The sequence below is a fragment of the Schistocerca nitens genome, chromosome 4 (assembly GCF_023898315.1).
Source record: "Schistocerca nitens isolate TAMUIC-IGC-003100 chromosome 4, iqSchNite1.1, whole genome shotgun sequence".
Lineage (NCBI taxonomy): Eukaryota > Metazoa > Arthropoda > Insecta > Orthoptera > Acrididae > Schistocerca > Schistocerca nitens.
In genome coordinates, this window is record NC_064617.1 from 552801925 (window position 1) to 552946103 (window position 144179).

General features: G+C 41.6%; 1 protein-coding gene across 1 annotated transcript; it reads right to left on the reverse strand.

Annotated features, from left to right (window-relative positions):
• Positions 1–17885: 17885 nt before the first annotated feature.
• LOC126251828 (venom carboxylesterase-6-like) lies at positions 17886–110640 on the reverse strand. The gene is made up of 10 exons (XM_049952490.1): positions 110517–110640; positions 103017–103151; positions 95445–95721; positions 87540–87725; positions 66788–66987; positions 46506–46656; positions 44089–44270; positions 35613–35742; positions 20642–20780; positions 17886–18167 (listed from the first exon to the last, which is right to left on the reverse strand). Exons 1-10 carry the CDS (start codon positions 110565–110567, stop codon positions 17999–18001), a joined length of 1620 nt encoding a protein of 539 aa, XP_049808447.1. The 5' UTR covers positions 110568–110640; the 3' UTR covers positions 17886–17998.
• Between the last annotated feature and the right edge of the window lie 33539 nt (positions 110641–144179).

The window sequence follows — 144179 nt, forward strand, 5'->3', positions numbered from 1 at the left end:
TTCTTGCCAGTTATTTTTCTCAAATATCAATTCAGCTGTTGAATATTGGGCATTCTACAGTGAATAGGTGCAAGTTTTACCTATTATTCCAGAGACATTTTCAACGAAAACAATTTTGAACCACGTTCCGTCAGGATCAAAGTACTTGGTAGACAAATCACGAAATGTGAGATCTGTAAAAGGAGTCTTTGGAAGACCAAATCCCTATTATGGTCATCCTGTAGATGCAGCTCAAGTTCAAATAGTGCAGACATTTTATCTGGAAGATAAATGGGCTCTTCTCGCCAGAGTGCCAGCAAAAAAGACTCTATAACTGTAACAGTTGAAGGTCAAAAAGTTGTGACAGGGAAGAGGTGTATGACTCATAATATTAAGGAAACTTTGCAGTGTATAAGAACAACTATAAAATTTCACATTTTGGAATATCAAAATTTTATGCACTAAGACCTAAGTGGGTAGTTCCACAACTTCCTATGTGTGTACTGCGCGAATTTTGTGTGGTAACTTTGAAGAACTTACTGGAGCATTTGACATATGACACCTTGGTTGAGCGTGTGAAGTCATTAGTAGTCTGTGACGTAAAGTGGGAGGCTTGTTTGTTTCAAGAATGTGGCGACTGCCCTGGAAAGGGAGGACTGTCTTTACAGACACTTTGCCCTGAAGATTTATCAGATAACTCTGCAGACATTACACATGCGACATTGGAGGAAATACACTAATTAATAAAACTGTTGCCTTTGACAGTTTCATTGATGAACTTGGTAATGGTCAGCGTAATCAGTCACACACTAGTATCTGAAGAAATTGCAACAACACATTGCAGAAGTGATAGTGTGTATACAAGCTGAGGAACTGTCTTTAGTTCTTTACTGTGATTTTGCTGAGAACTGGACTGTAATTCTCTCACAAGAAGTACAAGGGTACAACTGGAGTAATGATCAGGTTTCAATTTTTACAGGAGTGACATATTTTCAAAACAAGACTACAAGTGTTGCAGTTATAAGTAATGACACTGGACATGACTCAGTACATGTTTTGTTAGCAATGCGCAAAATTCTTCAACAGCAAACAGGTGCAGAGAAGATCATCATTATTTCTGATGGTGCTCCTAGTCATTTTAAAAATCGTCACCAGCTGTTTGCATTGAATGAGTCGCTTGTGCCAACTGACTGGGTAAACGGTGCTACTGGTCACGGGAAGGGGCCTTGTGATGGTGTGGGAGGCCTGCTGGAGCACGATGCTACAAAACGTAATCCTTCCAGACCAAAATACAGCTGTTATACAGAATGCTGAGGATTTTACGAGAGTCGTGAAATATTACACATCTACAGCCCTCATTCTTTTGTCCAAAGAGGAAATCGAAGAATCCCGTGAGCATAAAAAGAAGAATGGTCCAAAAAAACTACCCCTGTTAAAGGAATTCAGAAGACACATCTTTGGACTCAAAGTGATGGGCGAACTCATATTGCACACATTTTAAAGAGCGAGAAAGAAGAAATTTAGTTCGTTCGGCCAACACCTCAGAAACAGCAGAATAATATTCAGATTCAAAACCTGAGAAGTGGGATGTTTGTGGCGTGTGTGTATGACTGTGAATGGTGGATTGCAGAAATTATAGACATCAGTTAAACGAAATTGTAGTGAACTTTATATTACCATATGGACCAGCTGTTGGATATAGGTTTCTAACAAGGACACCAACAACGCCATCGGTGCTCACTTCCTGTTCACAATAGTTTGAAGATTGTAAGTGCTCCAGTTCCTATTGGTTCAGCAGGAAGGCATAACTCTATATCAATGTAAGATACTGAAGCAGTGGAACACATTTTTAGTTCATTGACTGGCCAACTTCAGTACAAAACAGAGAGCATAGAAGTTGTAGAAATTGAAACCTTTAAGTCTTTGGACCTTTCACATCCATTTTGGAACTATTTAAAATGCTTGAAAAATGAGTCTCTTATTTATCTTTCAAATCTAAGATTATGTTCAATAAGGCTAGTTTTTGATTTTTATGAGCTTGTTATGTGATAATGTGGTAATAAAATAGGTTTTATGTATGACAAAAATTTCAATTGTTTATAAAACCTGTTCAGCCTAAAATAGGAAGCTCTCCTTTTCAGCGAATGTAAAACTATATGAGAAAAAAATTAAAATTTTATGGATGGACATTTTTGAAAAAATTTCCATAATTATAAAAAGGTTCAGAACGCTATAGTAAAAGAACTTTGACAAATAAGTCCAAATGGAGGATTTATTTGTAATCATAAAGCAGTTATCTCCCAAATAAAAAAAGCCCCAACAACAAATCTAGAACTGTTCCAGAGATACAGCATTTCAAAATTTTTCCAAAATTCCCATCTTCAGAATGGTATATGCAGTGTCATCTTTGGAGGACTGTATCTTGGAGTAGAAATTTTTTTGGTGAAAACAAAAAATACGTGTTCCTTACTTAGTCCTTCATTTTAACATATGCTAAATTCAATAAATAAGAAGGTAACATTTTTTCTAGCTTGCCGTGTACTGTCAGAGCTCGTGCTACATTGTATAATCTTGCATTAAATAATAGTGACATGAAAATAGCTACTCTGGATTTCGACATTAGGTGAAGTCTCGGAGTATATCTTGGAGCTGCACCTGTAAATATTTGTGTTTCCATCGATGCTGGCTAGTGTTTTATTCAGGACATGTGTTTGCAACTTATCTTATATATGTATATATGACGGTGTCGTATTTACATAAAATCTCTATTTCCTGAAGGTACCTCTATAGTATGTTTATCACCTTCGTATCCGTGTAAAAACATCTGTATCGCTACCAAAACACATGAATACTATAAGAACGTAAGTGTAGTTTGATGCACATTACTAAGACTAGGTCGTTCGATAAATATAATTAGAAGCTTTTTTCCTTTTCAGCAACAAAAAACTCGATTGCTCACCAATCAAAAAACTTGCCATACTTAATGCAACTTGTCTTGCAACATGATATTTACTAGTTCCATGTAGTGGAAACGCCGATAATAACCTTCCTTAAAGCTATAGTAAGTACTCGTGTCCATCGTATAATATCTTGCCTTAGGGAGTGCGTCTTTTGCGTAACTTACCCTTACTTACATAGTTAATACACTAGATGTGTAAAAAAATTACTTACAAACTAATTGGCTTCCATAGTAGGTCTGTGCTTCTTTTTTCTTTTTGTCCCAGCTTGTACGTGCAAACTTAAAACTAAAGAAATGCCACTGTTATTAAAAAGTCTTTCCAGCAAATCTAGCTCATACACACTGTGCTCAAACACTAGCCACGAATTTTTTAACTGTATCCTAGATCAATAGTGTATGACATCCACAAACACTTCCTCTGTAAACAAAATTGGCATTACATAAACAGTTCATGTTGCTTTATAATATTTACATCATTACATTAGCCACAAAATATCTCTTTCAAAATCCTAGCTTATAAATACTGTTCATGTGCATAAACTTAGATGTAAAAGGTTCTTAAACTATGGTGTACGGTCCTGTATACATACAGGCTATACTTTGAAATTAAAATCTATTGGATCTGCTGTTCCCTTAAAAATTGTCTGCAGGCGTGGCAGGTAAAATTAGTTGCATTGTCGGATGATGTCGCTTGGAGTTTTCTAACACACCTAAAGTAATTATTCAAAGTGCATTTAATTATAGGCTTGGCTGCGGTAGGTTTGGTTGCATATAGTTTCACAAACTTGGAGAAAGCATCGCATATAGCAATAATGTATTTCACCATTCTTCGAGCAGAAGGCAGGCATCCAGTAGCATCAATACAGACTAACTCTAGTGGGTTCATATGGGATGCAATTCCGTTTCACCGTTCTGGTTTGAAGGCTTAGCCTTCTGGCAAATAATACAAGCTTCTAGAATCTGCTGAGTGTGTCGAAACACATTTGGGAAGTAACAATACATATTTTGTTTCTGACGAAACTTAAGGGCACCATAGCGTTCCCAAGTGAAATGTGTGTGCCAAATTAAATTCTCTTGACATGTCTTAGGGATGCAAACACACCACACATCACTGTCAATGTTCCTCCTGGAAAACAAAACATCATGGTAAAGTTCCTAAGGCTGAAATCTTACTTTTTTACATCTTTTATCTTCTTCTTGTATGTTAGCCAAGTTATTGCACATATCCAAAAAATACTTCCGAAATTTAGAGTCCTTTACAAGTATATTCTCTGTATGATCGCTGTATACTCTTACGTGTTTACCTTACAGATAATAGTGAAAATTTTTAAATGCCCACACGACTGAGAGAGCCTCTAACTCTGTTGTTGAATGTTTTCGTTCGCTTTCGGAAAGTGTCCAGCTACCAAAAATGATTACTTCGATGTCATCGGCGCCCCCATCTTTGTTCAGCTGAAAGAGGCAAGCAACTAAACCTGAAAATGATGAGTCATTGGCGATGCAAAAGTCACGGCTCACATCAGAGTGGCCTAGGATGAAAGACTTTATCAGAGCGTGTTTTATTTCATTGAAGTCATTTTGGCACTGTGGTGTCCAAATCTTCTATTTGTCTTTCCTCAACAATCCTAACAAAGCAGTACCGCTAAGCTGCTGGATAGGTACCAAACGTCGAAAGAAAGAACACAACCCCGCACATGGAAAAGGAAAATTCTTTATTGCCATCAGCTTTTCAGGGTCTGGCTTTATCCCCGCAAGTGAGATTATGTGGCCTAAAAATTTAATGTTTTTTTTTTTTTTCTCACAAACTTTGACATCTTGAGGTTGGCCACGCGGAGTAGCCGGTTCGTACGGCTTACCCCGTCGGAGGTTCGAGTCCTCCCTCGGGCATGGGTGTGCGTGTTGCCCTTAACGTAAGTCAGTTTCAGTTAGGTTAAGTAGTGTGCAAGTCTATGGATCGATGACCTCAGCAGTCTGGTCCCATAGTCCTTACCACAAATTTCCAAATTTCTTGAGGTTGGCCGTCACTCATAGTCTTTGTAGCATCCTTTCAAGTAGGGCTAAATGTTCCTCCCAGGTAGCGGTGGCGATTAAAATATCGTCAATGTAGACGGTGAGCTTGTCTAGTAGATCGGGAGCTAGAACTGTGTCAAGTGCAGTTATGAGACCTCCAGCACTGACGTTTAACCCGAAATGGAAAACCTAGTACTGGTAAGATCTGCCGACGAAAATAAAAGCTGTTTACTTTCAACTATCAGAAGACAACGCTCCGGAGATCATGGAAGTGATTGGATCTGTTCTTCCAAATTTTCTGGCCGGGTAGTAACAGGAACAATACTCTTATTATCCTCCCGGACGTCGAGAACAAGCCTTACGCTGTTGTCAGCTTTCTTCACCGCGAGTAGCGGGCTGCAGCATGGTGAGAGTGAGGCTTCTATGATGTTCCAGGATAACATTGGTTTTATTTCTTGGGTTACTGCTTCACTTTGGCACGATGGTATGAAGTTCGTATTTTTGTAGAAAGTGTTTGGGGGGTAGGACATCCATGCGATACTGATAGGTTTTAATAACACCAGGTCTTTTGTCGAATACACGTGCCTGATTAAACAAAACATTTCTGAGTTCTTCCTTTTCCTGAGGACATACTTCCGTAGATTCCTCAATTTCGCCCTCAATTTTTTCAGGTTCGACGCTTTGCCACAACTGCTCTGCTGAGTTAAGGCAATGAAACCGATTAATTTTTCGGATCTGTATATATATCGTCTGAGAAGGTTTGCCACTCCTACCTTCCACCTTAATCAGATCGATAACACAGTTTCGACCATTAATAGACAGTTGACATTCCATTTGTCTCTCAAAAAATACATACAAAAAATACATCTTTCTATTAACCCCTCTACCAACAGGAAAATAGACTGGAAAACGATCTCGCCTATCTGCACTTCAACCATAGTTTGTATCTTTATAAGCTGGGACTTGTCACCGATGGCGCTTAGAATACCGCAGTTCTGAACAGGGTATGCTGGTAAGGACTTGTTACCATACTCCATACACAGTAAGAATAAACCTGATGTAAACAAACACAAACGCGATGATTTGTCAGAAGCCGTAGCACACGTACACTGGTGTTGTTACGCTCTTAGAAGTAGGTCCTACTTATGTACGAGATATATTGATACTTAGTTACGTTAAATGAAACTTGAAGATATTCAAATGTATTAACAGCTATCACCGTGTTTCTTAATCACGCTTTAGCTATGTAGCCTTTATTTGAAAAATCGAGTACGATCACAGTCTCTGCATTGCTGTGCTTTAAATGTCGCGCTGTTGATACGCGGTATGAAAATGGCCGAGGCTACTCACTGTTTCGCAGTGGAACACGGTTAAAAAGCGCCGATAAATAGATTGTCCTTAATGTTTTTTATAAATTCACAGAGATAACCTGCTTTGAAGCTTTTCTACAGAATGTATCAGATACACCCAAGACACCAATTTTTTGTATGTATGGCGGTATCGGTAGCGTAACATATTGATAATTGCTTTCATTTCAGTGTTCACTGGTTCAAGTCTTGCTAGAGCCATTTCTTTTATCCTCGTTCAATTTGAAATACCAAGATCTCGTAATTATAAAATTCGTCATAATTTTTTATGAATAATGTGCGTCTTCTTGTTTCTAATTGCATACTGCAAGTGAAATTCCCGTTTTCATTTCAAATATAAATTCTTAATTATCGATATTTTATGAAAGACTTTATAATGGTTAATAAGAAAATATAACAGTTTAAGTTTTGAAGGCAAAAATGAAAAACCAAATACTCTTTATTTGGACTATGTCCATTGTTTTATACCAAAGATGTAGATAAGTGTCGTAGAAAATGGAAAACTGTCATTTTCACAGCATCGAGCACATCATACAAATGATGCATTTTTACATTTGCACAGTACCATTAAAATATGAACCCAACAGAACTCATCTGGAGCCAAGTTAAGGCATTTGGCGCGAGAAATAACAAGGCTGTTTAGCGGCCAGACATACTTGAACAAATGCATGCAGCTTTTGCACATGTCTCTGCCGAATACTGGCGGGCTGTAGTACGGCACCTCAGAAGAGGGGAAAATGCGGCGCCAGGGTGGCTTCGTGGCATCCGTTGTCGATCGACTCGTTATCAGCGTAACAGACGACAGTTCCACAGCTGAAACGTATTCGTCGGTTCCGGATAACGAAGGAGCTAAAGGGTACCTGACGACTGACTGTAATTAATACCTTCATTGGCTTCAGTATTTAACAGTACGGTGAAATCCGTGCAGTACGTTTTCGCATCACATATAGCCCGTTCAGAAAAGTTACCCTGTGTTTAAATTAGAAATTTTTGTGACTCTTGTTTGTAATTGGAACACTATGTAAGGTGAGAACGAGATCATCTTATGCTTTCCGTCTCGTCATCAGAGAAGCATGCGGTAGTGCTGAAGCTTTGCCGAATGTTGTTTCATTCTTTTTAGAAATTAAATAACATTCGAAGCTATATTGTTTCTTTGCTCGTCTCTTTTTACGTCTGAACAGGAGCTGCTCAAACCATTGCTGGTTAGTTCGACCGCTGTCTGGCCAGTACTGTCCATCGTACTAGACTGTACCGGTCATATCTTGGCTCCTGTTCCATGTGAAACTAAATCCAATGAGATTCAAGCAAGCGGATGAATACATGACGTAATGTTTACATCAGAATCATTGTCATGATTAAAAATCAATTTCCTTAAATAATGCTTTCGATAAAACGTCGGTTTTCACGCCAGTGTCGAGAAGGATACTGGTAGGCACTCTTCGTACTATTGCCCGAACGCTTGCCTGTACGATACCGTCTTCCTCGTACAAAGAGGGAGAACCTGATTATTGCAAAACGTCACGTATGTCGTTCCCATCTTGATATGGCAGGAAATTACTGCCGTGAGTGCGTGGATCGCCCCCACGACTTTCCATAGCCAACATTGGGGAGCTTAATGTGGGGACTTCTAGTTTAACGACGCGTTGCTGTCTGTTTCTGTCTTGTCTGTTACCTCAATAATATCTACAGCTGGTGCGTTACTCCAGCGTTGTGCACCGGTCGTTGCTTGATACAGAAATTACAGGCGTAGTATTGTTCTGTGCCTGGAACTGGAACGGTTGACTTGCTGTTCGATATTGCCATTGAACGTTCCCAGTATACATCACGTTATTAGTGTTGCCAAACTGAGGTTGGAACTGGCTCTATTTTCTTGTCTGTTCCAATTCCGGTCGCCATGTCCAGAGAATCCCACATAATTCCTATCGCCGTTTTTTTTCTTTTTCTCTTAAAGCCTTGGTTGTAATTCTGATTATAGCCGGAATTTAGACTGTTCCCCAGATTCAGGTTTTGCATCTGCTGATGGGCGGCAGGATGGACAAAAGAAGGCTGCGACTCAGCCGCGCACTCGACATTGTTCGGCGCTGTACTGCGGCTGCCGCGGAGGGTGCTGATTTCCTCCACCGTTCCCATAATCGTTCTGATTATTCTCGTTCGCTTTGCGTCTTCGGTAATTAGATCTATCGAGTCTAGGATAGATAAGAATTATTCTAGATTACTTGCTGGTATCTGGACTCGCTTCTCTCTTATGTGGATAGGTAATTTTGCTTTCAAAATTCGCAACACTTCAGTATGAGATATTGGTACGTCCCAAAAACTTGTTTTATTGAGATACTTACCGAAATACTTTTTCTATGGTCCAAACTTGGGGTTATTTTGTTCTGGACCAAACGCCGATTTTCTTAGACGTTCTTCTACGAATCGTGACCAATATTTGAACAGGAACGCGTGTTTGAACTATGTATCACAAGTTTCTGCCATTTCCGTCACCCAGAAAGGCCGTCTTCATGTATACAGCCAGTAATATATTGGATGTTCTGTTATTTTGACCAGGCTTTAGGCAAAACATTTCTAAATGATTTAATGAAAATGACAGTGTGAACAGATTTACGTTCACGTATAAACAATTGTCTATGTTTTACTAAGCTCTCTTCAAGTAAAACTGTCGTCAGAGTCGGTTCTACTGCATGTCGGTTCAAAAATTGTCTATGTTTTACTAAGCTCTCTTCAAGTAAAACTGTCGTCAGAGTCGGTTCTACTGCATGTCGGTTCAAAAAATGGCTCCTAGCACTATGGGACTTAACATCTGAGGTCATCAGTACCCTAGAATTAGAACTACTTAAACCTAACTAACCTAAGGACATCACACACATCCATGCCCGAGGCAGGGTTCGAACCTGCGACGGTTGCAGCAGCGCGGTTCTGGATTGAAGCGCCTATAACCGCTCGGCCACAAAGGCCGGCTGCCTGTTGGTGTCTTTTTGCTTTTATTCATCGTTGATCGCCATATACTTCGCATCTAGGTGATTAGAGATTACCACTGGCAGCTGGATAATCGCTTCGCACACCATTGTCTTTACTGGAGTTACTTTTTCAAATTCCTCTTCCTGTTCCGCGAGCTCTCGATGTTTTTCTTTGAAAATATTAAATTGTCTGGTAAATTGTTCCTGAACCTGATTTTTCCAACAGGGTAAATCCTGTGATCATGTTTTTTGAATTTGTCCTACGTCGTTCTGTATTTGTGTGACAGTTGTTTTTTGTTTAGTATAAACTTGTTCCATGGAATCACTTATTGGTTTTCTCAGTTCTGTTTCCAAAGTCCGGTTTATGTCTACATCTTTTTCTTGCAATAAATCATCGAATTGTTGCCTCTGTTTTCTCGCCATCTTGTCTATCTGCGTTGCTGCCTATTGCACGTCTGTAGTAAGTGTGGTCTGTTGTAATGGGATGTTATTGATATCTTCAGTGAGTTTCCTAATCTGATCAGGTACCTCATTCACAGTAGACTTTAAGTTTTCTTTATCTATAGTGTTAAGATCTTGTCGTACTACTTCGATTATCAGCTACTTCGGTTTTCAGTCGTGTAATATATGCAGTAAAACTATTTTGCGTCTCTGTGAGACATTTTAAATTAGTTTCTAGTCTACCCATCTATGTAGAAACATTGTCTATTCGTGAATTTAAACTGCCTATTTGAGTATTTAGTGCGTGAAATATTGTTTATTTGAGCGATTATTTGTGTATTCATGATACATTCTAAACTGTTCTTCTTTGTATTCATGTTGTTTTCCAAATCGTTCATTTGTGCATTCATGTTGCTTTCCAAACTGCCCATTTGTGTTGTGACATTGCTTATTTAAGTGTTTACGCTATTATTTTGTGTTGAAACATTCCCTATCTACGTAATCAGCTCGGTTTGCATTGTCTTCAATAGTTGCATAAAATTAAGCTCTGCTGGTATTAGTGTAAATGCCGAATCAGGTATAGTTTCAAGCGTATGTGAAGTATCACCTACCGCTTGTGATTCTGTACCACTAGTCACTGCGACCGTGGTATCACTGTCATGAATATTTTCTACGTCGGGGTTTACTCCTTTTTTTTTTTTTTTAATCTTATGTGACTTAACCGTTAAGGTCATGAGTCCCTAAGCTTACACACTACTTAACCTAAATTATCCTAAAGACAAGCACACACCCATGGCCGAGGGAAGACTCGAAACTCCGCCGGCACCAGCCGCACCGGGGTTTACTACTGGTTGAAACATAGTTTCGTCATCGGATGTATCCTCCATAGTATTAGTTTGTGACCTGAGCTTCACCAGGTCTGTAAATATTCGTTTTTTCACTACTGAAAACATCCCGCACCACCCTTAAACAAACCACAGATGACGCCGCGCTGCTCATAAAAATCACGGCTGTAAAATGTATATCCGATTGAACAATATACAAGTGCTTAGCGAACTCGCGCACAATTACTAAAATCCGTCCGCCATCTTGTGATATCTTTACGTGCAATACTAATATAAAATCTAAAAAAACTACTGAAATGAAAAATTTTGAAGAAATGCGTGCTACGCAGTGGGTATCGCAGAAATGACACACGAATCCCACATGTACGACCAACCGAAGCGTAATAGTTCTGTCACTCTACCTTTATTGGCTTGTGTAGCTCGGCTGACTGGATGATGGTTTAAAATTTTCCCAAAATTTCGTTTTTCCAATAAATATTCAGTGTAAATAATTTTCAGCTTTATATACTGGTACAGGTAAAGGTATTGGTATTCTCGTATAGTATGCAGTTGGCGCTGTGGCGGATACAGAATACCTGAAGGAGGGGGCGCTAAAGATATCATGAGCCACGTTTACTTTTACCGTAATAATATTTGTGCGTCTGAATGTAAACTACCTTCCTATTCGGCGAATAGAATATTCTCGACTTTGCTCGAAGAAATGCCAAACAGAATAACGTATCGAGATTTACTAGAATGGCCGCAACTTTTCTCGTAAGTATGTGTTAGCTATCTACCGGGTGATCAAAAAGTCAGTATAAATTTGAAAACTTAATAAACCATGGAATAATGTAGATAGAGAGGTAAAAATTGACACATATGCTTGGAATGACATGGAGTTTTATTAGAACAAAAAAAAAGTATTGCTAGACGCGGGAAAGATCTCTTGCGCGCGTCGTTTCGTGATGATCGTGTGCTCAGCCGCCACTTTCGTCATGCTTGGCCTCCCAGGTCCCCAGATCTCAGTCCGTGCGATTATTGGCTTTGGGGTTACCTGAAGTCGCAAGTGTATCGTGATCGACCGACATCTCTAGGGACGCTGAAAGCCAACATCCGACGCCAATGCCTCACTATAACTCCGGACTTGCTTTACAGTGCTGTTCACAACATTATTCCTCGACTACAGCTATTGTTGAGGAATGATGGTGGACATATTGAGCATTTACTGTAAAGAACATCATCTTTGCTTTTTTCTTACTTTGTTATGCTAATTATTGCTATTCTGATCATATGAAGCGCCATCTGTCGGACATTTTTTGAACGTTTGTATTTTTGTTGCTGTTGTTGTTCTAATAAAACCCCATGTCATTCCAAGCATGTGTGTGAATTTGTACCTCTCTATCTACACTATTCCGTGATTTATTCAGGTTTCAAATTTATACTGACTTTGTGATCATCCGGTATATGTCTGACAGAAACGTATAAAATACGATGACACCGACGCGCGTGCTACATAGAAAAGACAACTAGATTCAGTCGAGTCGACTGACGAAAGAAAGGAACGAATGAAGTGCGGGCTGACTGGCGGCGGCGGCGCGGGTGGGGGTTCGGGCGGCCTCGCAGGGGCGCCGGAGAGGATCGCCCCCCCCCCCCCCCCCGCCCCCCACCAATATGTATCCAGCACTGAGTTTGCATAGCATGAAACAAAGAACAATAGTTGTAAATACGATAATGGAAGTGGGAAAAATTACTTAAAAATCTCAAACTTAATTATTTGACTGGTTCAGTAATGGACATGGCAATCGCTCGCCATTGTAATTCGTATTCTCCGTTGTTTTTTAATCTTTCCGATTATTTCACCAGCCGGTGGAGTGATTTGAAAAATGGGCTTAATTATAAAGTCGCCTAATAATTCTAGCGGTGAAGCAGTGTTGCAGCAATAGCAATATACACAAGTGGTAACTATGCCACAGAATATTAATAAAACGTAACTAATGTTTAACACCAGACTGGCTGCAACAACGAGAAAAGGCTCGTACATTCGCGAGTGAGTGTGCTGTCTAATAACATCTGCATTTTGAGGATGATGGTGACAAATTATAATTACTGTAAAAGTCAATCGCATATGACGAATATACGGGAGAGGTAGGCGCACGCATTTTCTTAGACTTACCTTTCCTTGTGGCCTCGTTGCAAAGAATATCGCTTAAGATGGAAATAAAACTCGGATAAAAATTACAACAAAAGGAATCGGACTCCCTAAGAAAGAGATAAATGATGAAGGTATTAGTGTCGCGGCAAATAACCAAATTTAAAAAAAATGAAAATGGCGGCCACAAAGGAAGAAAAGGGCATGTTCACCTATCTCCATTTTTGTACTGCGTCGTCACGAAGATCGCCGCTGCTATCAGTATTCATCTCGTATAAATAATAACCGTACTGGGCCAGAAAAGTGTGTTAATAGGCTTCCATAAATAATGACAAACGCGGAGATATCGTTTCGATTTAAACTGGTGATTATTCAAATAAACTTTCATAAATATAGTACCAGGTTTCACAAATACGTCTGCACTTTATGACGAACAAAAACAGAAACGAAGACTACTAGTAAAGCTAATAATTGAAGAGCGTAATTATGTCATTATCTCTCAGAGTCTATCAGTGTTCTTACTTATCTTTGACTGGCTGATCGATTTCTGGCAAATATTTTACATTTTGGTTTATCAAGAAATATTGAAAAAGGATCTCCACAATGTATTCTATCTCGGAGGACTTAATATAAGTTTGCAAAAATTTGTAATTATTGAACCGGTAGCAGTTTCTTGTACACGGTTTTATAGCCTTTCTAGGATCCGTAGGTTATACTTCCGAGCGGTTCAATATAAATATAGTAGGAGTCAGTGAAGTGAAATGGATAAGGATTTCTGATTAGAAGATTGGAGGTTCATATCCACAGCAACAGACGATGTAATGACTAGTAGGTTTTGTTATGAATAGGGATGTCGGGAAAAGAGACAGTTATTACGAACCGTCAGTAGTAGGAGTATTTTCATCAGATACGACAGCTAACTAACACTTAGAAGAACTCATCTACATACTTTGCCATGATTTAAAACCGGAATTAGGTATCATTTGATGGGTTGTAGGTCGTATATTTGAATATTTAAAGAAGACTGACATTGTCGCGTACACCTTGTAGATAGTTGTTAACGCTTATTGCATGAAAGGTGATGGATTGTCTTTATTATCAGAACGGCGTGATGAATGATTGCCTGTGCTAGCAGACGTTGAAACTCCAATGGAAATGAAACGGCAGGCGTAACTCAGGCCCTGGGTGGAAAAGCCCGCACAGATGTATTCGTCTGCTTAAGACAGAAAGTAGCCCAAGACGGACGGTCGGGGCACATGAGCGCTGAAGCACAATACGGCAACAGTTGTAGCGGGGCCGGAGGGGTAACCGGATAATACTTCAGAAACTCTGAAAATCTTGGACGCCACAGATAGGAACGAGGAAGCGTTACCTCGGAAATCACGCAGGCTGGGTTATTTCTGAGGATTTTTACTCTGAGAAGCGTACCATTGTATGAATTTCTAATTAACGGGTATAGCTATTTCCTCGCAAACTTTCCGCGCTGGACGACAAAAGATTAAAATATGATTGGCCAGCGTTCGGAAGAATATGTAGAGAGGGAGAATATTCCGTGGTTTCGAGAATATGATTCGCCTCTCGCCAACCTCAGGCAAGTACCAGACACACACAGAACTTTCATCACATTACGCAGAGACCCAAAAATCACAGAAATAATCGCCGGCCGCAGTGGTCGAGCGGTTCTAGGTGCTCCAGTCCGGTGCCGCCCGGCTGCTACGGTCGCAGGTTTGAATTCTGCCTCGGGCATGGATGTGTGTGATGTCTTTAGGTTAGTTAGGTTTAAGTAGTTCTAAGTCTAGGGGGTTGATGACCTCAGATGTTGAGTCCCATAGTGCTTAGAGCCATTTGAACCGTTTGAACAGAAATAATGACACACACAAGTAAACAAGTGGAGTAAAAGCCGAAAGGCGACAAACTCCTCTACACATTTCCCCAAAGAGGGGAAAGTATCAGATGAGAGTGGGTGAGTATATGATTCGCCTTCTGCAAGTACGAGGGAAGGGAGCCGAGCTTTGCTGGTAAGCCAGCGGTGGAGAGAATGTGGTCTTCAGTTTTGACGGTCGCTCAGTATCAGCTTTTGTTGGTAAAGACGGTCTTGATGTCTTTGCTCTCAGGAGATTTTATAGTTAGAACGGTTAGCCACTGTACTGTTGCGAACTTACAAGATTCTGGACTTCATCTCCGGATAGGGAGTCGTTGTTGAGTACGCAGCGTTCAGTGATTGAGAGCACTACTTCTGCCTATACTCACGCAGAGACGTTATCTGAATTCCGTCCTTGTGGCTGGGAGTTCGCGTTTCTTGTCTGTAGAAAACATAGAAGAGAAGGCAGTATTAGATTATACTAGTCAGAGGGCCGCCTTCTGCTGTCCTAGTTTCTGAAAGAGCTTTTTTTTATTTTTTGGCTAGAGTTCTTCCATCGTCGCAGACATGTACGCAAACCATTACTCCGACGCATCGGACGCGGTGATATTGCTAATTGCTTCGGCTTATTAGGGCTATAATGCTAAACAGCTGTGATCATGTAAATTTTATTTCCACTGAGGTTGCACACCCCTGTAGATCATCATTGAAACTATTGTCTTCTAGTGTTTGGTACGTTGGTGATGTCAGTCATCTCGCGTTATTTATATTAGATCGCGTAGCTACAAGAAGGGACAGATCTGAGCAATTGATCGGTAATATTAGTTAGGAAATTCATTTGTGTCTCTTTATGTCCATTGGACATTGATATATAAACATTTGTAATATATAAAAGGGGTTTTAATCTACAATAAATGTAAAATCAGAATCAACATTTATCATTTTGTAGTTACTAGTTCCCTTAATCATTCATTCATATAATTTATGTGTCAAAGAGCAAAATCTGCTTCGGGGGTAGTCAGACAGAACCAAATCTTCATTTTCGTTTTCTTTTCCGTTGCGCACATTCATTTTTACACTCTCCTGGAGTAGCATCTTAGAACACCAACAACTGTACTTCAGGAATATATCCTGAGGTCTCGAGCAGAAAATGAGGAGTAGAGAGATTATGAGAACATTGAACAGGTAACTTCGTATATAACAATCATTTGGTATTGGATCGTTGTAGCAGATGAAGGAAAATAGGACAGAGACAAGGGAGAAGGTGGGCCCGTTTCAAAAAAACAGATAGCAGAGGTCTCTTTAAAGTCTGAAGTCAGTTTCAGCAGGTAGTAGCAAACATGCTGTTCAAGAATCAAAAGATAAGAGTTATACTTGGAGAAGGCCTGCAGGCATGGGAAGGTACAAATGACTCTGAGCACTATGGGACTTAACATCTGTGGTCATCAGCCCCCTAGAGCTTAGAACTACTTAAACCTTACTAACCTAAGGATATCACACACATCCATGCCCGAGGCAGGATTCGAACCAGCAACCGTAGCGGTCACGCGGTTCTAGAGTAAATCGCCTAGAACCGCACGGCCACACCGGCCGGCTGGGAAGGTACGAGGTGGATTACATAATAATGAGAAAGTCGTTGTAAGACGTCCCAAGCAACAGATACAGATTCACGTCACTAGTTCTGATGAAGAGAAGGTTGAAGTGTAAGAGCATCGTAAAGAATAATCATTGTCTATGTCAGTGCTATCGCAAAGAACAATCATTGTGTATGTAAGTAGGATACTAAGCTGCTGAGAAATGATGTGCTATAGGTCTCTCAGGACGAGAATACTGCGATAAAGAATACCACAGTTGCCAATCGTTGAAGACGAATGGACGTCCCGAAGAAGTGAAATCACTGAAGATGGGCAAATCAAAGTACGTGGAAGGTAACTGCTATAAATCCTTGAGTTACAGAGCAAATATTTCAACGACGTGACGAAAGAATGAAGCAATACAACGTTCGGGAGAAGAAGGGAACACAGCAATACAAGTCATTTAGAAATGGAATATATATGAGATGTAGGGAAGCTAAAGTGAAATGGTTGCAAAAAGAATGTAAAGAGATCGAAAACTAAACGGTAGTCGAATGGACATGTTCCGCATCTAAAAATCTAAAAATTATGTTCGAGAATATTAAAAGCGTCGGCGTCTACACTGAGAGTAAACAGTAATATCGTCATAAACGCCAAGGAGAGAAATGTCGATTTGGAAGACACGAGAGATCAGATATGAGAGTTGGAATTTGACAGAGGTTTAGATAACTTACAAACAGACGACCAATATCTACCATTCTTTCAGAATTTCTCATCTGTGACATCCGAACCATTGAACGATTATTGGGTTAGTGTGTAGAATTCGTGAGACTGGTGACCACTGGGCTTTCAGAAGAATGTAATCCACTATATCTCATAGATACCAAAGGCAAATAAATACGAGAGATTTCCTGCAATCAACGTAACAGCTGCTGCATCGAAGTTACTGATAATAATAATATACATATGACTGAAAGAGAAAACTGAGATTCTCCTTTCGGCTAGGGGAAAGATAAAGGTGCCAAAAAAGCTGCAGATTCGAATCCTGCATCGGGCATGGATGTGTGTGATGTCCTTAGGTTAGTTAGGTTTAAGTAGTTCTAAGTTCTAGGGGACTGACGACCTCAGAACGTAAGTCTCATAGTGCTCAGAGCCATTTAAACCAAACCAAAAAGCGGTTCTGGTGTAGCGCTTGATAATGGAAGCAAGACTTAAGAAAACTGAATATACGTTAGTAAAAGAACTAGAGTCTACCACAAGAAAGGACGTGCTCACCAAAAAGTCATATTTCTCCGGCAAAATATGACCGCCATAGAATGGTGGTTTTGCACTATAATTTACTTAGATCAGCTTGGAATGTGGCTACACAAGTAATTTTATCGAATCATTCACATACTCAGGTAATATTTAAATTGGTACAGAAACAAATATTTTTGTCAGCCAACAATGTAACCCATTCATGTATATATCTTAGAATTTTCCCCTCTTGGTGAACGTAAAACAGCTATAGAAATAGAGCATCATCACAGAACAGCGGAGTTCTTTTTTGTGAAATCAGCGTCTATGGATTTCTAGAGTAAGTGTATTTTGTGAACCCGAAGTTTCGATATTTTTCCCTGTGAAGAAATATGTTCAAGTGGTCCATCCAAGCGGTCAGGAACTGACTTTAGTTTCGGAGTAAACAAATTGCCTGAAGTATAGTTACGTTTGGTTAAAATGAATGAAAGACAGCAAAATATAAAAACAATGTCTAGGCAAATATTTTATTTCGCAGCTGTTATTTAGAAAAATTACATTTAAAATATTTCATGCTACTTCCACGAGTTACTGAACGACAGTTTCGAAACTTCCAAGTGAGTTCCAATGTGACTCCATCAGTAGGTCCCAGGAGACGGTTCTAGCGGTACGTTCTCGTTCCAGAAGTCCATTCGCTCGCCAAGCCTGTCGTGTGCGAGCGAGAAGTTGGCCTGCATCAGCAGGTAGCTGCGGCTGCTCAGGTCGTACGGCTCCCACACCACAGGATCCGCCTCAGGGGTTGGATTCCTGTAGAAAACGTTCCTGTGAATCTGTGATTACGTGTAAATTTGGTTTGTTATCATCTGCAATTTATAGTATATTGCTGAAGCGAGTTTTCTATTTTTCTGTATTTTTTCTATATGTATATCAGAGATGTTCCATACGAGAGGAAGTAGAAAGTTTTTGGTGTGGACCAGAGACTACGATTATGCGAATATTACTTTGTTTTCCTCACATTGTCTTAGTACAATGGAAACGCCGTTTGGCCAGGGCCTCCCTTCGGATAGATCGTTCGCCTGGTGCAAGTCTTTCGAGCTGACGCCACTTCGGCGACTTGCGTGTCGATGGGGATGAAATGTTGATAGTAAGGGCAACACAACACGCAGTCCCTGAGCGGAAAAAAATCTACGACCCAGCCGGAAATCGAACCAGGGCCGTTAGGTATGACATTCCGTCGCGCTGACCACTCAGCTACCAGGGGCGGACCTTTTCTTGGTATGTGTTGCGCAGTAGCGTAAGACAGATGTTGACTTCACGTGAAGTTCCGTTTGTACAGCTTCCAGAAGCAGCTGTGTAGCGTAGCATTCATTCAAATAAATGATGTTGATCATTGTACCGTCACACAATTCTCCCTTTTTTATATAAAATGTATAAAATGGGCAACAATTCATTCATGGCCGCACTTTCCTTGACCGACATATCAGAACAGCAACTACAGATATAATTGGCGATAAAATGCGCAGTACAATACTAGACATTGCGAAACTAAAGCATCGTGAAACTGGTAACACCACGTCCGCAGCGAAAGAAACGGATGAATATGTTTTACTCAGAGCTTATGGTCTTAGTGCGAAAGAAGTCTTTCTTTCTTGTTGGCGATCTCGCAACGGGTGAAACAAATTATGATAACTGTTAGCAAGTCTTCTGGTGCAACTGAATGAACATCACATCCGAAGGTGCCTGTCGTGAAATAAAATCTAGCCTGAATGCTATCCAACTGATACTCCTGTATTTCTATGCACGAGGTGGTGGTTAAAAGTTAATCGTTGTTTCAACATAGAAAAAAGCCGCTTCTACAAATGAAGAGTTATATGAGAATACGATGTCTACTGGGTGTGTTACCGCATCGCCTCATCAGAACCAGCCCTCAACACAGTAGGCACACGGGACGTGCATGTGCAATTTATCTCCAACTTTTCGACTTGGAAAAAAGTCGAATTTTTGGCATGAGCGACATAAATTATCATACCGACAGATAACGCTGATGTTTTGCTGTAGAGGAATGTCTCCAGAATAACTGGTTAGAGTGTGGCAAGCAAAGTGGGCAGCAAGTCAACAACAGGAGATGATCGTAGAATTGTTCGACTGTCTCTGACAGCTCGACGTTGAGACCAGCTGAAATCCGGGCAGTGAATCACCACGGACAGTCGGGAACTGTTTAAGGAAAACAAGAAACCTCTAGCGTCGTTAATGTCTGGCACTACACAGAAACAACAGGCATGGTTTAGATTCAGAGTCCACTCGACCATTGAGTGGAAAACATATTGGCTCGAGTGTTAACGTTGTCAACTCTTCGTCTTAGCATGAGGACTGCAATGGGATCAAAAGAAGAACTATTTTTGAAATATCTCCTCCGGTTACTGCATGCCGCGTTTACGCCCAGGAGAGCTAGTGACGTCGTCAGCAGAGGATGGCACAGCCGACAGTTGACAGCCCATCGTCAGCGTCGTAATATCACAGGTATATTTTCTCTTTGTAGTTTTTAACGTAACATCCAAGCACATCAGTTTCCTTCAAAGCTTCTTTGTGATCTACGACTGGATGTAATGACATTACAGACCGCTAATTTACACGTGTAACTGTGCAGCGCAAATGAAAATATCACAGTAGAATGAGTCTTCGTTTTAAAAAGTATTTGAGTCCACATAAGAGATTTCGAGATTGCACTCAACTGCAGATGAAAACATACGTTTCAGTATGTAGAACCGGGTGAGCTCTATATGTTAAATGACGGTATTCCTGGTCACAGGTAATACGAAAAGCAAAACGCATTTCGGCTGCTTAACGAAAAAAAGCAGTTTACAGAACTGCCACTGCTTGTCACCTTCTGAAAATTTTAAATAAACTCAGGTATCCTTTCAATTTAATATTATTGGTTTCCAGCATAGAAGAGATAAATTTTTTGCTGGAAATTTACGATAATTATGTGCTGATAATGTTACTCCCTGAGAAGATTTGCTGAAGTAAAACGTATTTGTCTTTCATACAACTCAGTAATAAAAGAGACAGAAAAGGTGATTTCTATCATACATGTTGGGGTATTTGTTTCATAAATATAATATTAACGTTATACATAGACGTGAATACGACAAATTATAGTAATGACGTCCAACTCCTAAACAGTTACTAAAAACACACTAATTTGTATTTTGATTCTCCTGAGCTGCTCTGTTTGCATAAATTTTCTACAGAAGCTAAATAGTAATTACAAGTACTCATACCCATATTTTACGAAGTTGGTCCACAGGCGCAACATATTCCTCCGTACTTGATCCTCTTCGGATTGTGGGTCCAAGTTATAATTAAGGTCGCCGTTATTGTGGAGGAACAGGAATCCTTGCTCTCCTTCGTGTTCAACACCTGAAACGGAGACGTTTACCGGCCAACATCGTTCACAGTACTGAATGACGGGTTGCATCAGCAAAGTAAATAACTACACAGAATACCACGACTATGCAAGAATGACTTTCACCATTTATTTGGGAAATGTGAAAATTCAAGACGAGGAAGAAATCATCTCACAGATGAAGTATTGCTTCATCTACCGTCTTCTACTCATTCTTTACACACTCACTAACAACAATCAGTAATGCAGATTTCTTAGTTGAACTGCATAGTAAATATTTCACCACTTACAGCATTTGACAATACTGATGACAGGGTTTACAGTACGAGCACAATATCCCAGTATCCACACGCCTTCTTGGATATAGAACCAGTTTGATCGGAAGCACAGTTCAAGCACACTTCCTTTCAGAAATACTACCCATTCATGCCATCTACGCTAGCTAGCATTTGGTTGTGGACTCCAGACACAATTCCTAAGTGACTTTTCACTGGATGAAACACAGAAGAATCTAAACTTACAGTGCATTTGTTGTATAGTGCTGAGTACCTGTTGTGGTTACTTAACGTACTACTTCCATCTGTTTTCTGTTTTAAAAGATATCTTGAATGTTATATTCCGTGCATAGCTTACTCGTATTGTTGTTACGTCTTTGGAGTATTCCTTGTGTATAAGCCTCCGAGTATAATTTATTTTCATTTTATTGTTATTTCTTAATACCAGGCAGCTTCCACATATAGAAACCAGTTCTTGTTATTATTCCATCTTTTCTTAATACCAGGCAGCTACCTCATATAGTAACCAGTTCTTGTTATTATTCCATCTTGTAGTGTAAGAAATGCCAACGGACTTGCCGCAGTGGTAACATGGGTTCGCATTAGATCACCGAAGTTCAGCGCTGTCTGCCGAACACTGTTGGCAAGCGGAGAGCACTCAACCCTTATGAGACAAACTGAGGAGTTACATGATTGAGAAGCAGCGGCTCCGGTCTCGTAAACTGACATACGGCTGGGAAAGGGGTGTGCTGACCACATGTCCCTCCATATCCACATCCAGTGACGCCAGTGGACTCAGGATGACTCGGCAGTCGGTCGGTACCGTTGGACCTTCCAAGGCCTGTTCGGACGTAGTTTTTAGTGGAATAAGTTATGAGGTGACAGAGTTCATGGGACAGCGGTATGCACATGTACGAATGGCGGCAGTATCGCGAACTCAAGGTATAAAAGAGCAGTGCATTGGCGGAGCTGTCATTAGTACACAGCTGATTCATGTGAAAATGTTTCCGAAATGATTATGGTCGTTCAGTGGGATTAACGGACCTTGAATGCGGAATGGTAGTTGCAGCTAGACGCTTGGGACATTCCATTTCGGAAATCTTTAGCGAATTCAGTATTCCTAAATCCTCTGTGTCAAACCTGCGACGAAAATAACAAATTTCAGACATTGCCACTCACCACGCAAAACGCAGTGGGTGACGGCCTTCACCTAACGACCGAGAGCAGCAGAGGTTGCGTAGAGTTCTCAGTGCTAACAGACAAGCAACAATGGGTGAAATAACCGAAGAAATCAATGTGAAACGTACGATGAACGTATCCGTCAGGATAGGGTAGCGAAATTTGGCGTTAACGGGCTATGGCAGCAGACGACCAACGCAAGAACCTTTGATAAGCACTTCATCGCGCCTCTCCTGGACTCCTGATGTATCGGTTGGTCCTTAGACAACTGGAAAACTGTGGCCTGGTCAGATGAGCACCGATTTCAGTTGGTAAGAGCTGATGGTAAGGTTCGACTGTGGCGCTAACCCCACGAAGCCATGGTTCCACGTTGACAACAAGGCACTATGCAAGCTGGTGGCTTCTGGTGCACATTGTGTTTACGTGGAATGGACTGGATCCTCTGGTCGAACTTAAGCGATCATGGACTGGAAGTAGTTATGTTAAGCCATTTGGAGACCATCTGCAGACATTCATGGACTTCATGTTCCCCAACGATGGGATTTTCATGGATGACAATGCGTCATGTCCCAAGGCCACAGTTGTCCGTGACTGGTTTGAAGAACATTCTGGGCGTTGGGGCAAATAATTTATCCACCCTGGTCGCCCGACATGAAACCCATCGAACATTTACGGTTCATTTATACAGAGGTCAGTTCGTGCACTAAATCCTGTACCGGTAACAGTTTTACAATTATGGGCGGCTATAGAAACAGCACTGCTCATTGCGACCCAGCAGCTACACTGCCCGAATGCTGGGAGTTCCAGTTCAGTTAACGTCAAGAGGGCAATGTGAGTACTGGCTGTGTATCATTTCTATCAGCTTTGACCGACATTGATTCATTAAGTAAAATTCTAGAGGGGGAAGTGTTACTGAGGTCGCAAGGTTTGCGCATTATGGGAATCGTTTGCTACATTGAAATCACCATGTAAAGACGAGGCAAATAACGATGTCGTGGAGTGCCCCCGGGCAAATTCTGCACAGATATAGTTAACGCTAAATAAAGTTTTAGAGCAGAGGAACAGACCTATAGTTAACATGGATTTGGATTGTGAAGGTCGCTGGGAGCAGGATCCTTCGTTTAGATGCTGGCCCTTCGGAAAACAGTTTTAACAGTTTCCTCATCCTCTTTAGGGAATCATGAAAACCAGAAACATTTTCGCTTGATACCCTTCTGGACTGTGAGCAGTATTACTTGGTGCTGCTTAGTGAGACGAAAGAAGTGTTGAATGAAATTACAGTGAAATCCAGACCTTTAGCCGCTTACAGGCGTTGATAAATATCAACGGCGACAGTTGAAAATCTGTCCCCCAACCAGGACTCGAACCCGGGATCTCACGCTTAATGGCAGATTATCCGTCTGAGCCATCGAGGACACAGAGGATAGTGCGACTGCAGGGACTTACCCCTGACATGATACCCGTGAGACCCACATTTCCAACTTAACTGTCCACACACCACATTTGTAGCGCCTCTGCGCACTATGCTCACTATAGAGCGCCTGCCATGTAATCAGGAGATCCCCAGTTCGAGTCCCGGTCGGGGCACACATTTTCAACTGTCCCCGTTAATATTTATCTACACCTGTAAGCAGCTAAAGGTCTGGAATTCATTGTAATTTCATTCTTCGAAAGCTGCAAAATAACCAATAGCATCTATTCTTTCGGACATGTTCCGAAAGAACAGATGCCATCTTCATATAGATGAGGCTTATCGGCCAATGATCTTCTTTCGGTGCATGCACTCATATTGCCCGAACTCTTACGGGAAATGGTAGATTGACTGCCGCGAATAATGAGTATAGCGGACAGGGACACTACAAATGTGATGTGTGGACAATACGTTGGAAATGTGGGGCTCATGGAGAAGCGTACAAGAGATAAGTCCCTGCAGTCGCACTATCCTCTGTGTCCTCGATGGCTTAGACGTATAGAACTTCTCTTCCGTCAACTTGGGGCACAAGGGTTCGTTGTTTCCATCTTCCTGTCCGTTGGAGAAGCGTTATACGGCATCTGAGAAGACGTTGACTTGAACATGATGTAGTCTGAAGGATCTGACTAGCGGCAAACTGATTGCAACTGTGCATAATATGGTGACAGTTGCCTGCTTTGTTCGCCACACCACGAGCGAAGCATCAAAGAAAAATTTTTGGTAAGATGCATTTCATAACCAATGCTGTTAGCTCTTCACAATAAAGGATGACAGCCAGAAACAGTTGCAGGACAGAATTTTTTTATTAAAATTCTTGACCAAGGTTTCGGTACATATAAATATACCTTCATCAGAAGTAAAACTTCCTGAACAGAAAGACACATTCATTAGAAAAGCCATATCAACGAAAGTGAGAAACAGAAGCTTAAGTAACAGTGAAATTACTAAAGTAATACAGGCACAAAATCATTAGTACTTACTAAAATTACATCATGCCATGGAGAATAATAAAATAATTATGCCAAAGGCGTCGTCAGTAATTTAAAACATCATCTCCATTTGTACGACATGTGTAATGGAAACAGGATCATAGCGAACAGTTTAACACCGTTACTTCGCCTATGAACTATTGAGACACGAGTGTGAAAGCACTATGGCGGATTGTTTCGCCGCGAGAGGGCACTTGCATGTGCAAGACTCGCGTATATTCAAATCCATAAATACATACATAAGCGCATCAAAAATTATTAAAGGTTGTCTTAATTCAAACTCTGTCTTAATAATAAAACGTATCAGGCCAATTAGCTCTCTCATCTTTCAAAGCAGAGTGACTTGTATGTTTCTGTGCGTGGTAGTTGTAAGATTGATCTTAGCAAACTACTTAACTGGCCAGCTTAATATTCTCTTTCAGTATCATTGTATTTCTGTTTGGCTCTTGTTGTGCTTTGCATTATAGTGGTTAAAGTTTCACTGCCAGAATTTAAAACAAATTAAATGTAAATAATTATGTAAATTATATGTATAACTCGTTTTGCAGGGGTTACATGTAGAAAATATATTATAATCCAGATTCCGTCATTTTTGTGTTGCTGGGTTTGTAAGTTTCTGCATATATACAGGGTGTTCAGTTTAACTGAAGACATGGAAATATCTCTAAAACAAACATGAGATCGAAAAAATTTACGGTTATAATTTGTTCGTCTGAGAGGGGTACGGCCAGTGGTACCAAATGTAAGCCCCCTCCCCACGCCATGTGTGAGGGCGGGAAGCAACTTAGAAATCTTAAACAGTAACCCTCAGGTTTATTCCAGATTTGGATTCCACGTAACAAAATTCACAAGTTTTATCTGAAACATTTTTGGGTCCGAAACAGATGGCGCTGCAATACGAAAAATCAAGATGGGTAGAAAATAGGATGTTTCAAAATGCTGTCCACTGATATCTCTGTTAAACCCCCCCCACTACCTTCATGGTGTGAGGGTAGGACAGGCTGTTATTTCATAACTTTTAATGGGACTGCACTGTCTGTTGTGATAAATCGTAATGTGCTTACACGGTCACAGTGGCGCGCCGAGCAGTCCCCTTTTCGTTATGTTGGAGGAATACAACGTTGCGAACCGGGTTTCTCATTAAAAGTTATGAAATAATTGCCTCCCCAGCAGCTTACAGATGTGGGATTAATTCAAGTGTCACTGGATAGCATTTTGGAACATACGATTTTCTGCCCCTGGATAGCATTTTGAAACTTTTTCCGATTACAGCGTCATCTATAGCGAAACTAAAAAATATTTCAGAAAAATATTTTGTCCATAGAATCCGAATCTACAACAAAAATGGGAGTTTCCTTTTAAGATTTCTATGTTACTCCCCGCTCCCACACACGAGATATGGGCTGTCGACTTTGATGTCATGGGAACATCCAGAGACGAACAAATTTTCACTATAAATTGTTTGGATTCGACGTGTAGTTTTTGAGGTATTTCCATATCTTTAGATCAACTGAACTCACTTTGTATATATATACAAATGGGGACTTAACATCTGTGGTCGTAAGTCCCCTAGAACTTAGAGCTACTTAAACCTAACTAACCTAAGGACATCACACACATCCATGCCCGAGGCAGGATTCGAACCTGCGACCGTAGCGGTCACGCGGTTCCAAACTGAAGCGCCTAGAACCGCACGGCCACACCGGCCGGCTGTGTTTTCGTATTGGTCTTCATTACTATAACAGTGTGTTCTGTTGTACTTAATCTGAAGTTAGTCCCATTTGCAACTACAGCTATCAAGCTGGATGTTCGGAGTGTTAATATTTCATTTATGTAACATCATCATCATTTATGTGTTAGACTGGAATTATTTGCTTTCATGTCTTTTATTGTGAATGTTTTACTGGTTTCCATGTTTTTATGAGAGTTTGTCAAATGTTTTGTTTCCAGTTTAATACTCTGGGAAAACCGTAAACATGCATCATCATACCAGGCGGTGTGCATATCAAGACTGCTGGTCATAGAAGCTACTGCTTATACTACATTAGGTGCAATAGTGGACCTTTTATAATTTTTTTAGCGCATGTGTAGCATGTGATTCTAATTCTTACGTACTTGTGTCAAGCCTGATGGCAACAAAATTGTGTAAATTTTATTCTTTTGTGCAAAGAGCAGGACTGAACAACAATCAAACATACAATTCGGAATTTTTAGTAGGATTTTAGTAGTAGTTTCCACTTCAAGATCGTCACTCTGAACCATTACAGTGGTAGGAAAGCGTGGTTATGTGGGTACTCAAAAAAAAAAAGAAACTGTTGAAAACGTGATTTCGTCGATATCGTTAAATGAATTTGTTGTATTTTTTCCGATTTCTGTCGTTCCTCAGTTGCTTCAAAATTCATGGAGGTATGTTCCGTCCTTGCAACTAAATGAAATTCAGTTTGTTTTTTGCTGCATTCGTTTCGTTTCGTTTCTTTTATTTATAAAGCACCTTCACGGGCCTATAATGCATGTTTGTTTTTACGTATATAATATATCCATAATCTGTTAGTTACTAATACGTTACTATGTTACTTTTCCTCATGTTTTTTTCAGATTTGAAAGATCTCTGAACACACGAAAAACGCCGGAAATCGGATATCTTTTATGTGGGGACCGAATGAAAACTTTTCAGGACCACACAAATGGGCTAGCAACACTGGAAATCGTTAGTAATGACAGACGATTATTTAACCTCATGAAACTAGTGCTACAAAAGTTGTTTCGGATCTGAAAAAGAAGATAAATACATGAGAAAACCTAACAGAGTAGTACATTTGTTACAACTATATAATGCATTTATTATGCATATAAAAACAAACATGCATTACAGGCCTGTGAGGGTGTTTCATAAATATGGCAGAAATCAAATTGCCTTTCATTTAGTTGCAACGATGGATTCTTTTTTTTTTTAGATTGTTACATGCAATACCTTCGACTGAATATATGTTATTGGTGCCTTTGTGACTGACGAAGGAGTCAAAGAGGCGGACAGGGGGTTTCATCCTTTAAAAAGTATGCAGTATCAGTTGAGGATTAATAGTCAACTGCCAGAATGTAGTGTCACCGTGCTGTGGGTGCAGCTCTATGGTGAGTTGGGCTAGAAGTAACCACAGAGTACGTGAGTGACTTAAGTGCTGCTGTAATTGTTTGTTCTACCTTATTCGCAGGTGTGCAGGAGAACTTTCTGTTCTTAGTCCAGTAGTCCATCACAAGCTCAAATTTGCTGAGTTCTCATTCAGATTAACCATTTATGAAATCATGTTCAGGATTTAAAGCCAGTAAGTACAAATCTGGAACAAATTCCAGAATTGATGAATTTCAAAGTAAGGTTATGCAGTTGCAGGTCGTACGTAAAGCATTAGAATCGGAAGGCATATCATTTCATAGTATATGTGAATCCTCTCAGCTAAGTGAAGGATCGGGTGATGAATTGTTGAATGGTGGTGGTATAGAGACATATAAACAATTTTAATAAATTATCTCAGCCTACTTTACCGATGATTCAGTACATTGGTAGTTTACCTGCTGCAAACGTGCAAGAAAACTGTTAAACCCTTTGGTTCTCCATTCGGTTAGATCATCTCGTATCCTTCAACTTTCTCATTCATTAATGACAGCTGAAGAAGACCACACACATTGCAGATTGTCCCAAGACTCACCAGTCTGAAGTAGTGATGGAGGGAACCGACACTATGAATCCTGCAGGGTTGTCCATAAGTCCGTAAGAGTACGGGGTTGGAGATCTCTTCTGAACAGTACGTTACAAGGCATCCCAGGAACGCTCAATAAATTTCATTTCTGGGGAGTTTCGTGGACGGCGGAAGAGAAGTGTTCTTGGAGCCATCGTGCAGCAATTATGGACGTCTGGGGTGTAGCGTTGTCCTGCTGGAATTGCCGAAGTCCGTCGGAATTGCACAATGGACATGAATGGATGCAGGTGACCAGACAGGACGCTTACGTACATGTCACCTGTCAGAGTCGTATCTAACGGTATCAAAGGTCCCATATCACTCCAACTGTACACGCCCCATACCATTACAAAGCCTTCACCAGCTTGAACAGTCCCCTGGTTGTTTCCATACCCGTACGAGTCACGTCCGACTGAGCAACATGTTTCCAGTAATCAGTAGTCCAATGACGGTGTTGACGGACCCAGGCGAGGTGTCGTGCAGTCATCATGGGTACACAAGTGGGCCTTTCGCTTCGAAAGCCCCTGTCGATGATGTTTCCTTGAATGGTTCGCATGCTGACACTTGTTGGTGGCCCAGCAATGAAATCTGCAGCAATGTGGGGAAGAGTTGCACTTCTATCACGCTGAACGATTCTATTCAGTCGTCGTTGGTCCCGTTCTTGCAGGATTTTTTTTCTGACCGCAGTGATGTCGGAGATTTGATCTTTTACCGGATTCCTGATATTCACGTTACACTCGTGAAATAATCGTACAGGAAAATGCCCAGTTCATCGCTACGTCGGAGACGATGTGTCCCATCGCTCGTGCGCCGACTATAACAACATGTTCAGATTCACCTAAATCGTGATAACCTGCCACTTCAGCAGTGGTAACCGATCCAACAACTGCGCCAGATGCTTGCTGTCTATATAGGCGTTGCCGACAGCAGCACCGTGTTCTGGCTGTTTACATATCTTTGGATCTGAATACGCTTCTCTATACCAATTACTTTGGCGCTTCAGCGTGTATCTCATTCATTTATTCTTCAAGTAACATATCCATTAACTAAATTTAGTTGGAGTGTAGTTGGTATAGTTGTTGCAGAGGTTTCGCAGATCGGTGGGACACTGAAAGATTGAATAGGTTGTTCAGGAGAATTTATTTAGCAGGGTTAGGAATCAGCTCACTAATAAGCATTTTTTACCAGTATACTTTCGCGAAGTGACACTTGCCAATGTATCTAACAAATTAGAACCGCCTTCTCGGCATTATGCTTAGGGATCACCGAAGCAAATCTGAAACTATCAGTAATATTTCGCTGAAACTGGAAGAATGTAATAGACTAAGTGCTCTTATAAGCAATATCTTCCGTTTGTGTGCACAGCTGCCGGCCGGTGTGGCCGAGCTGTTATAGGCCTCCAGTCCGGCACCGCACGACTGCTACGGTCGCAGGTTCGAAGCCTGCCTCGGGCATGGATGTGTGTAATGTCCTTAGGTTTCCAGAAGTAAAGCTGTGAGTACCGGGTGTGAGTCGTGCTTCGGTAGCTCAGAAGGTAGAGCACTTGCCCGGGAAAGGCAAAGGTCCCGAGTTCGAGTCTCGGTCGGGCACACAGTTTTAATCTGCCAGGAAGTTTCATATCAGCGCACACTCCGCTGCAGAGTGAAAATCTCATTCTGGAAACATCCGCCAGGCTGTGGCTAAGCCATGTCTCCGCAATATCCTTTCTTTCAGGAGTGCTAGTTCTGCAAGGTTCGCAGGAGAGCTTCTGTAAAGTTTGGAAGGTAGGAGACGAGGTACTGGCAGAAGTAAAGCTGTGAGTACCGGGCGTGAGTCGTGCTTCGGTAGCTCAGATGGTAGAGCACTTGCCCGCGAAAGGCAAAGGTCCCGAGTTCGAGTCTCGGTCGGGCACACAGTTTTAATCTGCCAGGAAGTTTCATATCAGCGCACACTCCGCTGCAGAGTGAAAATCTCATTCTGGAAACATCCCCCAGGCTGTGGCTAAGCCATGTCTCCGCAATATCCTTTCTTTCAGGAGTGCTAGTTCTGCAAGGTTCGCAGGAGAGCTTCTGTAAAGTTTGGAAGGTAGGAGACGAGGTACTGGCAGAAGTAAAGTTGTGAGTACCGGGCGTGAGTCGTGCTTCGGTAGCTCAGATGGTAGAGCACTTTCCCACGAAAGGCAAAGGTCCCGAGTTCGAGTCTCGGTCGGGCACACAGTTTTAATCTGCCTGGAAGTTTCATATCAGCGCACACTTGTCCTTAGGTTATTTAGGTTTAAGTAGTTCTAAGTTGTAGGGGACTGATGACCTCAGATGTGAAGTCCCATAGTGCCCAGAGCCATTTGAACGATTTGTGCACAGCTGTTGAGCATGGACCTGCGTGAGTCTCATGGTACTCAGGGAGTAGTATCTGCATCTTTAATTGCAAGTGGTACTTTAATTACTGCAGTACATTAAAATTCTCTCTATTGCAACTCTTCAGTCAGCATTGCTTGACGGTGAATGGGCAGTTGCTACTGTTGGTAGCTGAGGTTTGCGATAGTGTATGCATTCACGTTAGTCATGGCTAGGTTGTGACATTACTGCGATTACCACACTTATTCTAGATTATTCTGGAAATAAATTGTATTTCAGAATTCAGCCTCACCAGATTGCCATATTTTGTAACCTTACGTGTACCCCAGGTGCAAATACCGTTGAAGGTAATCCTATTAAATTAGTGCCTCATTTGAAAGAGGCGGAGACCAAACAGATTTTTGAGGTTTTTCAATCAGCTTCCAGATTTATTGATCAATACATTCGGTGTTATCTTAGATTCAGTTATCCAAGGGGGTGATAGTTCGTTAAGCAACATAAATCACGTATCCGCTTCAAAAGTGGAAGTTTTATGCCAGATTATTGGCAGTTATTTGCTGTCAGTGTTATAAGGCAATCCGTCTAGTTAATGGGCCGTCTAGTTTATCCCATGCTTCATCTCTTTTTCTGGAACCCAAGGGGAATGGCGCGATCTGTAGGCTACTGTGCTCTCAATGAAACAGTTGTCTGGCAGTTAGTTCGCCTGCGGGACTTACGCAATTTTTTCACCTGATTTGCCAGGATGCGCTACTTTACCGTGTAAGACTTTAATCAGCGCAAACAACAGTTACCCTTAGCGGAAGAATTCGAACCTCTGACAGCATTCTGCACTGACAGGAATAGATTTTTACTCAGTCAGTTCCATTTGGTTTAACTAAAGATGCAGCAATTTCTTCTGTTTATTGGGCTCAGTTTTGTTGTGAGTTTGAGTGTGTTCATAATTAACTTGACGATGTAGTAGTAAATATTAAAGCCTTCAGGAAGACTTAGACCACTTAAGCACAGGCCTTTTTTGCAGGATCAGGCTTAACTGATAAACCATCTAAAGTTGAACAGACCATTGGGGTCAGAACTGATCAAGAGTGCATCAAAGAATTCAGAACAAAATGTTTCCCTTTAGCCTGATCTTGAATTAGCTGAGCCATAAAGAGAAAGTTTTTAGTGAACCGATAGTCAGCAGGTGGCCATTGATACACTTCCTCTTTCACAAAGAAATATTCCAGATCTGAATGTCCCTTTATAATAGAAACCAATCCCTCCATTTATGGTGTTACAGCTGTACTCCTCCAAGTACATGACAGCGACAGTATACGAGCCGTGTGCCGGCCGGAGTGGCCGTGCGGCTCTGGGCGCTACAGTCTGGAACCGAGCGACCGCTACGGTCGCAGGTTTGAATCCTGCCTCGGGCATGGATGTGTGTGATGTCCTTAGGTTAGTTAGGTTTAAGTAGTTCTAAGGTCTAGGCGACTGATGACCTCAGAAGATAAGTCGCATAGTGCTCAGAGCCATTTGAACCATTTTGAACGAGCCGTGTACGCTGCTAGACCCTTTTCTGTAACTGAAGTGAAATATTGCGTCTATCAGTTAGAAGCACTGGTGGTTCTTCACACTTAGGAGAAATTTAAGTTCTACCTCAAAAATAAGGATTTTTTGTCGAAAACCGACAGCGAGGCCTTCAGCTGGGTGCCTGAGCGTTGGGCTCTCCGCATTTTCGCCTGCCGGTTTTCTATAAAGCGTGTGAAGGGGTCAAATAAGTAGTGCCCGGAGGCCTCGATAAATATGTGCTCCTGTTTTTTCTATTCCAGATTTGATGTCTGAGGTCGAGCACACTTATCCGGGATCGTTTCATGATACCGAAGGTGGGCCATGGATTTAAAGGTATTAGCCGAAATGCCTTTGCTTTCGTTAATTTAATGGAAAAACATGATCAGGATCCAGGTGTAGACGGTGTTAAACAGAGGCTTCTCGTTGCTGAACGAATTCAGGTCACCAAGTTAAAAATGGACTCATTTTTTATTGGAGCCGCTAAGATGGAAAATTAGAAATTCGCCTACCCCTGGGCCTCGTCCTTGCCAATTTTCGCTATTTTCATGAACCCTTGATTGTATTACGTCTGGGGATCTAAACGTCCTTGGTGACGATTTAGGAGCAACTCACATGGCCAACACTAAATACAGATATAAGAAGTGTGATTACTGATTGTGAGGCATATAAGGTCGGTAAGCGTAATCCTAATAATCGTCGTGGTCTTCTCCATTCAAGCTGTGAAGAGAAGGCTATATGAATGGCGTTTGCGGATTATTTCTGTCCCCTTCCTCGCATGAAATGTCACGATAGGTACACAGGATCTAAACTATAATTGTTTACGACGTAGTGTAGAGAAATTGGAGACGAACACATTCATGGTTCTGTTAACTTGGTAAACCAACGCAAACTGGCGAACAAAAACCAACTAAATTGCAGCGCATGTACTGTGGGCGAGATTTCGAATATTCTCTTACACTCTACGGATAAACTAAGGGTCCTAGAAGAAAACTGTGACGGACCCTTTTTGTAGGAAATGTAATGAAATTTAATTTTGTACTGGGACACGCTTTCGCTAGAAGCTACAGTTTTAGAGTTATTCAGAAAAACTGAAACATCAGTGGTTACGTCTGTGAACTTACAATCTTTAAAAAGCTTGTCGTTTTACATCCACTACCATTACGACTGCATAGCACATACCATGTTCACATTCCGGCGGATATTAGATAACACACGCTAAACAGGTTTGTTAAAAATAAAAGCCCGGCTTGTCACAAATCTTTTGACACTTTAATGATTTCCTTTAAAATACTACAGCATTTGTGTAGTATCCAAATCATGTCGGATTTAGACTTAATCTGGCTTTTGTATAAATTTCCCTCTTCGACTTCCATGCGAATTCAATTCCCTTAACTATCCAAAGCTTAATTGAGATTTTTTTATTTGCGGATCTTCTGGATAACGTTGTACCACCTCTTTTAACACTTTTAACCTACTCGTCTAAATTTTTACCCTGTTTTCATTAATAAACCTTCATTGTTTCGCTTGAAATACCTCAGGGCTGACAGATTTTGCATTGTGCTTTTCCAATAATTGTGCATCCTAATCAGATAGTCCATTAACTATCATGTACACATTAATTGAAACTTCCTGGCAGATTAAAACTGTGTGCCCGACCGAGACTCAAACTCGGGACCTTTGCCTTTCGCGGGCTGTGGCTAAGCCATGTCTCCGCAGTAGTTCTGCAAGGTTCGCAGGAGAGCTTCTGTAAAGTTTGGTAGGTAAGAGACGAGATGCTGGCAGAAGTAAAGCTGTGAGGACCGGGCGTGAGTCGTGCTTCGGTAGCTCAGATGGTAGAGCACTTGTTCGCGAAAGGCAAAGGTCCCGGGTTCGAGTCTCGGTCGGGCACACAGTTTTAATCTGCCAGGAAGTTTCATATCAGCGCACACTCCGAGTGAAAATCTCATTCATGTACACATTAATTGTTTTATCCTGAGCACTAACTACAAAGACCACTGAAATTAGATCGAAACACCCAACTAACGATTCTAGTTCGTTTTTCCTGTTCATATCTTTCAAGATATTTGTACTGGAATCTCCACAAACTACTATTTCTTCTTGTCTAACGGGAAGCTCAATAATGCGTCTAGATTTCTCATAAACAGCTGAAAGTTTTGTAGGGGTATATGTAGACTAGACTTAGGTATCACAAAAGTACTGTGCAATAACAGCTCACAAGCACTTGCTTCCAGATTCAGATCAACACTCTTTTATACGTCTCTTAGCATCTCATCCCTCTACCAGTTCTCTCCTCATAACATCCTTCTTCCACTTGCCTCGCTACACACTTTCCGCTGTTCACCTCGCACCCTCTTTCACGTACCTTCTCATACCCTCTTCCTTTTTTACCTGCCGGTTAACCCTTTTCGTCTTCCACGTACCTCCTACACTTCCCGTACCTTCCTCAACTTTATGTCTTCTTCCCCTCCCGTTCCCCATCTATCTCCTCTTCCTCGTCCTCCCCCCCCCTCTCTCTCCCCATTCTTACTCTCAATCTTCTCTTCCCCTGCACCCCGCCTGTTCCTCTTCGCGTACCCTCTATCTGTCGATCTCCTCCTCCAATCTATCTCTGTCCACCTCCTGAAGTCTCCCACACCACAATGGGAGCTGCGTTACTCTTACCACCAAAATACTTTATTCCCGACCTTAAGTGTTATATGTATTAAGTTTTGTTAAAATCTATCCCCTGGATTATAAGGAGTCGTGGAACACACGTTATTGTCCTCACAACTCCCAGCTATTTCCTTGGCATAGTCAATTGCTGCTGCTAAAATATACCGAAAATATACCGAACCGCCACGATCTTCCATCAAAGATTCACAGCTGTAAAAACTGATAAAACGGGTAAAATTATCCCTTACCGTATAGTAAGATTCTAAGTTTCATAACCTGATCATGTGATAGTTTCCCAGACTACATCCAGAAATAACTAAAAGTAATAGTGGAAGCAAGACGTGATTTTTCTTGTCCAGCATGTTTGACATTATCCACATGAACACACAGCGAATTCGCAACTGCAGGAAATTTACGCACTAGCTACACATTTATTTTTGGCACAATCAGTTTCGACCCAAAAGGCTATTAGCAGCTGTGGCTGTCTCAATTACCATGAATCCATTCAGGTGCGAGATAGAATAGACTCACGTTGCTCGAGATAACCACACTGATAATATCCTTCAGAGCCAAAGCCGGGTGATGTGTAAAATAAATTTGAAAATTCTTTTTAGAGCAAGGCACAAAAGTTGCAGATTGTGTCTCCGTGTACGGCCTCCTCTTGAACTTACCCCATTCGTTTGTAGGTACGTTCACCCCGCGATAGTCGAACTCATAGTAGTAGACTGGTGGATCAGAAACTTCCACTATTCTTCTGACGAGTGCGTCAGTGGGGTTGAAGAAATCTATGTCTTCACTAAGCTGAAAAAAATGAGATAAATGTATTACAGCAGAATCTGATAGTACGTTTATTAAAGTTTAAGAGGGCTTGCACTACATGATTTTCTCTAAGCCTGCCTCAACCATAATTATTTAATTAATATTTAATTAATTATTTAATATAAGACAGCGCCCCACCAAAATAACATAGGTCCCTAAGTAGATCCCACAAGAGACTCTTTATCTCGAGTTATCAGAGGTTTAATGGAAGTTGTGGCTTAGTTCTTTCATTAACGTAACAGTTTTGGGTGAAATCTCTATTCCAACGTATGCCTGGGATTTGGTGTAGATTCGAATGTGTACTTGATTCATTCTGGTTTTGCGGCCTACCCATTGTGATTTTGTGTTCACAAGTTGAAGATTCAAAGCATTCCGATATTTACAGCATCGAACAGCAACTCCTGTCAACTGCTTTGGGTAACATATTTTTTCTCCTATAATATATCTTTGTTGTATACTTTCCATTATCGCTACTTCTTCCATGTACCAATAAATCTTTAATCATGTTTTTCACATTACCTCCTACGTCGAAAGTTAAGAAACGTCAGTGGGAGGTAACCGATGCGAGTGCTCATCCTGGGATAAATATTAAACTCTGGTATTCGGTAGAGAAAGGAAAATGCTGTTGCGATTACCAACAAACCGGTTATGTTGTGGATTAAATCCCAAAGGCTTCCACAGCCTGTTATTAAGTGAGAACATGTCTCGGTCTTCATGGTGTAGCACTCTCCAGATACATATAAAGCACTGCAAATCTTCTGGATATTAAAATTCATTAACATTAGAATATCAAACGCTATTATTTCGTAACCTGCAATCCTTCGCATACAGAACGATATCTTCGCTGTTTGATAAGGAAGCCACCAACTGGCACATGTAGATCTGCCTACGACTGCCACATACTACAGTGTACTAAGACTATCGTAAGTGTAGAAACTTCCTTTTAGCCTCCTGTGAGAATCCTTTGATTTCAGAGTAGCACCTACAGCTGATGTCTCAATTATTTGTTCTCTATATTCTGAACCCTCTCTTCTCCTAAAATTTTTGCACTCCATGGCTTCCTTATGCAAGTTGTTTTCGGATGACTTAACATATGTCGTTTAATCCTGTCGCTACTTCTAGTTAGTGTTTCCATATTTATTCCTTCCCTTATCAATTCTACGGAGAATCTCTTCAACCCAGCTCACTTAATTTATTAACTTTTAGTGCCTGTCTGTTAAACGAAATTTCAAACGATTCGAATAACTAATTTTCGTTTTTGCCTCATTCACTATGATTCACTTAGATCACCATTCTGTGCTCCAGAAATACTTCCCCAGATTAAGGCCTATGCTAGGTGTTAACACATTTTCTTTCATGAAGAATGCTCCATTCGTGAATGATTCTTTCATGTATCCTCCTTGTTTCCTCTATCTTGCGTTACCATGCTTCCAATTTAATTTGTCTTTTATGTGAGCCAATATTTTGATGTTAAGGTTGTCACCGATTTCATTGCCACTGCTTCTTAATACCATCCACTTACTTTACTGACTCTCAATCCTCATTCAGTTCTCAGTTCGCTGTTCATCCCATTCAGTAAGTGGGTTAATTCTTCACCACTTTTACAGAAGATAGTAGCGTCATCAAGGAATGTTATCACTGACCAACTTTCATTCATTGTAGAGGTTGCCTTGAGTAACAAATTAAGGATAGTGACTGATCTCCAGGAATAATACGCAACGAGCTACTGAGCGCCCCGTCACTACAATTGGCAGAATCTTTTGTGTCAAGTATGGACATGTTAGAGGCCATCGAATGGCCTAAATACCTTCAGGTTCATTTCTAGAATTTCCGCTTGCGGTACATCAGCTTTATAAGTGAGGTGGATGGTCTAGCAGCAATAGTTTCTCTTGTAGCTACCACATTGTACAGTGTCGCTGGATGAATTTTCCACAGATGAGTTCATAATCACAATATGTTCCCCAAGGCATCATCTAAAAGCCATCTGGGATTTGTTAGTAAGCTTATATTTTTAGATACCTTTAACTGTACGGAAGATACAATGCGTTCCTACCTTAAGGACTTTTCAATCTGACAACTCCACTCTGTCTTCCATTCTCATTATTCATACTGATACTACATGTGAAAGGAACTACCTGCTACGTTTTCACGACCAAACCGCTGAATAGATTTCGATGACATTCGATATGGAGATAGGCTGAACCCTGACGAACAACATAGTATAATTTAGAAAGTAAAAATAACAATCCCTAAGAAGATGAATGAAGTAGAGAATGGAAATCTCCTTTTTACACCAGTGGACATAAACCGAGTTAAAATTACGAGGGTTGGAATTTTAATAGTAGAAACTATTTATTTACACCTCGTAGAAAATGGATACGTGAAGTTTTATTGACCTTCAAAGTAGTCACCAGCATTGTGTGTAACCCGTTGCCAGCGATGTGGAAGTCGAAGGATATTCTTAGAAGTGCCAGTTGTGTTGACAGTTCGAGCGGCGCTGTCTATTGCCCGACAAATTTGTAGTAGTTCTATGCTGTTCATTTTTGGAACACAACCTACGAAAAGTTTAGAGACATAAGTGATGACAATTTCTGCAGGACCTGACCATCATTTTGCAGGACAATCATCAAGCACGTACAGTGCAAGCTGTTACTGATTTGTTTGACTGATGGGGCTGCTAAGTGCTATACCACCTACTGCACTCCCCTGACTTATGCCGTCGTAAGTTCAACTCGATATCTAAAGTGAAGGAAACACTTCACGGCATTCGCATCAGAACTGTTACAAATTAAATAGGAACCCCAAGCCCACGTGAAAAGTTTCTGTTGCCTTGAGGTGTGATATTATAGGCACTTCACACAATTTCCTAACCACTTTTTTTTTAAATCTTCTGTGCATTTAACCATCCAGGACCACCTGTTTTTCGTAGGAGTCTATGAAGTGCCTCGCTATTTAATATTTGTTCATTGACGAACTGACAGTATAACTAGATAGCGAAGAAGCATTTCAATTGTTTCCTCAGCTTATCTGGGTCGGGTCTGATTCCTTCCTGTCTATGAGGTATCCTAACAACGGTATGGCTTTCTGCTTAAACTCAGATTTATCAAAGTCCTGATAGAGCGCATCTTTCAAATATGTCTTTCAACATCCTCATATGTTCCTCCTACGTTTTGCTTCCTACCAAAATAACGTCCACATATACCATAATCTTCTTCTTTAATTCGTCCCCTAACACTCGGTCCATGGTCCCAACGAATGCCGACGTATTCAAGCCGAAAGGCAACATTCTGCACTGATATCCTTGATTTAAAAAGGTGGGGTATAGTCCTCATTCAGGGCCTAGACAGATTTTTATTGTACCCTGACCTTAAATTAAGAGTGATTAAAAATTTCTGGCTTAGAAGCTCTTTTATGATTTCGTACATATTTGCAGAGTGACCTCTTTCCACTTTGTTAACTTTTTCGAACGTGTGGGACAAACCTAACATAGCCATTCTTTCTTGCCAGGACAACCAAATGGCTGTTGTGTTGACTACGAGCTCTTTCTATCACACCTGATGTAAGAATTTCCCGACAGGTTCTTTTTTTTCATGTGGTATTTTGTACCTCAATTATGATTTATCAGTTTTTATCTGTATCTTGTGGGGTGGACCCTTATTTACTTCTGATTTATTTGTGAAAACTTGTCTGTATTTTCCTATTAATTCTTTCAGCTACCAGGTTCTTCAGATCCTAAATTAGCAATCCCAAAAATTTTCTGTTCACTTTTTGCCGAGGAAATTCACCTTCCTCTTCTTCATGGGACGAGGTTACCCTCCATTGTTTACTGTCCACCAAATTCTCTTCTTCTTCTTTTTCTTCGTCTTCATATGCTGGTACTTCGTATATTCGGGAAAAACCTGGTACACTGCCTAATATTGTTGCCTCAAAAAATTTCATCATTTTCTCTTTCCCTTGTTCAAAGGACCACATCTGATTTCTTCTCTAGCTTATTTCAGCACCGTGCAGCTTCAAACAATCGGATCCTAGTTGTATCTTGAGTCCATTAATTCGCAGACACAGTATTTCACTTCTCAACTTACGTAGTTTAAACGTTACTTCCGATCGCACATAACTGGCTTCCTGTATCAATTAATGACATTCTCGCGCGTACATTTTTGCCTCCACAATGTGTAGTGTTATTGTCTTTTCATACAATATAATACTTTCCTCTACCAGTTCTCCCTCTTCGTAATTTAAAATCTGTTTTTATGACGGGTATAGGATGAGTTTACAATGATATTACAAACATTCAGGGATTATGGAGAAGGTTGTGATAAGAGGCCCTGGTCCGGAAATGACCAACTCTAAAGTTATAAGCGAAAAACGTTCAGACACTTTGACAGCGGACCTCTTCTACTGGCAGCTCTTTATTTCCATATTTCTGGAAGAAGTAGTATAGACCAAAACAAGAAAAAATATTTAGTAAAAAGGGCTCTGAAGCAGACACTTTCAGCTTTGAGCACTTGATCACCTTTGCTAGTGTGAAACAGATCTCTTCTACTGAACAAGTGCTCATAGCATTTAATGTACGCATTTTAGAGCCCAAGTTTTCAATAAGTTTTTTCTGTTTTTGTCCACACTACCACCTCTCAGGATATGGAAAGCAAAGAACTTACAACGGAAGACGCCAACAGTCGGATGTATCGGCAAGATTTTCGCTTATAACTTTCGACTCCGTCGTTTCCGGACCAGAGTGACGTAACTCAAAATGACACATTTACTCTTTCCCATTACCTCCGACAGTTTGTAGTATCATCATGGTATTACACTACATATTTCTCATCCCGTCCATTACCTCTGTTGGCCTCATGCTGTTCGTTTGAAAGTGGGCTATTCCTGAAACTTCTGTTCGTTTCCGCTCCGTCCTTGGTTACCGGCTCCGCGACATTTCTCGACTCCACCCTTCGTATCTTTCTCGCGAGCCGCGTCTTTCTTCATCTTCTCGCCCGCCTGTTGCTTTTCCTCGCGGTATTTGTAACCACAACCGCCTCTACTATTAGGTTTCGCCGCTTATTTCTGGTTCGCTTCCCATTTCGAGCTGTGATCCTGCGTTACCGAAGATTTCTCTTTGCGTCTCCGGTGCGTCTCCGGCTGTCTTTCCTTGAATTCTAACTTATTCTATGGTTTTGATGATCATTCCTATTAAGTGACTATGTATTTCGCGCGATAGCCTTCCTACGGGGTGGTATTTTCCTGTTTCCAGCTATCTTTATAAGAACTCAACATATGTCCGATCCACCTATTGATTATATAGGCGACTGCATATTGTAATTCAAATGTCGTCCTGCTTGCACATTGAGCAGCATTTGTTTAAGAACTTGTTCTCGACCTATGCTTACATTAGACTCCCTTCTCCAAATGCGAATCCGAATTATATGGTTTGTGGTCTATTTGGTTGACGAAGTAAGCAATCTACATTTTGTCATTCCATGTTCCCGGCAGTACGTCGTGAAAATCTTATGAATGCAGCTGGATGTAAATTTACGTTAGGCTGGAAACTATTGAACTGTGTACAAATTCCACTAGAGGGCCACTTTTAGCTACAACTGTTGCGGTACAGTTCATTGATCCAGTTTCACTGCTTAGTTTGCTACTTGTTGCTTGCTCGATCAGTTGTGCTGTTGTTTGTGTACTTTAACATCCCTCTACCACTCGTTTCACGTCTTCCACTTTTTGTTCGATTTCTTCTATGCGTACAGTGATTTCTTCTGTTTTGCGAGTTCATGTCTGCCAGAACAGCTGTCTTGTCTACCTCTTTTATTACGTTCAGATGCTGCTGTTTCTATAATCCTCTAATGTTTTTAATTCCTATTCATGTCTCCCTCTTTGTTGCTTTATTTTTTCGTTCGTTTTCTTCTGTGCTTCCTGTCCCGTTTTTATCTCCTCAGATACTCCTTTCTCCAACGTTTCAAACAATCCCCAAAAGTCGCCATTCATTTTTATTGATTCTGTTTGACTGCTGTAATTTCTGATTTTACCTCCCTGTCCAACCTCGTGTCATCCTCACAGGCGTCACTGGATTTGGATATTGGGAAGGGGGGGAGGGGGGGGGCGCATTTGTTCAGCACACCTTTTTCCTACCCGTTATTAGTTTACGAGATAGGAGCCTGTACATCCCAATCAAGCAGTTCCTCAGTTAGCCTCGCAAGGGCTGAGGACATCAAGCTTACCAACAGCGCAGCGGATCCGGAAGGTCATCCATCCAAATGATAGCTAAGTCCGATAGCGCTTTTCTTCGGTTATCTAATGTGAACCGGTGTTACCACTGCGGTAAAGCCGTTGGTATCAATTGATTATTTGAGTTCTTTTGTAGGGTTATCATATTTTTCACGTAATTCAATCACTATTGATGATTTGTGTTACTTGTTTTCGTCTCTCACTATTGACGCGGAAACCTCCATTATTTGGTCGAGATCTGTACCACTTCCTACTTTAGTCATCGGCGTTTCTCGTATCTGTGTAGTGTCATAATCACTTTCTTTACTTGCCACTGCGAGTTCTCGCTGTACCATCGGTGTATGGTGAGATTTCCCAAGCTTTCTTGTCCATAACTCTTCTCAAAGCAGAGTTCTCCAAAGTTACAGGCCGGATACTCCCTTTCTCGTGTATCATTTTATTCCCCGATAACAGTTGCTCCGTTTCACTTACATTCAACTCCCAATTGTTCTGAAATTTCCTGGAAGATTGAAACTGTGTGCCGAATTAAGACTCGAATTCGAGAACTTTGTCTTTCACTGGCAAGCACTCTAACGACCGAGCTACCCAGACAAGACGTCCTCACAGCTTTTCTTCCGTCAGTAACTAATTTCTTACCTACCAGTCTTCACGGAATGTCTTCTGCCAAGCCTGCAGTGCTAGTGCTGGAAGAAATGATACTGCGGAGACACGGCTTAGCGACAGACTAAGGGATTTTTCCAGAATGAAATTCCCACTCTGTGGTGGAGTATGCACTAATATGAAACTTCCCGACAGTTTAAAGCTGTTCGCCGGAGCGAGACTCGAACCGGTAAGCTTTTTCTTTCGCGGGCAAGTGTTTTACTGCCTGAACTACCCAAGCACGACTCACGACCTGTCCTCATAGCTGTACTTCCTGCAGTATCTCATCTCCTACCTTCCAAAAGGTTGGAAGTTTTCTGGTACTGCTGGTTAATGTGCACTGTGATGTAGCATCTGTTTGATCAATTTGTCTCAATTTTGTGATCCGACTTCTTCGTCTCTCTTCTTTTTGTATCAGAACGTATGGAAGCAGATCCTACGCTCGTCATTTTTCTCCAGTCGCATCCCAAGTTTCACACACCAGCAGATGTAAGTTGCTCCTCCTTTCAATCGTATTTAACCTTTCTCGCGATTCTTGACTGTCGAATTTTGGTATGCAAATCGGACTTGCTCGTTACTCTAGCATGGACGGCGAACATTATTAATGCCTGTTCCAGAGAGTTCGCTACCGTGTCACTGCTGACTCGTGACCTATCTACAACTCCAGAAACTATGCTCAACTTTCCCACCGAAATACATCGTTAATATGATGTGGCTAAACGTAAGTTCAATCAGATTTAATAACACTCGAAACGTAGTACTTTAAACTTAAACAAAATTATCTCTACGAGCCCTATCACACTCGCTCTGCCTCATAATTCATTTATTTAACACCATTTGAATAGAGTCACTCATTCTGGTAAGTTCTTTACTGTAGGCTGCAGTGTAAGTGTCATTCCCAGCCTTTCTAAATAAGTACCCTTCTAGTACAGTGAGCATTCTCCATTAGTGACGCTAACTCGCTTGATCAGAGGTGCGTAAGGGTAGATTGGATCTATCCGGGAGAGGATCGTATCTGTACTGACACAGCAGCCAGACTAACTGTTCCGAATCAAGGGTATCCCATAAGGAAGTGGTACTCGTAGCGTGGAGTTACTGGTGTCACTGGCTACTAAGAAATGGAAGAGGAGGAACGGAGTGTAAGGTACAATACACGTCGAAGTCATTGGAGAAAAAGATCATAGGGTGGCACGATGTGGAAGAAACTCTTCCGTGTCTTTTCACAGAAAATATCCCGGCATTCGACTCTAATTATTTTAGGAAGTCAAGGGAAACATAAATCTTGGGAATCTGATCTACCACCCACCAGAATTAACCTCCAGAATAACCTCCAGACTACGAATGCAGAATCTTGCCACTGCACCACCTCACTCCACTGGTTAATAAATGTAATAAGTGTTATAATGAATACAAAAATGTCTTCGTATTTCATATCTACTGAAATATTTAATTACCAGAGTATTTACTTACATGGATCAAAGGTTCAGGATCATCGAGGCTGATAGTTTCGTTGCCGAAATAGAAGTTCCTGAGTTCAAGCGCTGCTTGTGTCTGTTCAGCCGTCGTCTCTATATGAAGGCATGGCCCCACCACTGCCTCAAAATTTTCGTTGAGGTTCGCGACAACATCTGAGTTATTCAGAATACTGACTCCTAGATAAAATAAAATATTGGTAATAATTCATCGAAAAATAGCTATGTGCTACAACATTCATAAGTCGTCAACAGGAACAGAATTCATAAGTCATCCTAAGTGCTACGCCGCTCTCAATAACTATATTAATCATCTATGATTATGAAATGGTCAGCGCGTACTATTTTCCTAAATATTTGCACTTAACAGTGGGTATGGTGTATACCGACTTTCCAGCCCATTTCAATAATTCTTAAGGATAAATGTGTTAACAACCATCTCACGCCGCAAACCAGCCTACGACACTAAGTAGCCGCCTGCTCTACGTGAAAGTGTTAAATGTGTATTGTATATCAGGACCCAGGCCCACGCCTTGAAGCATACATGGAGTTATTGAAAATCATCGTCTTCATAGCCTTCGCTCTCTTTCATACTTTTGTATCATATAGTGGTCTAGTTTCAAAGTTTAGCTTCAGTACCAACAGTTTCGGTAATAGAAATAGAAGTGCGAAAGTAATTAGACTTTTGTTTGTATCGCCGAGACTGGTATACAACATGTAAAATACAGTGCAATATCAAGATATACTATGCACGGAACGCGTTGAAGTCGGTGTTGTTAAACAAACAAAAGCATACACATGGACACCGCCACAGCCGATTGCGACCTACAGAAAGATGAAGTTTTATAAAAAGTTGGACGAGGACGACTATGACTCGCGCCCCGAGGGTTCCGTACAAACTTAACGACGTATATAGACAGTTCGTCCACCCCGAGAATGGAGAATCTCGACTATTTTTCCCTTTTATCGATATTAATAGTGGCAACTAATCTCACCTGGAAATTCCAAGACTTTCGAGAATGTATTACTTTTGAGTTTCAAGTTCGAATTTTTTATGTCATTTCGCATTCGTTATCGTAATGTGTCATTTATTAATTTCTGAGTTATGTTAACATGTGTTACTGAAGCTGCGATCGTCCTTTTTGTACTTACTTGAACGAAGTGAGGAAGTCTTCAGAGAAGACAACGCTAGAGCCGAACGTAGGGCTGCTGTGGTTACGTAAATGTCGAATTGGTGTGTGGGACACTTCAGTATATATTTTATGTGATACTGAAACCTCATTCCAAACAATGGAAGTGCATCAGTTACTAGTATTATTTTGCTTTGAAACGCTACTGACGCTGTAGGTATCGTAAGTATGATAAACTGTAGGGGGATGTTTGTAAGGAGAGTGAACCGGTGCGGCGAGTCGGCGGACTCAGGGTCAGTCATCGCTAGAACGGAAATGCATCATTTAACAGTGGCAAGGGACTTCGCTTCGTCATATCGCAGCAAGTAGTACGAAATATTTGTAAATTATACACACAAAGCTTCCTAGTAAATCACTCTACGTATTACTGAAAAGGGGCAGATTAAAATCACTACAGCAGTTCCTGAGATATTCGACGGTTTACGAATGCAATGTAAGTTTGTAATCCCAAAAAAGATATTTTATGTGATATAATTGCAAATAAACAACTTTCGGATTTATTCCTGCTAGTTCCGTAAAACTGAGCTTCTTGCAAATTTCATGATTCCGGGTCAATGGTATGTTCCCTACGTATGTATCTTTTTATTGCAATGACTTAGATGTTTTGCCCCGGCAAGGGTCCGTAGACCTTAGTATGTGATGTAACATTCAACTTGATCTCTAACCGTTTCAGAGCAAAAGGGGTCTTCAGAGTCGGAGAGACAGACAGAGGGACAGACGGATGGGCAACAAATTTATGCTATAAGGGTTCCGCTTTTACCGACTGAGGGGCGGAATCCTAAAAAGTTATGATTTACACATTATTCTATGGCGATCCCTTTCCTTTCCACTTCTGAAAAACACGTTATTAAGAATTCCAGTATGACTGTTCCCACCATTTAAAGTAAACCAATTAAGAAAGCAGCTTTGAGGTAAGGATATACCGCAGAAAATTTGGAATACCGTGGACAGCGAGAGTAACAAATGAGGAAGTTTTAACAGTGAGCCATATGTACATAACAGAATTAGAAAGAATATATATGGGAAAAAGCAGGGACTACATGATGGAAATGTGATGCCAAACATTCATTAGTGAGTAAGCATTGTAAAATGGAGATGAATTAATCATCTGAAAACTGGAGTGCAGCGTAGGACTTACTTTAATCAGTGATTTTCAGCTCTTGGGAACATACCGTACTAAGTCATTGCTTGTCGTGCATTAGGTACTCACACTATGTACACTTACCAGTCTCCGCAGACGTAATGCCAATCATGATAGGTACTTTGTTGAAAGTGCCTGCATTCAGTATACGAATTGGTGACTCCCTTATGAAGGCTCCTTCGATATCTGGTTCAATACTAGGAGCCCAAACGCTGTAAGAGTAGTACAGTTTTTGCTGAAAGAGAAATGTAAATAGTGCATTAATTTTATTGTTTCATTGCGTCGACTAATAAGCGTCTTTGGTAAACTGGTTGTATCTAACATTTCAGCAACATGACAAATAGGTAAATATTTATACACTATAGCTATGACATCTGTACATCACATTCACATGCTCTCGATGAGTGCTTCATCCGTAATGCTACAGATATCCAGGCCATTTCTCGTGTCACCCCACAAGCGTGGTTTGATGTTGTCCATCATAACTGCGTTTCACCTGGGACAATGTGATTGTGATAACAAGATGTATGTTTAGTTCAATATGAAACCCCACAAGATAAAAGTATTCAGAAAGAGTCATGTAAGATATGTTGACTGTAACCACAATAATGAGACTGGTGAAATTAAATTGCCGTTTCACTGGTGAACTTCTGAACCGCGTCACCTAGATTAAACACTAAGATGTCAATTTAAGAAGCGACCAGGAAGAAGCTTTAGCACGAAGGAGATGCAAAATTTGTTGCTAGTAGCACTTTTATTCATCCATGAATCGCTTTTAGAAGGATACTGAACTTCTCTTGGTAAAACGATTTAAGAACACAGAAATAAAAATGATTCGTATATACAGACATTTACATACTTAGACCTAGTTCGACGATCGATGGGCCAAGAAATCAAACCAGGGTTTGTCTCAATTTAGGAAAATCAAAGGAAACCTAACTGAATTCAATCTCATGCTCTTTAAAAACAGCGCAAACTCGCTCGTTTATGTGTCGTATACAGAACTGTATTGTAAAAAGGTATTTAAAGATGCAAACAGCACGGTGCACTGTAAATTCATTTCTCACTACAAGTCACTGTGCACACTACACATATTAGACGACATGAAAGACTACACCAACGGTGTTCTGTTTCCACATTGTGTACCACAACTTTTTATTTGGGTAAAATGCTGATATTATGAATAGCAGAACTTCAGGAGCAAGATGCCCAGAAAAGCAAAAGACGAATAAAAAGAAAACAATAAATAAGACATTAAAAGAAGTTTTATCTGGAATAACAGAGATGTTTCATTATTGTTATTATTTAGTTGTGTTGTATTTTTTACCGATCACCTACTCTTATTTAACTAAATAATCCATTATGTTCCTTAATCTCTTTAATCTTTTTGGACCAATTATGATACAAATTCATTCTTCGTTTGAAAAAGTTTGTTTTGTGTTTAATCTTCCTTTTTAAATGTTAGTTAAGTCGATACCTTCTTTTGGACTGTATTGAGTTAGCCGTGCAGGAACTGTCAAGGTTATTTTATACGTCTAAGCGACTGGTAAATGTGCCGCCCTTTGTTTAGTGGAAGTATTCATCGTTTTGAAGACTTCTTTACAATAAGTCACATTATCATTTATGTCAGTTATTGTCATAGAGCTTTCTGTGTTTTGAAAATAGTTATAATGGCCCAGCGCAGGATGGGGTGACTATGAGGCAGATGGTGGGAGCGTGATTCTCATAATCAAGGCTGTCTGATGAAAGGTTGGTCCCATTATGTCACATATAGTGCTATTGATTAAGAACCAACTTCCCTTAAATTCAATAGGTCTGGCCTCCGTCAGTTTTTCTTGCCCATAATAACACACCACTGCTGTCTTGTCGTCATAAGTTCAACAAATCAAATGAGAACCTGCTCGCTGGAAATGCGGCATGTCGTCATAAGTTGAGTAAATCCTATGAGAACCTGCTCGATGGAAATGCTGCATGGGTTCCACGATATTCTTCCAACAATCTAGTCCTTTCTGCTTGTCTAAGCGCAGCTGTATTGCGCATGTACTCTGGATGGTTCGTGTTACTCTGGTAGGACACTCTGCGAACTTCCCCCTTCGACACCGTTGTAATTCCTCCTCGTCATTAGTGCATACTTTCTGCCTTTTTTCCGAAATTAATAATATCCCGTGGATCCTCAACTGCACAAGCTTTCTAACGGCTCCACATTTCACTGGGTGTGTGAATGACGTAACACTGAAACTGTGCATCTCTTCTTGTTACCCGGAATCTAATGAGAATATAAATCCGTGCTGGGTCGATTTTCATCTCTACTGACGGCATGTGATAGTAGGTAAATTCTGTCTGCTAGATCGCATGAGTAGGCTGACCCGAGGCGGTAGCCCGCTTCATGGTTTCTGTAACCCCGACAAGTACTGTTCAGGTGACAAAATCCAATGTTGCTATTCCCCGCATTGTTACCCTCGACATGTAGCAACATATACAGGGACAAATATCATTCCTTCACCCACTCAAAAGGCTGCTGCCACTATCAAGCCTGTCCGCCCCCGGTAGCTGAGTGGTCAGGCCTGGATTCGATTCCCGGCTGGGTCGGAGATTTTCTCCGCTCAGGGACTGAAATGTTGTGTTGTCCTAATCATCATCATTTCATCCCCATCGACGCGCAAGTCGGCGAAGTGGCGTCAAATCGAAAGACTTTCACCAGGCGACCGGTCTACCCGACGGGAGGCCCTCGTCACACGACATTATTATACTATCAAGCCTCTTCACAAACGACAAAATAACAGGAAAGATCTCTAACATAATTTATTCGCTACAGTGCTGTACATAAGCAAACATATGAGCAAAATAAATTGTTGACAACACCGTTTATCTTCTTGATCTTAACAAATATGGTGCGTCATGTACTCGCTTAACCACACCGTCTTGTCTTTTCCTCCCACTCTTCCTCCTCCTCCTTGCATTTTTCTCTGGCTCCATCCTTCGAACTTGTGCAGTCAGTTGTGGACGACCTCAGAAAAGTAGATGCCCACCATGTACTGTTGATATTTTTGCTAGCAACTGAAGTTTCACATTAAGTGGCGATGCAGTCTCCACCACCTGATACGATTCTTGATACCTTGTGATGAAATTATTTGTCTCACCTGCGGTCGGCATGGATTAGAAATATCACCCTTTGCCCTACTTTATACTGTGATATACTGGCTGTGCATCCCGCTGATTCTTCCTGCCTCCCCAAAGCATTCGGATTCGCCTTCGGTATTCGGTTCCATACTTCTCGTACTGTTTTCGCGAACTCGCATACCGACTCCCGAGCTTTACCTTTCTTTGCCTTTATCATATACAATGGTGATGGAATATTCCATACGTAATCTCATACGTGGAGATCTTAGCATTTGTGTATACTTTTTAATTATTCACCGACACACATCCCATTCAATATGATGTGCGTTCACATAGTAACTTAACATTTTCCCAGTTGTATTACGTATCTCTTTTATTCTACCGCTGGCCCATGTATAAAGAAAACTGGTTCAAAACTACTTCACATGCAATAAATTACTATGCTCCTTCAATAGGTCTGACATGAAGTTCGCACATTGTCTGTAATTATCGTGTCTGGTACTCCAATATCCAGTTGTTAACCATTCCTTGTGCGGCTGCCACTGCTTGCTGGTTTGGCATAGCAACCATCTCCACAGACTAAGAAAAGTGATCTGTTATTCTTAATATGAATCGGTTTGCTGCTGGTATATGACTGAACGTTCCTAATCCATCGACCCCCAGTATTTAAATTGTTTCGATGCTTCTAACAAGCCGCCACAACTATACTCACCTACGGTTCACATCAGCTCACTGTGTGTTCTGTGTGAAATTCTTCAGGTATTCATCCGCTTTCGTTCCTCTCCATCAGTATCTCTAGGCCGCTCTCTGGTTTGTTGCTCTATACCATCCATGACCAGATAACACATAATCATGCGCTTCCTTTGAAATCTCCTCATTAAACGCCGCTGGTACTGCTACACGTGACCCTAGCCTTCTGCAACATTCCGCCACATCTGCTAAACTGTGATTATGTTCCATGCTGTTTATAGTCACTGTCAGTACACCGCACTGCACTGTTCTGCCTGCCATTCCACAAGACTACGACCCAGAGACTTCACGACTGCATTTGTGAGGCACGGGTAAAGAGCATGTGAGTTTCTCACAAGCCTCATACTCGTAAACTGCAGTGGAAAGGGAAGAAAACTCTGGCAAAATTCAATGCCACTACACAATATTAATGTCGCAATCTTTGGATATGGAGCAGTTCTAGGCCTCTGCTGCTGCGGACCAGGACTCTACGACGTTAGACCGTAAAATTGGTAGAGTGATCACTAATTGAAATTGTGGATCTCTGTGACACTTCTGAAGACATTATTTTTACTACAGTGTAGGTTTTTGTATCAGCATAGTGTGTGTGGCAGACTACATCATTGTCCTATTACACTATTACCTGAGATGTGTTCCTGGCTCTAAGATTCCTATTCACACTACCGAATATCGTAATATATAACAGGATTAAATAGAATTATACCAAATACCATTCCTATGAAAAATTCATGAGGAAATCTAAGTCCAGTAACAGACAGTTGGCATAGTAAGAGGCCTTTGCCATAGTGTTTTTTTTATTTAAAGTACTTATTTAATGTATGCTCAACACTGGCACCAAACGAGTGAGATATTGAACAAATTCTTCTTTTTAATCTATATTATTGTGTGCTGATCCCTCGGTGCGCAATAATTCAGCGTTGTTTCAGCGGACCAACTTTCATAACGGCTCTTAGTGGTTTGATATTTTAATTTTGTAATTTGTTTAATTTTGAAGGTAAGCGTGAGTCTGCAACAATGTCTCTGTATTGTAGTGTTCAAGGTCATTTCTGTGTTACAATACTGACAAAGTTTTGTTATATTGCCGATATTGACTGAAAACTACTGTGCACAATGATTCAGGTATATTAAGTAATTACAGGGAACACATGCATCAACTGACATGATACAGAATTCCATACTCGATCATATAACCAATTATTATAAACTGGGTATACTAGTTGTATAATTAATTGGTTTTCTGCTAGAGTACATCGAATTGGTCTGACAAACGGTGTTATTTCAAAGTTACCTATCATTTACTGATGCAACTGAATTATTCAGCCGGTGTTAGCAGTTACTTCTGTGAAAAGTCAGTACTAATATAAACACTTTAATTCACTAATAATTTTATATCAAAGATTTTGTAATGGTTCAGTGAGACATCACTGCAATTCTTGACTGCGTGTTTGATTTGTTTCCTAATTTCGATTCAGCAATATTCAAAACCGATAGTCTTGCTTCTGAAATTCTTAGATACAAGATCACACAGTCGAGTGGTTTAACCGACTGGATTGTGGGGACGTTACATGTTCACTCCACATCAACCAAGAATCAATACTCAATCCTAGAAATTGTGTTTGTCACCAGGTCTACAGAGGTTTACTTTAAATATAATTTAATTGTTTTTCTACAAGCAGTTCTCATGTTCTCAGTGATTATAATACGGTGTCATCATCAAGAAGAGTTTATTCCCCAAGACTAACGCAGTTGGGATCGTCATTTATGTACATCAGGAACAGTATTGGTCCTAATATACTATCCTGAGGAACTTGTAATGTGTTTCGGTTTTGATAAGAGTTTCACTGAGAGTTTACTCTTTTGAGTTTTGTGTCACCTCTGCTTGTTGTATGCTACCTGCTAGGCATGGTTGGAATGAGTAATTAGTCACCTTTCCTTCGCCTTATGGTTCGACCTTCCTTAGTAGAATCGTAGGGTCAACTATATCAAAAACCCCCAGAAGTACTCAGAAATGTCGAACATTCATCCACTCATCCTCATGTATAATTTTTGTGAATTTCTCTGAGGCTGATTTTGTATTTCTGCCACTATGGAATCCAAACGGTGATTCATTTATAAGGTGGTATTTATTCTAATAATTAAGTAATCTGTCCTTCAAAACTGATTCCATTATTTTGAGAATGATGACAGGAGGGTAATGAGCCAGTAGTTTTCTATGTGTCTACATTATCTTTCTTTATTGGATGAGCAACTCATGCCTTGAATAATCTGGGAAGTTCCCCAACACAAATGGTTAATTTATTAATTTATTATATTTACCAAGTTTGCATACTCTGTGTACATCAGTTCAGTGCACATATTGATGTTCTATCCAAGGGTTAGTTATGATTTGTAATTTTGTAGATATTTTACAGTTTTACTGCGTTCATAATGTGTGGCTAATATAACATGATGTGCACAATTATTTACAGCCGGAATATTTGTTTTCGAGGCCTTTTGTTGTAATGTAAACGTATTACCTGAAGAACGAGCATTCACGTAGTTTACTAATTGGCATGCAACATTTACTACTTTATCCCTCTCCCTTATTAATATATTATAATGCATTTACCTCCCTCTATTTAATGATATACCAGCCTGTTTTGTTTTGCTTGTCTGTGATTATTTGTCATTAAATTACTTTTTTGCAGCAGTGAGTGACCACCCGTAAAGTGGTGGTAATTTAAGAAACTGAACCATGGAAGTAATGTACTTAACTTACTAAAAAGACTTTCTGATACATGTTGGTATCCATTTCTTTCGTGAGATAATGCTGCTCATGTGCATAAATTTGGAAATGCCTTTTCAAAGATCAATTTAAACAATGACATCTTGGGTTGTCGGGTGTTCTGCCGGATATCAGCGTCGAGGAGTAGTCTCAGGTCGCACCTAATGAAGGCCACGAGCTACGTGACCGAAATATCGTGCAAGTACGACGCTGATATCCGTCAGAACACCCGACAACCCAAGATGTCATTAGATCGCCGGGAAAGCCTGAAGAGTTACAATTTAAACAATGTTTTCGCATTTCCTTTGGTTTCTCATTACACGTCTCCTAACTACAGTTTGCCAGTCCTCATGAAAAATTTTAAAGTCTCTTACAGGTCAGTAATTTAGGTTTCTTTCCCATGCCTGATCATTACTGTTATTATCTGTCAGAAATGGAGAAAAAGTCCAAGATCACTTAAAACTGCATCACATTCTTCGCTGTACATATTCCTGGCCACAGCGCCCATTACGGACTTTATTGTTGTAGTTACTATTATTGGGCTGTTTACCAGAAGGGACATGGCAAAACTGAAGAATGCTTAGAGAGTATTGCTAGTGTCATCTAGACATTTATGTTTTCTTCCCCACATAAAATTGCACTAATGTTCGTGGATGGGACGTCATCTGGATCTTCTGTTAATTTATAGGTATCCACAGTATTGCTCAGTGGTCGATATCCAAACAAAATCAATAATTTTCTGTTGACTTCAAGTCCTATTAATTCGTTAGCTGATATCTGGAAGTATTTCTTTCACAGTATGTGTCAGGATCATGTCTAAATATAGCCTGGATTCTTTTCTGACGCAGAGTCCTCCTCTGTCGGGAGTACTCCTGCAGTGAGAGTCAACCAATTCACACAACGATAATCCTATATGTTGCACATCTGTGTGTCTACGCTAGCACTCAGCAACACAAATTGATTTGCTATTCAGTGAGTAGAGTTTAATTTCAAATTGTTTTAATTAATTATTGATGGCAAGTTTTAATGAATTATTAAGTTCGTGAAATGTTCCGTGTTATTTGTCCAAGTGGTATTATTTTCTTCATGAGGTCTAATAAGTTTGCCTTTTGGTGTGCCAATATCTGTGTTGTGAGTGTTTTCCGCAAAATGCTATGCTGAAGGAGATATCCTTCATTCAAGGGAACATACTCTCTCGATTTATCCTAAAGGTTACTTCTTCTTCCAATGGATACATGTAATCTGTGGCCAGAGGTTCAGCCCCATATAGTTTCGTTAATCAACCATAATAAACAAGCTCTTCCCGTTTCTGTTGATATATAGTCACACCCCCACGAAACCCCGTCTATCGATATTCCAGACTAAGTACCGAAGCAACGTGGACAAAGTCGACAGCCATCAGTGCCATTTCCAACCACACATTAATCCGCCACTCAGATCTGTTATCATGTGGACGATTATTTAGTCAGAACGACTACATATTGATACCACGAGTTAGGGAGATATTTTATCCATGCCAACATCTACAGACCCCATCCGTGTCCAAAGTGTTTTTGACACCCACTATAACTGCACAACCTTCCTTGTGGCTTGACGTAGTTTCGCAGGATCTCTGTTTGCGGAATCCATGTTGCTTTTATGGAGGAACTGTTCATTTTCCAAGAACGTCATAATTCTTCAGATAAAACATGTTCCATAATTCTACAACAGATTGACGTCAACGATATAAGTCTATAATTGTGTGGATCAGTCTTACGGCCTTGCGACGGGGCGGTTAATAATAAAGAAGAAGTGCGGTTGCAGCAGATCACACGAATGTTCACATACAAATGTTGGTTAAAAAATGTTATTGCAAATTTTGGCTCTCACGTAAGTCTCAGGGGATGATTTCCATACTTGGTGCATTAGTACACTTCCACACCCGCGCATTTGTTATAGTTCTTCAATTAATTATTCACTCAGACATAAGTACAGTTTATGCTAGGGAACAAAAATTAGGTGATTATTATAGCAAAATCAGTTTTTCACGACACAGTTCAATCACTATTTATTGGCGTTGTCCTTTTCTTTCACACAATGAAATTAGTACTGGTGAGATGGTTTACAGTTTTACTTTAATAATAATTTGACTCCGAGCCCCCAATAGCAGTAATGTAGGCTGCTATAAACGAAAATTACTCAATCAATTCGAACAGAACCACAAGTCCCACTGTCCTCTTTGTTCTAACAGCTTTGGCGCGAAATTACAGTTCGCCACATGTTCACTTACGACGATGTATACCTCGTAAATCGTACTCACACAAATAATCGTAGCAGTTCCAGTTCACCAAATATATTCTTGCACACTTGCACTATTAAACAATGCTCTTTGCCGAAATTAATTGGCGCGAAAAAGAATTCTCAAACGACCACATAGGCCACCCTCAAGTGGGGCTTGCTCGCCACCCACCCTCCAAAACCTCTGATCAACGACTGACCTCTTGGCCAACATGGCCGCTCACTTTTATATGCTCGGACGTCAACCCACCACTGGTTATGCAAGTACCAATCTCACCAGTTAGGGCTACGAGTACATCTTATTTACTATGATACATTAATTTCTAGGCTTATTCTATCACCCGTAAATCAAGTTTTAGTTTATGCAAAATTTCCCCACTTAGCGCAAATTTGTTTGTTTACATCTGTGCTGCAAAGTTTTAACATAGAATGGCATATAGCACCGCTTCTAGTAGTAATCTATAGCGATCTACACATTGCGCTGCTCAAAATACTCATATCTATAATAATTAATTAATTATGGCCGATAAATGTTAATAATAATTTGCAAACAATGAAAACTGTTGCAAGTTAAGTGTATAATATAACTTAACTAGTTTAAAATAAGTGTGATATCACCCAAAATATTATATAGTGCCGTTCTTTACGTCATGAATTTTCTACTGAATTTTATAAACAATTTTCCCTCAAATTTTGTATATTGCTCTTTGCGGGCTTAATTATTTATGAATCTTAACATATGACTACGGCACTAGATCCGCTATGACGAAACGTTTTTAATGAGTGCTCGATCATCCCTGTATGTTGGTATTTACTATTTTTATTACTCTTTCAGTTTTCGTGATATTAACCGATTTTGAGGTTACTATAACTTTTTCGTCTCGTGACTTAAGATAAAGATCGATCTTTCAAAAGGTGCATATTGCTGACCACAATCCACTGCCGCATCGCTCTTCACTGTAAGTTACATAGTTTTCGCGTAATGCGCGAAAAACCAAACAGTGCCCCAAGCTGCGGGCCACGTAGCGACGGAGGCGTCCCACCGACCGTTGCGAATCTCGCGCGGGCGCGCCACGCGCTTCCGCGGCTCACGCACCATGTAGCGCACTCGCTCTCCACAAAGCAATGCTTGCATACTAGACCCATTCATCTAGTAACGGGGGTTTGTACGGTCACAATCTGTCTTACGGACTTTATTAAAAACTGGAATGACCTGTGCTTTTTTCCAGTCCTTAGGTACCTTTCGTTGCTCAAGTGATCTACGATAAATTACTGCTAGAAGGGGAGCAAGTTCTTTCGCATGATCTTTATAGAATCTTATAGGTACCTCATGTGGTCCTGAAACCTTTCCACTACTAAGCGATTGTAGCTGCATTTCAATTCCGCGATCGATCATCTCAATATCTGCCAATGATTGAAGGAGGGACAGTGTTAAGATCTTCTGCGGTGAAACAACGTCGGAAGACCTAATTCAGTATTTCGGCTTTCTCTCTGTTATCTTCCGTTTCGGTGCCGGTGTGGTGGCTCAGAGAATGAATAAATGATTTTGGCCCACTTACTGATTTCACATACGACGAAAATCTCTTAGGGTTTTTACTCAGGTCGTTGTCAACGTCTTACTTTCGAAGTCACTGAACGCTTCTCTCATTGCTCTCCTTGCTCTCATCTTCGCCTCATTCAGCTTTTGTTTGTCAGCTAAGCTTTTACTTCTTTTAAACTGAGTTGAAGTGCTCTTTGTTTACGTTGCGCTTTTCTAACATGGCTATTAAACCATGGTGGATCTTTCACCTCCCTTAAAACCTTACTCGGAACATACTTGTCTAGGGCATATTGAACTATGCATTTAAATTTTTTTCCATTTGTTCACCACATCTTCGTCATCACCGAATATTTGATGTTTACTGCTGAGATATTCTGAAATTTGTATCCTGTCACCCTTGTTGAGCAAATATACCTTCCTATCTTTCTTAACATTCCCTGTAGGACCCGTCGTTATAGATGCTGTCACGGTCTTATGATCACTGATACGTTCCTCTACGTTAACTGATTCGGTAAGTTCTGGTTTATTTATTGCCAGGAGGTCTAAGACGTTACCCTCACGAGTTGTTTCTGTAAGTATCTGCTCAAGGTAATTTTCAGACAAGACATCGAGAACAATGCCATACGATTCTTGGTCTCCAGCACCAGTTTTGATAGCATAACACTCCCAGTCTATACCTGGCAAATTGGTGTCATCCCTACTACAACGGCATGATCAGGAAAATTACTAATGATATTCGGGAAGCTGTATCTTAAGCGCTCTACAACTACAGATCCTGGTTGAGGTGGTCTATAAAAGCAACCGATCAGCATTTTTGAGTGTTCTTTGACACTCAGTTTCACCCAGATTGACATTCGTAATCCGTGATAACCTCGCTAGATTTTATCGAATTTTTTACTGCAATAAACACGTCGCCACCATTGGCAACTAACACATCCTTACGATAAACATTCCAGTCTGAACTTTGGATTTCGTTGTCGTTGACTTCTGGCTTCAACCAGCTTTCTGTTCCAAGTACTATCTGTGCACTATAACTTTCAATAAGCGATACTAATTCTGGGACCTTTCCTTGGATGTTCCTGAAGTTTACTAAAATCATATTAATCTTTTCTATCTCTGATCTGCGAGGACAGAGATTCTCTGAGGTCACTGTGGCTAATTTAACAGTCAAATCGTGTTTGCTCCCAAGAGAGATGTCCTCTAACCTAAAAAAGCCCCATGTGTACGCACAACGTACTCTGCTACCCTAGCAGTGTAGTGCACGCCTGACCTATTAAGAGGAACCCTACAACTCTGCACCCGACAGCGGAGGTCGAGAAATTCGCATCTGATACCGTCGCAGAGCCGTCTTAGCCTCTGGTTTAGACCTTCCACTCTGCTCCACTCTGCTCCAATCCAAAGTACCCTGGGTACGATGCTACAAATAGCTTAGCCTGAACCCCGCGTGCATTGCTAGTTGTCTTCACCGCATCAGCCAGCCGCCAAAAAGAGCCGAAGATGGCATCAGAACCCAAGCGGAAGGCGTCATTAGTGCCGACATGTGCCACTACATGCAGCCGGTTGCACCCAGAGCGCTCGATAGCCGCCGGCAGGGCCGCCTCCACATCACGGATGAGGTCTTCCGGCAATCATACCAAATGCACACCGGAATTCTTTCTCGCCTTGCCTGCTATCTCCCCGAGGGGCTCCACCACCCACCTAACATTGGATTTCCCAATGACTAGCGTACCCACCCTCTACACTTGTCCAGACTGGGCAAGAAAATTTACCGCTGGCCCAACAGGAGAGGCATCCATTGCTGGCTCAGAGTTATCATCAACACTGGGAAGCACCTCGTACCTGTTGCTATGGCGTGGGGTGCCAGCCGCACGGCCTGCTACCCTCTTTCGCCTTCCGCCCAGTGACACGCGGACCCACCACTGTCTGCCACCCACTCTGGAGTGACGACGAATCGGTCAGATGTTACGTACCGGAAGCCGAAGTGACGTACGGGCCACCAGGGGATTCCAGTGACACCAAAGGTGTCGCAGGTCTCGTCACTGTGGCCCGGCGTCAGGGCAACTTCGAGCATTAGCTAGAAGCTTGTCGACGGTAGCCAACGCAGGTTCCAGCTGTTTACAGACATTTGCCAACTCTCCTTGTGTCCTCTCACAACAGGCACAGTTCCTGGTCGTATCATACTGCGTATAAAATAGATACGTCTCAAATGGCGCTACTGAGTTTGAAAATATACCAAAGGAGAATAAAGTAATACTAAAAGTTAGTGTGCAAATTTCTCGCTGAACTCTGAGACCGCAAGTAATTAAACAAAAATAAATTTCTCTACACGGAAAATTTACACTAGGAAGCCGCCCCACACAACGATATTAACAAGAATTACGCAAAAACAAAAAATAACTATTACTTTCTTAATCACTAGCCTACACAGTAAAATACACACGTACAGTTCACTTCTTTGCAGAAACACGTGAACAAAAAACGAAGACTATATTAATTTAAAGTTTATCTCACAAGAGCTGCAGCTGCTATGCTGCGCGTCCTCTCGTCTCGGCGACTGCCGCTACACTAGTACAGAACAAAGTCACTAGAAGGGACAGTGTCCCTAATATTATTATAGAAATCGATTACTGAGAAAATGTCTAACCTTTTTGAGATACCGCTAGAATTACTGTTAAGAAATGCGGCGACTAGGTTACATTACTTACGGGTAGCTGTAAAAAGACTGGGGTATATGGAACCGATGACTGACTAACAGTAAATGGAAATGGACCTTTAGAGAAGAGTCCACCTTATCTTTAGTAATAGTTGTAGGTTGCTGTTTGCATTGTCCGCGTTGCAGATACGTATATAAGTTTGATACAGACAGTTTTGACAGTAGAAATCGTTACTAGTCGATTTGTTTTAAGACTACTTTATACAACCGAGCCTACTCGACTGAGGACAGACAACGTTGTCACTTATAAGAAGCGTCTTCGTGAAGAAGAAGATAAACTATACTAGTGGAATAGAAGGCAGAAACGAAATTTGCATATTATGTAACTAGGTTTTACGAAACAACATGTAACATAGTACATTTAAATGAATTAAAGGCACACTGTATAAGTGCTCATAAACTATTTTAGTTGGCAGGGGGTCATGGCGGTCAATTTTCTTAATATGAGGGTGGTCATGGCTATAAAATGTTATTAATGTAAGAAGTAATATGCTATTGAAAGAAAGAAAACATTGTTAAGTAGTAACTTTAGCACGTGCTGGCACATAGTGCTGCGAAGGCGTAATGCGAGTGACGCTGGGCCAGTGAGAAGTGGAGTTAACATTACAGTGTCCCCACAATGAGGCGAAAGTCGTTCGCTCACAATCACGGCCAATATAGCACAATTACGTGTACGTCTGTATGCAAGATCTACACTGAAGCGCCAAAGAAACTGGTATAGGATGCGTTTTCAAATACAGAGATATGTAAACAGTCAGAACACGGCGCTGCGGTAGCAACGCCTATATAAGACAAGTGTCTGGCGCAATAGTTAGATCGGTTACTGCTGCTAAAATGGCAAGTTATCAAGATTTAAATGAGTTTGAACGTGGTGTTATAGTCACCGCACTAGCGATGAGACACAGCATGTCCGATGTAACGATGAAGTGAGGGCGTCCCCGTACGACCATTTCACGGGCGTACGATGAATATGAGCAATCCGATAAAACGTCAGATCTCCCACGTCGTTGCAGCCGGAAAAAGATCCTGCAAGAACGGGATCAACGACGACTGAAGAGAATCGTTCAACGTGACAGAAGTGCAACCCTTCCACTAACTGCTGAAGATTTCACTGCTGGACCATGAACAAGCGTCAGCGTGCGGACCATTCAAAGAGACATCATCGATATGGGCTTTCGGAGCCAAAGCCCCACTCTTGTACCCTTGATGACTGCACAACACAAAGCTTTACGCCTCATCTGGACCCGTCAACACAGCCATTGGACTGTTGATGACTGGAAACATCTTGCCTAGTCGGACGAGTCTCGTTTCAAATTGTATCGAGCCGATGAACGTGTACGGATATGGAGACAACCTCATGAATCCATAGATCCTGCATCTGAGCAGGGGACTGTTCAAGTTGGTGGAGCCCTGTAATGCTGTGAGGTGTGTGCAGTTGGAGTGGAGTGATATGGGACACCTAATACCTCTAGGTATGACTGACAAGTGTCACGTACGTAAGCATCCTGTCTAATCACCTGCATCCATTCATGTTCATTGTGCGTTGTGACGGACTTGGAAAATTCCAACAGCACAATGCGACACCCCACACGTCCAGAATTGCTACAGAGGGCTCCAGGAACACTCTTTTGAGTTTAAACACTTCCTCTGGCCACCAAATTCTCCAGACGTGAACATTATTAAGCATATCTGGGATGCCTTGCAACGTGCTGTTCAAAAGATACCTTAAGGGGAAAGCAACGCTTCTAGAGAAACTCATCCAGAAGTCCCTGAAGAACCAGTAGACTCGCGATAAGCGCAGAAGACCAAGGCAGTGACAGTCGCAATCAGTGCCAGGGAGTAGAAGAAGCAGTACTACAGCCTAACTTTGGAGTATCTGCACAGTGACACTGCGATGCTGCTGCAGCCGTTAGTAACTTTAGTCTTCCGCCTGTTAGTGAAGGTCATGCTCTTTAATGTCTCTTTCCATTACTGGCAACCAGCAATAGTTGGCATTTTCTAGGTGTCAGAGTGTAGTGAGGAACAAGTGGTGCCTTACACCTCTCTCCTTGTGTGAATATCGTGTCTGACTGCGTGAGTCTCAATGGATGGTAACACTAATCGAAAGTCAGTTTGCGTTACGGGTGTTATATGTCAATTAGTATGTATTTTGGTGTGCAGGATTTTTTTACTGTCAGGCTTTCAGTCTTTTTAAAGAAAGTTTTCCTAAATTTGTGGAGCAAAGCTGAAATAAGGTATATTTGTGTGACCACAAATAAGAAAACTGATGAAATATCCAACCGTTTATATTTAACTGACAGATATCGAATTAGCTGCTAGTCCTCTTTCAAAGCAGTTGTGAAGGGCTTTCTGGGCAACAGAAGTTATGATAACCATATTTCCATTATGAATTCTTGTCAGCTGCAGGAACAAGGAGTGAAGAATGCCGCTTAAAACTCACTTCTTACACTGCCACTTGATTGCTTTCCTGCAAATTTGGGAGCCATAAGCATGAGCAGGGTGAACGATCTCATCAAGACATCTATACGATAGAACATTTATCAAAGTCACTGGAACCCTTTCACGCCGAGCGACTACTGCTGGGTTCTGAGGGCGATCGATGAAACGGCAGGCAAAAGAAGAGCACTACTCTTGCATTTTTCGAATAGCAGAGGACATTAAAGTTAATAATACGTTGTGGACTAATTTAGTCCTTATACAGGCCTCATGTCCAAATATACATATTGAATAATATTAGGTTCTAAAATTGTGAATACCTATTCCTTGTTTTAGTTCTGTCAGTGTTTGGCAGTACTGTTTTTGGTTTTACTGCGTGTCTGGGAAATCTGATGCGATGGGGAGAGACTGATTTTACCAATGTACTCAGCATCCCAAAATTAGACAAATACAACCGTTTACAAACCAGATGCAGAAAAAATTTGAGTTTGTCGACTAGTGTAATTGGTATTTTATGTGTGTCAAAATATAGGGACTAACAAGCGCTTTCTCGTACTTGTGTAGTGTTATGTTTAGATTATTAGATTGTGTGTTGTAACAAGTTACAAGGAGAGGACTCGTCTCTGATAGTGAAAGACAGAACTCAGGAGCCAGGAGTTACTGGAAGAGACTGTCATGCAGGGTGGTAGGGAGTAAACATTGATGTGCAAATGTATAAAGCCACCGTAAGAGATCTCTTCGATTAAGGTTGAAGTATCGGGAAAAAATTTGTTCTTAAATTGTATTTCTAAGTTTTTCCACCATTAGTCACTTCCTACGAAGTCAACATCTCCTCTCCAACATCTCCTCTCCGTGCCTAAATCATCTGTCCTACGCATCCTAGGAAACTTCCGCCCTCTCACTCCGTTAAAGGTAACTTATCAGTCCTCGGCCAACATCGTTATCAACGTTGTGACCGCGCCACGCGGGCTACATCTGCGTCCAAAGTTGGTGATAGGATCTGTGCCGGGATGCGACCGTGAGAGTTTCACTCTGTCAAGAAAAATACGTGCTTCACACGTCGATTAGAAAGGCACAAAACGACTGGAGAGTGAAATTCCATTTGAGTGACTGTTTTCTGTTCATCCAATCCTTATATCATGATAGCGTTTCTGTTAATTTCACCGGGTGAGTGAAATGTCACGTCCCTACAAATACTGACCCCTTACCGAGGGATTAATGGTATTCGATAATTGTAATAAATTCTCATATAACACCTTTTTCTTTAGTGCGCCATTAGCACTTGGGTTTTGTACCAGTTTCTAACTAATTGTAATTGATTCCGTGGCTAAGAAAGCTTGACGTCACTTCTTCTGCAATTCGTTCTCTCCAGAGCTCATTTCACGTGACGACCGATGCAACCTCCGTCACCAAAGTGTTCGTAACCACTTGCGTATTTTGTTTTACCAATGAATTTTACAGAGTTCAATTGCCTTGAGGATGAATTACCACATACTTTTTTATGTTGCATACTGAGATGGACGTTTTGGCACCTAATCTGGTCTTACTCTGTGGATGCTGCTGGTAGCTGGTCTTACATATCGTCGCTGTCTGTGATGCAGCCTCACTGCAAAATATTGTTGGCGTCCCAGAAACTAGCAGTTTGCCATTGCGACACTTCAGTTTACTAGTTCAGCCAACGAAGTCCATAAATGGTCGACTGAGGGAAAAAATTTGTCCATCGCTATTTTTTTAGATTGGTTGGAGGTAGTCTCATGAACAACATACTAAAAATCCGGGCCAATGGGTGTGAATTTTAAGGCAGTGGGGGGGGGGGGGGGGATGGGAATGGTGGCGTGTAAGGTAAGTTTTTTGTATTAATCTTTAATATAACGAAAACCGCGGCTTCTATGAAAATGTTTCCGAGCACGAAATTAAACTGCATTAAATTTCCAACGAGGAAGAGCCTATTCATTTTCTATCGAGGACTAATAGTTTCTGCGTTGCAGAAGATGGAAAAATCGCAGTTTATTAAAAATAAGAGTTCTAATGTTTATAATTCATTGATATGCGCTAACAACAAATATTAAATGTGTGTACGACATCTAAGAGCAGGCTAGCAATATTAAGATGGTGTAACACGCTGCAAAGGGAGGAGGGGTGGAGGCGCGAGGAGTGAGGGACGGTGCGTGGCCAGACTGTGGTCGTGCACTTCCTTCTTTCAAAGGTCTGCAGACTGAAGAGCGAGCGGACGATTCCTCATTCTCTCTACACTACTGTATCACAAGAAAGCAACTACAGTGTGTTTGGCGAAGTTTTGTCGGCACTTCCACAGTTCGCCTTATATGTTACTCTGCTGTGGAGTGTGCAGACGTGCCGGGCTGTGTTTAGTTTCCACACGTCCGTTAACACTACATAGAATACAAATGTGAGTTACTAATAATACTAAAGCCACAAATACAAATAGTCAGAATTTACATAACCACTGTACACTGTTCTACAGTGCTAAAGGGGAACTTGTTTCTTAACCATCCTGCATGCAGCTGTGGCATTCTTCCTGGAAAGGCTGCTTCCCCCACCACGAGCGTTGTTCACTTTTCAGTTTACAGATTGTACCTCCCAAGAATTTCCCGTCTAGTTCTCTTACATATGTAGACAAAATAACATCCTTCAGCTTGTGTTTACATAGTGTAGCTGTTCTTTATTTATTAAGTGGGTATTTATTTTTAGTTGTTGAATGGACTTCTTTGTAAAATACGTTACTGTAAACAACGATTGAGCACGGCTTAGTTTGTAAGGGTAATATTTTCAGTGATTCTGGTGGGAAAGAGATTGGATCGGTAAATGTGGCATGTTGCTGCTGTCTATTGTTGACAGCATACTGTAAAGTTGTCTAACCGTGGTGTTTGTTGGTGAATTAATGGATGACCAGGAAGTTACTGCACTTATCTCACCACTCATTTCTTAAGTTCAGTAACTGGTGGCATGTTGGAGAATGAGTTGCACTGAGTTAGCCACTTACCACATATCCACAGCCTATCTTCCAAGATTGGTGCAAATATGATGGAATAGGACTGAACTTGTTTAAATCTAGAAAGGTAATCTGCTATAATGCATTACTGGACTTAGGCTGAAATATATGAAGGTTCGTAACACCTTCGTGATCTACTTCTGTTACAGAGGGAGTCAATTTAAGCCCCTCAGCCTCTTCAGATGTTGGGAGCGCTCACGCATTTGATACCCATTATTCTTCGAAAATTGTTCCAGCCATTGATAGCGGAGACAATATACCCAATATTGTCGAATACATTTTAGCAGCATGTTACACTTGGGACAGGCTTTCCAGTGTGGCAGACATTCCACAGTTCCTGATGTGGAGCTTTTTTACGCAATGGCTCTCTTAACAACTGCAAATAAGTATTCAGTAAACTGTAAACGACTCCAATATGTAAACACGAGCTCAGTGAAGTTACTTTGTCTACTCATATGATGGAACAAGAGTGGAAGGGATGGACAGGCTGTCTGTAAACTGAAGAGCCTGCAGCTCCCATGGTGGGGGGAGTTTTCTTTCCCGGAGGAAGGCTATAGCTACTCTACGGGATGTCCAAGCTCTCCTCTAGCAGTGTAGAACAATGTACAGAGTTTTGCGTAGATCCCGTCATTATGCGTTCTCGTGTTAGTGTTATTAATATTTCACACCTGCATTCCATGTAGTGTTAACAGAGATCTTTGAAAATGAACACGGCCTGGCACGTTTGCATACTTCATCTTCAATAATTCATAACGCGAGCTGTTCAATGGTCGGTATAACTTTGTGAACACCTTGTAGTTGATTTTTATATGTACCGGGATAGAGAGAATGGCAATCGCCTGCTTACCCTCCGGTTTGCAGACCTATGAAGGAGGTAACTGTAAGACTATAATCCGGCGACCTACCTTTGCTCAAGCTTCTAAACTCAACCCCCGCTGCTTTCCGCCTGTTGCACCTCTAGAACAAGATTTATTCCTTAATTCTGTTCTCCTGCACTTAGGTGTGACACACACATCTAATATTTGTCCTAAACGCACTTCATTTAATGATAGAGGCTACCGTCATACCTTTGAACTCTAATTTTAATTATCTGCGGTTTTTACATCCTCTGCAACGCGGAAACTATTAGTCCTAGATAGGAAATGAATGCAATTTAACTTTGCACTGAGAAGCTTTTTCCCTAGAATCTGCGGTTTTCGAGACAGTCAAAGAAGACATAAAAAATGAGTTTCAAATTCCTCCAACCTCCACCCCCATGCTCAGGCCTAACCAGCAAGATTTTTGGTAAAATGGTCGTGGGACTTTCCCTTAGCAATGAAAATAATTTGCGACAGTAAGCATTTCTTGTCTGATCTCCCATCGTTGGTTGCGCTACGCTGCACAGATTGCTGAGTGGTTTAAATCATTTGGCCTCAAGTACCTAAACGATGAATTTCTGGAAAAATGATCAGGTTCATAAGGTTTTCCTTGTCCTTTACGAATCAGCTCCCAAAGTGCAACCCTGCTTCTTACATTCACCAAGAATTAAAGACCTATGAGTGTAGAATATATCACGTTTTACCGTCATTTATCTATGACCTTTAGTAGGTATGCTCTTAAGGATGTTTACGTATATCGAGAACAGTTGAAGTGTGGCCCCTTATTAACTGCGTTTAATTTTCTGGAAGTAACCGAAGTACGTAACAGTTTGTGGTTGCTTGACACTAAGTGTCGCACAGTGTGAAATCCCCTGACACAACAGAAAAGCAAGACTTACCTCATCCGTCATTAAGACGAACGTATCCACCAGGAGGTCAGTGGCGTTCACAGAGCGTAAGAACTGCACCAGCTGCTGAGAGTTTTCCGCTTCGTAGCCGAGGACGGAACCCAGTCTGAAAGCGTGGTACCGAGGATCCGGCACCACGGACATGCCAGCGACGAAGGTGCCGCTTTGGTCTACCAGGCGTGAGAACAGACCTATAGCAGGCATCCACATACACACTATCTACTAAAAAAATGCTCATGTTAGTACTTGACGGCCAGTATGTCTTATGATCTGCACTATTAAATTCATTTACACCAGATTTTCTTTGTCTTACAAGCTCTTCCTGCTAGACCTATTTTATGACCTTAATTACATCAAGCAGGATAAAACAATTAGATTTCCTAACTGTTGGAGGTAAAGCAATGCCTGAAACAGAATTGAAATGGAATCTCACATGGGCTTAATTTTGGCAGATTTAGGCTCATTGATAAGATTCGGGATAAATGCAAACTAATCTACAAACGAAACTGCTTACTAAATAGTAATTTGATCCATCCTTGAACACTGCTCAAGTATAGTGGACCAATACAAAAGTGGACTAACAGAGGTGGCACAACGGGCGGCCCATCGCTTGAGCCCTTGGTGGCGTCTGTCAGTCGCTAAGTGTGATGCCTCCGAGTTACTATCGATCTCGTCTGCTGGCACTGATATTAAACACAAAGGATGGAATGAAGGCTCCTGGCTGCATTTGATAGGGTGCGTGAAATTCCCCCTGTCAGATGCTAAGATTGGAGTGTGGAGTAATTACTGTAACTCGAATTTAAGTATAACTCTTTTTCCACGAAACCATAATATATAGCCTCCTTAAGCAGGCAAAGCACACACTTGGCCGATACCCCTCACGAAAACTGATTGAGCGGCATTGCTGTTTCCCTTACATAAACAAACCGCTCATTTGTCTGCACCATTTATGTAAATAAAAGGCTGTCAGATGCTACTAGCCTTACGTAAACAAACTGGTTACTTGCGCTCCTGGTTGCGCTTATGCAAGTGAAGTATACAACCAAATGTTTTTGACTGTATCTTAATTACAATGACACAAAATGACTGTCCTTCCCCACCCCATTCAGCAGCTCATTTGTGCTAAGGACATGTTTATACAAATCAAAGTTTCAGCATAATCTCAAGTATTGTCGGTTGTTGACCCAAAAAAAGGGCTTTCTCCCCTCTCCTACTTCTCTACTCTATGGACACGTTCCTATTGGTGGGATCTGACCCCCACCATCAGTCACCCCACTTCTCTTTTGGGCATGGTAGCCACCTCCATGAAATGGATTTGTCATTCATGCTCTGTATGTCAGTCGACCTCCACTCCTATAGACTAATCAAGTTACATTTAAATAGCGTAAGCCGGCCGAAGTGGCCGTGCGGTTAAAGGCGCTGCAGCCTGGAACCGCAAGACCGCTACGGTCGCAGGTTCGAATCCTGCCTCGGGCATGGATGTTTGTGATGTCCTTAGGTTAGTTAGGTTTAACTAGTTCAAAGTTCTAGGGGACTAATGACCTCAGTAGTTGAGTCCCATAGTGCTCAGAGCCATTTTTGTAAATAGCGTGATGGGCATCAGTGTTATTTAGCATATATTCTGCTGCAAACTTTCCTTATACAGCTATTGCTAGAAGTTATGGATTGGCTTTGCAACATCTGAATCCACCACTCATATTGACAATTTTTGTGGCAATTTGTTACAATTTTGGTTGATATTTTCCCATTATACCAAATACATACTTTTGAAGATCATCATCCAAGACAAAGCAGATTTTTGTAAGAAGTGGCTTTTAATGTTTACCAATAATCACAGTGGATTACTTAAGCCAAAACACTAATATCTAATGGTTTAATTTTTAGCAAGGCAATGTGTTACAGTTTTGGAGCAATTAAGCTCCCCCCCCCCCCCAATGTAGGCCAAACAAATATTTTTTTTAGAATGTCATCCATAGGCACACATAAATATGAGACTTCAAATGTTTAACAGTTCATTATTTAAACAACTTGCTACATACCGTGGTAAAACAATTGTCTGCACCACTGCAAGGATGCCTTAAAGGAGTTTGACTGTATAAGATTTTAGCAGACTTGTAAATACAAGGCCGAAAAATAAAAAATAATCTAAACAGTAACGTTAAAAATCTCATAACACAAAACAGCTAATACACCGTAAAAAACAGTTCCCTACACTTTTTCTACTAACATCAGTCTCTGATATAGATGGGATGAAGCCAATTTTGTCTTTATTTAAGGCAAGCTAAATATTGGAAGACGGCATCGCGAGCTGTCCAGACTGTATCGTGTTGGGGCCAAACCAGCACATTCACAAAAAATGTTATTGAGCTGTACGTTAACAGTTGCTTGAAGACGATCCCTCGAAATTATTTTTATCAGTTACTTACATTTTGGATATTTAGAGTACATGCGAAGGTTTGACAGCTGCAGCTAATTAGTATTATGTGTTATTAACATATAAAAAGGTGAGATTTGGTGTCACAGTTGTTTTGGGGTTATGGAGTGACATTTTGAGTGACACTTTGTGTAATAATCAATAAGCATAAAACTGTATTTAAGAAACTTGTACCACTTAGTGCACTCCGCTACGTGTCAGGCGTTAAATGTATATAAGGGGTGGCTGTTGTAGTTGATATGTGTGTGTTTAGAGATGTTTTTCTGGGTAGACATTTGTAGGAAGAAGAGGAGAAAACGCTGCTGCTAGCACATTGTAGTTATTCTCGATAGGTGGAAGATCTGTATCACAGTTTAATGGTAAAGGAAAGAGCTCACACCAGGTCCGTCAAATAGTGAATTTACATATACATTTACAAACAGATTATGTAAAAAGAAAACCTACATACGAAAGGGAAATACGGAATATCTCCATTTACTGTATATACACTCCTGGAAATGGAAAAAAGAACACATTGACACCGGTGTGTCAGACCCACCATACTTGCTCCGGACACTGCGAGAGGGCTGTACAAGCAATGATCACACGCACGGCACAGCGGACACACCAGGAACCGCGGTGTTGGCCGTCGAATGGCGCTAGCTGCGCAGCATTTGTGCACCGCCGCCGTCAGTGTCAGCCAGTTTGCCGTGGCATACGGAGCTCCATCGCAGTCTTTAACACTGGTAGCATGCCGCGACAGCGTGGACGTGAACCGTATGTGCAGTTGACGGACTTTGAGCGAGGACGTATAGTGGGCATGCGGTAGGCCGGGTGGACGTACCGCCGAATTGCTCAACACGTGGGGCGTGAGGTCTCCACAGTACATCGATGTTGTCGCCAGTGGTCGGCGGAAGGTGCACGTGCCCGTCGACCTGGGACCGGACCGCAGCGACGCACGGATGCACGCCAAGACCGTAGGATCCTACGCAGTGCCGTAGGGGACCGCACTGCCACTTCCCAGCAAATTAGGGACACTGTTGCTCCTGGGGTATCGGCGAGGACCATTCGCAACCGTCTCCATGAAGCTGGGCTACGGTCCCGCACACCGTTAGGCCGTCTTCCGCTCACGCCCCAACATCGTGCAGCCCGCCTCCAGTGGTGTCACGACAGGCATGAATGGAGGGACGAATAGAGACGTGTCGTCTTCAGCGATGAGAGTCGCTTCTGCCTTGGTGCCAATGATGGTCGTATGCGTGTTTGGCGCCGTGCAGGTGAGCGCCACAATCAGGACTGCATACGACCGAGGCACACAGGGCCAACACCCGGCATCATGGTGTGGGGAGCGATCTCCTACACTGGCCGTACACCACTGGTGATCGTCGAGGGGACACTGAATAGTGCACGGTACATCCAAACCGTCATCGAACCCATCGTTCTACCATTCCTAGACCGGCAAGGGAACTTGCTGTTCCAACAGGACAATGCACGTCCGCATGTATCCCGTGCCACCCAACGTGCTCTAGAAGGTGTAAGTCAACTACCCTGGCCAGCAAGATCTCCGGATCTGTCCCCCATTGAGCATGTTTGGGACTGGATGAAGCGTCGTCTCACGTGGTCTGCACGTCCAGCACGAACGCTGGTCCAACTGAGGCGCCAGGTGGAAATGGCATGGCAAGCCGTTCCACAGAACTACATCCAGCATCTCTACGATCGTCTCCGTGGGAGAATAGCAGCCTGCATTGCTGCGAAAGGTGGATATACACTGTACTAGTGCCGACATTGTGCATGCTCTGTTGCCTGTGTCTATGTACCTGTGGTTCTGTCAGTGTGATCATGTGATGTATCTGACCCCAGGAATGTGTCAATAAAGTTTCCCCTACCTGGGACAATGAATTCACGGTGTTCTTATTTCAATTTCCAGGAGTGTATTAATGGAAAATAATCACATGATGCCCCATTTGCTGGAAAATAAAGCATTAGAAGCGCTTACTACATTCGTGAATACACTGTAGAAAATCTGGTTATAAATTGCCTCACACCATTTACATCTGCGTAAAAAAGGGTGGTTATATTGTGTCAACATATGATGGTATGGGCAATGAACATACTGTTATTCCACAGTTCTTAAGGGAAATAAGCCATGTACCCAAAAGACTAAGGCCAGATCCTATTCAGGAAACTATCCCTTTATGTGCAGTTAATGCAGAAACTCTTCCATGAAGGATATATATAAACTGTTGCTCGAACAAGAAGAAACTGCCAACCACGTGTCAGAAAAGCTTTCTTTATACAGTGTATGGAATGGAGGATACAAGATATCTCCATTTACCTTAAATGCTAGTGCATGGTGATCACACCATGGTATGCTTATCGAAAATGACTGCCCCACGAAATACTGCTATTCCTTGTGAGACAAACTGATTTTTCCCTATATTATACATAGTCTCATACAATTTAAGGTACACACTCACAAAACCTATGATAGATACGCCAAACAATTATACATTTATATGTTTCTAAGGGAGTTAGTTGTCGTTATTTAACGTTGTATACTGCACATTAACATTTTCTATTGAGGCAAGTAATATCTTAGTACTTTATCTCTCAACATGATGGCAATGGCTACAACATAATCATAAAACTCCGATATGAACACTGATCCACATTAAAGAATCGTGATTTCAGTGTACAAATATAGGATTGATAGACAATACCACCATTTGTCGGCATGGAATGTGTTTCATGGTGTTAATAACATCATTTTATTCCCTATAGAATACTATTGTTTGGTTGGTTGATTGATTTGGGGGAGGAGACTAAACAGCAAGGTCGTCGGTCCTATCGAATTAGATAAGGGTAGAGAAGAAAGTTGGTCGTGCCCTTTCAAAAGAACCAACCCAGCATCCGCCTGAAGCGATTTAGGGAAATCACGGAATACCTAAATCAATATGGCTGGACATGGGTTCTTACCGTCTTCCTCCCGAATGTGAGTTCAGTGTGCTAACCACAGCGCCACCTCGCTCGATTATCATCTGGTAACAAGTGCTTTGCGAAGTAGGAATACCATGTTGTACACTCTGTTAACCTGGCAACAACGTCAGGTAGCAGAGGGAAGAGTACCACGTAAAATATCAGACTCCGTTACGTAGTAGTTATAATTAATTGACCACTCCCATATATTTGTTCTGTACTACGCAGTTCTGTGTCATTTCTTAACACGTGCTGTGTGCTATGGTAATAGCACTTCAGGGGAACTCGGACACTACGTTAACCTAGTAACGATTTGAGGCTCCAGTGGGAAGTATACCATGGAGAATATCAGAATTAATTGCATAACAATTATAATTCTTTTCGTACACCAGCATGTCAGAATCCTTTAGTAATATTGCACTAATTTATAGATACACTTAGCAAAAAGCATTATCCAATGGGAGCAATAGCAATTTGCAAGAGACGCTGTGAGCACGATATAAGAGAGGGATGATATCACATACCTATAATGTAAAAGAGGAAAGACGATACACTCTAGAGACTTGATATCAAGACCAAACTACCATTCCCCCGACACGGAAGCACTACTTAGGCTGCATATTTGCAAAAAATTGGGGAGAGAGCATTGGAGACCATTTAAAAGAAATATATTTTCAGGCTGCGATTTGTAACCCTGCAATTAATATTTTGTATCTGATTCTGTGAAGGACTATCTAAATGTGTTGAATGCTAGTGACACAGAAGTTTATACTAAAGCACAAGAAACGTATTTGTTCTCAGTCCATAGCATTTCTCGTCACAATACTGTCAAACATAGAGGTACTACAAAATTAGGATTCGTTCCTATGAACATGGTACTGCACAGGTCTTAAGAAAAATATGCAGTGTGTGGAACAGACCTAAGCAAGTGTCTATTATAGATTTTGAGTCTAAAACATATATGTAGCACTGCTATTCAATATGCTTCAAATGGCTCTAAGCGCTATGGGACTTACCATCTGAGGTCATCAGCCCCTAGACTCAGAACTACTTAAACCTAACTAACCTAAGGACATCTCACACATCCATGCCCGAGGCAGGATGCGAACCTGCGAACGTAGCAGCCACGTGGTTCCGGACTGAAGCGCCTAGAACCGCTCGGCCACAGCGGCCAGCAGCACCGCTGTTGCAGCTTAAATTTTTCTATAGCAGTAGAGCAATACACGTGGCTTGCATAATGCCACTACTGGGGTAGTGGGTGGCATTATGCATAAAATGGTACTACTGTGACAGAGTGACTCACATTAGTTTATATGATACATGCATCGAGATTTACGATTAGGGAGGCATCTTCTAAAACACTCAGATACATGTCTTTTTGCTTAATGAGCATGCCATTAATCTGTGATTTACATCTCAGTGGATGTTAAGAACAGCAAGTTTTTCATCATAGTATTTAAGCACAATAACAGATTTCTTACTGTGAACAAAAAATTCATTCAACCTTTGTACCACTAATCATCGTTATTTCCACACCCAATTCTCTGTATTATTTCGTGGAAAAACTTGGCTTAGTCATGCTAAAGCCTACACCAACATCGTCCATACCTCACAGTGCCCACCATCCAAGGATACCTTTCAGCGGTAACAGTTGGCTAGCATTGCCTCGTTTTCCACTTCAGTTGTCATATAGTAATGCCTGGGTGAGATGTTAAGTTCGCTTTGGAGTGATATGTCGCTTAGAAAACACACTGAAGAACATACTTTAATAAGTATACATTACTAACTTACATACCTATGTAGGTGGTTCTGGGAGTAGAGTGACACTATGCATACAAAAGAGGTGAGTATGTTGTATGTCTCATCGATGTTATTAAATGCCCTGTCGTACCTCCTCTTGAGTAAATAATGTGACATTAAGCCCGCCATTCATAACTTCGCAACTAGACAGTGTACTAAGAAAAGTTACTTTGTTATTGTATAGCCAATGATAGATGTATATCTGTACTTTGATAAATATACAACACTAAAAAATTTTAGTCCATCCTTCTGTCAAAATCGGAATTCTTTTATTATTTCCAGTAGTGTCCTAAGTTACAGGTAAGCATACAGAATTTCTACGATTTACTCCAGGTATCTGCACATTACAGCAGAGCTGTGGTAACCTACTTTGCTGGCAATAAAATCTTTGTTCGAAAACCTTATCGGTATGTAGGAAAATAATGCACCCATTGCAAATTACAATTGCGCCAATGTGTATTGTATGGAGAGTACACTACAGTGCCAAAGCGACGACTTATTTTTTAAGCTTAACGTCACTCCGTGTCTTTAAAGAAATGCTTTTATAAGCAAAGGTATTAGTGGCGGCGTGGTAATTCTTTCTAATTTATAAAATACGAAGTGAATTAATTCCCTTCGGGGAAAGGACGTTGAGTAGTACTCGTCTTGTACGTATGACGCGTAGTCCACAACATGGATCTGTGATCTCAGAACTCCACACAGTACGCCTTCAACCATAACAGAGTAAGTACACCACCGAACATATTTAAGGATTATACTGGGCTTATTGTCCCCGGAGGGTCGAAGTGGGAAGGCGGAAGAAGTGGCTGATTAACTTATATGTGTAGAAGAAAAAATAGTTTTAGGCAACGACCTCTTGTGTTTATCCTCAAGAGTGTTGTCCCCCATTCACGTTCCCTGCACCACATATTAACGAGGAAGGGGTGATCTTCACGTTAACAATTTCCTGGGTGAGACGTAACGTTCGCTTGGGAGTGACATCTGACAGTAAAATGATACCAAGGTAGATACTTAAATAAATACACACAACCAAATTTCCTCCATAAGTAGATTTAGAGTACTAGCACACATAAAGAAGAGACGCTCGTTAAATGTTCTAAAACATACATCTGATTACAGATCTGTAATTGCGGATCACAGTAATAAAAATGTCACAAATCGATTTGGGGTTTCCTGTGTGTGCTCCTTTAGGAGATAATTCCCCACGATTCCCTTAAATACAGTTATTACCCAATTATTATTCGTTCCCAAAAACTGTCATTCCGCAGATCTGAGGAACGAAGAACCTATGTGAAGTGGATTTAAACCATTCACTACCAAAGAGATTGCTCATTTATAAGGGCAGTTAACGTGTTGAGCGAACGTGAAAAAATACTGGAAATGCGGAAGGTGATAAAAATTGAATCTATGGCGAAAACAACAACAATAATGAAAATATATATATAGCTAATCGAAAAATATCAGGTCAGGTGTACTAATCAAAGTATAATAATTTGAAGTGGAACAACATGCCTATTTGATCGTTGTTCTGGAGAACTATCAATCCATCTTTCCCTATATTCTTGCCATCGACAAATGTTCCATTAAAGCTGCAGTCCTCAGAATTTAATTTATTACATCACTTATTTACATAAGTGTATTAGTTCAGACTGTTTCAGCCTAATTTTTAGTTGAGAATATACGATGGACTGCGAATTGTACATCTTGTTGTTCCATAGGTCTCAACATATTGTGCTGACTTAGAGAATAAATCAAGTGCTATTGTATTACACCATTTCTGGAAGCAGTAACTACACAAAATACCTATGAATAAGCATCAGGAGTGACCTACAGTGGAATAGTTATGTAAGCAAAACTATACGCCTGGGTGAGAAAAATTTTGAGCAAATATAATTCATCCACAAAGAAAGTGATTTACAAAACAGTACTCGATTATTGCTACAGAGATTAGATGTAAATAAATGTAATTTATTGTGATTACATACCGGAAGAAATTTAGTATTGTTTTATTAAGTTATTGCCGAAAGTGGTAACTATCATGAAATACCCAGGAGTAAGCATCCACAGTGACCTAAAATGGAATGACTATATAAATCAAAAGTAAATGCCTGACAGAGAAATCATAAGGAAATGTAATTCATCCACGAAAGAAGTAGTTTACAAAACACCACTACTGATAAAATCATGTTACGTGATGCAAGCTGCTCGCAGACGATGCTGTTCTCTATAGGAGGTATGCAACAGCTGTGAACTTAAGTGCTTTACTGACGGTTAGTTCTCTGTAATGCAATAGAGCTGAACGTAAATAAATATAATGTAGTGCATACAAATAGGCGAAGAGACCAGCTGCTGTTCTGTTAGACTATTGACCAAAGAGCACAGTGGGAATTGTATGAAAGTAACCAATCAGACCAATATAAAGTGAAATGAGCACGTAAAGAAAATAGTAGGAACAGCAGATGCTATGCCAAGGGGAATCTTATCAACGAAAGAAGCGATATACAAAACACTTATTAGACCGATTTTTAAACGTTACTTGTGAGCCTGGGACCATTAACAGGTCAGATTAATAGAACATCCATCAAATAATTATGCGCTTTCTCAAGGAATCGTTTGATTGGCGTAAGATGCTAAACGAACCTCAGTGGTAGACACTACAAAAGAGGCTTGGTGCAACAGGAGTGGTTTATTGTTGCAGAAGTCAAAGCGAATATGATAAGGGCGATATTTCCTCTCGTAAAATGACTGCACATTCTTTCCACGCAAAATTTGCTAACAGAACTGCGACGGATGCTAAATGGTAGTAGTAGAGGAAGATCCATCTTTGGAGTGAAATGTATGAAATGGACTTGTTCATAAAGTATTTTTTGACACTTTTGGGTAGTAAAACGTGTTTAGCCAATGAGAGAAAGCATAATATGCCTTTTGTTGGAGGTTCATGACCTTGGCAGTGGTAGTTGGTTTTTCGTTTCATTACTGGATAGAGGTCTCACCATTTTATTAAAATTTTCAGCCAAAGAACATTTGTGGAGGTCTATACTGGGGCACCTTGTTTAATACGTACTGCACATAAGGTATGTTGAGAAAAGACAAATTAAAAATGACTGTAATGGAAGCTGGAACATCGCTGGCAGGAAGCAGTGTGCTACTGTGATGACACTGGTATAACTGTCACTACACATTTAAATAGAGTACAGCTGACACATATGACTTCTGTATATCTCTTGCTATGGAGAGAATTATATCAGTGTCATGGAATGTTAATAACACCACATTTCTGGAAATATTACAGCTACAAAATTATTATGGTTTAAGGCTGCATAAATACAAGATCCACTGTGGACATCTTCATCTCTGCCGAGTGCTCATTGGCACACAGGTTAGTAGCGACAGATCATACAATGAATTCTCCGTTGATATGCCCATTGCCTCAATGTATATTTAGAGGGGGAACACTAATTCTGTTATTTCAAGCCTGGCCGTTGGCCGAGGTGCTGTGTCCTCCTCATGAATTGTGGCACCCATCGAGATTTCAACACACAGTGGAGTGAGTGGTGTGGCAGTGGCTTACAGCAGGAGCAGAACCTGTCTGCTACAGCTCCCCAACGTGACGTGAACCGAATGGCTGGAGAGGCCTTCACACGCCTTACTTCACTGAAATAAAGACGTAACTGTCCCCATCCTATTCTGTACCAGGGGTGGTGAGAGGAGAAAAAGTGTAGGATATTGTTTAGAGCGTAATTTAGTGATTCTTTGTATTTGTTTTTTCAGAATTGCTACAGGGATACTTTTCTTAAATTTTCCGTTGTTATTTACAACTCTGCTAAAAGATCCCGAGTTCGAGTCTCGGTCCAGCATACAGTTTTAATCTGCCAGGAAGTTTCAAGTCTGCTAAAATCTTATAATGTCACACTCTTCTAAGGCAGACTGGTAGTAATCTCATGGTGTGAAGGCCATTGTTTTTAATATGCTAATAATGTAAGGATAAGGTCGTTACTGTGAAACACAGAATCGGTAAACATTAAGCGTGTATTTACTTAAATAATTAACTGCGCTGTTTGTTATACAAGAAACTATTCGTGTAATAGTGCATTTCTTTAGATAATTAACTTTGTTATTTGTCAGTCAATCTGTGAGGAAGACAAAATTCAGACACTCCCACTGGTTAACTGAGGGTTTGCACAGGGCCTCCGACCTGAGGAATAGTCACACCTCAATCTGCAGCTGAACCTCTAGTTCTTATTGAGGATCGAAATGATTGTTTGATCACGCCTACATCTATACTTTACCAGAGCACAAGGAGAAAAACCATCGATTCTCTCGACGTATCTGTGGTAGGCACAAAAGAAATATTTTTCTGCAGCCGGTAACCCTTAATGCAGCAAGGAAGTCGCACGAATTCGTTGGCAGCTACAGATCACGCGAATATTACGATACAAATTTTCAGTTCCTTGTCGATCCATTACGGTCAATAACAAAGGATATTTCTAACCATTCTCTCACCTTCAGCATGATCCCAATGGTCTTGAAAAAGGGACTCATAAAACCTCTTATCCAAACCGAATCTGCAAAAGAACCTTCTGACTAAAGCCATATTTACATTCTACCACATTATCTAAGGCTTTAGAATACATCGATGACATTCAGCTTACTAATTACAGAACGTCAAATAATCTTCTGGATCAATACCAGTCTGCTTTCTGGAAAAGTCGCAACACGATGAGTGTTTTTATAGAAGTGACTGACGAATTGCAACAAGCAATGGACAAACAACAGGCGACTATTAAGTGCTTTTTGGACTTCAGCAAAGCTTTCAACATTGTCGACCTTTGATGTTTTACTTGCTAAACTCAAATGTCAAAAGTGAAACCGATATTTCCTCGGCGTATCATAAAACGTCCAAAAGACTAAGCGGAAGGACTGGACCCTAGGGCAAGGGGCACTCATCTTTTCTCAGTATTTATTAAAGTCAATGAACACAAATAACAATTCTCATAAACTTCAAGTGAGAACATATATACATGAAGCCCATCAGTTGGCTTTCAGTATCCAAGCAAATATAATAACTCTTCATGTGAGAAAGACAGTACCTTAAAAAAAGGTAACTTTACACAAGTGAAACCGATATTTCCTCGGCGTATCATAAAACGTCCAAAAGACTAAGCGGAAGGACTGGACCCTAGGGCAAGGGGCACTCATCTTTTCTCAGTATTTATTAAAGTCAATGAACACAAATAACAATTCTCATAAACTTCAAGTGAGAACATATATACATGAAGCCCATCAGTTGGCTTTCAGTATCCAAGCAAATATAATAACTCTTCATGTGAGAAAGACAGTACCTTAAAAAAAGGTAACTTTACACAAGTGAAACCGATATTTCCTCGGCGTATCATAAAACGTCCAAAAGACTAAGCGGAAGGACTGGACCCTAGGGCAAGGGGCACTCATCTTTTCTCAGTATTTATTAAAGTCAATGAACACAAATAACAAATCTCATAAACTTCAAGTGAGAACATATATACATGAAGCCCATCAGTTGGCTTTCAGTATCCAAGCAAATATAATAACTCTTCATGTGAGAAAGACAGTACCTTAAAAAAAGGTAACTTTACACAAGAACTGTAAAGAAACGTATTTTGTATTAACAAATAGTGAAGAAATAACATTTACAATAATAAACTCCCAGTCAAAGAACATTTATACGCAAAGCCCATCAGTTTGCTTTAGTTACAAACAAATGTATAACAACTTGTCAAATGAGAAAGGTAATACTTTTTTATAGAAAACAGAAAACATCGCACGCCCAAAGGGCTATCGTAAGTACACTTACAGAGAGTCTTAAAATCTTGCCCAAATATATTCGTTTTAAAAGGAAAGGGTAACGTTATATTCGGAGGCAATGATCTATATCGAACACTTCTCTTACAAATAGTCCCCAACTCACGGCATCTGCCAAGTGCGAACATCAACGGAGTGGCCAGCACGGGCCACGCCTGGTTGTGCCGTTCGGAACCGACTTATCGGCCCTACCGAAGGGACGGAATACAGTAGGTGCGTCCGACTTCACTTACCGGGTGCTCTTCCCCCTCAAACAGTTAATTCAGAGGCCTGATATTGGGTGCGCCTGGGTGTTAACGGAACGTTTAGTTCCGTCAGATTCAAGAACAAGCGGGAACCCGAAGTTGTAGCCCAGACCCACAACCTATGCACAGATGTAGAACAATTACAGTCCAACAAATCGTGTGTGCTGACGCAGCAACAACACGCTACAATCAAATGACTCGAACACAGCTATGTTAATAAAACCCAGAATCAATCACTTAAAACAACTTTAAATAAAAGGCATTGAAGCAGTATCGCAAGAGTCAAAACAAGTTGCTACTGCTAAATTTAGCCTTCAAGTAACAATTAAACAAACTCGGGGTTGAGATATTTTAAGTAACCGATTGAGCTCACTTCCACTCGTGATGCTCCGGAAAAAAACATCAAATGATATTTTATCCTTACGATAATCGACCCCTAGGTGGATGCCGACATTCAAATCTCCGCACAAGTGTCTCACGGAGTTAACGTACCTCGGTACATCATACAGTTTATAATCCATCAGACTGTCTGGAACAAACTAAACACTCAGTTTTAAAACATTATACTCAATAAGCCCCATGGATCGGGTGGCAAGGCAGAACGCCGATGCTACTAGACACTAAGCAACAAGAGCTCCGTCAGAATGGTGCAACAAATTGCGTAGGGTTCCACCACACATGGATAACTATTTTCATAACTCAGCATTCGCTAATAGTTTGTCTCAGGTGAGGTACACATGCAATATGCGAAGCAGAAGGTGCATAGCCAGTGGAAAACATGACTAAATCGACGTGACCTTATCAATCCAGCGAAATAATCGTCCAACAACATCAGAGAAGTCGGTCGCCACTACAATCTCCCAACAAGAAGTAATCGATTAACGGCCACCAACTGCTTGGCTGCGCAGACCATGTCAGGACACAGCCGGTACAACTGTCGCCTGTATAATGCCTTTAAAAACGCCTGTTCACCGAACGGCTTACCTCCGCTTCTTGGGTAGTCGCACTGTCTTCTCTCCACCTCACAACTCACTCGCGCTCGCCTCTCGATCCGCTCACTGTCGCGCGACCGACACACAAGCGCCGAAAGGTTAGCGTCCCTGAACAAATACCGATAGCCGCAAAGCTGGATCAAAAAGGCTTCTTCAAGTGCTGTAGAATGGCTCTACTAATACCTTGCATACCAAGAACAGTTTGTAATGTTCGGGACAGAAAGGGCACAATAGAGAAATACAGTATCTGGGGTCCTCCAAGGATCAGTATTACGCTTTTTACTTTTGCCATTATATCTCGATGATGTATCGAATATTATCTCCCATTGCAAATATCATTTACACACTGACGACCCTCAGCTATACCTAAGTGCAAACCCAACAGATCTGCAGACGGCCTTCGAGACTGTAAATGCTGACTTACTTGCTTCATTAGAATAAACACAGAACATAGGTTTGAAACTTAACCCATTTAAAACGCAAACATACTCGCTCACAAAAGACTTATTACTCTTCAGTTCAAATAATCTCTTCCATACCTAACCCTAAACAGCATAGAAATAACCTTTTCTTCCTCTGCAAAGAATGTGGTTATAATTCTGGACCATCACTTAGACTGGACTGGAATCAGAACTGCAGTCTGTAAGAAGGTGTCAGCATCACTTCATTCACTACAGAAATATAAAAAAGTTTTTCCTCTCGAGCTTAAAAAGAATTTTTAAATTCACTAATACTCTCCATACTTAATTATGGTGACCATATTCTCCTAAAACTTTTGTATGAGAGCTCATGTCAGATGGGAATGGTGATGAATGCCTGTGTCATACATTTGTCATGTACGCTATTTGTACCATATCACTTCTACCTATGAAATTTTATCATGGTTGTGTGCTGTATCGTCGTCTCAGTCGCTGCACTCCTTCCTGTTTATCTCAACACTTACATTACTACCTGAACAATGCAGCAGAAATACTCGTTGTCAACCAAGTGAAATCATCTTTTTTCCACTAAACACAACTCTCTTGTTCTCTAAATCATTTACTGTACCAAAAACCCAACTTTGGAACAGTCATTCATACAATATTATGGAAATTAATATCCTTACAAACTTCAAAAGACAGCTAATGGCCCACCTTCTATCACAATAGCTATTGCTTCTTGCAGCTCACACTTGACAACTCTGGCTTTTCTACAGCGTTCTCTACTGAAATTCTCTTCTTTCCTTGCAGCCACTGTCACTTTAATTTCCATGCTCTCCTCTGTCATTATCCTTTCCACTTCTTCTAATACCAGCAAGGCTTCAAAAGTGCTAAACTAACCAATTCAATTCTTAAACAGTTATTCTCGTGGGGCAGCTGCAATGGTATGCATCAATTTTGTAAAATGAAGAAACTGAATAACAGTTGTTGAATCAACCATCTTTTACTACATACAAAACTGGTTTTGGAACACTTAAAGTTCCATCATCTGGTGCAAAAACTAATATCTTTCAGCATCTGAGGTCACCCTTACCTCAAAATTGTCTTCGAAGAAAAGTTACATGTCAGAAAGTTAAGAGGAGGGGGGGGGGGGGGAGGATAAATTCCGTAAAAACCACTGTCCTGTGCCACCCAAAGACCACTAAGTGGGAACACTCTTCATCTGTGTGCTCCTGCTCGGGTGGCACAGGGCAAACAATGTTGTGAAATTTATGTCCTCTCTTTTATTCTTCTGACATCGAAAGTTAGTTCCATGACAACATTGCACGTAGGATGACCTCAGATGGTTAAATGACTATATTTTTGCACCAGGTGCAGAAAATTTAAGAGATCCTAAATTAGTCATGTAAGCAATAAAAGAGTGTAGATTCAGCACCTATTATGTGGTTTCTTTGTTCTCACAAAATATCATTCGTAATGTTTCCATTAATTTATTAATAGTTTTACTATATTCTTATTATTATTGCCAAATGTTTCTATGTATTAATAATACAAATTATTATTGAGTATTTATATATAATAACTAATTAATATGATTTTAAATTCCTTCATTATTTTAACATCATTAATAGTGTTACTTTAATTGTGCTATTATTGCCAGTTATCGTTTTATTAAGAATGCCAGTTATTGTTACTTTGATTTTTATGGAATTATTTGTAAGTGTTGTCACTGGTCAGATGTAAGAGAGGTTACTAAGACCCTAATCTGATGAGGCTAAATAAGAAAGAAAGAAATAACTAAATAAAAAGTATTGTATTTACATGTGTCTTTTGATGTTTATGTAATAAAAATTTAAAAAATTACTTGGAATATTTGGGTGAAGAGGATGAAACTGTCCTACAAGTTTAGCCCCAAAACTGTAACAAATTGCCATTGTAGATATTAAACCATTGGATATTAGTGTTGTCTCTTAAATAATGTAGTGTTGTGTCTTAATAATGTGAAATTATTGAACATTAGAAGTCTGGTACCTTCATGTGTCTTTGGGTGATGATCTCCAAAAGTAGGTATTTGAAATACTGGGAGGGAAACAGCAATTAAGTGCCAATGAACTGTGACTTTGGATGGTTCAGAAGTTACAAACGCAATGTAAAACTTCTCGCAAAATCTGTATATGAAAAATTTGCAAAATAATTGCTAAATAACACTGGTGTCTGATATGCCAATCATATGTCACCCTATTGGCCTACTCGAGTGGTGATAGAATCCTGAGCATTTTGGACACTAAATTTTGGTGATTAAGGTAATGTTAAAAGCATCTGGTCGTAAATCAGATGTACATAAATTTGACTAAGAGTGGATGTGGGCTACTCATAGAGGGTTGGGTGAAAACAGCGATTTTGGATCATAAATTATGGTAATTAACTCTAGGATGAAAGTATTTTTTACAAATTAGACGTCCATGAACGTATCTTAAAGCACAAGAGGGCAGATTGCTTACACACAGCTGAAAGCATCTCGCAGCCGTTTTGTTTACATAAGGGTACAGCCAAGTGAGCAGTTTGTTTACACAAGATCATCTAGCAGTCGCTTTGTTTACAAAAGGGTATCAATAAAGTGTGTGGTTTGTTTACACAAGGAGACTAAGGTAGGTGACCAGTCTGTTGACATAAAAAATACAATGTGCCCACTGTATCGTTCTTTGTTCCACTACTCACGATGTGGTGATTAATGATTCGTGGCTAAGTATGATTAGGTGAGGTCTATGAAAAGAAAGACTGTGGTTCATGTTATGTGAATAATTGCCTATTTGTGCAAGTTTGACACCTCTCCTGTTAAACCTTTATGGGAGGCAAACAAGGTAATAAATATCCCATCTGTTATTTGAGTGATCTGAAATGACTGTAGCTGCCACTGTGTACCGTCTTGTTACTTTGAATGAGGTGTTTCTGCACCAGTTCATCTCGTAACAGAAATTACATTCAGAGCCACTGTGGAATCTATACTAAAACGGTCTACATCGATGCTGTCTATAGGAAACGTATAGGTTTTTTTTTTTTTTTTTGTGCGAAAGTTCCCCGCTGCTTAATTGCTTTCAAGAGGCTAAAAGAACAACTGACATGCAGCTGGCTAGTCTTTTGAACAAACTGGATGAAAAAATCAAATATTTGTGAAAGCACATGCGGTAATTGATTGATTATTGATACTGTATAACACAGGTATTTACAAAGAGTTGTTAAAACTTTTAAAATAGAAAACGGAAGGAAAAGTCCAATAATTCGGGATAGCTGTATTTATTAAACTGGATTAGAGACTCACACAACCGGTTTCGCAACTTATAAGTTACATCTTCTGGTGTATAATATTTGTTGATCGTCTTTGTTGAAAGAGGAAAATATATTACGCTAGTCCGCCAATGCGCTAGGCGCTTTAACCGTGAGAAATCGAGGAATGTGAAGTCAAAGATGTTGAAATATCCACCTCATGAGTTGCACATAATGCACACCTAACGAAAATTGTGAATGCAAAACTTGTCGATTGCAATAAAAATAAATAGTAACTGCAGAACTTGTAGAATGACACTAAGGGTTGCCATCTACCCACTCAAGAAAAAGAGACAAAGTAAACTGACCTATTGTAAAACCTGCACCCCTCATGTACTACATTAGAAATATTCAGTTTAATCAAGACTATCTTAATTTATTTCTCTAAAGGAGAAGAAGTTACACGTAGGTGAGCAAGCTAAGTATGAGAGCAGTGATTGTGTGTGTGTTACCAGCATTTTGCATTAAAATTTATTAGAAATGTAATATCTGTGGCTGTAGCCATTTATTAAGAAGGCTAGCTGTTAATATCACTATTACTTAGACAATTACTTTAAGCGAACTACACTCCTGGAAATGGAAAAAAGAACACATTGACACCGGTGTGTCAGACCCACCATACTTGCTCCGGACACTGCGAGAGGGCTGTACAAGCAATGATCACACGCACGCCACAGCGGACACACCAGGAACCGCGGTGTTGGCCGTCGAATGGCGCTAGCTGCGCAACATTCGTGCACCGCCGCCGTCAGTGTCAGCCAGTTTGCCGTGGCATACGGAGCTCCATCGCAGTCTTTAACACTGGTAGCATGCCGCGACAGCGTGGACGTGAACCGTATGTGCAGTTGACGGACTTTGAGCGAGGGCGTATAGTGGGCATGCGGGAGGCCGGGTGGACGTACCGCCGAATTGCTCAACACGTGGGGCGTGAGGTCTCCACAGCACATCGATGTTGTCGCCAGTGGTCGGCGGAAGGTGCACGTGCCCGTCGACCTGGGACCGGACCGCAGCGACGCACGGATGCACGCCAAGACCGTAGGATCCTACGCAGTGCCGTAGGGGACCGCACCGCCACTTCCCAGCAAATTAGGGACACTGTTGCTCCTGGGGTATCGGCGAGGACCATTCGCAACCATCTCCATGAAGCTGGGCTACGGTCCCGCACACCGTTAGGCCGTCTTCCGCTCACGCCCCAACATCGTGCAGCCCGCCTCCAGTGGTGTCGCGATAGGCGTGAATGGAGGGACGAATGGAGACGTGTCGTCTTCAGCGATGAGAGTCGCTTCCGCCTTGGTGCCAATTATGGTCGTATGCGTGTTTGGCGCCGTGCAGGTGAGCGCCACAATCAGGACTGCATACGACCGAGGCACACAGGGCCAACACCCGGCATCATGGTGTGGGGAGCGATCTCCTACACTGGCCGTACACCACTGGTGATCGTCGAGGGGACACTGAATAGTGCACGGTACATCCAAACCGTCATCGAACCCATCGTTCTACCATTCCTAGACCGGCAAGGGAACTTGCTGTTCCAACAGGACAATGCACGTCCGCATGTATCCCGTGCCACCCAACGTGCTCTAGAAGGTGTAAGTCAACTACCCTGGCCAGCAAGATCTCCGGATCTGTCCCCCATTGAGCATGTTTGGGACTGGATGAAGCGTCGTCTCACGCGGTCTGCACGTCCAGCACGAACGCTGGTCCAACTGAGGCGCCAGGTGGAAATGGCATGGCAAGCCGTTCCACAGGACTACATCCAGCATCTCTACGATCGTCTCCATGGGAGAATAGCAGCCTGCATTGCTGCGAAAGGTGGATATACACTGTACTAGTGCCGACATTGTGCATGCTCTGTTGCCTGTGTCTATGTGCCTGTGGTTCTGTCAGTGTGATCATGTGATGTATCTGACCCCAGGAATGTGTCAATAAAGTTTCCCCTTCCTGGGACAATGAATTCACGGTGTTCTTATTTCAATTTTCAGGAGTGTATATTTCAGTTGATTCTGAAACTCATACTTGACTTACAAACTGGTTTCATTCGTGTTAATATCACTCTACTGTGTGTTTCCCTTAAAATTTTCTGTGCTCTAAATCAAATAATGTTTCATACAATTACCAGATCGAAAAGTGCCTGCACGACTTTTTATCTGTAATACATGTGCCATTAATATCTGGCACGTTCCGGCGAGTTTGATTCACAAATTTTCGTTACATTCTTTCCAATGAAATATTTAATTATTATGTTTCCATGAATACAACGTATTAATGTTCCACAATACTATTACGTTGTATTCAAGTTAATAATATGTCTACGTTCCTCGAAGAACCGACGGGATATTCCATAAATAGCATGTTTCCCTTTAGTACAATTCCACCTCTTATAATCCGCCGAAACTTATATTATTTTAATAATCACAGTATTCACAATAACTCGTTTAACTTATGATTCTTTACTTCCTGTCTCGCTATGCATATGCATCCAACCATAGAATCCTACCAGCTATCTCATACTCCTAGTGACTACTGCAAAACTATCCACGCTCAGTTCGAAAAACTTTTATAATCGAGAGGACAACCTCCAGCTAAAGTCCACCTTCCACAGAATATGCTACTTTGTCAATGTGGTACCCTTACCCAAGAAGAAATCATCATTCAAATATCAGTGCATTTTTATTTGACAAACACCACATGCTGTTAGTGTGCACCTGATAAATGTTGATCTTGCCTTGTACAAACCTGCGGTCTGCGGCGACATGAGATGCAAGGAGACAGCCACGCCTCCAGCGCTGCGCCCGTCCAGCGTTACACGCTGAGGATCACCGCCGAAGCGCTCGATGTTGCTCTGCACCCAGGAGAGCCCCAGCAGCTGGTCTTTGAGGCCCACGTTGCCAGGTACGACATCGTCGCCAGTGCTCAGGAAGCCTGCAACCCAACTGACCTCTTAATAAAGCTATCGCATCTGGGCGCCTCCAACTGACTACATACATTGAAACAATGACTGAAAGTATGAATGCCATTGTAAATTTTTCACAAAGTTGTAATAGTAACCAGAGTGGTTCATTATCCAGCAGCAGCGTATAGTAAGTGCCTGTATTGACTGTAGGCCGATTCAGAGTGTATAAAGGGTTTTCTCATGCTGGACATGACTAGAAATCAGATGAAACCTTTCTGTAAGGATCCGTTTGACTCAGCTGTGGTCGTGTCTGCTACTGGGGAGTGACCAGCCATCCAGATTTTGTATTCCTAAATTTCCGGTCTGAGATGCAGACCCATCAGACCACGAGTGATAACCTCTTTGTACATCACAGATAACAGTAATAAAGACCTTACCACTTATATTATTGCTCATGTCTTACCAGAATTTGTATTTGATGCTCGCACATTCAGAACAGGTAATGGAGAATCCCTAGAAACGTATCTAGGTCTCTTTTGATGCCATACTTGCTTAGTGGTGCAACAACATTGACTAATGTTATTGCTTTGATTAAATAACATTTAATTTTGACATCGTACATAACATTAAGAAATATGCAGAGAGTGGAGCAACTGAGATAGCCAAGCCAAGATACCAATCGAAATATTTTTAGAACGAGTAATTATATCAATGTGTAGAGTTTGGTTATCTGTATTGGGCAATATACCGAATATTGCCACTTACTGCTGCGCTGAAGAAAGATAAACTGGGCGAATGTAAAATTTTTTGAAGCTTTCCGCAGTCACTGCTGAGCGAATTCAATGCAGGATCAAGTGTAATGTTGCAACCAGAATCACATACAGACAAGAGAGCCGATGTTGCAAATGTCGTGGCATACAAGCAAGACCAGTGCCACACATTGCTCAATTGAGATGTTCGAATTTAATTCAACAATATGATCACACTCTAAAGGGAAAATAGTGGCATTCTGGCAGCATTGCAAGGAACCATAACAAAACATAAATCTTGAAAAGAACACCTTGCAGTCCACTTGCACTGCAGAAAGCGCCAAGTTGAAAGGCTGTAAGCTACAAATGGGACATCGAGGTGCAATGAAGATTGCTGACAAACTAGGGTACATTCAGTCAACCTCGCCAAACATCTTTTCCTCTGACAGACAGCTATAAATATTGAGGCTCCCAAGTCCCTCTATATTCCAGTCCCAGTGAGCCACTTTATAGGCTGGGCCTATGAGGTGCTGACTGCCATTCGCCAGATGACTACTACCTTTGAGACGGCAGCCAGAGTGGTCCTCTGGACTTCGCTGTTGTGACCTGCCGACCTCTCTTCCACTGATGTGAAGACTGGAATCTTCTACCATCAGCTGAATCGCGGCCAAACAGATGGCGTTTGGAGTACTGTCAAGCTGTCACTGTACTGCTGCTGCGTGATAGCTGCTCCTGCTGCCTCCCCCCCCCCCTTCCCAACTTGTATATGTGAGCTGCCTCTGACAGTGGACAAACCATGGGGTGCACCACTACTAACGTCCTATGCAGGATTTCTGGAGGCTTCAGAGTCCACGAATGTGCCCTAGTGAAAAGAATCGAAGAGCTGAGAGGCGTCACCTCCGGATTAGCAATGCCTGCCACCGCCCAGGAGGGCAAACTTGCACAGTGTCACTCTTGTTGCGTTAGCTTCCATGACCACGCCGACGCCCTCGAGGGACGGCTGAGCTGAACATGTCAGTGCATTCCGCTTCTGCATGCTGCGTCCGCAAACCTCTTCGCTGCTGCCTTGTAGAAGATGGTCCAATTGTAAAAGCGAAGGTAAGAAATGAATAATTCGCTAACGCTGTCTCATTACCGACTGGGCCACCTGACAGGCCCTCACCACTATGCTCCACGCTTCTTCATTCTCCATTCATTAGGGTCACAGCCCATCGACCTTACTGTACTTCCATAGCTGCCAAATTATAAGGTCAGCTTTGTCTTTTGTGTAATACCATATCTTCTCCTATGGCACCAGAAAGACACATAATTTATGACCTTTGAATACTGACAAGATGACAGTATGCTCACCGTCGTCCCACCATCGCTAGAGGAAGTTGCACTATCGTCTTTCCCCGTGTAAGAGATGTAAGGGCTTCAGTCACAAAGGGAGCTGGCTGAACACAAGAAAAACGTAGATACAGGAACCATAGATATAACAGTTGTAAATTGTCGTAGCTGTGTTTGGAAAGTACCAGAGCTCCAACCGCTAATGGAAATCATTGATACACAAATCGTTATAGGCACTGAAAGCTGACTAAAGCCGGATATAAGCTCAGCCGAAATTTTTGCGATGAATCTAACAGTGTTCCGTAAGGATAGACTAAACACGGTTGGCGGTGGCTTGTTTGTTGCTGTCAGAAGTAGTTTAACTTGTCGCGAAATAGAAGTAGACACTTCCTGTGAGTTAGTATCGGCAGAGGCCATTGTTGGCAACCGGTATAAAATAATAATTGGATCCTTTTACCGACCTCCCAATTCAGATGATACAGTTGCTGAAAGGTTCAAAGAAAACTTGAGTCTGATTTCAAACACGTACCCGACTCATACAATAATAGTTGGTGGTGACTTCAATTTACCCTCGATATGTTGGCGAAAATACATGTTTAATTCCGGAGGTACGCATAAAATATCATCCGAAATTCTGCTAAACGCATTCATTATTTCGAGCAGTTAGTTCATGAGCCAACGCGAATAGTAAACGGTTGTGAAAACACACTTGACCTCTTAGCAACAAATAATCCTGAGTTAATAACGAGCATAGTGAGACTGAATACTGTAATACCAAAATCCTCGAAAAAAAAAGCGAAAAATATACCTATTCAAAAAAGCAGATAAAAATTCACTTGACGCCTTCCTGAGAGACAATCTCCCCTCATTCCAAATTAATAATAAAAGTGTAGACCAGAAGATCGAAATTTAGCGAGAACTTCAATGCAAGATGCCTATAACAATTTCCACAACGGAACTTTGTCTCGAAACCTGACAGAAAATCCAAAGAGATTCTGGTCGTATGTGAAGTATATTAGCGGAAAGAAACTATCAATGCCTTCTCTGCACGATAGCAATGGAGATACTATCGAAGACAGTGCTGCCAAAGCAGAGTTACTAAACAAAGCCTTCAGAAATGCCTTCACAAAAGAAGACGAAGTAAATATTCCAGAATTCTAATCCAGAACAGCTCTCAATATGAGTAACGTAGAAGTAAATATCCTCGGATTAGTGAAACAATTTAAATCACTTAATAAAAGCAAGTCTTCTGCTCCAGACTGTACACCAATTAGGTTCCTTTCGGAGTATGCTGATGCATTAGCTCCATACTTAACAATCATATACAACCGTTCGCTCGACGAAAGAGCCGTACCCAAAGATTGGAAATTTGCACAGATCACACCAATATTCAAAAAAGGTAGTAGGAGTAATCCACTAAATTACAAGCCCATATCGTTAACGTCGATATGCAGCAGGGTTTTGGAACATATTTTGTGTTCGAACATTATGAATTACCTCGAAGAAAACGGTCTATTGACACACAGTCAACATGGGTTTAGAAAACATCGTTCCTGTGAAACACAACTAGCTCTTTATTCAGTGACGAGTGCTATTGACAAGGGATTTCAGACCGATTCCGTATTTCTGGATTTCCGGAAGGCTTTTGACACAGTACCACACAAGCGGCTCGTAGTGAAATTGCGTGCTTATGGAATATCGTCTCGGTTATGTGACTGGATTTGTGATTTCCTGTCAGAGAGGTCACAGTTCGTAGTAACTGACGGAAAGTCATCGAGTAAAACAGAAGTGATTTCTGGCGTTCCCCAAGGTAGTGTCATAGGACCATTGCTGTTCCTTATCTATATAAACGATTTTGGAGACAATCTGAGCAGCCGTCTTCGGTTGTTTGCAGATGACGCTGTCGTTCATCACCAATAAAGTCGTCAGAAGATCAAAACAAACTGCAAAACGATTTAGAAGAGATATCTGAATGGTGCGAAAAGTGTCAGTTGATCCTAAATAACGAAAAGTGTGAGGTCATCCACATGAGTGCTAAAAGGAACTCGTTAAACTTCGGTTACAGATAAATCAGTCCAATCTAAAAGCCGTAAATTCAACTAAATACCTAGGTATTACAATTACGAACAACTTAAATTGGAAGGAACACATAGAAAATGTTATGGGGAAGGCTAACCAAAGACTGCGTTTTATTGGCAGGACACTTAGAAAATGTAACAGACCTACTAAGGAGACTGCAAAAAGAAAAAAAATGTTCAAATGTGTGTTAAATCTTATGGGACTTAACTGCTAAGGTCATTAGTCCCTAAGCTTACACACTACTTAACCTGAAGTATCCTAAGGACAAACACACACACTCATGCCCGAGGGAGGTCTCGAACCTCCCCCGGGACCAGCCGCACAGTCCATGGCTGCAGCGCCTCAGACCGCTCGGCTAATCCCGCGCAAGGAGACTGCCTACACTACGCTTGTCAGTCCTCTTTTAGAATACTGCTGCTCTAGGTGGGATCCTTACCAGATAGGACTGACGGAGTGCATCGAAAAATTTCCAAGAAAGAGCACGTTTTGTAGTATCGCGAAATATGGGAGAGAGTGTCACAGAAATGATACAGGATTTGGGCTGGACATCATTAAAAGAAAGGCGTTTTTCGTTGCGACGGAATCTTCTCACGAAATTCCAATCACCAACTTTCTCCTCCGAATGCGAAAATATTTTGTTGACACCGTCCTACATAGTGAGGAACGACCACCAAGATAAAATAAGGGCAATCAGAGCTCTACAGAAAGATACAGGTGTTCATTCTTTCCACGCGCTTTACGAGATTGGAGTAATGGAGAATTGTGAAGGTGGTTCAATGAACCCTCTGCCAGGCACTTAAATGTAATTTGCAGAGTATCCATGTAGATGTATATGTAAGCAGGCACTTGTCTCAGTAGTGACTGATGTGCCTACTCGTGCTCTTCAAGTACTACAATCTGTGTTCTGGTGTCGGGGAGATAAGACAGTTTACCGGCCGTGGTGGCCGAGCGGTTCTAGGCGCTACAGTCTGGAACCGCGCGACTGCTACGGTCGCAGGTTCGAATCCTGCCTCGGGCATGGATGCGTGTGATGTCCTTAGGTTAGTTAGGTTTAAGTAGTTCTAAGTTCTAGGGGACTGATGACCTGAGATGTTAAGTCCCATAGTACTCAGAGCCATTTGAACCATTTTTTAAGATAAGACAGTTTGTTCTACCCTTTCACAAAGTGGATGACAAAAGAGAGGGTATAGCTTTCGTTTATGCTGAATGTCACCAGATTGTTGGAGTAGTGGTACGTTTTTAACTGAAAGTTATCATCGTCGTGCTTCACGATCTGTAACTGAAATCATTATTTAAAAGATCAGTGTAACTCGATGTGTGAAGAACTAAATAAGCCAACGAAAAGCAAACGCGATTGATGAGGGATATTGAATCAACACTTAAGCAGCGGTAGCACAGAACCCATAGATTACTGTGAGGCAAAAGGGGTGACGGAATGGGATAAGCGAAAGAACTGTTCTGCGAATACCGTATTCCAACGCGTTTCGTATATTCCACATTTCGGTCCATCAATAGCTTCATGCAATGGCTTTCAAATCGATTAAAGTTCCCTGAATTGTCTAAGAATGTTGACAAGTGAAACCGCGTCATTTAAAAATTTGCGTTAGCTGAATGAAGTGGTTAAACAAGATCGTTAGTTAGTCAACATATCGTGTATTTTTCAAGAATTGCATAGTTGATGGCCGTGTCTTTATAAAAATTTTAATAAGTACAAGTATTTAACAGATATGGTGCCGCAGACTGGAAGACATCCCATTCGAAATACTGCTGTCAGTTTGGTATCAACATGGTAAACGTGCCGACCATTCCACACATATCATTACAAACTGTCTTGAAGGTAATACGTAGATTTCTGAATGGTTTAGTAAACGCTAAATGGTCTGCTCCGTAGCCAGATGAAACTCCTTTGGAAATTTATTTGTGGAGAAAATTAAACAGCAATTCTTGAAGGAGACACTAACAACTACCAGAGATATGAAATGCAGTATAGCATGGACCTTTATTGCGGTAAGTCGAGATGAAATACAAGTTCAATAACTTTATAAAATGAAGAGCCAAAGAAACTGGTACACCTGCCTAATAACGAGTACGACCCCCGCGAGCACGCAGAAGTATCACAACACGACGTGGCATGAACTCGACTAATATCTGAAGTAGTTCTGGAGGGAACTTACAACATCACTCCTGGAGGTCTGTCCATAAATCCGTAAGAGTACGATGTGTGGAGATATCTTCTGAACAGAACGCTGCACGGCATCCCACATATGCTCCATAATGTTCATGTCTGGGGAGTTTAGTGGCCAGCGGAGGTGTTTAAACTCAGAAGAGTGTTCCTGCAGACACTCTGTAGCAATGCAGGACGTGTGGAGTGTCGTGTTGTACTGTTTGAATTGACCAAGTCTGTCGGGATGCATAATGGACGTGAATGGGTGCAGGTGACCAGACAGGGTGCTTTCGGACGTATCACTTGTCAGAGTCGTATCTAGATGTATCAGGGGTCCCGTATCACTCAAGCTGCACACATCCTACACCATTACAGAGCCTCCGCGAACATGAACAGTCCGCTGCTGACATGCAGGGTCCATGGATTCATGAATAGTCTCCATATCCGTACGCATCCATCCTCTCTATAAGATCTGAAAGATACTCGACCGACCAGGCAACATGTTTCCATTCGTCAACAGTCCAATGTCGGTGTTGACGGACCCAGGTGGGGCGTTACGCTTTGTGTCAAGCAGTCATAAAGGGTACACGAGTCGTCGTTGGTGGCGTTCTTGCAGCATGTTTTTCAGGCCGTAGCGATTTCGGAGATTTTATGTTTTACGGGATTCCTGATATTCACGGTACACTCATGGAAAGGTCGTACGGAAAGATCCCCACTTCATCGCTACCTCGGAGGTGCTATGTCCCATCGTTCGTGCACCCACTATAACACAACATTCAAACTCACTTAAATCTCGATAACCTGCCACTGCAGCAGCAGCAACCGATCTAACTACCGCACCAGACTACTTCTCTTATACAGACGGTGCCGACTGCCGCCCCGTATTCTGTCTGTTTACACACTTCTTCATTTGAATACGCAAGCCTATACAAGCTTCATTCGCGCTTCAGTGTAGTATCTGTCGTTGTTCAAGGTCACTAATTTTTATACTTGATGTTGTACTCATACCAACAAACAAATGAGTAACTTGTTAGCTTACATGTGGTACAGTAGGGCAGACGTTCGTTGAACCTCTTCTCTTGATGCCAGGGCAGTCGTTTGTGATGATGTTTGTTATATTGCTACACACATGTGAAGTCTTTGGAGTCCTCTTCGGAGACCCATTCAAATGACAGAGAAAAAAGATATGACGCCATTTAAATACGCTGTGTCGTAATTCAGATGTCATAAACGTTAATAATTACTTGAATATGTTAGAGTATTCCCCAAGTTGTCCACTGGTAACTTGGCGAGTACCACACATCGATGTACTTCCTCGTGCTGGACGTATTCTAGGTGGTGTGTCAACTGCGTCACCATGTAGTTAGTATTCTGAGAAATTAATTTCTCTCGTCTGCATAATAATGGTTTACACTTGTAATACGTACCGAGCGGCCCGAGGCGGTAGTTGATGGTGACCAGTATAACTCCGTACGAGACGAGGAAGTCCGGCCCAAACTTCTGGTCGGAGCCGCTGCCCTTGATGAAGCCTCCACCATGCACGTAGAAGAGCACGGGCAGCCCGGCGCCCTCATGCGGCACCCCTGGCACGTACACGTTCAGGTAGAGGCAGTCCTCCGAGCCCTCGCCCGTGTTCTGCACGCAGTCGCTGCCGTATTGCGTGGCATCTCGGACGCCCTCCCAGCCACTGGCCGGTTGCGGAGGCTGCCGGAAAATAGGTGTCATCTTCTGTAGCACGTGCACATATACATAATGCTGTCTCATATAAACATGATCTGAGGGTGACTGCCTTATAACTAACGGAGATTTTAAAGTTTATCGAATATTTGTTTTAACAAAGGTATTCTCCATTTCGTTATTGTGTTGATTTCTATCAGCGCTCAGTCCATGGTTCACCTTAGTGCCACGTATTTGTTTAAAGATGATAAAACATATCGAGAAATCAAATCTTAATATAGACCACATAGGACGACCCCCTATTGGATGCATTTTCTAGAAGGATTCCTGTACAAAGTGCGACGTCCTTCCTGTAAGGTGTTATTCTCGTATGGCTAAATTACAATACGTATTTCTGCTACTAGCTCGTTAAGAGAGCACAGTCTATATTGGAAACTAAATATTGTCATTTGACATATAACACACGATACATCAATATACTTCTCTTTGAGCAGCTGAAAACGCAACTTAAAATAATAAGCGTTTTTGTTTCACATTTTGTCAGCAGACAAAACATTAACCTCCCTCTCCAACAAGCACACAGTTTGTTCTGGAGCACTGTACTTCACGTAGATCTGGTACCAGTACATCCTGTCACCCTCCAATTATAACTTAAGACGTGGAAATGATGTGGTGTGTATATCCTTCATCAATGAGCGGATTCAGAGCAGTCAGATGATTCAATATGGAAACTTGACAGAATGACCATCACCACACCGTGAATGAAGTAGCTCGATTTGTTGGTCTGTCAATGCGGACTGTTAAACATATCTACAAAGAATGGTGCACCACTTGCAACCGTATAACATGGCGTAAGAGCAGTGTTTGTAAGAAGCCTTAACTAACTGGAATTGGAGACAGATGTCACACATTGTCAGTCACAGTCGTTTCACATCCGACAGAAGTTGTTGCTCTTATTGCACGGAGATCAATTTCAAATTGTTTTCGAGAGAACATTATATGAAGGTAATTGCATTAAATGGACGTTCAGAGTTGGCAACATGCATAAAGTGTATTATTCACAGTGTCACATAAAGCTCGACGTCTTCTTTGGTTCAAACAATACAGAAACTGAATAGCGTCCCTCTGTAGACATGCAGTGTGGGGATAATGTAAGGCTTCAGTTGAACCAGCAGCCGAATGAAATGTTTAACCTGCACGCTGTGGAGCATATATTTCGAACAAGAGGTGTTTCAGTCACGTTTTAGGATCTCTTTTACGACTTAGGCCCGTTCATTCAGTTCACCATGAACACGATCCAGATTGTTTATTTCAACGTCCTCAGTGAGAAGGCGTTGTCCTCTCTTCCATATATGCATTATATTTATGCAGTGGTCACCACCATGTGTCAAGATTACGACATTTGTGTTCAAAAGGTTAATGCATACGATACTAGTTTGACAAACACAGACACAATGTCACACCTCGACTGGCTCGCTATACTCCATAGCAAAAGCCTGGAACTATTTGCAACGACAGGAGAAAATTAGGAATGAATGTCCCTGCAATTTCCTAGCTATCCTGCAATTAATCATCAAAGAGTACTTCGTTAAGGAAGACTTACCTCATAAATTTGAAATTTGGATTGGTTATGCCACAAAATGTTGAATTTAGGGTATTTTATTTCTGATTAGTGTTGACAACGTATGCTTTGATTTGTGGCAATCTACACAGATTTGCGATTCTAGATAATGAGCAAAGCTTACCATGTGATAGGCCTACACTCAAAGCGGGCAACATTTCTTGTCTAGTTGCTTACTTCCTCAGGGTAGTGATTACGGTGTCGGTGACGACCTGTTGTTCGTGACGATGGTTTAGGTTTTTTTTTTGTATTTTGGAGAATATCGGGCTATTGGTTGCCAGCAGATAACAAACCGTCCTGTAAATGTGGTCTTCAATTCCACGTGACAGTGAGCATAATTCACATGCCGCACAATATAACAATGTTGCGACAGGCTAGAATTGTAAATTCATACATATATAACTTTTTCTTCAAGCCGTGATGAAGTGTTGATCAGATGTAGTTACGGTCACTTCAGTTCAATGAGATCTAATAAAATGCACTCATAACTATGAGCAATTTACGTAAAAAATGTAAACCTGCCACATTGGAGGACATTGCCAGATTTGTTTCCTATTCATTTACAGATGTACTAACCTTTGCCAGAGTGTTCTTGTCTTAGTGTAATTTGTCATCAGAGTTCATGTGTTGGAGCACAGTGAACAAGCAACTGCATCACAGGTAAGGGCAGGGAAGTGTTACAGCTCAAGGATGTGTGAATGAACTTCGAAGACGCAGCACCATCAGGTCTGCGTTGCACCTGAGTCACACATCCCTGCTTGACTTCCACTTCCTTGTACAGCAAGTCTGTTTGTTTTATAGTTCGTTGTTGGTTATGTTTTAGGTAGTTGAATTCTCTCGATGTATACCGATGAATTTGTTACAATTAGCACCAAAAAAATAAGTTAAATTAACATCTATCACCAAAGAATTTAAGATACGATACATGCATTATGGATAGTACGCCCTGGCGTTCCTCTCACCTTCGAACAAATTTTTCAGCCTGTACTAATGGGACGTAAAGTTTAAAGAATTTTTCCACATTAACAAGCTTTGCCAGAAGTTAACAATTGATAAATAAAACACAAAAATTCCTGATCCGACTGCGATCGAACTCTCAGGCATTTGTATCCATACCTCTTAACATGTGAGTCATCGAGCCAGAATAGCTTGTATTTTTTTCATTTAAAGTACATGTTTGTTATTTCGAGAAATGTCCAACCTGGCCGAAAAGGTAAAGTGTGAGGATGCAGATAGAGATCTTGCTTAGAGCTGATTGAAAAACAATCTTGGACAACACTAGCAACATTGTATGTGATGTGCCTTGAACCTTCACAACTTAGCAATAGGTTAATGACAGATTCACAGAGTACTTACCTCCAAATTGAAAAAAAGCGGGTGGCATGACCTTTATTATAGACCAAGGACGTAATAAAAATTTTAATCGGTAGCACTGTGATATTTCACTGTATATTTTTCATTTTATTTCCATTATCGCGATTTCTGCATCTGAACCGTTGTCAAGTGTATCGGGGAAAGATATGTGTTTGTGAATTGTGAGGACTCGTCCGACATGAACTGATATTTTTTCCAGCTGCACATGATAATTGCTCAAAGGTAGAAACTGGGGAAATCAAATTACAAAAAGAAACATACCGCCAAGCGCAGGCAGCGATACCTTTCAAAAACTGAAAAATGTGGTTTTTGCCAAAGATGTATCAATTGCAACATTTTGTGAATCAAATGTTCTGTAAAAAGAAGGATCAGTTAGTTCCCACAGGACTAAATTCTTTATTAGTTGTAGCTCAGATTCCGATATTTCTGCAACAACATCAGACCAAAAGCACACACATACTTGCATTTACCATTTTGTAATAGTTGTGAACCATTCCTCGCAAAACAACGTACCCATGCAACTGAAGGCCGTTCACTACTCGTTTGAATTATCGATGCCATCTGTTCCATGACGTTCCCCCTGCATCAACAATATGCTGTTCAAATTTGATGTCATCCTGAGCAGTGGAGCCCATTTTATTTTTTAACTGGAACTATAGTTATGAATACTATACCAGGAGATGGGACCTGGATAAATTGAAAGAACCAGAGGTTGTAGAGTGTTTCAGGGAGGGCATAAGGGAACAATTGACAGGAATGGGGGAAAGAAATACAGTAGAAGAAGAATGGGTAGCTCTGAGGGATGAAGTAGTGAAGGCAGCAGAGGATCAAGTAGGTAAAAAGACGAGGGCTAATAGAAATCCTTGGGTAACAGAAGAAATATTGAATTTAATTGATGAAAGGAGAAAATATAAAAATGCAGTAAATGAAGCAGGCAACAAGGAATACAAACGTCTCAAAAATGAGATCGATAGGAAGTGCAAAATGGCTAAGCATGGATGGCTAGAGGACAAATGTAAGGATGTAGAGGCTTGTCTCACTAGGGGTAAGATAGATACTGCCTACAGGAAAATTAAAGAGACCTTTGGAGAGAAGAGAACCACTTGTATGACTATCAAGAGCTCAGATGGCAACCCAGTTCTAAGCAAAGAAGGGAAGGCAGAAAGGTGGAAGGAGTATATAGAGGGTTTATACAAGGGCGATGTACTTGAGGACAGTATTATGGAAATGGAAGAGGATGTAGATGAAGATGAAATGGGAGATAAGATACTGTGTGAAGAGTTTGACAGAGCACTGAAAGATCTGAGTCGAAACAAGGCCCCCGGAGTAGACAACATTCCATTAGAACTACTGACAGCCTTGGGAGAGCCAGTCCAGACAAAACTCTACCATCTGGTGAGCAAGATGTATGAGACAGGCGAAATTCCCTCAGACTTCAAGAAGAATATAATAATTCCAATCCCAAAGAAAGCAGGTGTGACAGATGTGAAAATTACCGAACTATCAGTTTAATAAGTCACAGCTGCAAAATACTAACGCGAATTCTTTACAGACGAATGGAAAAACTGGTAGAAGCGGACCTCGGGGAAGATCAGTTTGGATTCCGTAGAAATGTTGGAACACGTGAGGCAATACTAACCTTACGACTTATCTTAGAAGAAAGATTAAGAAAAGGCAAACCTACGTTTCTAGCATTTGTAGACTTACAGAAAGCTTTTGACAACGTTAACTGGAATACTCTCTTTCAAATTCTGAAGGTGACAGGGGTAAAATACAAGGAGCGAAAGGCTATTTACAATTTGTACAGAAACCAGATGGCAGTTATAAGAGTCGAGGGGCATGAAAGGGAAGCAGTGGTTGGGAAAGGAGTGAGACAGGGTTGTAGCATCTCCCCGATGTTATTCAATCTGTATATTGAGCAAGCAGTAAAGGAAACAAAAGAAAAATTCGGAGTAGGTATTAAAATTCATGGAGAAGAAGTAAAAACTTTGAGGTTCGCCGATGACATTGTAATTCAGTCAGAGACAGCAAAGGACTTGGAAGAGCAGTTGAACGGAATGGACAGTGTCTTGAAAGGAGGATATAAGATGAACATCAACAAAAGCAAAACGAGGATAATGGAATGTAGTCAAGTTAAATCGGGTGATGCTGAGGGGATTAGATTAGGAAATGAGACACTTAAAGTAGTAAAGGAGTTTTGCTATTTGGGGAGTAAAATAACTGATGATGGTCGAAGTAGAGAGGATATAAAATGTAGACTGGCAATGGCAAGGAAATCGTTTCTGAAGAAGAGAAATTTGTTAACATCGAGTATAGATTTAAGTGTCAGGAAGTCGCTTCTGAAAGTATTTGTATGGAATGTAGCCATGTATGGAAGTGAAACATGGACGATAACCAGTTTGGACAAGAAGAGAATAGAAGCTTTCGAAATGTGGTGCTACAGAAGAATGCTGAAGATAAGGTGGGTAGATCACGTTACTAATGAGGAGGTATTGAATAGGATTGGGGAGAAGAGAAGTTTGTGGCACAACTTGACTAGAAGAAGGGATCGGTTGGTAGGACATGTTTTGAGGCATCGAGGGATCACAAATTTAGCATTGGAGGGCAGCGTGGAGGGTAAAAATCGTAGAGGGAGACCAAGAGATGAATACACTAAGCAGATTCAGAAGGATGTAGGTTGCAATAGGTACTGGGAGATGAAGAAGCTTGCACAGGATAGAGTAGCATGGAGAGCTGCATCAAACCAGTCTCAGGACTGAAGACCACAACAACAACAACTATACCAGGGTGACACCGGTTCCCCTCAGATCACCGAAGTTAAGCGCTGTTGGGCCAGGCTAGCAGTTGGATGGGTCACCGTCCGGGTCTACAGAGCGTTTTTGGCGAGTAGAGGGTATTCAGCCCTTGAGAAGATACTTTACTGAAAAGCTGCGGCTCTGCTGACGAAAACTAACAACGGCCAGGAGCGCGGTGTTCTGACGACAAGCCTCTCCATGTCCACATCCATTGACGCCGGTCGGTAGAGGATATATATATATATATATATATATATATATATATATATATATATGTGTGTGTGTGTGTGTGTGTGTGTGTGTGTGTGTGTGTTTGTGTGTGCAGCGTCAATTTGGAACATGTTCTGAATTGTCAGTCAGCGTCCAGAGAGGCTCGAATGAGCCTGTGTTTAGGGTGGCTGTCGCGCATCGCGGTTTTCCAACAACGCGTGGGCCTTGAGTTCTGTTTCAAGCTGAAACAAAGAACCGAAGATACTCATGAAATATTGGAACTGGTGTATGTCGATAATGCTGGAACTCCGAAGACTCTTTACAAGTGGTATGAGCGATTTAAAATCAGAGATGAGTCGGTAAATAACCAACAAAACTTGGGACGTCCATTAACCAATAAAACAGAAGAAAACTTGGCAAAATTTGTTCGTTCAAACAGGCGATTAACTACTCGAGAGCTTACCATAGATCTTAGCATCTTGCACGAGTCCGTGAAAAGCGGTTTAAATCAACATTTTCAAATGAGACGAGTGAGTGCAAAATTTGCTCCTCTGACATCTGTGTGATGAACAGAAACAACATCGCGTGTCAGTTTGCACGGAGTTGAAGGATTGTCTTCATTCAGATCCTGACTTTATGTCCAAACCTTTAACTGCAGATGAAAGTTGGCGCTATGGGTGTCACCCTGAGACTAAAATTCAGAGTTCTCAATGGGAAACCAATGAATTCCCTCGCCCTAGAAAAGCACTTCAGTCAAAATCGAATATCACGATCAAGCTCATTCTTTTTTTTCCTGTATTGTGTGCATTGTGTTATCAGAGTTCGTTTCAATTGTGAACGCCGAATATTACAGGGCGTACAGAAACGCTTGCGAAAAGATGCTCGAAGAAAGCGGCCAGAAGAATGGTCCAATTGCTTCCTTTTTCATAACGACAACGTGCCGTGCCACACCTCGCATTTGATTCGCCTGTTTTTGGCGGGAAAAATTGTTCCTGTCAGTTGACATCCGCCTTACCAGATTTAACAACATAAATTAAAACCGTGTTTAAAGGAAAATAATTTGACACTATTCCCGACACTCAGAGCACCAAAATGAGCCTTCCAGAAATGCTTACAGTCATGGAATCAACGTTGGAGTAAGTGCGTGTCCAGCCAAAGACAGTACTTTGAAAATACAGTCAAATTCCACGTAATCGTATTACTTTGCTTCTTATAAAACTATTCGCCGTAATTTTGAATACACTTGACTGTATACATTCAGGTAGAGTGACTTTAACGGAATCGGGATCCACAAACTAATCTGTCTAACTCTTGTAATTCACCTGGAAACGCAGGTCGCCCACAGGTGGTTCGGCGTACGGGATGCCCAGGAAGGCCGTGTAGGACGTGTTGTAGACGCTCGCGGCCGTGGTCCCTCTCAGCGTGCCCTGCTGCACTGTCACCAGCACGTCGTCACCCTGCAGTAACGTCACATCATTTCAGTTAACTGAATACACGAGTTATATCAAATATTACTTTTTGTATTTACCAAAGATGAATCATTATGATATTGCTATTCACTGTGCATGGCTAGCGTTTCGTAAGACTGCGCTCAAACCTCATGATTACAAGAGCCGTTCCAACCTTCAATTGATTTCTCGAATGACAAAATTTTCATGCTTACAGCCTCCTAATCTTGTTCCAGTTTTTTAAAAAAATGCAGGATATATAAAAAGTCAGCAACAAGTTGGTTCAAATGGCTCCAAGCACTATGAGACTTAACATCTGAGGTCATCAGTCCCCTAGACTTAGAACTACTTAAACCTAACTAACCAGAGGACATCACACACATCCATGCCCGAGGCAGGATTCGAACCTGCGACCGTAGTGGTCGTGCGGTTCCACAATGAAGCACCTAGAACCGATCGGCCACAGCGGCCGGCCAGCAACAAATGCTAGAAAATCCCGAAACACGTTGAAGATGCAACACAGTATACAATGGTTAACTCCATTTCAATGTGGTGTACCCTTTAGTAGTTTTAAGATTTCCTTTATTTATTCTAAGAACTAGTTATGGGGCACACTTACACACCACCCCAACATCTGTTAACAATATTCTGCGCCGAATTTTCCAGAATTATCTGGTACACGGGAAAAATTAAAAAAGTAAATACTTTTTTAGCATTAATGTATGCCGGCCGGTGTGGCCGGGCGGTTCTAGGCGCTACAGTCTGGACCCGCGGGACCGCTACGATCGCAGGTTCGAATCCTGCCTCGGGCATGGATGTGTGTGATGTCCTTAGGTCAGATACGTTTAAGTAGTTCTCAGTTCTAGGGGACTGATGACCTTAGAAGTTAAGTCCCATGATGCTCAGAGCCATTTGAGCCATTAATGTATGCAACTTTTATAAGAAAACTGCATTTTTATTTTCACTCTATCGAATGAAAATATGATGAACTCAAACAGAAATTAAACATTGTTTCCTGAAAGAGAGTTTTGTAGCAGTAGGATATTTTTTTTTAAAATTCAGCAGCAAGACCTATTGAACAATCTGATTCTTATTCTCATCTTTTTTGAGACTGTTATAGTCTTTAATGCGTGTGACACCTCTTTCGCAACATAGTTCACAAACAGCTTCTGAATTTTTCCCTCTCAGTTTTCTAAGTAGAATCATTCTTCCAAGCCGAAGGATCATTGCCGAAGTTGGTGCTCACAGAAATTCACCAGAGTAAAATTTTTCAATCAAAAGTCTGAAAAACAGGAACTCTATCGTTGCAAAATAAGAAAAACTCCTTTTGGTGTATATTATACCTGCTTTACCCAGTATTCATTTCCGTCTACCTGCAGCCTAATTTCAACCATATTTGTCTTAACTGCTGTTGGAATATAGCCGTCAAATAACGACAGACAAAATTTCGGGGAATAAGTACCAGAGATGGCTGCGTAATGTTTTCGGTACGACCTTACTGATATTCGGATCTGTATTCTCTTAATATGTCAGTTAAGGGTTGAATATGAAGTTATGTACTCACAAGTTGGTTTAATTTTTTCTGATGACAGAAACCAGGTTCATATGCATATTAAATCAAGGAAAATAATGTTCTTCTTAAAAAGTAATTTTCAGCAGGTATAACTGAAATTAAACAGCTGTGTCATCAATACGTAAAGCGTACCCAATTTTCCAAATAGATGTTTTGCATAGAGGTTCTAAGTATTTCTATTCAAATAATTTTGTAAAACTTCCTGTATATCATTTACCTTAAATAGCTTTTCAATACAGCGGGAATTCTTGCTCACAATTGCCTGAATCACAGATCATGATAATATTATATTTAAACATGGATTTTGGTATATCAGTTTGAGATTAATAGACTTCGACACCATTTGTCCAATCATAATGACAGTTGACACATAAACGTATTTTTGCATGAAGCGGGTTTTTATGCTATCCACTTTGCTATAACTAGCCCCGAGGAGGCGTTGCAGCATGGGATTGCTCTGGCTGTGGCATCTTCGGGGATTGCACAGACGCTCCTTGGCGGAGGACGCAAGTTGCATTCGGCTTTCAAGCTGCCATTGAAATTAAGTGTATCTGTAGATCCTCTTTGCAGCATTGGGAAAACATCTGGACTGGTATCTATATTAAAAACACGCCAAATCATCATTTGGGAGGAATGTAACGTGGTCCACATGATCTGAGCTGTAGCATTACGGCATGCTCTGCAAAATTTTCGAAGCGATCAACGTCAAAGGGACGGAGGTCTGATGTTGCTTGCCGTTCATTTCCGTCAAATTTTGCCCGTCATTCCACGATCAGCAGCAGTAGACGAGCTGAAGGCATGCCTGAAGAATTTGACTCTCTGGAGACATGTGAAACACGTTTGGATATGGGAAGCCACAAACTTTCGTTTCCTCCTGAAACACAGGTGATATCGTTCCCACCGAACGACTGTCTAATTCAGTTATCAGTTGAAGATCTTGGACAGAATGTTTTTCCGAACATCGCCAACAACTTCTGCAATCATGTTTGGCAATACGAGCGAGCTATCTTAGCTTCAAAGAATCATGAGTCGAATTAATAAAAAGATTCATCTGAAATTTCCTGGTGCGATTAGGAAATACAGATTCACCGACACAGTTACAGAAGTGCATCAAACCATTAACTATCCAATAGAATTTCTCAATTCATTGGACCTTCTGGAAAGCCACAGCATATATTAAGGTTAAAAGTTGGTTCACAAATATTGCTCTCTCGGAATCTCAGCAAGCCAAAGTTGAGCAACGGAACCAGAATTTCTGTGAAAAACTGATGCTGAATGTGACTGAAGCAACAATAATTAACGGCAAATGTAAAAGAGATGTGATGATTTCGCGCATTCCACGGTTCCCACTAATCTGTCTTTCACATTCAAACGGCAACAGTTTCCTGTGCGTCTTGCTTTCGCGATGATAGCCAACAAAGCTCAAGGGGAGTCACTGTGCATTGCTGGATGAAATTTAGAAAACCCATATTTTTCCCATGGTCAGCTACATATTGTTTGCTCTATTGTAGGAACTCCAAAACTCTATATGTCTGCACTCTAAATGAGGAAACGAAAAAAATACACTGTATCCACTCGCGTTATACTAAATGTTGGCATTACTACAAATTATTTTAAGTTGGTTAAGTTTTATAGTCAATGGCGTACCCGAAAGTACTGTTCATTCAAGCGATTATCAATAGAAATGTGTAAACAGTTGGTCAGTTTATACCAATAAAAATAATGTAATCTAATCAGTATGAGCTACCTATCGTTTTTCCATATTTGTCTACGAGTTACAGATTCTAGATGACATACAGATCGCTCTATTTTATATATAAAGAGGTAAATAAATATGCACAGGTATGGCAATGCGTGCCGGGTTTCGTTACTGTTGCAGCTCTCCATGCTACTCTATCCTGTGCAAACTCCTTCATCTCCCAGTACCTACTGCGACCTACATCCTTCTGAATCTGTTTAGTGTATTCATCTCTTGGTCTCTAAGATTTTTACTCTCCACGCTGCCCTCCAATACTAAATTGGTGATCCCTTCCTGCCTCAGAATATGTCCTACCAACCGATCCCTTCTTCTAGTCAAGTTATGAAACAAATTTCTCTTCTCTCCAGTTCTATTCAGTACTTCCTCTTTAGTTATATGACCTACCCATTGAATCTTCAGCATTCTCCTGTAGCACCACATTTCGAAAGCTTCTATTCTCTTCTTGTCTAAACTATTTGTGGTCCACGATTCACTTCCATACGCGGCTACACTCCATACAAATACTTTCAGAAACTACTTCCTGACACTTAAATCTATTCTCGATGTTAACATTTTTCTCTTCTTCAGAAACGCTTTCCTTGCCAGTGCCAGTCTACATTTTATATCTTCTCTACTTCGACCATCATCAGTTATTTTGCACCCCAAATAGCAAAAGTCATTTACTACTTTAAGCGTCTCATTTCCTAATCTAATTCCCGTAGCATCACCCGATTTAATTCGATTACATTCCATTATCCTTTAATTCGATTACATTCCATTATCCTTTCAAGACACTGTCCATTCCGTTCAACTGCTCTTCCAGGTCCTTTGCTGTCTCTGACAGAATTACAATGTCATCGGCGAACCTCAAAGTTTTTATTTCTTCTCCATGGATTTTAATTCCTACTCCGGACTTTTCATTTGTTTCCTTTATTGCTTGCTCAATATGCAGATTGAATAACATCGAGGATAGGCTACAACCCTGTCTCACTCTCTTCCCAACCACTGCTTCTCTTTGATGCCCCTCGACTCTTATAACTGCCATCTGGTTTCTGAACAAATTGTAAATAGGCTTTCGCTCCCTGTATTTTACCCCTGCCACTTTCAGAATTTGAAAGAGAGTATTCCAGTCAACATTGTCAAAAGCTTTCTCCAAGTCTACAAATGCTAGAAACGTAGGTTTGCCTTTCCTTTATCTATTTTCTAAGATAAGTCGTAGCGTGAGTATTGCCTCACGTGTTCCAACATTTCTACGGAATCCAAACAGATCTTCCCCGAGGTCGGCTTCTACCAGTTTTTCCATTCGTCTGTAAAGAATTCGTGTTAGTATTTTGCAGCCACGGCTTATTAAACTGATAGTTCGGTAATTTTCACACCTGCTTTCTTTGGGACTGGAATTGTTATATTCTTCTTGAAGTCTGTGGGTATTTCGCCTGTCTCATACATCTTGCTCACCAGACGGTAGAGTTTTGTTAGGCCTGGTTATCCCAAGGCTGTCAGTAGTTCTAAAGTAATGTTATCTATTCCTAGGGGCCTTCTTTCAACTTAGGTCTTTCAGTGCTCTGTCAAACTCTTCACGCAGTATCATATCTCCTATTTCATCTTCATCTACATTCTCTTCCTTTTGTATAATATTTTTCCTCAAGGAAATCGCCCTTGTATAGACCCTCCATATACTCCTTCCCCATTTCTGCGTTCCCTTCTTTGCTTAGAACTGGGTTTCCATCTGAGCACTTGATATTCATGGAAGTGGTTCTCTTTTCTTCAAAGGTTACTAACAACTAAAATTTGGAAATTATATTAATAAAAGATACCGTAACGTAATTCACATTGATAACATTGACTAAATATTTACATTCGCTTAGCAACAGTAATTCAGTAGCTGATTGAAATGTGTTTTATATAGCAATTAAATTAATGGAAAATTATATTGATTTACGCCATGAGAGTCTACACGTTTCTGCAAATAATCTAGTAAAAAAACTAAAGATTAAATTCCGAATAACAGCTCAAAACCTGTTGATGGCTAGGGGTCGCGAGCGATTCAGTATGGAAAAGGTAATCTGTGTCTAAAGCAAAACCGTTTACACTCTTCCAGATTATTGTTACTCGTCGTATGACAAATGGAGCCGTTGAAACAAAGATGTTCTTTTTGGTGAATGGGTTTATGCAGCGTGCTTCGAAGAAGTTCATCCAGCTTCACAAGACTATATCTCCTACAAGTATAAACAAAGAAACTTGAGGTGAATTTTAACTTTTGCAAAGGACTACAAAGTTGTTATTTTTCGAAGAACCATTCGAGATGTGGTGCTACAGAAGAATGTTGAAGATTAGATGGGTAGATCGCATAACTAATGAGGACGTATTGAATAGAATTGGGGAGAAGAGGAGTTTATGGGACAATTTGACCAGAAGAAGGGATCGGTCGGTAGGACGTTCTGAGACATCAGGGGATCACCAATTTAGTATTGGGCAGTGTGGAGGGTAAAAATCGTAGAGGGAGACCAAGAGATGAATACACTAAGCAGATTCAGAAGGATGTAGGTTGCAGTAGGTACTGGGAGATGAAGAAGCTTGCACAGGATAGAGCAGCATGGAGAGCTGCATCAAACCAGTCTCAGGACTGAAGACGACAATAACAACAGCATATATATTACAAGCATGTACGAGTACACACAATACTGAGGTATATTTTACAATTACTTTTAAGATCAAAGTTCTAATTTCACTTCCATTGGTACTGGGACTCAGTTCGAAGCGTGACTCATCACTAAGTGGAATTTTACTTCCATTAATTGAGATTCCAGGTCGAAGACGTGTGTGGGGACGATCCAAACTGAGTAGGGATTCCAGTCTGTCACCAGTCATATGTCCCGCCAGCTGGGAGTAATGGTCTGGGGTGACTGTTCTTTTCGTAGCAGGATCCCTTTGGTTCTCATCCTCGGTATCCTCTCATCACGGCAGTACGGTGACTATATTCTATGCCCCGTTTTGTTGCCCTTCATGTCAAGCCATCCTGGGCTTACATTTCTCCAAGATGGTAGCCGCCCGCAAACGACTAGAGTTGGTTCTCGTGCTTGCCGAACCCTACCTAGGCCAGTAAGTTCGCCGGATCTCTTCTCAGTTGAGGACATTTGGAGCATTAAGGGCAGGGCATTCCAACCAGCTCGAGATTTTCACCATCTAACTTGCCAGTTGGACAAAATCTGGCACGATAATCCTTACGAGGACACCCGACACTCAACTAATCTTTCAATCAATGCCGAGCCGACTACCTGCCTTTTTTTTCTTAGTTCTTGCTCACATGTAAAACTATACTAATCTTAAGGAAACGTTAGAAAACTTCGAAGGAACGAACAGGAGTACAAGTAGACGTTCTTGTAACCCGTTCAGGAACCAATATTAAAAACACTGAGGCGTTTAGTACCGGTTTAACGACCTAAAACTTAGTGGTACACACTGACTACATATTTTTTCTCCGTAAATACTACAGTATAGCGTAAAACATAGATAAGCCAGAATATTAAGATATTTCGTTGGAGTAAAAAGAAATCAGAAGCAGCTGGTAGTCCTACATTTAAAAAAAGGGTATTCTGACACGAGACATAAATCTGGGACTTCAGACTGGTTAAAACATACGTATTATGCTGGAGAAAATAATACATGTTTTAGAATGAGGAGATGCGAAAGCTGATAGCACACCATTTAGCAACGAAAGTAACTGAGACAAGGCGTATGCCCACACTTAGACCCGGCATTTCGAACGGTCAAACTGACTGATGAATATTCAATACTTGCGGACACGTATCAGAAGCTCATTGATGCAAATCAGGAGAGAGGGAATACAATGAATACTGGAATATTATTGTCTAATCGATAAAGGCCTTTACAAACCATAGTTCTGTAAAGATTCATTTTACACTCAAGGGTTCTACAAATCTAAATCTGTTTCGAAGAGAGCGGCTTGTTGATATTAATGCAGATTGTTCTTGAATTACTCTGCTAATCTTCAAAGTAAACATTATCGTCGGTGAGATACCACTGAAGGTAGGAATTTACTTACCTTGACCGTGACCACCAACAAGAACAGCAGAAGAACACACAAAGGAGACATTTGGACTGAACGCCGGGCTGCTGTACTCCGAGACTCAACTGCCTTACAACTGCAGCACGAGGTATTAGCCACGTCTCCAGTAAGCAAGTCGCTGTACAAAGGTTACCTAGTTAACAGGTGGAGGGAGAAAGCGAAGGCGTACAGCGTCCATTGTACCCAGTCACTGTATCTACAGTATCAGTTTTCATGAAAATACTTAATAAAGCGTTTTAAATGTCGAGTGGGTTGAAGAAGGTGATTAAAATGGGAACAGCTGACAACGCCTTTACAGTCCAGATAATAAGCATTAACTAGATATGTGCTTCCACATATGCCAACGTCTGAATCGTAGCACTGTAGCACCGAAAATTACGTGTAGATATTACAAAGTGGTCATACACGGAGTGTTCCCACAAACACAGCGTGGATTTGTGGGAAAAAGGTCTGCTGGATAGGACGAAAAAAGTGGTATTTTGAAAAGAATGGAAATGACGTACTATATAACCAAAGATGGCAAAACTAAATATCCAAGAAGCAACTGATTGTGACTCGTTCCACACAGACAAAACATAACACGTTCAAATCTAGTGCTAGAAAAGGAAGTCTCGAGTGCATTTTTAACACCTGCTTCCTTACTGCATCATACTTCAATTTAATTTCATTCGAGAACTTATTATTAGTCAAATCTATGCAAAAAATGAATTTCATTTCGCTTTTGCTTTGAGATATTGTTATTTTTTCTATTACGAAACAAACGCACTTATACACTGTGGTGCCAAAAGTCATAGGATCATGATATGTACATACTCACTTGGGCAATAGTACCGCGTACACCAGGCATAAAACAGCCGTTTAGGATATGTCATTTGTACACAGATGATTCACGTGAAAAGTCTTCCGACGTGATTGTTAGTGCACGACGGGAGTTTACAGACTTTGAACGCGAAATGGTAGTTGGAGGTCATGCGTGGGACACACCGTTTCGGAAATCTTTTGGGAGTTCAATATTCCGAGATCCACAACGTCAAGAGTGTGGCGAGAATATCAGTTTCACGCCTTACCTCTCACCAAGGACAATGAAGTGGCCGACGCCCTTCACTTAACGACCGAGAGCTGAGGCGTTTGCGTACAGCTGTCAGTGCTAACAGACAAGCAACACTGCCTGAAATAACCGTAGAAATCAATGTGGGACGTAGGGCGAATATATATTAGAAAATCGTGGCATAATTCGGCGTCAATGGACTGTGGCAGCAGCCAACCGACGCGACTGTCTTTGCTAACAGCACGACATTGCCTGTGCCGCCTCTCCTGGGCTCGTCACCTTATCCGTTGGACTCTAGACTGCTGGAAAACTGTGGCCTGGTCATATGTGTCCAGATTTCAGTTGGTAAGAGCTGATGACAGGTTTCGAGTGTGGCGTAGACACCACGAAACCATGGACCCAAATTGTCAATAAGCCACTCTGCAGGATGTCGATGGCGGCAAATGGTGTTAGCTGTGTTTACATGGGATAGACTGGGTCCTCGGTTACGTTCAGCTACCACAATATTGTTCGCGATTGGTTTGAAGAATATTCTGGACAATTCGAGCAAATAATTTAGCCACCCAGCTAGCCCGATATGAACGCCACGAAACATTTAAGAAACAAAATCCGGAGGACATTTCATACACAAATTCTGCAATGGCAACACTTTCGCAATTATGCCGGCTATAGAGGCAGCATGGCTCAATTTTTCTGCAGGGGACTTCCAAAGACTTGTTGAGTCCATATCACGCCAAGCCAAATGAGATCCGACCCGATATTAGCAGGTATCCCATGATTTTCGTCACCTCAGGGCATTATTCCATACTTATTGCAGATGATGACGTGAAAGCCATCTCTTATCAAATGGTTCAGATGGCTCTGAACACTATGGAACTTAACTTCTGAGGTCATCAGTCCCCTATAACTTAGAGCTACTTAAACCTAACTAACCTGAGGATATCACACACATCCATGCTCGAGGCAGGATTCGAACCTGCAAACCTGCGTAGCGGTCGCGCGGTTCCAGACTGTAGCGCCTAGAACCGCTCGGCCACCCCGGCCGGCCCATCTCTTATCCTTATTTATATAAAACAAACCAAAACACGCTTAAATCTCAGATATCGAAAATTATTCGTGCTTATTCAAACTTAATGGGACATTAAAGTTAGGAGGTCCTTACTTTTTCTTTTTTTTTTTTTTTTTACTTTTTTCCACCTTTTGTGCTCTTCTACTACACTGCAGACCCCTAACATTTCTGCTCCATGAACGTGACACGAAACAAACGTTAAACTAGCATGAATGGAACTACATGCATGTCTATGAAAATAAGTAGCATTTCAGCACATTCTCACAAAGTTGCCAAGAGTAACTAGTAGTTTGGAGTGATATGAGGTACTGACGGAAGTAAAGCTGTGAGGTGGGGGGGGGGGGGGAGGGAGGAGGCGGGGCATCGTGCACCATATCATCATTGTATCTCTGCTTCGTTATCAGCACAAAGAGCACTACGTCGAACTGTATCCCCTAGAAGGCTACAGGACGTGGTCGGCCAGACCTGCCTACTGTCGCGCCTAGGTTCCCCTGTACTCATTATGATTTCGCCCAGTAACACCACTGCTGCTCCAGTTCTTAGCCTTCCCTCCGATGAATACACTGCTACTCGTTTTGCTGTGATTTCTTTCACCTCGTTAAGCGAATAAGAGTCGACGATGTTTAGAAGTTACCTCTACCCCCGTACAACTCCTAGACCCACTCTCTGCCAACGTCTGCTAACAAAGAACATTAAACCATGGATACAGTAATTTTAGACCGTTTTCACGGTTACTATCGTGCGGTTTGCCAAGTGGCGACACTGTATCCGAAAATTAAACCAGGATACTAGTGACAATCACACGTGGCCCAACACTTTAGACGACTTACACAGATTTTATCTCTGGTAATCCCTTCCCAAACAGATGTCGAGATTCATCTCACCACATTCTACGAGTCGCAAAACCTGTAAGATATTTGTTGTGATCAAATAAGGGCCTCTGACACTAGCGAATTTCATGTCGTCGCCTGACATCTCAAATTATTGTTCCTGTGTTTTCTTCATGCCAAAAGCTGACACTTACTACTAAAGCTTAGCAAGATTGCTATCACTCTAATGAATCACTTACGCGAACCTCTTCTCCACATATTTGTTGCCCATGATGCTCGTTACCCTAGAAATGACAAAGTATGGACTGGTGCTGGAAGCTTTCTTGTGTAGTTGCCGTGCAGTGTGCCAACGGTCACATAATGCCTCCACAATGGCATCAGATAAAAAAGAATTTCTTGAGGACTTCGTAGTCTAACACCTCAGACGATGGCACGCGTCTAACACATAAGGACATATAATACCACCTATCAGCCCAAAAATACCCTGCACCCAATCCTATCGACTCCATGGAAATACACAAAGACCCAGATAAGAATAAAATCTTCTCGGTTTTCAAGCCACTTCAATCTGAATAAAATTCTCGAGCTTTCGATGGCCATTTCCGCCATCACAGTCAGGAGTACAACAAATGACCGTCAGGCTGTTTTAGGCGCTGCTCTTCAGCTGAGGGACATTTCAAGTATACAGGAAGATATTTAAAACAATATAAAGGAGAAAACACGGCGGAAGAGAGATATAAAAAGGGGGAACACAATGGAAGAAAACATACAAAAAGGGGTGACTGTAAAATGGAGAGAAAAACTAAAAAAGTATTTTACACACAAACAAACACACTGTAAGGATTAAAAGATACAAGGTGGAGTACGGCCAGAGCATGAAAAGTCACAGAACGATTAAAACAGCCACGTGGAGAGGGAGGTGGTGGGTGGCAGATCCTTCAGGTGTAGTGGAAGTACCTGGCCTGATGTGATATGGGTGGGGGTGGGGGCAGAAGATAAGGTGAGGTGTAGCAGTGGAGGTGGCAGCTGAGGCATACGTGAAGGCAGGGGCAGGAAGGGGAGCCATTGCAGGTGTGGAGACTAGAGCAAGGGAGTAGAGGTGTAAGTAGACAGCAGGGGAGGAGATGGGGAATGCATGAGAGGGAGGAGGGGAGGCGAGATGTAAGTGGGGAGGCCAGAGTCGGCACTCCAGGAAGTGATAGTGGAAGTGGAGGAGTGGGAGGTGTAGATTACAGTGGAGGTGGGAGGGCTCATGGCAAAGGCGGCGACAGACTGACAGCGGGCGGGCGGTAGCGGACGGATGGACAGCGGGCGGCGACGGAAGCGGCGAGCACCGGGCGGCGGCTGGCGGACGGCAGCAGCAGACGGCGACCCTGAGAGTTCCACCCTGAGAGTAGCTTAGGTGGCGGAATCTTCTGATTTGGAAGTTGGGGGGATCCAAACCTCGAGATGCCAGGCTCGTAACCGTTTTCCGCTTTTATAGCCACTATTGCGGCCACAGGCACCCATCAGAGATGGCCAACAAGTACGTGGAAGATGATTGGGCAGCTCATAACAGCTCCGGCACGCCTCAAGACCGAGTGGCATCAGCTGGCGCGAGGGGGCGGCGCCACGTTTGAAACTGCAGCTCCCGCCTCCCTACCAGCGTCTAGCATTCGTCATTGCTTCCTTTCGACATCCAAAGCCCGCCCCTACGCCCTGATGAGTGTGTAACCCTGGACTCTGTTAAAATTGTTGCCGTTCACTCTAATCTCAGCTGCCTCTTTTATAACGGAAACCCAGTGTGTTGTCACAAGAGCCAAGACTCTCGTGTTCTCAAAGATTATTTTGTGTCCATTTTCCAGGGAATGCTCAGCCATGACCGACTTGTCGAGCTCACTTTGTGTAGTATGTTGCTTGTGTTCTGTACAATGCTCTGCAACTGTGCTAATTGTCTGACCTATGTGGATGCTACCGCATTCGCAAAGGATACCAGGCACACTGAGCATACGAAGAGCTGTGTCGTCTTCAACAGGGAGCAGCGTATCTCCTATCTTAGGGGCGGACCGACACACTGGTCTCATTTCCTTGTCTCTGCGCACAGGTCCCAATTTTCTGCCGGTTTGACCTCTTCAGCTGATTCACAAGGTGTCTTTCTTCAGTGGCGCCAGAAACCGTTCGCAATAGCTCTCTTGCTATAAGCATTCTCTTTCAACACTTGTCTCAAGTGCTGCAATTCAGAGGACGTTTTTCTTATGTATCTTCGGTAATCCATAAAGCCCTGGAGGTTCGTGGCCTGAGGCATTAATTTTTTCGCCACTTCGTCTGGTAAACGAGAATTCTTTAATAACTTCCCTATCTTCCTGAAGATGGCTTGTGTCGGATCGCGACTAAGCTTCCAGAACACATCATCTGCTAATAAATGTAGCACCGTCAGGTGGTGGTTTTCAGTGTTATTCCGTCACAATGATCGTGATAGCGTTCCGCATAGTACTGACATCCTACAGACCATGCGTATATTACATTTAAACGAACTTCATTCCTATTTTTATTGTGTGAGTAAATGGAAACACTTAACAATTTCCGTGTTCCACTTGCAAACGTCGAGAAAGTAATTTTTCTGTAACGTGTAAGTCTTACTAATGTTTATCTAAAGATCACTCGTAAGCGGTAAATTTAGATTGTAGTTGAAGTATTCCTCACTCAGAATACATCCACAAGCTCACAGGTAGATGTAATTAAACTTTGTTTATTTGAACAAGTAAACTTCGAACACAAACAGTCTGTTGAGCTGACAGTAACATGTTAAGTACAGATGCGTTCGAGCTGGCGGCGTCGAAGGCGAAGTCGAGGGACACGGCAGTAGAAAAGTATTCTGCAGTTAGTTGTGATTCAAGGACCACAAGAAATTAACAACACTGGTGCACGCACACGTACTTATTCAAAGGAAATATCACCACCATGTATCGTTGGTAAAATACGAAAGCCTACGACGAAGTGGCAAACGCTAATTCTTGCATTTTTTTTAGAGGTATTCCAGATTTAATGTGTGTAAGTGCAGATATTTTTATTCTTGACTGAGAACTGTGTATTGAACCACATTATATCAGCGTTTGCTTTATCTGCAAACTAATGATTATATCTATTAGGGGTAGTACGTTTCAGGTCAGTTAATACCTACCAGCACATGTGACAAGCCATTAAAGTTTAGTTTTCCCTGGGCAGCACGTCTTGTGTTGAAGTGTGGACTTGCGGACGCGAAACAGTTAGTCCATACTGCCGGTGTAGTCCATTTAGTGGTGCAGTTAGGACCATGCAGAAAACATCAGGTAGTAAATTATATAACGTGTTTGAGGGAAGACTGTTTGATGCAGAGAAAAAAACAGCGAACACACTTATACACTGTTCAACCAAAACGTTCTGACCACTGTCCACCGCGACGTTGCATGCCGCCTGGTGGCGTTGCCGGTACGTGATGCGGTAACAAAAATATGTAAGTGGAGCAGACACGGTCGGAGATCACCCTAGAGAAGATATGGGCTGCAAATGCGCAAATCCATTGAGGTAAGTGACTTTGACAAAGAGGAGATTATTACTCACAGCCCACAAACGAGTATCTCGAAAACGGCGAAGTTCGTCGAATGTTCACGTGTTACTGTTGTGAGCATTGATAGAAAGAGGTAGAAGGACAGTGGAACGAGCACTAGGCGCTACAAGGCTGGACGTCCACGACCATTCACAGAACGTGGGGTTCGGAGGCTTGTCTGCTCTGTAAAGTAGGATAAATGGTGGTCTGTGGCGAAAAAGCACAACGGTAGTGCACGCACAAGTGTTCCGGAGCACACCATTCATCGTCCATTGTCGATCATGGAGTTCCACAGCTGACACTCCCTACGTGTTTACCTGTTGACCCAACCACATCGTCAATTACGATTGCAGTGGGCACGGGATTATCAGGGTTCGACCGTCGCTTAAAGGAAACATGTCGGCTCTTCGGATGAATCACATTTTTGGTATACTAGGTCGTCTCCCAAACACCGCCTTTGAGGTGATAGGTTGCTCGAAATGTGCAGCGCGCCATGGATGCAGGGTGGTGGCATCATTATTATGCTATGGGAGACATTATCTTACGCTTGCATGGGACCTGAGGTAGTAATCAAAGACACGCTGAGAGCTGAGAGCCACCTGCATCCGTTGACGCTTGATGTCTTCCTCGACGGCGATGCCATCTTTCAGAAGTATAATTGTTCATGTCTCGGAGCCAAAACGGTGTTACAGTGGTTTGAGGACAATTAGAGTGAACTCACGTTGATGTCTCTGCGACCAAACTCGCCCGATGTAAATTCTATGGAACCGTCTGTGTTGCTATCGAGCGCCCTTACCACCCACGCAAAGCAGTGCCTCGTTATTTACGCGGATTATACGACCTGTGCGTAGACATCTAATGTCACATACCTCCACAAGCCTACCAACAAATTGTCGTATCTCTGATACCCAGAGCCAGTGCTGTATTTGATAAGGGGATGCATCGGCGCCTCATAAAATTCCCACAAATGAATAAGTGGAAGTACTGCACCTTGGGGGAGGGTAAACTTCATCTACATTTTATTGCACAAAATGTTTTATTCATATAAACATTAATTCAAACAACAACTATAACGAAAAAATTTTCCAAATGAGTGGTTAACACATATCTAAACAGGAACAAGTTTGCTCTTGTCACAATAATTCTGATGCAGATACAATCTGTAAAAGCAAAAAACTAGGATTAAATAACAATTCCCTGAACACTTTGCCGTTACAGTGTTTACTACGAAGGTTGACTGAAAAGTAACTCTTCAACAGTAGGCAGCATTGGTATGCGGCAGGTACTGGCTTGTTCAGTAGCCTCTTCTCTACAGATCCAGTTAGCATTGAACGGTTGTGTTGTTACAGTGCAAAGTATGGAACCCTACGCTGACGGTCGGTCAATGCGATTTCAGCAACGTGCAGTCATTGCATTCTTCACAGCAGAAGATGTCACCCCAAAGAAGATGCATCAGAGAATGAAAGCAGTGTATGGTGACTGTGATGATGTGAGTACTGTGCGTTGTTGGGCGACTAAGTTTAAAGATGTTGAGGCAGGAAAATCTGACCTGCGTGACAAACAAAGAGTTGGACGTCGTGTGACAGCTACACCCAGTTTCACAATCATATTGTCGACAGATTGATTTAGGACGATCGTCGTATCGCTCATAAATTGCAAGCACAGTCGTCGATTCAAAAGAACGTGTCGGTCACATTATTGCTTTGCTTGGCTACCGGAAGATCTGTGCACGATGGGTACCTTGGATGCCACCACAGCAGAGCAACAGAATCTCACCACTGTACGGCATCCTCCATACAGTCCAGATATAGCACCGTCTGACTTCCATCTGTTCCCGATAATGAAAGACGATCTGCGGGGACATCATTATGCTTGAGAGACTGTGGTTGCGGAAACAGAGTGTCGACTTCTTCCGTGACGGCTTCAGGGAACTTCTTCATCGTTGGCAGAAATCTATCCAATTGGCTGGTGATTATGTGGAAAATATATTGGTAATTAAAGATCTCATTCTAAGGATTTTTTCTGCGTTTGATTTATTAAAATATTCTCATCCAAACCCAATTAAGGAAGACGGAGGCATTACTTTTCATTCAACCCACATAGTTAGCCATCAGACGGCAGCAGCTGATTTACACTAATGCAACATTCATGGTACTATTGTACCATGACTAACAGTAAAATGATAGGGATCAATCGTTACAGATCAGACGCCAGAAGCAAGTATACGTTAAGGCAAATTTCGCGGGTTTGTATTAATGCGATTACAAATAACGCTTTCAGTGTTAAGTATATCGAGGACTAAACTCGTGATAAACAGAACAGTGACGAAAATGGCTTCATACACTAAACGACACGCTTGGCAAATGGATTCGTAAGTAAATAAATGCAAAAAGCAGCTTTAAACATGCACGCCTTTCATATAAAACACGATTTAGTCAATGCCTGAAAAGGACAGGCAGTAATTACATGTACAGAAATTTCTTTTAAGTTGGTGAATCTTGCACCGGTAAACGACACCTGTCTTACATATGTATCTGAGCTCCAGGCGCCAACCAGATACAGACACGAACGTCTTATACAACAGGCAGCGTGAACAACGGCCAGTTGTAACGCTCGACCAGCAATTGTGGTCCAGACCAGTCGTGCGACGTATACTAGTTTCAGACCGACGTTGTTTCACATGTAGTCCATCAAACAGTATTAACTTCAAAACACGCAACTGTCATTGAGTACACCTGGAGCATAAACGGGAACAACAAAAACAAGCACCCAGGCTCGGAAATGTAACAAATCGTAAGAATTTGGACCCAATAAATAGCGCGTCCCAATGCGAGAACGGTACAACTTAAGCTCCTGAAATAAATAATCCTACCCTAATGAACTCAAGGCAGTGCGCTTACGACAATACTAGGTAAAAAAAACATCAAAGTAGTATCAAAACACATATTATCATTGCCTCCAAGCAGTAACCAAATGACACTCAAATGCCAGGTATTTTAAACAACCAATTCAACTCATAGTAACATAATATTGCCTCAAGGAAAGGCATAAAATGATAAATTAGTCTTAAAATTATTACACGTCCTTGACGGACCAAACATTCAAGACTCCGCAGAGAAATCTGACGCAATGATGGTACATTGATGCACAGGTCTGTTCAATGATGCACAGTGCTTTCTGAAGCCGGCCGAGGTGGCCGAGCGGTTCTAGGCGCTACAGTCTGGAACCACGCGACCGCTACGGTCGCAGGTTCGAATCCTGCCTCGGGCATAGATGTGTGTCATGTCCTTAAGTTAGTTAGGTTTAAGTAATTCTAAGTTCTAGGGGACTGATGACCTCAGAAGTTAAGTCCCGTAGTGCTCAGAGCCATTTGATTTCTGAAACAGACTAAATATTATGATTAAGAAAAAATACACAGTAACCCCCAAGTTTTAAATGGTAAATATCGACGCCATCAGACGTCAACACGAATTACTACATACAAACAGATTGGCGCAACAAGTTTCGTAGGGGCTAACCACGACATTAATTGTGCAAAGAGTTTCGTGATTGAGAACCAACCAGTGATCTGTCTCAGGTTCATCACACTTGCTACACGGAGGGCGGAGAATGTGTCTTCAACGAATGACGTAAGTACAACGATATCACCTTAGTACGTCAGTGGAAGTCCGTGTCCAACAGCATCGGAAAGGCAGGTCACGAGTCAGGACCCTCAACAACATATAATCGGCTATCGACCTCTAAACGTCTTCCCTACACAGTCCATCCATAAACGCGCCCATCGTTTCTCGTGCGCGTCACCTCGCGACCACATCACGAGTGCCGAAAGGGTACGATCTCTTGAGACGAATCGATAGGATGAAAGACAGCAGGTCTCAGTATTTAGTTTCAAACGAGCTATTAAGCAGGTGGTCGCATTGTTTTGGCTCATTAGCGTACGTATCCATTTTAAGGTACCACATATAAACATTTTTCGATGGCTTTGAGCCACAGTTATGTAATACTTTTTGAAAGAGCAAACCGTAATTTGACTGTGAATTATTATATTTATCTTTTGTACCATCCAGAGTTCGGCTTTTATGTCATTATCAACTACAATGCTAAAGGTTGTTATACGATCATTAAGTCAAATTTGTTAAGGCAGTGCAAAGCTTTGGACCGCTTTCATAAACATAACCTAACAGTGGTAACCACCTTCAGCACTGTACTTGATAGCGTACTGAATACTACAAAAGGGAAATATCTACACTTACACCCGTTACACGATGTATCTTCGCAGTATGTACACGGCTACATAATGTCAGCTTGTCTTCTGACACCAGTAGCGTCAAATCAGTACTGAATCAACTGACCTCTCCAGGCATGAGAGGAAGAATGGGTAATTTATTTATCAACCGCAGCTTCTTGATAAGATAAAAGACAATCATTACATCATCTAGGATAAAGCATCGAAATCATGTCTCTGACAAAGGAAGGTATTTAGCCAGCTGGTATCTATTTACGTTTCAGCTAGACCCGTATCTACATGACTATATTACAACTCACACTTATTTATTTATTTATTTATTTATGAATTTATTTTACCTGGCAAGATTTAAGCACCTGGCAGAGGATACCACGAACCACTTTCAGATGATTTCCCTGTCATTCCACTCTCTAACAGCACATGGGAAAATCTCTCTGTACGAGCCCTGATTTTCTTACTTTATTAATGTGATCATTCCTCCCCATGTAACCTGGCGACAATAAAATATTTTCGCGTTTAGAATAAAAAGTTGGTTATTAAAATTTCTTGAAACTACCTCATCGCAATTAAAAACGCCTTCGATTTAGTTCTTGCCAACACAACTTGCTTATCATATCCATGACACCCCCTCCCCGGTTTCAGGGTAATATAAAACGAGCTGCCGTTCATTGGACTTTTTTTCGATGTCATCCATCAATCTCATCTGGGAGGATCGCAAATCGCACAGTAAAACTCTAGCAGAGGACGGACAAGCGTGGTGTAGGCAGTCTCTTTAGTAGACCTGTTGCATCTTCTAAGTATTCCGCTAATAAAACACAGTCTTAGGTTTTTCTTCCCGCACAGTATTATCAATCTGGTAGTTCCAATTTAAGTTATTCGGAATTGCAGTTATTTCCGTGTGTCTGTATAAAATTAATCAAGTCATACATTCGGAAGGATAATGGTTAAGGCCCTGTCCAGCAATGCAGATTTGTGTTTTCCGTCATTCCCCTAAATCGCTTAAGGTAAAGACTGCGATGGTTCCTTTTAAAGGGGACCGATTACCTTCCTCATCCTTCCCTTCTCCGATCTTGTGCTCATCTGTAATCACCCCCGTTATCGACAGGAAGTTAAACAGTTCTTAATTTTCCTCAGAAAAGTTTCAGCACTTAGCTGCAAGCAAACAACTAATCAGCAGTTCATTAATTTATTATAATTCATATTATATTACGTGACAACAGCGACCATGACGTGCCATTAGTATTAATTTTAAATCTAGAGTGAGTCCATAGTATTAATATCAGTGAAATGGGAATTAGCTTGAACAAGGAGTTAGTAGTTGATGGTTGCAGACACAACATCGCTGTTACAGTATTCTACAAAAGACTACATAAATGTTGACCACTGACAGGTTGGCATATACGATTGGAGTTCACCCACTCAGCATCAGTGAAGGCCACAAGATAGTGTATTGAGTCACCGAAAATAGTTTCTGTATAATAAATAACATTAAAACGACGATTGAAAGTCTTTCATTGTATCATGTAAGCGAATGGCCAGGAGTCCCACAAACCATACCAAGAATAAAAGATAAGTCAGCATATTGCAAGTACACTCGCAGATACAGATGGTAACCGTTCCCTGATGCCAACCACTTAGTCACTCTGAATAGATTATGACAACTCGTCCCATCACTTCGTTAGCGTGATGCGTTCCCTCGTTCTTGAGTCTCATAACATTTCGACTTACTTTATAATAAACAGAGTGCAATCTGAAATCAGAACAGTTATGTGCAAGTTTACGCTGTGTCAAAATTCTGGTTCCAAAAGCCACTTTCCATAGTTTATGGGAGAAAAGTTGTGCAGTATGAGATTTAGAAGGATGATTTAATTGTTTTTTGATCTTATACTGGTTAGTTGAGAGAATCTTTCAAGTAATGATACACGTTAAGATAGTGCAGTTTACTCAAGAAATACATCAAAGAAATATCACAAGTTGTTCTACAAACGAAATGACAAACTAATTTAGCAGTTTTTATTAAGATCTCAACAAATGGATACTGATCACATTAGTGTCAGGAAGTAGTATCTCGTGTCAAAAGTCTGTAACAAGACTATTCTGCATAAAACTGGTCACTGTAGTATTTGCTAATCCTAGGTGTAAATGAATGAGTTTATACTAACATAAGTAGTAGGGTAACATGGTTTCTGCAGCGTTTTGTTAGTGCAGGTTACATGCATTTAGGGGCAAAGTTGAATGATTTGTGATCCCTCCCCCACCCCTTAACATTTTGTTCAGCTTATTGATTTATGAACCCCTGGGGTTGATTTTTGACAAACTGAGTTTAATCTATCCTTCTGAGAAAGAACTACACCAGGATGAAGAAGGAGGAGGAATGGGTCTACTGCATGATGGTAACAACAACTACCACAACAAGTTAGAGTGCTCTGCACCGTATCAAGAAGCACTAAACCACACTCCTAGTAGTTGTTACAGCTAGCTGCCTGAGATTGCTGAAAACAGTCATATATACAGCTCAGGCAACTCCCAAATGTCCACACGCAGCGCGCCCATCCCTTTGTACACTGCCATCACTGATGCTCAGAGGTCATAGTAAACTGCTAGAGTGACTGCATCTGCCACAATGTCCCACCATGGCCAAAGGTTGCATCCAAGGACGTTTGGAATAGAAAGAATTCGGATATTATATGTCCAGCACTAACACTTGACAGTGATCGATACTGAATAGCTCAATTTTCCTCAATAGCTCAATTTCCCACAGAGAAAACATGCAACACACCCAAACATGGAGACATCCCAACATATACTGAATATTAGTTCACTATTCAGCTGTCCAGACAATGCCACAGAAGTCACCACCAGGACTTGTCCCCATAGCTGTGGGCAAGAACAGACTGGCCAGCTGGCCAGAACTTTTCTTTGTACTAGCCACTCATGACAGCATTAACTTGGAAATGTCAGTTTGTTCTGGTCATAGGCCACAAGAGCTATTTACCTGTTTGACCAGCAGACTCGTCATAGGAAACCAACCACATATTTATCACTGTAATTACAATTAAATATTACGATTGCAGCCCACTCTGATGACATTTCACAATGAGTGAAGTATCGGAAATACCTCCTCCCAAAGGCTCTGCTCTGGGTCGAATCTCACATTGAAATATTAATATCTATATCCTCCTATGACTGGACATAATTTTCGAAGTGAAATATTTCATCCCCCTTATGGTTATCAATGTGCTGAAATTGCAGTTTTCCAGGTCAAATCCACAATTTCTTTACGACTGGACATAGTCATTTTCTTATGAACATGTTGGAATACTGACCATAGAACATTACTGATCAACAAATTCTTTATAATCCTGCTGATCACGCCGAATCTATCACACATCCCTACTTAGTTTATTAATTCGCCAATAACTGAGTACTGGTGGCACCAAACAATACTGAGCGAAAATCCGTGATGGATCAACATGCTGCATTAGTTTTTGTTGCGAGTGGTACCAATGTGTTAAGAAGAGAGACATAATCGCCTTATAAGTGACCAGATATTAAAAACACGATCATAACGACCATGTTACTGTCACACTGCATAAAAAACAGTCTTGATTCTACAGGAACACACAAGTATCACTAATGACATCTGCGTTAAAAACTATATATTCTCTATAAGTCGAGGTATGGTATAGCTTATGAATGAAGTGGACTTCCACACAAACACCACAACACTCAATATAGATGGTGATTTTGGGGATGTGTATTAACAGATTGGAAGTGCGAGTGCACATCGCCAGCGGTATAAGATTGTAATAAAATCACCCTTCTCACCGAATTTAGGAAGTGATTCGGTCAAAGAATATGGTATTAAGACCGTATTTGCAACACCCTCATTCTGCTGCTAGACATTTCCCACGCTAACAAACCACATTTGTAATGCTTTCTATCTCGATACCATGTATATGGTGAAACAGGGTTCTGCAGTAAATCCACGGGGTAATAGGTGAGAGGGAGAATGATAATTGACTGAGAATGATCACATGCAGTAGATGGAGTGTTACGTGAAGAATCTCTTAAAACTGCATTCTAGACTGAAGTCTTAAGAAAAGTACAAAGTTTTATGACCAATACACCGATTTTTTAGGTGTATAATGTTAGCTTTCTGCTGGAAATTCTGTCCGCCATTTGGAACTAAGTCTCTCCATTCAGCCAATCATTTGAATTGGATCCTATGGAGATGTCTTTTAATTATTATAGCCACTGGTGAATCACATTTGTGGCACTCACATATCTCGAAAGGAATCACCATTTTCGATCCCATCAGCTAAGGAGCCCATGCAGCAAAACTCCAGCATGGTTTTAGAAGGTCTTTCTGAATCTATGAATGTTTCTCAGTCTCTCCTCACACTCTCTGCAGGAGGGTGTTTCTTACCTGGGAAATTGGGAAGACTTCACATCATACAGAAACTGGAAGAAGGACGAGGATTTTCCTACTGCATCGTGATGCATTCCCAAACTACATACAGGTAATGCAGTTCAATGTAGATCTGCACTCTAAGGGTGCATTAATGTCTTTCACCCAAACATTCTCTTCCCCCTCATTATTTTGGATCATTCAACAAACTATGAACTATAAAAGTTTCACTAACAAAACGCAGTACAGAACTCTATAAGATATTACCCTGTCCCTCTCTTCCAATATACTGGAAACAAATACCGTCTGCATGCTGATATCAAACATATGTGACGATACCATTAAACGTCCAGGTATTTGCCCACTGGAGAAGGTGGCCAGTGATCAAAGTCGCTTGCACAGTAAAGTGCAAAGTTTGGCCACTTTTACTGTAGGAGGACCACATCCCACAGACTATCAGAGAAGGTTCTTGTGTTGTTCTTTCATAAGCAGTTTCATACATTGTTTTTCTGCTGTAACACATCCAACCAGTGTATGACTAAGCTTTGTGCACCACCATACATTTTGTTTTTCCACCACGATCTTGAGGTCTGTGTCAGGTGCTAAACCGATATTAACACGTTTCGATCCATGGGCTAACACAGAAAGCTAGACAGCACATTGTGTAAACTATGCTGCTCCCACAACACACAGGATGGCTGAAATAAAATACACAGGCAGTGTTTCTTATTGACAAATGTGTAGAAGACATCAGAACTTATGGAAACTTGTAGAGTTTGCAGCATTGTGGAGCATTTCCAAACAGCTGTCCAAATGTGATGATGATGATGATATTTGGTTTGTGGGGCGCTCAACTGCATGGTCATCAGCACCTCTGCAAAGTCCCAATTTTTACACAGTACATTTTCTTTTCACAATCCAATCTAGTCACTCTAGTGGTGACGATGATGATGATATGATGGAGAAAACACAAACACCCAGTTCCTGGACAGAAAAAATCCCCAACCTGATGTCAAAAGGTGATGAGTTCTACACTCAATCTTATCTTCCATAGTGATGGGGTAGCAGACGGTTCAGCATTCCGGTTTTAGAAAAGATCCTGAGCACTGATTATCGCACCCAGGTATTTGATCGCAGTGGTAGTCATCCTTGCCTCCAAATTTTTACACATGGTGCCTTTCATTTTTATGTGGAATGAGGGGTTATTCTGCAGGACTTAAACCCACTTAGCACATGTAGTATGTACCATCAACTGTCAATCCCACCAGTAGAGAAATGTAATCTCCATATTTTTATAGTATTTTCATCACTTTACGTGTTTTCCCTCAATTCTCGTAATTGTACCAGATTCAAATGGTTCAAATGGCTATGAGCACTATGGGACTTAACATCTAAGGTCATCAGTCCCCTAGAAGTTAGAGCTACTTAAACCTAACTAACCTAAGGACATCACACACATCCATGCCCGATGAAGGATTCGAACCTGCGAACGTAGCGGTTGCGCGGTTCCAGACTGAAGCGCTTAGAACCGCTCGGTCACGCTGGCTGGCTTACCAGGTTCACCGCAGTTTTAATGTATTTCACTCAATTACTCAAGGCCCAAATCACCACTCTCGATGAGTTGTCACATCAACGAAGCATCTCATCACGTCGATCTGGTTACGCTATCAGCCAATGACACTTTAGCATGGTACACAAGCTCTGTATCATTGCCAAACCACCCCCTCCATTAATTTGATAGTCACAAACATGTGGAGATATTGCTAACCCTGTTATACAGCCGAAATCACATGACACAAATGCTGTGTCTGAGTGCTGGAAATAGCCTCAGAAGAGAGGAGAAACAAAAACTAACTTCCTTAGCTGAAACACATTATGAATTCGGTAAGATTTCATTACGATTTGCCATCTCCTCCTACGTAGATGGAAACACAAATTATTCTCACCTTCGTGAGATAAAGTCGGCAATACAAAGCTTTAGTACCCAGGCCTCTATTTCGAAAAGAACTACCCCTTCATTGAACCTATAGGCTAAGAACCCGGAGAAAAACTCTATATGGTGTCTCTCTATGCATCTCATAACTCTTCCTCTGTCTTTAACCAATTCTTCCTGCAATACTGTCTCCGATACAACTTGAAACTGATGATAAGTAGGAGGGTACTATACCCGCTACGTTCGAGATCTCGTGAAGTAACAGAAAGACCAGAGTTCCACATAATCAACACACTTCGATACTTTGCTCTCGCAAAGTGTCTAACACCTGTCTCAAACTTCTACTGATCAGCACTACTGATATAGACCGCGTTTCTCATTCCTGTACTGTAACTGCTGTTCTGTGAAGACTGTTTCGCACCAATCTTACTCACACCACCAGTCCAATTATGTACAGTCTTCTCTAGATACTTGCTTGCTGAGGATTTTAGTGCTCTTTATCAGTGTAGATAAGAGCCTGATAAATTTGAGAGTGTCATGGTGATCTAACAGACGATTAAGAAGCAGAAGAAGAAGAAGAGGAACGTTTGAGTTATGCATGATGGAGCTCCAGATGTAAGGACTTAGAAACGTTTCACGCAAATCGCTTGTGCTATCTATTGTGTAGAATGGTTGTAGTGTCTGGATTCCATACCAAGGTGCTGGGAAGAGAGAAATGACCGTAGAACATAAACACAAACGCGTAGCAGCATGTTTGATATATGAAATTACACGCCGTGCTGCATTAACTCCATGAACAGAACACACTCTCTTATACACACAAAGTTTGTCAAGCCAATGTATACACAGGGATTGCAGTACCTCACTATCCCCTGTCACTAAGTTAGAATCACTGCAGACTCGATTTATGTCCTAGATGTGACAGGGGGAAGGAGTACTTTCCATATATCTTTGTTCATGTAGAGGAGGGTGTTGAAATAGGTTTTCCATCGACGGACATTGTGCAATACCTTTTTATTTTTTCTCACAATATCAGTTTATATGAATATTTTCTTTTCCTCATTAGTAATAAGAAATTGGTACATTGCCACAGAAAACAGCAAGGCTAGACTTTTAAAACTCTCTTTATAACAAAAGAGTGATGTCAGGAGAATATTCAACATTCTTGAACAACTTTTGTTTCAGTTACGCTTGACAATACTTATGTTTTAGACCTCACATAATAAGGACATACAATTTTCACTCCTGCATCAACAATGTATGTTATGAATGCTATGTGTGGTAAAACACGCATCCTAGATGCAAGAAAATATTTTATTTATAAGCATTACTTTCACCTGCAATCATATGAAGAGGAATTAATATATATATGCGCTAATCATCCAGATTTAATGGGTGGACTGTACGATCTGCAACCATAGAAAAATTGGAGGTAAAACAATATCAGCGTAACTTAACAGTTACTTCTATTAAATATTTATATATGTAGTAATCGAACAACTGACTTTTTGTGAAGCACGAAGTTTGCTGCAAAATACGGTTTGTGTGACTTCAGTATTGGTACTTTGCATTGTATTTTTCTTACGTTTGCGACGATGACCGTTCATGGTACCAAATTTAGTTTCAACAAAAATTCATGTTTTAAATCCAGTACTGCAGTAGTAATTATCTCTCATTACGTAAATTTCACGCCAGTTCGTACTCTATGTGTTCGCTGTTGGGTTGCCTCGCAACAACGTAATTTCGAAACCGACCAACAAGAAAAATACAACATAATTATCCACACACGCGTTGTAAGTTCTCTGCTGACTGTGGTATGGAGAGGTTTGCTGTTAATGATTGCTGGTAGCTAGCGCTCTAGGTAACACACAATTGTATACGAGTCGAACACCAAATTCCACCATATAACTGATGCACCCCAAGAGAGCAACGGAAGAAAAATGATTAAATGCGTGATAAATGACATGTTGCAACATCTCTCTCTCTTTAGAATGCATAATTAAACCATTGAATCATATTTCATTGCAACCCCTCTCAGCCGATCACTCCATCTACTTTCTGTCATCCTTTAATGCCCATCCATGACAATTTAGAGGCAGATGGAACTCCTTCTCAGCAAAGCATTAAAGGCAGCAGTCAACTTGAATCTATCCCTAATACGTCAATAGACATACAGCAGAATGTTGTTAAGAAATATGTAGCACCTGTTCTATAAGATATTTGTTAGCTGACACCGCGTGGTTGTGACTGGTTGAGAGTACAGAAAAGCTCGTTGTAAATATTGTTTGTTAGGGCTTAAAAAGCCTAAACAGTCTCGCACAGATTCAAACACACAATCCATTCTGTAGTTGTATATCGTAGTCCCCCATCTGGTAATACAATGCTCTTCAGTCAAGGACACACTATAAAAATCTGTAAGGAGGTTGCCAATAACTTTTGGGTTACACTTGGGCTTGTCATCTGACGTATATATATTTCTCTTCATTTAGTGGTCATCCTCGTTAAACAATCTATTCCAACTGTCTTGTCGCTGCCCACAAAAAATGACTGTTTCCCATGTTCCTAGTGCTTCGATGTCAGCTTTTCCTTGTATTCCTCTCGCCGTCACACACTCATACCCATGTACAAGAATTTTCCTCCACCAAGTAGAAGACATGCAAGTACTCCCTAATTCTACCTCAATTTCCCCGCGTTTTTGCCTATTTTCTCTCAATTTATACATATTCTCCGTCAAGTTTCGTGATTTTATTGATTTTATATCACTTCTTTCCATGTAATCATGACATCACTTCTCGCCACGTATTCTAAAACTGCTTTTAAATGTAGTACAGTTGTCAACACTTAGCGCAAATGCACTATTTTCCTGTATGTGTGTATGCATTATCGGTTGGTTAAAGGCAGAGAAACAATCATGAGATGCATAGACAGAGGCCACATTGAGTTTTTCTCAGGGTCGTTAGCCTATAGGTTCAGCGAAGGGGTAGCTCATTTCGAAATGAGCTGAGTGCTAGACTTTTGAAAGTATGACTTTATCTCACGAATGCGAGAGTGTGTTTCCATCCACATAGGGGAAGTTGGCAGGTCGTAATAGAATCTTACCCAATTTATAGTTTTGGCTAAGGAATATAGTTTTTGCACCAACTCTCTGGTGATGTCTATTTCCAACACTAACAAGGGAACCTCCCCATCGCACCCCCCTCAGATATACACTCCTGGAAATGGAAAAAAGAACACATTGACACCGGTGTGTCAGACCCACCATACTTGCTTCGGACACTGCGAGAGGGCTGTACAAGCAATGATCACACGCACGCCACAGCGGACACACCAGGAACCGCGGTGTTGGCCGTCGAATGGCGCTAGCTGCGCAGCATTTGTGCACCGCCGCCGTCAGTGTCAGCCAGTTTGCCGTGGCATACGGAGCTCCATCGCAGTCTTTAACACTGGTAGCATGCCGCGACAGCGTGGACGTGAACCGTATGTGCAGTTGACGGACTTTGAGCGAGGGCGTATAGTGGGCATGCGGGAGGCCGGGTGGACGTACCGCCGAATTGCTCAACACGTGGGGCGTGAGGTCTCCACAGTACATCGATGATGTCGCCAGTGGTCGGCGGAAGGTGCACGTGCCCGTCGACCTGGGACCGGACCGCAGCGACGCACGGATGCACGCCAAGACCGTAGGATCCTACGCAGTGCCGTAGGGGACCGCACCGCCACTTCCCAGCAAATTAGGGACACTGTTGCTCCTGGGGTATCGGCGAGGACCATTCGCAACCGTCTCCATGAAACTGGGCTACGGTCCCGCACACCGTTAGGCCGTCTTCCGCTCACGCCCCAACATCGTGCAGCCCGCCTCCAGTGGTGTCGCGACAGGAGTGAATGGAGGGACGAATGGAGACGTGTCGTCTTCAGCGATGAGAGTCGCTTCTGCCTTGGTGCCAATGATGGTCGTATGCGTGTTTGGCGCCGTGCAGGTGAGCGCCACAATCAGGACTGCATACGACCGAGGCACACAGGGCCAACACCCGGCATCATGGTGTGGGGAGCGATCTCCTACACTGGCCGTACACCACTGGTGATCGTCGAGGGGACACTGAATAGTGCACGGTACATCCAAACCGTCATCGAACCCATCGTTCTACCATTCCTAGACCGACAAGGGAACTTGCTGTTCCAACAGGACAATGCACGTCCGCATGTATCCCGTGCCACCCAACGTGCTCTAGAAGGTGTAAGTCAACTACCCTGGCCAGCAAGATCTCCGGATCTGTCCCCCATTGAGCATGTTTGGGACTGGATGAAGCGTCGTCTCACGCGGTCTGCACGTCCAGCACGAACGCTGGTCCAACTGAGGCGCCAGGTGGAAATGGCATGGCAAGCCGTTCCACAGGACTACATCCAGCATCTCTACGATCGTCTCCATGGGAGAATAGCAGCCTGCATTGCTGCGAAAGGTGGATATACACTGTACTAGTGCCGACATTGTGCATGCTCTGTTGCCTGTGTCTATGTGCCTGTGGTTCTGTCAGTGTGATCATGTGATGTATCTGACCCCAGGAATGTGTCAATAAAGTTTCCCCTTCCTGGGACAATGAATTCACGGTGTTCTTATTTCAGTTTCCAGGAGTGTAGTTATAAGTTGGCGCAGTGGATAGGCCTTGAAAAACTGAACACAGATCAATCGGGAAAACAGGAAGAAGTTGTGTGGAACTATGAAAAAAATAAGCAAAATATACAAACTGAGTAGTCCATGCGCAAGATAGGCAACATGAAGGATAATGTGGGCTCAGTAGCGCCGTGGTCCAGTGGTTAGCGTGAGCAGCTGCGGAACGAAAGGTCCTTCGGTCAAGTCTTCCCTCGCGTGAAAAGTTTAATTTTTTATTTTCAGACAATTATCAAAGTACAGGCACTCACACATAATCAACTTCGCTCTCCAAAATTCCAGGACATGTTCAGATTTGCTTGGACATATGCAGGATTTGACAGTCTACACACGGAAAAATTTGAAAACGTTAAAAACATATGTTTTGACAGAGCACAGGGAAAACTGTGCGACTGTGAAACTGTTGCATTCATTTTTTGCAGTTTATGTGACAAACCCTTATGTTTTCATCACGTTTTGGGAGTGATTATGACATCCACAAGAAAACCTAAATCGGTCAAGGTAGAAGAATATTTTCACCCATTCGCCAAGTGTACAAGTTAGGTGGGTCGACAACATATTCCTGTCATGTGACGCACATGCCGTCACCAGTGTCGTATAGAATATACCGAACGTGTTTTCCTGTGGAGGAATCGATTGACCTATGACCTTGCGATCAAATGTTTTCGGTTCCCATTGGAGAGGCACGTCCTTTCGTCTACTAATCGCACGGTTTTGTGGTGCGGTCGCAGAACACGGACACTAAACTTATTACACTGAACAGAGACGTCAATGAACGAACGGACAGATCATAACTTTGCGAAAATAAAGAAAGTAAAAATTTTCACTCGAGGGAAGACTTGAACCAAGGACCTTTCGTTCCGCAGTTGCTCACGCTCCTAGATGTTGCATATCTTCCACATGGACTACTCAGTTTGTATATTTTGCTTATTTTTTGCATAGTTCCACACAACTACTTCCTGTTTTCTCGATTGATCTGTGTTCAGTTTCTCAAGGCCTATCCACTGTGCCAACTTACAACTAAATCTGAGGGGGGTGCGATGGGGAGGTTCCCTTGTAAGAAAAAGCATTTGCGTCATGTGATGTAGGCTTTGTAACAGAGTTCTTGATACGACCAAATGTATACCACTCTCACAAAGTAATAACTTCCGAATTCTTTCCACTCTGGTCATCCCCAGATGCGCTACATGGCCGAGGTCGTGCACTCTGGCAGACATGCACGTCCACGACTGCAGCTATGGTCTCGTGTCAGTTTTCTCTGTCCTCTGAGCGTTGGCGCTGACAGTGTTGAAAGAACGGGCTGCATGTGGACATCTGGGAGCTGAGTGGGCAGCTTGTGTGAGTGTTTTCAGCGATCTCAATCATGTAGCCATGACAACTATTAGGATCGTGGTTTTGTGCTTTTAAATACATCGCGGTGCACTCTGTAGTGTAGTGGTATTTGTCTCCTCCAGTACGATGTAAGAAAAAACTGTCACACACAGAATCAATTTAATTAGTCAATCTGGTGGTTTACCAGGTATCCACTACTTTGTTCAGGACAAAATAGTAGTTGTATTGTATGTTAACAAGGGGCCTAGAAACGATATAGAGGATCCGCCCCCACCGCAGCTGCAGTGGTCTACAACCCCACAACGACTACTGCAGTCAACTTCACCCCTCCACCGCCCCACATCGAACCACTCTTGCAGGGTTATTGTGCAGTTCGGCCTCCAGGCACCCCATCACCCCCCCCCCCTTCAGGGAACGTCTCACATCAGACGAGTGTAACCCCTATGTTTGCGTGTTAGAGTAATGGTGGTGTACGCATATATGGAAAACTTGTTTGCTCAGCAATCGCCGGCATAGCGTAGCTGAGTCGGAATAAGGGGAACCAGCCCGCATTCACCAAGGCAGATGGAAAACCGTCTTAAAACCACCCACAGACTGGCTAGCTCACCAGATCTCGACAGACACAAGTCCGCCGGGCGGATTCGTGCCGGGAACCAGGCGCTCCTTCCTACTCCGAAAAGCCGTGCGTTAGACCGCATGGCTAACTGGGTGGGCAAGGAGGGGTTAGTGTGTCACACAGGAGACGATCGCAGGGCAGGAAGTAGCCATTTGAGAAAGAAAGAGAGGGAACATGTGTTTCGATAGGGACTTCTCAGGCATCAATATCAAAGAGCTGACGCCTCCTGATGGATTGTTTGGGGTCGCGAGTTCAAACGTGGCCGACATCTGGTCCGTGGTTACTGGTATCACACACTGAACAATTTTCCTCCCAAAGGTTATGGAAAGTGGCTTTCCAAACCAGAAATTTGACGTAGCATAAGCCTGCACATGACTGCACTCTGTACATGATAAGGTAAGTCGATATGTAATCAGACTGAAGAATGAGGTAACTCATCTCGCTAACGAAGTGATGGGACGTGTTGTCATAATCTTTTCAGAGTGACTAAGTGGTTGGCATCAGGGAACAGTTACCATACGTATCTGCGAGTGTACTTGCAATATCAGCACACACTCCGCTGCAGAGTGAAAATCTCATTCTGGAAACATCCCCCAGGCTGTGGCTAAGCCATGTCTCCGCAGTATCCTTTCTTTCAGGAGTGCTAGTTCTGCAAGGTTCGCAGGAGAGCTTCTGTACAGTTTGGAAGGTAGGAGACGAGGTACTGACAGATGTAAAGCTGTGAGGACGGGACGTGAGTCGTGCTTGGGTAGCTCAGTTGGTAGAGCACTTGTCCGTGAAACGAAAAGGTCCCGAGTTCGAGTCTCGGTCTGGCACACAGTTTTAATCTACTAGGAAGTTTCATGCTGACTTACATTTTATTCAAGTTTCTGTTTGTCAACCCCCCCGATTAATAGTTTGTCGGACTCCTGACCGTTCGCATACATAATACCACGAAACACTTGCAACCGTCGTTTTGATGTTATTTATTATGATGCAATTATTTTTGGTGACTCAGTAGACCATCTTCTAGCCTTCACTGATCCTGAGCGGGTGAATCATCAGTGGCTAATACTAGGATACTGTAACAGCGGGTTGTGCCTGCAACCGTCAAATACCAACTCTATGTTCAATCTGATTCTGAATTCACTGATATTACTGCTGAAGACCGACTTTACATTTAAAATTTATACTAATTTCTCATAGGACAGGTTGAAAATACCGCTTCAATTGTAAATTACTTTATTTTCACACGAACTATGGCATGCGTCTAAGAAAGGAATACGTTGCAAGCTTTTCACTCTTTTATTTTGAATGAACTGTGACAAAAGCGCGAACAACAGGTGAGTGATGTAGGACATGTATTGAAACTCTGAAATAGTGCACTAATAATGGCTAGGCACTACCCGAAATCTTGATTTGCTTTAATAAAGCCCTAAAGGAAAGAAAAACTGATTGCTTTGCCATAATTTTAAAATTTAAGGTACTTTTTCTCAACATTATTCCACTTCTGCTCGTCATATACTTCAATCCAGGCTTCTACAGCTGCAATTCGATAAAGGCGACAAGAAAAAAACGTCAAACTGCCATGGAGGGCATTACATGCTTCGGAATGTAAATGACTAGCATTTCAATACAAACGCACAAAGCTGGTAGGATAAATAGAAGATAATAGAAGATCGTACGATGAGTTTCTCATTCTGTATTGCATTTGGATCTACGTTATTTGTGAGAAAAATGGCTTATGTCTAGTGTCAGAAGGAGCATCTCAAACCACACATCGAAATTTTGAACCCGCAGGATCGTGGCATATCAACACTGCAGTTTGTTGTACCGCGATACTGCTGTTACAGTTGGTCGGGATCCACGACTGTCATACGGATACGGAATCTATTGTTTCGGGAGAGTCACACTAAACGAGAGAGTTAACTAAACGCCACGCAGGGTTTCAACGGCCGCAGGCGACTAGCGCCACAAAGGACACGCATTGTTTCCTCGATTGTGCAGTTTCGTACAGGTTGAGCTTGTTTGCGGCAGTACAAGAATCCACACTGACAGAGATAATATTGTTGGTCTATATGAATTACAAGAATTACAAAACAGTCTCTTCTTCTTTCTAAGTTTTGACGTACTTACGGTGCCCTCGCTGTTTCCTGGCCACCTAAGTGATCCTTGCTTCTGTCTACCACCAGAGCTACATAACGTCAGTTGGTGCTTGTGAGAGGAAATAGTTCTCCTTAAAAATGGATCGGACCATCCAAGTGGAGGAGCATATTTATTAGCTACCAACCGCCAGAAGCTGGTACCTATGGCCAGCACCTAGGAGAAAGCAGTATGGAGTTACCTTTCAAATCACACTGCACCGGTGTAGCTCTGCCTCAGCATCCGCACAGGCGTCATTGCTTCAAATTGCAGCCTGTAGAGGCTGCAGGACGCGTCTGGCAAAGACTGCTGATCGACGATCCTAGGTTCTCTTGTGCTGACTTCAATGTTGCCCAGTTACACACGACTTCCACTAGTTCTTAGCCTTCGCTCCGATGAATAGATTACGAGGTGCATTCAAGTTCTAAGGCCTCCGATTTTTTTTCTAATTAACTACTCACCCGAAATCGATGAAACTGGCGTTACTTCTCGACGTAATCGCCCTGCAGACGTACACATTTTTCACAACGCTGACGCCATGATTCCATGGCAGCGGCGAAGGCTTCTTTAGGAGTCTGTTTCGACCACTGGAAAATCGCTGAGGCAATAGCAGCACGGCTGGTGAATGTGCGGCCACGGAGAGTGTCTTTCATTGTTGGTAAAAGCCAAAAGTCACTAGGAGCCAGGTCGGGTGAGTAGGGAGCATGAGGAATCACTTCAAAGTTGTTATCACGAAGAAACTGTTGCGTAACTTTAGCTCGATGTGCGGGTGCGTTGTCTTGGTGAAACAGCACACGCGCAGCCCTTCCTGGGCGTTTTTGTTGCAGTGCAGGAAGGAGTTTGAACTTCAAAACATTTTCGTAGGATGCACCTGTTACCGTAGTGCCCTTTGGAACGCAATGAGTAAGGATTACGCCCTCGCTGTCCCAGAACATGGACACCATCATTTTTTCAGCACTGGCGGTTACCCGAAATTTTTTTGGTGGCGGTGAATCTATGTGCTTCCATTGAGCAGACTGGCGCTTTGTTTCTGGATTGAAAAATGGCATCCACGTCTCATCCATTGTCACAACCGACGAGAAGAAAGTCCCATTCGTGCTGTCGTTGCGTGTCAACATTGTTTGGCAACATGTCACACGGGCAGCCATGTGGTCGTCCGTCAGCATTCGTGGCACTCACCTGGATGACACTTTTCGCATTTTCAGGTCGTCATGCAGGATTGTGTGCACAGAACCCACAGAAATGCCAACTCTGGAGGCGATCTGTTCAACAGTCATTCGGCGATCCCCCAAAACAATTCTCTCCACTTTCTCGATCATGTCGTCAGACCGGCTTGTGCGAGCCCGAGGTTGTTTCGATTTGTTGTCACACGATGTTCTGCCTTCATTAAACTGTTGCACCCACGAACGCACTTTCGACACATCCATAACTCCATCACCACATGTCTCCTTCAACTGTCGATGAATTTCAATTGGTTTCACACCACGCAAATTCAGAAAACGAATGATTGCCCGCTGTTCAAGTAAGGAAAACGTCGCCATTTTAAGTATTTAAAACAGTTCTCATTCTCGCCGCTGGCGGTAAAATTCCGTCTGCCGTACGGTGCTGCCATCTCTGGGACGTATTGACAATGAACACGGCCTCATTTTAAAACAATGCGTATGTTTCTATCTCTTTCCAGTCCGGAGAAAAAAAATCGGAGGCCTTAGAACTTGAATGCACCTCGTACTACTCGAGTTGGTGTGATTTCTCTCAACTCGTTAGGAGGGTAATGGTGGAGCACTCTTAGACGTTACCACTACCACATATCCCCTACTATCTCACAACGTGCCTGCTACCCTAGAACATTAAACCGGCAATAGAGTGATTTCCTACCCTTTAATGGTGTGCAGGATTCTAAGAGGTTACATTCCATCCAAGAGGGAGCTTCGGTACTAGTCACTATCACGCATGGCCCAACACCTCAGGCTACGTACTCACCATTTACTTCACGTAACCCCTTCCTGTACAGGTATTCGTGCCAGCATGATTCCTCTAACGACGTTCTAGGAACCACTGACGAGGACACTGCTGCTGGCTTCAGCAAGATTACTTTCGATACGTCAGACGAGAATTCGTAGACTTTGCTTCCGCGAATCTCTACGACACTTATTTCCTCATCATGCCTGTTGTTATTTATGTACAATAGATATGAAGAGAGAATTATAGTGTATAGATATATAAAATAAAGAATTATAGATTTAACTGTGAGAAAGAAGAGACAAGACTGACTTGTAGTTTATGTACCTGAGGAAGGAAAAACATGTGGAGCCTATCGATTCCTATGACAAACTGCAAGTAGTTTAGGACATGTAGATACAAAATGCATAAAATGATATTGGCAGGACATTTAAAAGCACGGATAGGGAATAAAACTATCCCAGAAATTATCTGAACGATGGGAGAAAACATCATAAATAACAATGGAACATTGAGAGATTATAAGACAAAGTAACGACGCGAGTGCGTACAGGAGCAGTGACATATAGTAGGTTCTGGCCATTTCTTGGTGTTATATCAAATATATATAAAAATATACATAAAATATACCCACAATGGAGAAAGGCGGAAAAGTTGACAAAAGAAAAACTGAAGCAAATAATTCACAAAATACTGGTAAATTTACTAAATACGAGCCCACAAGATCTGTACTCGAGGAAACTTCATTAAGAACTGGAGCAGAAAGAAGAAGCGGAATAAATAGATACGAAATGGAAAAGTATTGAAACTATAGTTAAGAAAGCCCCTTATGAAGCCTTAGGAAAAAAGAAAAGTATAAGAAGTGTTATAAAGTCAAAACAAGACTTTTAAAATGTCAAAGAATCAACAAAGCAGAGACATGAAATTTATAAAAAAAGACACAGCTTCTGCAAATCGAATAACATTCTTCTTATAGCCTTATAAGTGTAACAGAGGACAATATTCACGGAGAGCAAAAGATAGCTAGTAAAACAACAGAAATGTTCAATCAAACAGAAGAAGAGGTTTTAAAATAAATAACATCCACCAAGCAATATGGATAGAACATTATAAGAACTTATGAAGAAACAAACTCCACAGACTGTAAATAGAATAAAATTGAAATAGGACCTATATACAATTTATGTGTGGATGTTTTAAGAGAATCCAAAGAATTAAAAAGATATTAGTCTGGATAGTATAAACGCTGAAATGATAAAATATGGAGCACTACAAAACAGTTACGACATGTATTTAATGTGTGTTGGAGGAATGGAGTTATTTCAGAAGTGTGGCTACAACCAAAGCTGATATCACGGTTCAAAATACGAGATCGCAGTAACTGCGAAAGCTACAGGGGAATCAGCTTACTGGACATCGTAAGCAAAGTTTATTCAAGAATGGCGCACAAGAGGTTAACGATCACAGCTGAGAGTTTATTAAGTGAACAAAAATGGGATTTCGGAGGAGCAGGCTGACATCAAATGCAATATATAAATAATCGAAAAAGAGAGAGTGTATAAGGTGAAAAATAATTTCGTATTCTTTGATTTTATTAAGGCATTGGATAATGCACATAGGAAGAAACTGTGAAGAATTCTGAAGAAAAGAGGGTGTCAATAACATCCAATAAATGCTTTGAAGAGTCTGTACGAACACAAGACGGTCTATTAGATGTAAGTGGTATTCTAGCACCGCCTGTAGTCACAAACAAAGGATTTACACAATAGTGCAACATTTCACCCGCAATTTTTAACATTTATTAGAAGACGCAATTCAGAAATGGAAGGAGATTTTTAATTTGGGACTTATAAAAAGGAATACATTTATTAGGTATGATCTGTGAAGACTACCATTTGACTATTTCAGAAAGGAAAGCAAAATCTAGGGTTTTTTAAAGGAAAACGTTCAGTAGGGACAAAAATTGTGACTAACAAAAGTACGGTGCACATGGGCAAACATTTAAACTATTTAGGATGTGAAACCACATGTGAGTATGACATGCTGAGAAGAAGTAAAGCTTGGGAATATGTGTGGAAGAATAAAAAGATGTCTAAAAACTAAAATTAAGAAAAAAATGATTGAAATTTTATAGGTAATGGTAGTTCAAATGCTTGTTCACGAAGGTCAGACGTGGGTTACAAGTAAACACCAAGAATGTCGCATACAAGCAACAGAGACGAGGGCTTTAAGAGCGCTACAGGGACGCACAGGAGTCGACATATCTCGAAATTCGGAAGTTAATGAAGAACTGAATACATTTAATATCATCAATGAAAGAAAATGAAATAGGAGACTGGAATGAACATCTCGAAAGAATGAGTGGAGTAAGATCAACTCTGCACATTAGAAGGTTTAAGCCAGCTGGGAGGAGAAGTCCTGGAAGGCCGAAGGAGCGATGGATGGGTTCCGTAACAGGCAAAACAAAAGAAGGCCTAATGAAAAAAGGCCTAATGCTTGAAGGGAAGATGATCGTGATGACGCCTAGTACCTTAATAACGGTAAAGTAGGGATTGGGGAGAGGAAGCTACTTGGGTAATCGCCGTGAGGTGTGTCGAGGCTATACCATTGACCTAGGATAACTAATGAATATCTTGAGAAATTCGCCACCAGACACTTTATATGATGACCCGAGGCTAATACATAACGACATGCCCCGTGCCATTCATCAAATCAAATCATAAACACTCGTCCATCCGATCGATTCCAAGGGCCTTCACAAATGCCAGCTTACAAAAGCTGTCCCCCACTAAACTCTTGAAAATACTACAAATTATAACTGATCACATAATTACTTCCTCTCAGTCACCTACCCTTCATATTCAAATCCTCGCCCTATTCTGCCCAGATCTGAAATTCGTAAACCTAAATTCCCGACCGCCGAGCCCTGGAAACACGTTCCAAATACCTCAGAAAGAAAATATATTCCGAACATATTCTGCAGTTAAAATCCCAAAATCTTTAAACTCCAAACTGACCTCCGAAAAATTTTCTGTCGTCGTAAGCGAAAAAAATTAGGCATCACTATAGTGCTGATCGCGTTGTGTGTAGTAATGGTACTCCATATATTTAAATGAACTGTATCGCCATTTTTTTATGACGTGTGAATGGAAACACTTAATAGTTTAAGTATTGCAAAGGCAAAGTTCAGCATAGTCACTTTTCTGTCATGCGTATAAATTGCTAATAATAAGTTACGGTCGCTCCTATGACGAGCGCAGATTCAGAAGTTAAGTAATCTAGAGTTACTTGCGGTACAAAGACTACACGAAATTAAAGGATAAGTACTTAATCAAAACATCATCACTACGCATCCTTAGCAACATATGAACCCCTGTACTCAAGGGATGCCTCTTTAGTACATATTTAATTATAGATACTTCTAAAGTAAACAGAGTACACGGTTACAGAACGTCAACTTATATTTTGACACAAGTATCATCAGATCTTAATTGAATCGATTTATCTCTCCGAGTCGGAAAGCAAGAGAGGGGTATCGGTTTATCAAACGTTAGCTGCGTGATAAGATAAGAGCCACTCATCATATCATCAACACAGAAGCACCAGTATCGTGCCTCCGAGAAAGATAAAAATTTATGCATCCTGTACATAGATTTGAGACTTCAATTTTTTCTGACGTACACAATGTTCGGACAACTTAAAGGAACGCATCCCGGTGCAGTTCTGCCTTGAAAATAATAACAGGGTGGTCTTCTGTCGAAATATCAACTACTGTAGACGCCATTACTCGGCTGCATTCCTGTAAGTTATCTGAACAGCACATAGATTGTTTTCAAAGTGTCTTGTTAACTTGTTAATGGGACGTTACTCGCATAATTAGCTGTAGCACCACTTCTGCTGCAAGAAACCAGCTAACTGGAACTTCAGTAATTATTTGCTCTGTATCTAACATCATGGAAATAAAGCATCCTTGGTGAGAATTAGTATTAGCTAAAAATGTAGAGAAAGTCCATAATGCTAACGTCATTGTAATCTGAGTTAGGTTAAGCATTTATGAAATACATTAGCATATACTGATTGTAACTGTTTCTGGTTGGAGACCATTGAGTCGCTCTCAGTAGACAAATGCAATTCGTCCCAGCGTCCCTTTTTCCTCAGTTTGATGGCACATGGGCAGAAAAATGAAATTACAATGGAATGAACATCCTTAACTGATTACAGGCGTTGACATACGTCAACGGGGACAGATGGAAATGTGTGCCCCGATCGGGACTCGAACCCGGGATTTCCTGTTTACATGGCAGACGCTCTATCCATCTAAGCCACCGAGGACATAGAGGGTAGCACGACTGCAGGGATTTCTCTCCGGCACGCCTCCCGCGAAACCCACATTCTCAACGTATTGTCCCGCACTACATTCGCAGTGCCCCCACCCATAGTACTCATTACTCGCGGCGCGTTGCCGATTCCCGTAAGAGTTCGGGCACTGTTTGTGCATTCGCACAGAAGAAGAAGATGGTCAAGTGGCCGGTTAGCCTTAACTATATATATACTAAGATGGTATCTGTTCTTTCTTCTTCTGTGCAAATGCACAAACAGTGCCTGAATTCTTACGGGGATCGATAACGCGCCACGAGTAATGAGTATAATGGGCGGGGGCATAACGAATGTAGTGCGGGACAATACGTTGAGAATGTGGGTTTCGCGGGAGGTGTGCCAGAGATAAATCCCTGCAGTCGCGCTATCGTCTGTGTACAGCCGGCACGGTAGCTCAGCGTGTTCCGTCAGAGGGTTACGTGCCCTCTGTAACAAAAAAGTGAGTTAATCGATCAATAACGAAATTAAACGGTTGTCTTACGACGTCCGCCCCGAGCAGATGCAACGAACAGAAGCAAAAAAATGAGATTTAAAATTAAAAAAAAGGGGTAGGGCGTCTGGCATCTAAGCAGGAGATCCCGGGTTCGAGTCCCGGTCGGGGCACACACTTTTATCTGTCCCCGTTGACGTATGTCAACGCCTGTAAGCAGTTAAGGGTGTTTATTTCATTGTAATTTCATTCTAACGAGTTGCATGGTTCAAAATGGTTCAAACGGCTCAGAGCACTATGGGACTTAACTTCTAAGGTCATCAGTCCCCTAGAACTTAGAACTACTTAAACCTAACTAACCTAAGGACATCACACACATCCATGCCCGAGGCAGGATTCGAACCTGCGACCGTAGCGGTCACGAGGTTCCAGACTGTAGCGCCTTTAACCGCTTGGCCACACCGGCCGGCGAGCTGCATGGTCACCGATGGTATCTGTTCTTTCCGAAAGAACAGATACCATCTCAGTGTATATACAGGGTGTTTCAAAAATGACCGGTATATTTGAAACGGCAATAAAAACTAAACGAGCAGCGATAGAAATACACCGCTTGTTGCAATATGTTTGGGACAACAGTACATTTTCAGGCGGACAAACTTTCGAAATTACAGTAGTTACAATTTTCAACAACAGATGGCGCTGCAAGTGATGTGAAAGATATAGAAGACAACGCAGTCTGTGGGTGCGCCATTCTGCACGTCGTCTTTCTGCTGTAAGCGTGTGCTGTTCACAACGTGCAAGTGTGCTGTCCTTAGAACAGAGGATTTTTCTGGTGTTGGAATTCCACCGCCTAGAACACAGTGTTGGTGCAACATGACGAAGTTTTCAACAGAGGTTTAATGTAACCAAAGGACCGAAAAGCGATACAATAAAGGATCTGTTTGAAAAATTTCAACGGACTGGGAACGTGACGGATGAACGTGCTGGAAAGGTAGGGCAACCGCGTACGGCAACCACAGAGGGCAACGCGCAGCTAGTG

Coding starts and splice junctions, on each gene's coding strand:
- LOC126251828 (XM_049952490.1), bottom strand. CDS start 110,567: ATGTCTCCTTTGTGTGTTCTTCTGCTGTTCTTGTTGGTGGTCACGGTC. Junction 66,988..87,539: donor CATGTCGCCGCAGACCGCAG/GTTTGTACAAGG, acceptor TGCCTGCTATAG/GTCTGTTCTCACGCCTGGTA. Junction 20,781..35,612: donor CGTACCTACAAACGAATGGG/GTAAGTTCAAGA, acceptor TCTCCGTTTCAG/GTGTTGAACACGAAGGAGAG.